The sequence below is a fragment of the Rhineura floridana genome, chromosome 11 (assembly GCF_030035675.1).
Source record: "Rhineura floridana isolate rRhiFlo1 chromosome 11, rRhiFlo1.hap2, whole genome shotgun sequence".
NCBI lineage: Eukaryota > Metazoa > Chordata > Lepidosauria > Squamata > Rhineuridae > Rhineura > Rhineura floridana.
The window spans coordinates 6,011,402-6,152,701 of NC_084490.1; the positions used below are offsets into that span (position 1 = coordinate 6,011,402).

Sequence of the window (141,300 nt, forward strand, 5' to 3'; positions counted from 1 at the left end):
TTTTTTCCCCTTGCTGGGTTTGCTCATGGATATCTTGACAGATTTTTGTTTTTGAGAGAGGAGAGATGTGCGCGCACACTCCAGGAGTCATCATGTGACTAGCTCTATTGCTGCTGTCCTACTCTTCGTGCAAGAGGGCTTCTCAGTTGCCTGTTTTTGGGGCCCAGGTGCCACTTTGCTCTGAGCAGCAGATGCTTCTGAATTTAGGCCTGTTAAATCTGTCGGCAAATTCAGCTTTCCCGAGAGAGCTTCATGTAACCTCAAGTTGTGGCACCTCCACTGCCGTAGGACACAGAAGGTGATGCCTCGTGTCCATAAATAGCTTCTTAATCCCTTCTTCCATTTCCCAAATGCTGTTCCTTTTCCCTAATTACAGGCCTGGATTTTCTGTGAGGGGACACTGCATCTATCCACCTCATCCCCTTGTCCTTGTCTTACAGATGGCTGTGATGGCAGTCTAGCTGCCAGCTTGCTCCATAGATGATTGCTATGGCAACGGGAAACATTTTGTCTCCATGGCAACTACCCAGCTGTGGACCACAAGGGTGTTTCCATGGTAAAGAGATGCACATCTCTTCTTCCCATCCCCCTTTCCTAGCTCATCCAGTTTCTGAACACTTGAGCCCCAGAAAGGGTGGGGAAGAGAGGGGAAGGAAAGACACTTTGTTCCTCATTGTTTTCTCAAGTGTGATAGCATTTATAGTTTTTGCTGGCAGAGGTGGCAGGAGAGAAAGGGGGCTGCAGTGGGTCGCATTTGCTGAGCCATGAGCTCAGGCAGGTGGAGATGGAGTCAAAGCCTTCCTTGCATGAAAGATCATGCTTTTTTCCCTCCAAGATTTGCACATAGCTAACTACCGTCCCTGAAGGCTTGGAATTGCTTTCAGGGTTCTCAGAGGTGTTGACTGAAAAAAATAGTGTCTTTTTATCCTTGTTAATGGAGAACACTCCTGGAATAGGTTATGAAGCTTCAGGAGGTAGCGTTAAGTGTTCTTGTGTGTGTAAACAAGGAGCCCTAGAGCTGCTTTAAGCCAGTATCTGGAAGTGAGAAAGGGGTAACAGTTTTTAAGGCATTGCACCTTTTAATTCCAGTTCAGGAATGAATCCTGTGGGTTCTTCAGAAGGTTTTTTGGTTGGTGAATAATGCCAAGGTTGTGGGTTGAATTCTAGTTTGGGGCAGATACACTTTGAAAACCAGCATGTTGTCGGATTAGTCTAGGACCTGGGAGACCCAGGGTTGAATCCCCACTTGGCTATGAAGCTAACTGGAGGGGGGTTTCATACAAGTATACAATCTGTGTGCTTACTCATATGTAATGTTCAACAAGTGTACAGTCTTGTGTACACAATAGTTGAGCTGAACAAACCAAGGACACCCATTCACCCAAACACATATAGATAAAGACAGCTTGTACCTGTGGTCTGTGCAGAATGTGAGCAAGTTTTGGTTCACATACTGTCATAGGTTTATTGTGAGGATGAAGGGACTGATCCTGCCCTGTGATCTCCTTGGGAGGAAGGGTGACCTGTACATGAACTAAATACTATTGGGATCTCCTTTGCTGAGAACATACTGGAAGGTAGCACGCCCACCACTGCCAGATCTTTCCCCACCGCCAGTGTACAGCTCAAGATTACTGTGTATTAATACTGAGCTTGGCCAATAGTGAGGTCTTGAGCAAGACCCCTCAGTGTGGGATCCAGGTTTTAGAGGGCTGTTGGGTAAAACATCCTTCATGGAGGGCCGCTTCACCCTTAATGAGTCCACCTCCTCTCTGCAGCAGGTCCTCTTGTCAGTGGGCCTTTTGGCTGATGCCTGATCTATACTGTTGATGACCATAAGCTCTCTGCATATTCTAGAACAGCCTTCGCCAACCTGGTGCCCTCTAGATGTTGTTGGGCTACAAGTTGAGAGTTGTATTCCATCAACATCTGGAGGGCCTCGGGTTGGTGAAGGCAATTCTGAAAGATTCCCTGAATGTTTTGTGACAGAAAGGTGTGGGTTGGTTTTGTTTGGTGGTAGGCATGTAGGAGGTTCCGCAATGAGTGAGCCAATATTAGGAGTCTCTCAAGCTAGAATATTCTGTAAGGGTAACTACTTTGCTCTGCCCTTGCATTGGTGCTCAGTGTTGGATGAATTGGAGAGAGCGGCAGGGAGAGAATTTGTTTTCTAGCTGAAGAGTTAAAAAAATCTGACTGATACTTGCTAAATACTTAATCTATAGTGAACAGAAACTAGGAGTGATATATAAGTTAGGACAGGGGTTCCCAAACTGGTCCATGCCCTTCATTAAGGTGGTCTGCAGTGTGTGTAACAATACAAATAAAAATTATGCAGCATCTAGCACAGTGCATTATAATTGCTACAACAGGCTGAAAAATCATTAAACCCTCGACGTTTTCAAGTAATCCGTGGGGACTTCATTAGGGGGACTCTGGGCTGGCTAGCTGGGGTGTAGAATTTATCAGAGCGGGTCAATCCCTGCTTTCCTAACCTGGGCTGCTGATACATAGAGGGAAGGGCATGTATATTCATGCATCTATAGTACCTTTTATGTGCCGTGTGGTTTCATAACCCCTAACTGAGAGCAGTAGTTAACGTTTCCCCCCCTTTTTTTTTTACAGAACAGAAACAGTCTGACTGCCTCTGTTCGCCTCTTGAGGCTGTGTTGTGGTTTAAAAGTGTGGCTGATAGGTGAGAGCTGCTGGTCCCTGCTAAGCCGCCTCCAGAAATGCAAGTGCTTCTGAAGTTTTCCCTCTCTCTCTCTCTCTCTTTCTCTCCCGTCCTCCAGTCCTTAGGAGCTGCCGGGAGAAGGGTATGGGGGTGACACTGCAAGGGTGTCTTTGGCATAGCGTAGGATACAAGTTTTGAAGGTGGTAATGGAGGAGATGTGCAGGGTCTATGCAAAGATAATCTTGCAGAAAGGAGTGTTGATGGGGGTGGGGAGAGAATGGAAATATTTGTTGCAGGTGCTTCTCTTTAAGGCAGGCGTAGGAGGCCCCCCTGGAAAGCATTGACAGCTTGAGCAGTCAGCCTGTCTCCTCTGCTGATGAGGGGAGGCACACGGCTTGCATCTTAAACAGGTTCCATGTACCGTCGTCTTCTAGGCCTGCTGCCTCATTCCTCTGCTGCGCTGCTCTGGCCTTAAGTTCTATACACAAATCTCTTCCTCCTCCTCCTCCCTATCCTGGTCCTGACTGATTCTTTTTCCTCTGCCTAAAGAGGCAAAATGCAGCCTTGAACCCTGTTGTCAGTGGGAGGGTTTGAGCCCAGGAACAGATGATGGAATTAATGGTAAAAGAGCCTCTGAGCATGTGGAGAAGGCCTTGCTCATCACTGAGGAACCACAGCCAAGTCCTCCCGAATCTCTGAGGAAATGGCGTCTTGAGGCCCCACCAGACTGGTTTTTGCAGATGTTTTCTGCAATACAGGTGCTGAATATAGATTTATTCAATAAGAGTGTATTAGCAGTGGATTTGTACTGGGCAGTCCACATGCAATTCCGCTTTATTTGTTCTGCAGTGCTTTCCCAGTGTTGTTCCACTGTATAGCAACAAAAAATAAACTGGAACTTTTGTGTTTTAAAAAAAAAAAGTTAAAGGATTTCAGCCGGAAGTTAAGCGACATGCACTGACTGGAAACAAAGAAGTATTTCTTCCCTGGAACTTTTGCAGGTGCAAACAGTATTGAAAGTGGGATCACATACAGCTTCCCCAATGCAGCCCCATCCGCACTCTACATTTAAAGCGGTGTCATGTCACATTCAACAGGCATGGCTTCCCCCAAACAATCCTGGGGGCGCTGAGACCTGTAGTCCCCGCACAAAACTGAAATTTCCGGAGTTGTTTAACAATCAATTCCTCTTCCAAGGGAACTGTATAATGCATAATTCTAATCGTATAAGTGATACCATACTAACTTAAATGTATAGTACAGATGGGGTGACAATTATGAACACAAACCATGAATGCACAATAAAAATGACATCCCAAGGAGTCCTTGGTTTTTTGCTGTCACCAACCCAGGCCATCAAATGTTCCCAGTGCCCATTTTTTACTTTGAGCTGTGTTCTTCCAGGATCACAGAATTTCACACCCTTCTTTCAGCAAGACCCACCACTGCCTTCCACTGCCCTCTCCCCACCATCCTCCATCAATCTGTCCTTTAACATTCCTTTTCTTCCTTGCTGCTCACATAACCACCCCACTTTTATTGTTCGGAACAGCCCCTGCCCTGCCACAACAGGTGATCAATACAGGTGGTATCATAGAAAATGGCTTTAATTGGAAAATAAGCACACAGCATTTGTCAGGCACTCTGCCTCAAAGGTTTTTTTTTGGGGGGGGGCAGGGGAGTATACAGAAGGCTACATCCTCAGAATCCCTGTCATTTTGGCAGCAGAAAGCGGTCTTCTCTGGGGAGTGAGATTCCTGGCCCTTTTAAGAGCTTTTTAAAAGAGCAGGGCAAAGCCAGTTAATCATTTAAAGGTTCAATTTCATTGTAGTCTTTAAAACAAAGATCCAGGGACAGCAGTCAGAAGACACACCCCATCTTGTATACTTTGACACGTGTGCCTTTAATAATAGTCTTTTTAAATTGGAGGTTATAGACTGCTGGCTTGTGGAGACTTCTCAGTCTGTATCTGGATTAAATGGTCGCTGTTGTATGGCTTTACACGCGTCTTTAAAATGATGTTGAGGTTAAATAGATATTGAGGTTAAATAATAATCCAACTTCTATAATGAGTTGAAACAGGAGAATGTGCCCTTAAGGTGGTGATTATCTTAAAAGAGAAGTACATGCATTTAGTGTATAAAACAGCAATTCCTTTGCTGAGTTCTTAAAAAAAAATGGTTAAAAGGTGAGCATTGATTGACATATGGAGTATAAATAAGCAAATGGAATAAGCTTTTGCAAGGCTGCAATTAGCTGGTTGAATTGGGCACGTTGAGGGGGTGCCCTTAAGTGCTCTTTAGAAATGAGGTACACGAAGCTTAGAGACTGACTCTTCTATTATGTAGCAGTATGAGATTAAAATGCCCCCTTGTGCCTTTAACTGCCTTTTAAAAGTAAAGGCAAATATTTAAGCAAGCACAAAGCATTCCTGTTTGTTAGACCCTACAGAGGGACATTCTGAGGTCAGTGCCTTTAAGCAGGGCCTCTTAAAGGTGAGGTGTGGTGCACAAACGTAGAAGAAGCAATCACTTCTAGCACAATATTAGATCTTCTACAGCATGTGCGAATGCAAAAAGCAAAATGGCACCTCTAAAAATAGGAGATGTATATCTTAGGAGATACATAACAAAGTAGCACAACAGATAAGGCTTTGCGCAAAGGTCTAGACAACTTGTTCACGTGTACACAGTAGACAAACGTTTCACTTGAGATTTAGTGCCTTAAAAAAATTCCTTCTTAAGAAAGTGTGGGCACCTGAGTGCCACAGACAAAAAAGGAACAGAAATCATGAACAAAAGTCCTGAGTCTGTTGACTGAAGCATTTTGTACCAGTCTGGCACCTTTAAGACCCCTTTAAAGGTGAAGTTCAAAATTATGGCGGACAAAAATAAATCTCACCACAGTGCCAGGAAAAAAATATTTGAAAAGGTGAGAGGCACGTGAGTTTGGAGAGGAGTTGGTATCTCCAGCTTCTATAAAGCCTTCCATGAGCGAGTATTAAATATTTTTGTAAAACTGTTTATTTTATTTTAGAGGCCCTCTTAAAGATCCAGCATGGCGCAGAGGACAAAAACAACTGAAGCTGGTCAAGTTATGCACTGAAGCTGATTGGAGAGTCAGGCCTAAGAGGATTCTGGGTGCTTTTCTATGTTCAGGAGCAGCCCCTTCCTGGGTCAGTTTGGCTGCCATCCTGAGCTCAATGCAGGTGGGGATAAGGAGAGCATGTGATGCAGTGCCGTGCCTTTCCTTGCAGAGACTTCCGGGATGTCGATGATGGGGAAAATGAGGCTCATAGCACGGAAAGGTCATTGCAGGATTTTGACCTTTGCTTGAAGAAGCGTCCATTCCGTGGCACAAGGCTAGAGAGGAACCGTTTGGCTTTTTTAGTGAGGCTCTCGCGACGGCCCCCGGCCCCCTCCCCGCTGAAGCCATTGCCCTCGCGCCGACGGCGGCGCAGCCGGATCTGCCGCACAACGCCTTCAAAGAGCTCCTCTGTGTTGTGATGTAACGCTGCGGATGTCTCAATATGTTTGCAGTTCATCATAACTGCCAGGCTGCGGCCCTCTGGGTGTGGAGGCAAGAAAGAGATTTTTTTTTTTAGCAAATTCTTCTAGGTTCTTTTTCCTAGCCCTGTCCCCAGGAGAATGAATGAATTCCTCCAAACAGCTTCTAAAATGGTTGTATAGAAGCCATGTGGGTTGTGGTGGGCCATTCTGCTCCCAGTGCTTAGGCAGCAGTATTTAGGTAACTTACCCTCCCGTGAGACCTCCCGGGATCGGGCCAAGTCACTCTTGTTCCCCACCAGGATAATAGGGGGATCCGTTCGAGGGCACCCTGCCCGCAGGCGCAGGAGAGTAGGTGGCACTTGTGTGAAGCTGCGGCGATCGGTCACTGAGAAAACCAGCAGGAAAGCATCTCCCGTTTGCAGACAGGATTCCTGCATCCATCCTCCAGGGTCTGCCTGCAGAAAAGTGTGTGGGGAGGCAAAAAGACCAAAGAGAGGCAAAATGAGGGTGTGTGTATGTAGTTCAGAGGTTGGCAACCGTTTCAGGACAGCAGGCACATCTGAAATGTTGAGAAAAGTGCTGTGGGGTGGCAAGCACAAAATGGCTGCCGGGAGGATATGGCATACTACCAAATGATTTCTGCATCTGAAACAGCAGAAAAAGAGATGGAACCACAAAACTGTGTTGAATACCTGCCCCCTTCCCAATTAATGGGGGGGGGGAAGAGAAATGGCACATATATATATATATGTATATGCCACTGCCATGCTCTCTCTCAGAGACAAGCTCTTGGCATGTCTCCTCTGTTCGGAAGGGAAGGGATGCAATGTGGGCATGCTTAAGGGGCCATGTTCAGTGCAGGAGTTCCAGAGTAGCCAGACTAATCTTACCTCATTTTTTGATCGGGTAACCTCCCTGGTAGACTGTGAGAATGGGGAAGTAACAAGTGGGGTGCTGCAGGGCTCAATCCTGGGCCCAGTATTCTTCAATGTTTTTAATGATGACTTGGATGAGGTGGTGTAGGGAATGTTTATCAAATTTGCAGGTGGTATAAATTGGGAGGGACAGCTACTATCCTGGGGGCCAGAAATAAAATTCAAAGTGACCTTGATAGGCTAGAGCAAAAAACAGAATGAAATTTAACATGGATAAGTGCTAAGTTCTGCACCTGGGAAAAATAAACCACATGCACAGTTATAAGATGGGGGATGCTTGGTTTAGCCACACTACATGTGAGAAGGATCTTGGGATTGTTGTTGATCACAACCTGAATATGAGCCAACAATGCAATGTGGCTGCAAAAAAGGCAAATGCTATTTTAGGCTGCATTAACAGAAGTATAGTTTCCAAATTGTGTGAAGTATTGGTTCCCCTCTGTTCGGCACTGGTTAGGCCTCATCTTGAGTACTTCTAGTTCTGGACACCACACTTGAAGGATGCAGACAAACTGGAACGGGTTCGGAGGAGGGCAGCAAGGATGCTCAGGCGTCTGGTAACAAATACTTGTACAGTTTTTACACAGAGCAGGGCCAGGATCTCTTCTTAATCATCCTGGAGTGCAGGACATGGAATAATGGGCTCAAGTTGCCAGAAGCCAGATTTTGGCTGAACAGCAAGAAAAACTTCCTAACAGAGCAGTACAAGAATGGAACCAATTCCCTAGGGAGGTGGTGGGCTCTCCAACCCTGCAGGCCTTCAAGAGGCAGCTGGACAGCAACCTGTCAGGGATGCTTTAATTTAGATTCCTGCATTGGGCAGGGGATTGGACTCCATGGCCATATAGGCCCCTTCCAACTCTATTCTGTGAGCAAACAGGAACTGAGTAGGAAGAGCAGACAGTCTGTTGTGAGCTGTGGCTTTTCTGAGGGGGTCTTTCCTGAGGCCTTTTGCAGGACTCTGGCTGGCCAGCCCTGGTGTAGGTTATTTGGGGATTTTACCCATAACTGTACTGTTATGGACACAGCCCCTTTAAAGAAAACTTAGCTAGTAAGACATCAGCATTTTAACTTATGTATCTGTAAGGACCACAGCTCAGGGGCAGAGCGCCAGCTTTGCACGCAGACGGTCCCAGGTTCAATCCGTGGCATCTCCAGATAGGGACGGGAGCGACTCCTGTCTGAAACCCTGGAGAGTCACTGCCAGTCAGTATGATGGATTGAATAGTCTGCCTCAGAATAAGGCAGCTTTCTGTGTATGTATGTATTTTCTTTAAAATACTTCTATCCTGCCCTTTTACCCTACAACAGGGCACTCAGGGTGGCTTACAATACAATCGCACACATGCATAATAAAATTATACACTATAAAAACACAAAACTTGACAGTAAATTAAAATACAGAAAGTACAATTAAAATACATAAAATACAATATGCATATATGTACAGACAGATGTGTATATATATGCACAAATATATGGGGGAATGATACTAAAAGGACTCCAAAGATTAAAATAAAAAGCGTAAAAACAGTGTCAGGCTCACCTGTGGGTCCCTCCGGAACAAGAGACATACTTGTATGTGAATAAAAGCAATTGCTCTGAAGCAAAAAAATGCTATTTTTATATGTCAGTACACTTAGAAGAGGCAGCCGAGAGGAGGGAATGTCTCCTAAGAGAGTGCCAGCCACTTGCACATTTTTTCACATGTGGTTGTATTGGGAGGGGGAAAAACATATATAAAAGCCATAGCTTATTAATGTATTGAAAATATAATGGATTCATCCAGCTTGTTACTAGACTGAACGTGCCAGCTCTATTACCCAGCTGTGTTTAGATAATGGACAGTTCAAATAAACAGGAGTGTGTTTTATATATTTTATTATAATTATTTAGTTCTCACCTGTAAGGATACAAATCCTTCCAAGGTGGCTTACAGCTAAAGTCAAAATGTAACAATGAAATCATAAGGTAACAGCTCATCAGGATCCTTCCCACACGGTAGTTGGTGCAGTTGGCAGTTATGGGGAGGAGAAATGACATGCAAATATTTGAAAAAGGTGAATTTGGATCATGAAGGAATTTGGATAATTGCAATGCAGGCAATGGGAATTCTGTTGCATATTCTCCCTAGCAGTTGAATATGCTCTCCATATATATTTGCATAAAAGCATTGTATGCCTGCCATCACGCTGCCCAGAAACGCTGCCAATTTCTACATCAATTTGCATGTTCATGCTTGCCAGTGGTATATACCACCCCCGTAATTCCCAAACTGTTGTGTTAACTTAATGTCAATTTGAATAAATTTGTGTACCACTCTCCCTCACTTCAGGAATGCTATGAAATTTTGGAACGCATTCCCATGCAAACTAGATGTTAAAAACAATAAAAAGATAATTCCATACGGTTGTCTAGCTTTGTGTAAATCTTGAATATAACTGCATACATTCCTCAACCATACCAAAATGTTTGCATAATTTAGTCTACCCCTTGTCATAACAAAGTAGGCACTGAAGAACTATGCCCTGGTCCACTGGAAATCCCACTCAGTAATCTCCCCACCTTCTGATATTTTGCCTGGCATTGCTCACACGTTCTCCAAGCCTTAAGGACTAGGAACCTGGTTCAAGTAAATTGTCGTAACAGCAGCAGCAACAGTGATTCTCAGGATACTGGATTTATAACTTACCTATTTCTGTGCATGTGAAGAATTCTGGAACACACCGATTTTGAAAATAGAAAACTAGGGCAGATGCTGGACCTGCTACTGGGTATAAAACCATCTGCTCAATCCTGTCTGGATTAACTCTGCATTGTCTGCGCTAGTTTGGTTAGGCTGGGGCTGTCACCCATTTAAAGATAGCTGGGTAAGTTACAATTCACAGTGCAAATAATCCACTTTGACAGAGGGGTGACTCACATAAGGAAAATGGCAGAGAGGATTAAATCCACCTTCTGTAGTGTACAGTCCCAAAACACCCTCCACCCCCCAGAAACTGAAAGAGATCAGAGATTGAATTGCAGGTCTCCACTGTATTGTCTAGCTATGAATTTTCATTTATTCGGTTGTCATTATTTGTTTATGAACCAGCCAACAGCCTTGAAAACGAGCATATTTTCTTTGGTGCAAATCTGAACTAACAAGGAATTGGGATCCAAAAAAGTCAGACTGAAAACTGCCTATGGTACATATGTGGATGATTTATAAACAAATTAAAAACGTGAATAACATGTACACATCTGCAGCTGAATGAGCAAGAGTAAATATAACCAGTATATACAAAAACAACTCCTGAAATATAGTATCAAAACATATGACCAAATGCATTTCGACAGTCTTCTTCAGTGGTCAATCAATGTACAAACAACTATACAATTCAGCATAAGTGTATGTAACAATACAATTCACAGTACAACTCCATTTAAAACTACAGAAATAAGATCTGGAGATTTCCTGAATGCTACACCAAAATATATATAGAAGACACTCTCCAACTCTGAGCATTGCAAGACTGTCCCTCCAATTTATACCAACTCAATAAAATTATTTATTTCTTGTAGATTTGAGTTAGTTTGAATTGGAAGGACTGTCTTGCAATGCTCAGAGTTGGAGACTGTCTTCTATATATATTTTGGTGTAGCATTCAGGAAATCTCCAGATCTTATTTCTGTAGTTTTAAATGGAGTTGTACTGTGAATTGTATTGTTACATACACTTAATGCTGAATTGTATAGTTGTTTGTACATTGATTGACCACTGAAGAAGACTGTCGAAATGCATTTGGTCATATGTTTTGATACTGTATTTCAGGAGTTGTTTTTGTATATACTGGTTATATTTACTCTTGCTCATTCAGCTGCAGATGTGTACATGTTATTCACATGTTTTTAATTTTTTTATATAAAGAATCTACATCCATATCATAGGCAGTTTTGAGTCTGATTTTTTTGGTTCTCAATTCCTTGTTTTTCCAAATTCCAGTTTGTTGGGATATACTTTTTGGTTTGTTTTAGATTAAAAATCTGACACAGCAGGCACGATCTGAGAAGAAGAGGCATTCTTCTCTCTCTCTCTCTCTCTCTCTCTCTCTCTGTGTGTGTGTGTGTGTGAGTGAGAGAGAGAGAGAGAGAGAGAACCTCTAAGGCAGCTTTTGCCAATCTTCCAGATGGTATGGACTGCAGGTTTCTTCAGCTGGCTGGCTGGGACTGGTAGGAATTGCACTGCAAAACATCTGAAGGGCACCAGTTTTCAGAAGGTGGCCCTAAAGCTGTGCCTGCCATTTTATGGTTGACATAATTTACATTAAAAATAAATTTTAAAATGTTTTAAGTGTGTTGCCAGATTGATCAGGCATGCAGTTTTTAAATTAGTAAAAATATTTTAAATCAGTTAATCTAGCAAACTGCATGACTAAATATTGTACTCATAGATTGGATGTTATTCCCCCCCCCCGGAACGATCCTCTGGGGGTTGGGGGGTGACAGATACGTCCATACCTGATCCCAGATGTCGTATAATATTAGGGTGACTTCTTCATCATCCACATAGAATCTTCGTTCATAGGAATCCTCTGGGGGAATAAAAGAAAATGGTGTGTATGTGTGGAAAAGAGTGCAAGAAGAAAATTGTGGAATTATTGGAAACCGTGTCTGGTAATGTTTATGGGAGCAAAGGACTTGCACAGGAGTGCGAACCCCAATTTACAGAGGATAGCTTGAGGATGACCTTATGAAACTGTTGCCAGATACCTCTCTGCCGTCTCATATTGATTTTTGTGGCTGATAGGTTGGGTGGGTTGAATTTGCCTTTGTTCTACTCAAGAGTAGACTCACTGAAATTAATAGACCTAAGTTAATCATGTCCATTGATTTAAATGGACCTACTCTGAGAAGGACTAGTGTTGGATACAACCCTATATATTTAAAAGTTTGACAATAAGTTGTTTTACCTCAGCTGCCTAGGGGAGTCTTCATGGTAGAAATGGGTAAGAATTAGGTAAATGAAATTATTTTTAAGGAGCATTCCAGGGTGATCCAAGCATTCTAGCAAGACTTAGGCCATGTGTGCATCATACATTTAAAACCCTCATATATAATTTTAAGAATCCTGGCTTCCCATGAAGCATCTTGGGAACTGTAGTTTAGGTTGTTTTTAACTTTTAATTATGTGCATTAAAATTGTTACCCTCTCTGGGACCTCTGGGTGGGTAATAATAATACTAACAACAACAAGAAGAGTGTCACTAGTTGTTAGGAGATCCCCCATCTCCCTCACAGAGCTACAGTTCCCAAAGTTCACTGGGAAGAGGGATTGACTGTTAAACCGCTTTGGGAATTGTAGCTCTGGGAGAGGAATAGGTGCTTCCGCACTCTTAACAAGCTTCAGTTCCCAGAATTCTTTGGGGGAAGCCTTGGCTGTTAAAAGTACTATAAGAGTGCTTTACATTTTTAGTGTAGAATGCAGATAGGGCTCCAGACGCGCACACAGATACACAATATACAGTTTTTTGTGTGTCTGTAGTACTCACTGGCATGGAGTACCAGCACTTCTTTTTTTGCTTCCTGTGGAAGCCATTTTTTGTTGGCACTCATAGCACGTTTATCAAGATGTAAGTACCGGCACCTCATTTTTCAGGTAAATGAAATTATTTTTAAGGAGCATCACAGGGTGATCCAAGCTTTCTAGCAAGATTTAGGCCATGTGTGCATCATACATTTAAAACCCTCATATACAATTTTAAGAATCATGGCTTCCCACAAAGCATTTTGGGAAAAAGCAGATTTAAGAGAACTATCAGGGCAAAACCAAGATAGTTCCCTTCCTCCATTTTGAAATTCTGGCCCAATAACTTAAATTTAGCACAAAAAACTGCTTAAAATGAGACGCACCTGCAGAGTTGCCAGTCCTTCCCCACCCGTCCTGACAAGAATGCTTTGACAAGCAGAAATTCAACAGGTGAATTTGAGAACAGGATGCAGGGCTACATGGGCCTTTGGTCTCATCCAGCAGGCCTCTTCTCATATTTATTTAAATAAAGAACAATAAAATGTTCTTTTCTGAAGCATACAATTCTCTCCCTTCTCCCTCCACAGCACGTCTGTGACAGGAAAAACAGCATATGTTGTACTTCTGCTTTTGACATAGTAAGCGCACAGCCGAATTAAAAGATGGCAACCCCTTCTGCCCCCTTACCACAACATTCTCCTCCATCTCCCTCAGCTCACCTGTATGCTCTTCCTCATGGTGGGCGCCCCCTTTCAGGCCTCCAAAGATGGCCACCAGTGTGGTCTTCCCCACACCGCTCTCGCCAAGCAACATTACTTTGTAAGGGCCTTGCCCCCCTGCAGGGCTTGCTCCCCCGTTGCCCCCTACCTCTGGGGAGCTCGGGGGTGAGTCCAGTTCATCCACCGCTGATGCTCTCACCAGCTGGTGTTTGATGGGCAAGGGCATGCTGCCACGCCGTGGTCCGGCACCTGCAAGTGCTGGGGGCAACGTCATGATGGACAGGGAGCTGCAGGAATAGGGGTGAGGTACACAAAGAATGAGAGCATGAGCATTTCTGCACAGGCACAGCATTCCCACATGAGAAAAAAAAGTTTCTGGATGCAGCTCAGAATACTGAAGCCATTCATGGGTTGGGAGGCCCAAGGACCTTCAGTCTCCTCATCAGCTTATGCTGGGGTTGCCAGGTCAGAAGCATCCCAAAACATGAGATTTGAGGGGCGGGCTCGAGTGATGTCATAGGGCAGGCCCGAGTGATGTCATTAAGCATGATACATTAAGCATCAATCACAGTTGCTTGGAGCATACAATTAAAAAATACCTGATTAGAAATTAAAATAGAAAGCTAAAAGATGGAGCCTGGGTAGGGAACATTTAATCTAGCCTACTTGCTTGCAGCAAAAAGGGTTTGAGTGCCTTCAGGCCAGGCCAGTCACCAGAAAGCCACTGTAAGAAGTAAGGAGCTTGGTGTTGTGGAGATGTGAGATGGGAGCATTGGGGAGTAAAGATGGAGGCTCCTGAAGGCTACAATTCTAAACACACTTACTAAGAGATTAAGCCCCATAGAACTCAACAGGACTGACTTCTGAGTAGATGTAGTTTGGATTGTACTGTTGGTGAGCCTTGACTAGCGATCCTCTGCAAAGACATCCATCTCCAAGCAGGGTTGGCAACCCCCTGCCTGGAATGCCCTGCCCTTATCTTTTAACGTGGCTGCTCCAAACATCTTTACAGATTTGACCCTTCACTTCAGAAAGAGGTCTGAGAAATGAGTAAGAGTAAGAAGTATCTTTTAAAATTGTTCTTTTCAATTCACTCTTGTATGCACATCATACCTAGGGCAGATCCACATCATTCATTTAAAGCACATTCAACACCCATTTGAAGCACATGAATCCCACCACAGAATCATGGGAGCTGCAGTTTGTTAAGAGTGGTGAGAACTATAACTGTGAGAGGGAAATGACACTTCCCAGGATTCTTTAGAGGAAGTTGTGCGCTTTAAATGCGAGTTGGATGCGCTTTAAACGTATTGCGTGAATCCACTTAATAAATTTTGCCTGCATGTAAATTGTTTTAATTAATTTTTCAAAATGGAAATGAACTATAAGCTGTAGTGGGTGACCATGGGCTACTCACCATTTCTCAGCCTATCTGCCCCTCAGGATGAAAACAATGGAGAACCATGACCACCCCAAGGCATACTTAAAATGTAGAGGAAGTATTGTACAACCATAGTGTGAATCGGATACTTATTGGGGCACAGTATGACAAAATATTTATATAAGTATGACTATCAAATATATTTATTATTTACGCAACCTGTAAAGGTATTTATAGTGCAATCCTATGTTTGTTTACTCAGAAGCAAGTCCCAATGTATTCAATGGGGCTTACTCAAGCAGGGAAAACTGTACCCTCAAGTGATAAGGAACTTGTTCTTTTAACAAGCCTTTTAAGTTGAGACCTTATGTCTGTGTTTGTGTTGGAAATCTCTTTTTAATGTTTTTAAACCTTTTCTTAAAAAAAATTTTTTAAAGCTTTTAAAAATGTTTTTAAAGATGTTTTGTTTTAATATATTTTAAAGTCTGTTTTTATGATTTTAGTGCTCTTGTCTGCCGCCTTGGGCTCCTGCTGGGAGGAAGGGCAGGATATAAATCAAATAATAAATAAATAAACTTCATTCACCCAACCCAAAATTTGGAATCATGCCACTTTAAGCTGTTTTGCAACTGTTTATACTTGTTTTATGGTTATTGAAGGGGTTTATTTCTTATTGTGAGCTGCCTTGGTTTCCAATCACCAGCCCTACCTCACAGGGTTGTTGGAAAAGCTACACACACACACACACACACACACTTGCAGGTGAAAAAATACACCCCGTATAATAGTTTATTGTCATACTAGTTGGTAATTGAGGAACACTTTTTTTTAAAATCAGTATTAGTTTCCTACATAATAAAAACTGATACCTAGGTAAACCCTGCCTAATTGCTTTAAAAATAGGATTGGAGAGGGAGAGAAAGATTTACAACACAAACACAAGTATGTGCTATGTTTACTCAAAAGTCCCATTAATTTACAGCACAATGCTAACCATGTCTACTCAAAAGTAAGTCCTAATGGAGTTCAATGGGGTTTACTCCAGGTACATGGGATTAGCATTGCTTTACTCCCAGAAAAGAAAAGCAAGTATTGGATTAAATACTTTCATATTTCATAGCCCAGGGTCTGACTTTTGCACACAAGAGAAAAAAAACCTTTAAGCCATATTACGCAAACTGCAAAATCTCAAAGCCACCATATGCTGATGTTGAAATTAAGCCTAGGCATGCCTGGATCAACAAGTCACAACTCTGGCTTCATTTATTGGCTACAATCCTGAAAGGGTGGGGTTAGAGCAAGAGCTTGGAAAAGTTACTTTTTTAAACTACAACTCCCATCAGCCCCAGCCAGCATGGCCACTGGATTGGGCTGATGGGAGTTGTAGTTAGAGCTAGGAGCTATTAAAGATCTGTAAAACAGATTTAACAGTTGACGTTTTGGTGTATATGTTGGGAACCAGACCACCTAGAAACTTTTTTTAAAAAATTGAAGCTGAGAGTCTGGAGATTAAGGGGTGCTAGGTGGAGAACTGGAGGGGACCCCCAAAAACTAGAGACTCCGGCCCAAAACCGGAGACCTGGTAACCCTAGCTTATGCTGAGGTGGTAATCATGAAGGTCCTTCTCAGGGTGCCTTGCTGAACAAGGTAAGTCAATTGGTGACTGGGCCCTATGGATGGGCAAATCTGTCCATTTTGGTTTCTATTTTTTCCCATTTTTAAGTTCAGTTCTCAACATTTCCACATCAGTTTGTGACTTCTTTTTTAAGAGTCCTCATGAAAATTCATCTGTGGATTTCTTGTAATATACACGTTTGCAAAGCAATTTTCCCTAATGGACATATTTTTGTGAAGCTATTTTTCCTAATGTAATGAATTATTGTATGGGTTGCATTCTACTAACTCCTACTCCGAGTTAACCCACTGAAACTATGTTGGTCAAATCTATTAAATTTAATGGGTCTACTCTGAGTAGACTAGCATTGAATACCACCCTATGTTCACCTGTTTGTGAAAACATGTATTTTAATGCAAACTTTACCCTAGTATATGCACTTTTGTACACATTACTCCCCAAAGATGCTTGCCTGAGATCCACATTGTTGAGTTTTCCATAGCCAGTGAAGATTGATTGTTTTTTTTCCAGGACTTTTAAGATAATTTTAAACCCAAAATTTCCTTGGTTTTATCCTGCTGTCAGTTGCCATTTTTCTTCTTGTTATTTGCATTGTATTTTATAAAGCTGATCGTTTTATTTATATGATTCTTGTGTGGTTTCTCTTCACTGAGTGGCTCTTAGCACAAACGAAGCCGCGGTTTGTAAAAGTGAAAGGATCCATTTAATTTTACCACAGGATGTAGAGATACTGCACTGTTGTCCAAAGATACTCATGGTACTCTTTACCACAAAAATAACGTGTGAAAAAGAAGATGGAAGTGGTGGTGGTTGTTTTACTGCTGCGTAGCTGAGATCCCACAAATATGTTGGGGCAATTTTGAGTTCCCTCTGAATACTACCATTTGTGGCAAACACAGTTTTCACCACAGCACTCTGCAACGTGCAGTATACCTAGCGAGGATACCTAGCACATCAGGCTAGTAACACACAACCTCTGGGGAAATGCTTATGTACCCACTTGACATCGTATAGCAAGACACCAGAGGGTGTGTTTTTAAAATCACTTGCACAGTTACGCAACCAACCTCTCCACACACACACTGTGGCAGATAAACTCACCAAGAAAGAGAAAAGTGAGACAGTGTGACCACAAAGGACAATTACATAGCTGTTGTGTAGATTTTCAACATAACGCAACACATATACAAAAACTAGTAGAAGCACCTAACACCTCTCTCTCTCTCTCTCTCTCTCTCTCTCTCTCACTCTTGCTCTCTCTCTTTCTCTCTCTCTCTCTCTCTCACTCTTGCTCTCTCTCTCTCTCTCTCACTCTCTCTCTTTCTCTCTCTCTCACTCTTGCTCTCTCTCTCTCTCTCTCTTTCTCTCTCTCTCTCTCTCTCACTCTTGCTCTCTCTCTTTCTCTCTCTCTCTCTCACTCTTGCTCTCTCTCTTTCTCTCTCTCTCTCTCTCTCACTCTTGCTCTCTCTCTCTCTCTCTCTTTCTCTCTCTCTCACTCTCTCTCTCTGTCTCACACACACACACATCTGTAGAGCTAGAAAGACATGGTAAAGAACAAACACACAACACTTGCCCTCCCTTGCTTCTTGCAAACACTCCCTCCACAAATTAGAGAAATTATTAGATCAGCTATTTATTTGTTTAAAAGATGTATACCTTGCCTTTCCTCAATGAGCCGAAGGTGACTAACAAATACATGTGAAAATGATAACTGTGCAGTCTTATACATGTTTACTCAGAAGCAGACTGCCAGTTACCAGGACTGCAAAGCTTGAAGGGAGGCACTCTCTGGTAGGACCAGCGCCAGAGGGTGGCCAGGTTGGGCCCTGGCCGAAGGCCCCTGCAGCCCAGAGGGCCCCCTGAAGGGCCCCTCTTTAGGTTAGGAGGGTGGCAATCCTGTTCCATGCAATCCAACCCTGCTGCAGATCGCAGAGAGGGAGCCCCCAGACACCCTGCAATACAGACAGCCTGCCCAAATGCCTCACCTACCTCTCCTGTCAGTGTGAATGCTGTGCGTCCTGTGCGCACATGCTTGCCATCACCCAAGATAGTGATGGAGGCTTCCCTAAGGGGCTGACACCCCCACCATCATCTTGGTTGACGACAGGCATGCATGCACTCTGTGCTCATCTTTCACACAACACAACACAAGAAGTAGGTGGGGTACACGGGTGGTCTTATTAGCCCAGTACTGCCTGTATCAGGGGGCTTGTTGGGCTACGACACCATGGGCCCGGGGCAGACTGGTGGCGGCCCTGCTCTCTGGGCTCTGTCACTGGCTAGGAAACTGGGGCCACTGGGAGGATGCAGCCCATCTCCCAGGAAGAACATCAGGACCAACCTGGCCCCATCCATCAGCCTGTGAAGGGACAGGTGCTTGAATGCTTGCTTTCCTCTTCGCTTTCTGTTTGTTATTCCTTCTGTATTGTGACTCAGATTGTGAGCCTGCAGGCAGGGACTGTTTTACCTTTTGAATATATGTACAGTCCTTAGAAAATTGTAGGCGTTTTATAAGTATTAATAATATTAAAAATGATTGTAATAATTATAGTAACTATTAATTCCTTTTGAGTACCATGCAGCTTATTTAGACCGCAACCCCATACCAAGTTAGCAGCTTTAATGAACAATTAAACACCGTCAGTAAAGCAGCCATAAACACTTTTTTAAAAAGCAGAGAGAGAGAAAAAATCATATTGCAACCATCATCACAAATAGTTTAACCACAGCAATTACATCACTTCCAAAAGGGAGCAACTATTTATGGCCCCAAAAACCTTCCTGAAAAGGGAGGTTTTGGAAACCATTAGCGAGGGTGCGAGGTGAGCCACCGCTCCCTTTGGAAGGAGGACCAGAGCTTGGGGGCAGCCACTGAAGAGGCCCTCTCCCTGCGCCCAATTACGCATTTTTCTGGGGATGTTGTGCACACACAGGAATGCCTGTGATGATGATATCAATAAGAAGATAGGCTCAAACAGGAGAGGGTGGGCTTTGTCTCTTTTTCTGCTCTGCAGGAAAGAAATTACTTTTGGGAGACACCCCAGTGTTCAGGCTTTTGTATCTGGATTGCCATGGCTGGAGTTGTGATAGTATTTTTGCCAGGGTTGTTCCTAGTGTAGTTTGATGCGTGGAAGTTTTGGCATCCCCTATAGCTTGGCTCACTTTCTTGAGTTACCAGGTATCTGGATGCCCATGTCTCTTCATTGTTTGTAGCCTATGTGTGTGATTTGTTCCCCTTTTCTTCCCCCCCCCTTTTTTTTGAGGACAGGGAAGTCTGAGAAAGTACAGTTGCCCCCCCATCTTTTTTTTTCCTGGCAGAACTCCTATTCCTTAACAGCTGCAAGGCACGCAGACATTCAACAGGCATAGCTTCCCCCAGCCTGGAGTTGCAATAACAGAATGCGCTTGCCCAGGGGTGTAGTCACCCAAGATCTCTGGGGTGTGTCTTATGATTCCTTACTTTTTTGGGAGCAGGGTTCCAATGTCTCCAGCATCTTATGAGCCAATCAGCATGAAAGGGGAGTGTATTAGCCACTAAGAGACTTCTAACATGCTTTCTTGTCCTTTCCTGCTGACTGGAGCCAATCAGAGTGAAAGGAGGTGAGTCAGCCACTGAGAAGACTCTTTTCAGTAGTTAACTCTCCCTAGGGACTTCTGTTGTTGTGGGAGAAGGCATGAATGAGGATCTCATTCTCAACCCAGCAGCAAAAAAGGGGGGCATGGCTGTGACAGTCATGAAGGGACCCTGCATTTCTGAATTTGTCACTACACTATGGACTTGGCTACAGTATGAAGCTTATACAAGGCGCAGGAGCCCTGCTGGGAGGAGGAGGAGGAGGAGGGAGGGGTAAGATGGCCATCTTAAAGGAAAAGGATGGATGGGGATAGTATCCTGGCTTTGGGCAGAAGAGTGGACTGTTTTTACAGGTCTGGAATTCTACACATCGTTGGGAAAAAATAAAGCCAGTAACTTCCCCTCACACACAACAACAGAGTATCCTAACACCCCAAACACCGCACAGCAATAAACATACCTCCAATAAAAGTCAGTGAATGCCTATAAAACCCACACAACAGTTCCCCACCCAGGAGCATATACAAATAGAATAAGAGTAGGATACAAACAAGCACATAACCTTCTGGTCACATAAGCGCACAGACACACCCACCAAAACAAACGGCAACCAGTTCGTACACAGCACTCACACCATGAGCCTAGCTAACATACTCAGTTTGAGGACACTGTGCCAGCTTGCCACGGATGTGCAACAGCTCATAACCAGGGTTGCATCTCATGTGCAAGTACAGAGTCCCTGGAAAACAGACACACAGGGTCACACAGTACATGCATGCACAGTAGCAGACTTGCCATTTGCCTACAAATGTTGCACATGGTTGGGATAAAATCATGCCCTCATTTGAGCCATCTGATGAGTGGTTTATTCAGAGGCACACAAAACTAACAGATTTGCTGTATTCACACCAACAGAGGCATGGGTGTACACACCTCTGCACAGCAAAGGTCTAAGTAGGCATCTCAGTGCATCTTGCATGCAGCCACTTATGCTTGTGATGCATGTGTTTGTCTATTGTACATGGACAGAGTATAGAGGCATGCACAGTATCGCTACACACACACTTTCCACTGTGTGTGCCTGGATACACATGAAAGCAGAGATAGCATTCCAAACGGCGATACTTACACAAACCTAAATATCCTCAACTTCATCCACATCCACAACATAACACTCCAAGCCACACAGGATCCCATGAAAGACAAGAACAAAGAGCCTGCCCAACTACAGCTGCACAATCAGTCCATGGGTTGTATATCCTGCAACAACTTCTTCATGAGAACATGTCATACACAGGCACACACTATGTGAGCACAAATCTCACTGATATCATAGATACACATATTCCTATTCGCACAAACCCTTGTTTCTTGTGAGTGCTGATTGCAAGTGAGGTTTCTGCACATATAGTCTGTGCACACTATGTGTGCATACTCAAACACTGCCTCCAAGACAAACATTAATTTTATATTTGGCAGTTACACACACATACACGTCAGATTTTTCTCTACTTGGGACAGCTAGATTTCTGAGTACTGGAAATCTGGTGGAAGATTGTCTGGAGGGGTCCAATGAGGCCATCCCATTAGGGGCAATTTAAAGAATTAAAACTTTCAGACGCTATGGTAACACTGTCAAGCACCATGCATCAATCTGATTCAACTAGATTCTCACTTGCATGCAAAATCTATTGTGCACTGTAAATGCAAATTCAATTGAGCCTAGATGTGTTGTCTGAATTGTATTCTCAATGGAACTCAGTTGTCTGAAGGAATCCACCATGAGGTGGATTCGACAGTCTCTCTCTTTCTCCCATACCCCCAAGCTTTATCTACCTTGCTCGAAGTGTTGGGCCTGCTGAAATCCTTCAGGACAATTAGTTTCCACTGGATGCCTTTGCCACCCCTCTGCAACTGGAAATGTTACCGTGCATTATGAGAGGGAGTTGAAATCTCTGCAATTGTTCTGTACAGAATTCTAAGACTCTAGCAGCACAAAGTCCAAAAATAAAAAAGTCCCCTGGCACCTCAAGGAACAAATGCTTGGATTTTGGCACCAGCTCTTCCAGGTAGACAGCAGCCTACTTTGTCAGATGCCAAACTGAAGATGAGGGGGTTGAATGTAAAGGCTCTCTCCCAGAGGCACCGGCAACTCTGAACTCATGCATGCACTGTCTCAGATACACATGCTCAGCCATGTTCTCCTCTCTTTCTCTCTCTCATATTCCCACGCCGGCTGGCACACTCATCTGTGCAACCCTGCTGGCTTCACACGCACTGTCTCTCACAAAGACATCTGTTGGAGACAGAGCGACAAAGGAACAATAGGTAACACCCACCCACCATCGAACCCCCTGGATCCCACATTGCCATCCCCCCCCCAAGCCCTGCTGCTAGAGAGCCTTGTTATCCACAGCTCACTACCTGCTTTTCCAAGTAGGAGGAGGTATAACGGGGAGTCCTCACCTCTCCCTTGGCATATCTGTCTGTCTTCCCCCGCTCCTTCTTTGCCTTCTGAGCTGTTAGGAAGCCCCCTTCTGAGATGCCTTCCTCTCCCCTAAAATACCCAACGAACCACCCAAACAAATCCGGGGGTGCCCCTCCCCTCTCAAAAAACCCACCTGTTTGCAGTACACCGCAATCCAAAGCGAGGATGCCAGATTTGGAAGGACCCTCGGCTATGCCCCCTGGCTCCCTGCAGCCCAAATGTGGAAGGAGCAGCAGGCGGGATGTGCTCGGATGATAGACAGGTAGACCTAGGCAAGGGGGTGTGTTTCTGGAGAGGGGAGAGCGTGGAAGGAGAGAGGGAGTCTGTAAATGATTGGAGGATGGATGGAGAGGGAGGGAGAGTGCCACAGGCAGGGAGGCACAGACAGATGGGTAGGAAGATTAGGACATGTCTGTGGGGGATTAAGAAAGCATGTATATGCATAGCTTGGCAAATTGCTAGACATAAGAACATTTGCACCCAGACAGATCAATAGGCTGATTAATCTTAGGAGGAGAGGGTGCTGCTGAACGGGGAGACAGACAGGCAGAGAACTAAAGGAGAGGGAGGGGAAGCATAGTCACTCTGCCCGTTGGCTGGAAAACCGACTCTCGATGCAGCTTAAAACCCAGCATGATGAAGGAATCTAACTCCTCCACCACCACCACCACCACCACCCCGCCTTGGATGTGATGTGGTCCATTCCCTTTGCTGCAAGACAGGGTCCCCCCTCCGTTTACCAGCCTCTTTCCCCTGATTAAGCCACATAAAAAGGAAGCCCTAAGCAGAGGGAAGGTGCCCTGGGGGAAAAGGGCTTGCAGGCGACTTAAGGAAGTGAGCCCTGCTGCACATTGCAGATAGAACCATGTAGAACCTATGTGGTTGAAGTATGATATGCATGTATGAGAGAGAGAGAGACTCAGGATGTGCAACAAAGAGAAAAAGTGTGTGTGTGTGTCAATCAGAGAGTGAGGACTGTAAGCAAAAGCAGGAAAGAATTTCAGCAGAAAAGAGTTAAGGAACAGGTAAGATGATGAGAAAGTGAGCACAGATGCATGGATTTATCTGTAGATTAACAGAAAGAAAAAACAGATGGGGGATGAATTAATGGAAAGACCGATAACGGCAATTTGATTAATTGTGTGAGTTTGTTGTTATATGCCTTCAAGTCGATTACAACTTATGGCGACCCTATGAATCTCTTGGATATATTCATAGCGTTTTCAGGGTAAGGGGTATTCAGAGGTGGTTTACCATTGCCTTCCTCTAAGCCTACGGCACCCGGTATTTCCGGGTGGTCTCCCATCCAAGTACTAACCAGGCCTGACCCTGCTTAGCTTCTGAGATCAGATGAGATTGGGCATGTTCAGGGTAGTTATGTGTCTTCAAGTCAATTATGACTTATGGCAACCCTCCAACAGCATCTGTCGCGAACCACCCTGTTCAGATCTTGTAAGTTCAGGTCTGTGGCTTCCTTTATGGAATCAATCCATCTCTTGTTTGATCTTTCTCTTTTTCTACTCCCTTCTGTTTTCCCCAGCATTATTGTCTTTTCTAGTGAATCATGTCTTCTCATTATGTGTCCAAAGTAAGATAACCTCAATTTCATCATTTTAGCTTCTGGTGATAGTTCTGGTTTAATTTGTTCTAACACCCAATTATTTGTCTTTTTCACAGTGCATGGTATCCGCAAAGCTCTCCTCCAACACTGCATTTCAAATGAGTTGATTTTTCTCTTATCTGCTTTTTTCACTGTCCAACTTCCACATCCATACATAGAGATTGGGAATACCATGGTCTGAATGATCCTGTCTTTAGTGTTCAGTGATACATCTTTGCATTTGGGGACCTTTTCTAGTTCTCTCATAGCTGCCCTTCCTGGTCCTAGCCTTCTTCTGATTTCTTGACTATTGTCTCCATTTTGGTTAATGACTGTGCCAAGGTATTGATAATCCTTGACAAATTCAATGTCTTCGTTGTCAACTTTAAAGTTCCATAAATCTTCTATTGTCATCTTCTTGATGTTCAGCTATAGTCCTGCTTTTGTGCTTTCTTTAACTTTCAGCAGCATTTGTTTCAGATCATTACTGTTTTCTGCTAGTGGTATGGTATCGTCTGCATATCTTAAATTATTGACATTTCTCTATCCAATTTTCACACCTTCATCTTGGTCCAATCCCACTTCAGTATAATATGTTCTGCGTATAAACAAATAGGGTGATAAAATACACCCCTGTCTTACACTCTTTTTGATTGGGAACCAATCAGTTTCTCCATATTCTGTCCTTACAGTAGCTTCTTGTCCAGAGCATGGCTGTAGAATTGTGTGAGTAAATATGCAAAATTCACTGGTAGGGGTGTGTGTGTGTGTGTGTATACAAAACCAAAAATGTAAAAAATAAAACATATTTTAAACATCTAAAACACGGGTACAGAAATGGATACAACTAACAATGTGGAAAGAGAGTGACTGCTGGGTGGATAAATAAATAGTCAAACAGTCGTGGAAGGAAGAAACAGTAAACAACATCATGTAACGAGAGAGCAGGGGGAATTTCCACTGGTGAGTGTTTTGTATGGGAACAGGGATGGGCAGAGACGAGAGGCAGTTTACAGGAGAGACTCTAACGATGCTGAATTGATGCTAAGGATGCTCAGTCTAATTAGGCATTGGAGGGGAATTATACCGTTAGTCACGGGTGGGAGGATGCTAATTAGGCATAATTAATGCCTGCCATAGGGTGAGAGAGAGCCCCCTGGGAGACACAGCAAACAAGGTTGAGGCTGGCTGGGCTGTAGCCGAATCCTTGGGGACCAGGTACAAATGTATGTGTGTGCAGATATCTGCATGTTTATTTTGCTCATCTGGCTTTAGAGGCGACAACACACTGAACTGTTCTCTAAGCCCTTCATTGCACATGCTCTCTGCCCCAGCTACATTCACCAATGTAGAAGCAATGCCTCCTTGTCCTAATTACAGTCCAGAGAGGATTTGAACTCACCACCAGGGGTGTAGTTGTCAGGGGCTCGGGGTGGTATCTTAAGACCTTCTACTTTTGCGGGGAGCAGGGTCCCAGCATCTGCAGCATTCTGCGAGCCAATCACCATGGAAGGGGAGTGTCTTAGCCACTGAGAAGAATCTTCTAACATGCTTCCTTGACCTTTCCTGCTTGTTGGAGCCAATCAGAGTGAAAGGAGGGGAGTCAGCTACTGAGAAGTGTCTTCTCAGTAGCTAACACTCTCCCATTCTGTATTTATTGGCTCCTCGGGACGTCTGTTGTTGTGGGAGTAGGCATTAACAAGGATCTCATTCTCAACCCCACAGCAAAAAAGGGGGAGGGGCATGACTATGACTAACATGAAGGGACCCTGCACTTCTGAATTTGCCACTATACTACCTGCTTGCCACTCTGCCGATCCCTAGTAGGCAATGTCCAGCCTGTTGGCAGGGCAACAGGCTGGATTCTCCAGAAGGGGACAGGGAGAAAGAGATAAATCCTGTTGCCACTACATCTCAGCCATTTTCTGTCTGTGTTAATCAATCCAGAATGACTGCTTCCCTCTTCTCTACCCGCTTCACACTGCAGTGGCTGTGTGGGCACATGGCATGGAAAGCCATCTGTGTGAACAAGGTCCCCTGTGCAGCCTGGGCAATTTTTAACAAGGCAAGCAAACCTGATCCCTGAAAAGCATTGGTTTTGTTGACACAGTTGCTGGGATTCTTGCGTTTCCCCTCTGCTCATGGCTCCTGCTTTCAGCAGATACTATGTCAACTGCAGTTATGTCCACAATGGGTCCACACAGTCACAGAAGTAGGTGCAAACCCCCGGCCTCACCCACTAAGTGGCAAAGAATTGTTGCAACCCCATGCTGCTGTGGTGGTTGACCATTTCCCGTGTTGCTTTCTTAGTAACCCTTCCCCTCCCAATACTTTTTCTCTATGCGGACATTTAGCAAGAACCTGGAAAAAATTGCAAAGGGAAAGGCTTAATCCTCTCCTTCCATCCAATCTGTATTTATGATCTGTATGTCAACCTATTTTGAGATTTATAAATTGATTTTACTAAACACCATAGGTACATCAGTCTGAAGTGTGTGTATACTATATATGGTTTGTAAGAAGAGTTGGGAAGGAACTCTAAGAGGCCATCCAGCCTGACCCCCTACTCAAAGGCAGGTTTAGTCCTTCAGAACCTTCAGAGATTAGGCACATTACAACAAGCAGAGGGCATTACCAAGAGAAGGTTTCTTGTTTTACATGCACCAGCCAATGAGTAGCACATATCCCACTTTTAGGATTGCATGAGTCCATTGGCTGATTTATCTTCACAGTTGCTCAACGAAGGTGCTGTGTTATTGTCGTTTCCATCTCACACACAGGAAACTGAGACTCTGAGCCACAAGACTCACGAGTCATTCACTGCTTGTTTCCATAGTGAAGGTGGAGGCCAGGACTGCTGTCTCAAGATTGCTACACCACAATTTGAAAACAAGGGATCCAAATGCATTTCAGCCACATAGTCTTTGCCAAGTACCCTAGGATAACGACAAGCTATTCTGTCTTTCTGTCTCCAATTTCCACTCTGTACAAAAGGTAAAAAATCTGCTAGCAGGGGCTGCTGGGAGCTGTAGTCCAAAACATCTGGAGGGTATGTTGGTTTACCTAGTTGGTTACCTTGCGATGAAACAGTGGCAACCTTGCCTATGCTAAGGAGGGTTGACTCTTCAGTTTCTGATTTACCCTTGAAAAGACATCACAGATGGGTTAAGCGGTTGCTACCTCTAGATAACTGATCATGGTAACAGCCCCCAGCAAGCGTCTGTGGAAACTTAAGTCAGGATTCCCCAATCACATCCAAAAAAATCTACCAGCCTGTTTTTGGCTCCCAGTTACATAATTAGCTGAGTCAGAAACATAACTGGAAAGCAAAATCCACCTTACTGTTAAGTTCAAAATCTCTATTTTTTTTTAATTCTTAGCAAAGTTTTAAAGGCAACAGAAGGTGAAATAACAAACAGAACGGCCCCAGTTAGTGGTCACAGCTCATTCACTGAAATACACAGTGCAAATATTTGCTCATATATAACTCGACACTATCACTGTTATCCACACTCATATCCCAGGAAAATACAGAACAGCAGGAAAACATGAGCTCCCAGTTCCCATTAAATGTTGCCACTGATTTTGTGAGAGGAATCTCTGACAGAAAATAATAATAAATTATATATACACTTGTGCTAGTAGCAAACAAAGCCAGTTGACCCAATCCACCACGGACCCATTTCAATGAGGCTTTTCCAGAATATCCCAGTGGATTGCTGCCCCCCCAGCTTAATTTTTTTTTTTAGGGGAGGGTTGGGAAACCTGTTGCTCTCCAGACATTGTTGGACTACACCTCCCATAATCCTTGACCAACAGCTGGACTAGCTGGGGCTCATGGGAGTCTTAATGATATCTAGAGGGCCACAGGGTCCTCACTCTTGATCTACGGGAAGGTTTTCAACAGAGCTTGGAAATGTTACTTTTTTGAACTACAACTCCCATCAGCCCAATCCAGTGGCCATGCTGGCTGGGGCTGATGGGAGTTGTAGTTCAAAAAAAGTAACTTTTCCAAGCTCTGGTTTTCACTATACTGGTGGCAGGTGCAATAGCATCCTGTTGCAAGTCCCAATTTGTTCATTTCTGTCACATGGAGCTTCCCTCAGATTGTGTGATTAAGGCACCAGTTTAGCCAATCCTTTTAAGCGGGTTTTTTTATCTGCCACAGAAACTACCTGAACTGCAGCAATCAGTTTGATTTGAAATGGGTTTGTAGACTTTCTAATGCAGAGGGTTGTTTTTGTCCCCTCTCTCTCGTTTGTGTATTAACAGTAGGACCAAGAGATCTAACATTTTCCCATCAAGGTTGTTGCTTTTGCATCTCTCTTTGGATGGAGAATTGTGTTAGTTAAAAAAATAATTCAAGAATTATTTCTTTTACACACATAATTCTTTATCAAAAATCTGTACACATACATACTCTATGTCTTCTTGTTGCCTTTCACAAGCATGACTGCCTAGCTCTAAGGCACCACAATTTACGCCAGGGATAGTGAGTCTGTGGAACCCTCTAGACCAGCCTTTCCCAACCAGTGTGCCTCCAGATGTTGTTGGACCACAACTCCAATCAACCTCAGCCAGCATTGCCAATGGCCAGGAAAGATGGGAATTGTGGTCCAACAACATCTGGAGGCACACTGGTTGGGAAAGGCTGCTCTAGACGTTGCTGGACTACAACTCTCATAATTGCCAACTTTCGTCCATGCCAGCTGGGGCTGGTGGGAGTCCAACATCATCTGGAGGGTCACAGGTTCCCCATCTCTAATTTACACCTAATTGGCGAGAGCAAGCAGCCACTTGTGCAAGACGGCTTCCTCTTCCTCCCTCCCTGCACCCTCCCTCCGCACATACACCAAATCTGCTCCAGAGGGTCAGAGGACCCTCTGGAGAAGATTTAGAGGTGCACAGAGGCTGGGGGGTGGGAGAAGAGAATCCAGAACTCCCATTGTGCAAGCAAATTTCTACTGTGCAAATGGGTGGATATCACTGGATGTCACCCATAATTTCCTTCTCAAAATTAATTTTCAAAAGGTTGTTAGCTTAATTAAATTATCACTATTATTATTAAGTGTTTTTAAAAATGGACCTACAAAGATTTGGGCAAAGATTCAGTGTAAATGTTATGCTTTTCTTTTTAAATACCTGCCTAAGAAATATACTTAAAGTTTTTAAATGATTTAAAAGTTGTTAAAATCAAATTGTTCTAAAATCATACTTAGAATAACCTCTTCACACTCTAACTGGTTTGAAAGAAGCCTTAACTTCACTTGACCTTAAAAAAATATATTTTAAAATTATTATTTTTTAAGTAGCCAGAGATAATCTTCACCTTTTAAAGTCTATTTTTAACACCATATACCGGGTCGTGTTAATTTTCTAGGTATTTGGATCCATGTATCATTTTCTCCTTTTTGCCACTGTAAAAGAAATAATCAGCAATGATCACTACTAAATTCTTAACTGATCTTTGCTCTTAAAGAGTTTTTTTATATCTTTCATACAAAATTTTACTTATTTACAGTTTAGTTATTTCATGTGCAAAATTTAACTTTGTCTTCTGCTGTGCTTTTAAAAAATAATTTACTTACAAAACATCTATCAATTAAAAAAAATCTTTTTTCTTTGTCTAAGGCTGCAGTCCTACATCTCCATCTAGGAGTAAGCCCGGTTGAACAAAGTGGGATTTACTCCTGAGTAAACATGCCTAGGATCGCAGTTAAAATATTGTTTTCCAGCTGCCACAAAAGCATTTTCAGTGGAGTCACTGACTTCATATATATTCAGCCTTTCCCTTTTAATCTTTCCGTAACTTCAGAAGAATAATTTTCACATCATGTTGTTTTCCTTTGCAGAGGCATTACAAAATAAAGATTGGGGTTCAGCCAATTTAGTCATCGCCTTTAAGGGTTACTTTTGACTACTACACAAATATCTTTGCTTTGTTTGCTTCTAGGTAGACAGACATCTGTAGCGTCTCCCTGCAAAACATATTTCATTTCCATCCCCTCCTCCTCACTTTCTAAGAACATTTTTGAAAATGTCAAGTGCATGTACTTCTATCACTTTCCATGCAAGCCATAATTTCAGTGCAAACTGAACCAATACCTGCCGCATGGAGCTCTCAAAAGATGAAAGAATGTCAAGGTAATTGGGTGGACCTAGGGATTGTTTTCTCTTGTCTTCTTGTTGCACAGAAATAAATACTGATGATTGCAGAGGAGAATCTACCCTTTAAGAATTATTATTTAAGTGGCACACAAATATTATTTCCCTATTCAGTGGAGCTGATATATGAGTCCCCCAGCATCTTGAGAAAAGGAAGGTGTCATGATGGCCCCAATTACTATATTCTCTTGCTTAAGCGTGGAAAAGAACCTTTAAGAGCTTTTTTTAAACTGCCCAACAATTATTTCTCTCCTTGCACCACCAAATATGCCTTTTTTGGGGGGGAAGGAGTTTTTTTTGGGGGGGGGGTTGGGGAGGGTTGGAAGTGGGAGAGCTGAAAAAGTGCAGTTCTGTTGTTGTGCAAAACTAACTGACCGTGAAGTTCTTAAAGGCAATGTCCAGTGTTTGGATAGCATGAGGGCCATTGGCCTGGGTGATGGTTGTAGAAGGCTCCTCAGGTCAGAAGAGGTTCGTCGTCAGCATCCCAGCCCGCAGCAGCATTAACGTTGTGGAATTGTGGCTCAGCGAGAGACACCAGAAGTACATCATCCTCGTCCTCGGGGGATGCGGGAATGCTGAGGGGGTCACCTGCCTCCATGAAGCACGGTGGCCCGGGGGAGAACAGCCGCACCCGGAGAGTGTGCATCATTCCTGAGAGCCGTGGGGTGGGAGGGGGCGGGGCCTGTGGCTGCGGCACAGGTTCGGCAGGAGTAGGCGGGACCTTCTGAGGAAGAGGTGGGGCTTGTTCTTCCTGTTGACTGGAAGTTGTATTTTCCTCTCCGGATAATGGCTCAGGCAGGGTATAAGGAACTGAGTGCGATGAAGAGGTTGCGATGGTAGCAGCGGTGGCAGCGGAAGAGGTTGGAGCAGGCCGAGGCAACAGTCCCAACCGCCGCATGCGTCTCACAATGCGGCGTAGGAAGCGGTTGCGATGTGGTCGGCGGCCCCTGATAGCTGCAGTATTAGTGGACGGATCACGACGCAACAGATGCAACAGGGACTGCAAACTCCCCAGCACTGAATTCTGAAAGGGAGGAGAGGAACGGGGAGAGGGGGAAGACATTAGTATAGACCTAAATCAAATATAAGCGAGTTTAACTGTCAGATCTTCCCTCAAGGAATCCTGGGAGCTGTGAGGATGTTGAGAGGTCTCTATTAAGATACTGTTGCTCCCCTTCCACAGAACTATGACTAATAGTTCCTTTGGCGGGGGCACTGGTTACTCAGGGCTCTGGATTTTAGCTGATGCTTGCCTACTCAGAGTAGACCCACTGAAATTAATAGTGCTATATCCATTTCAATGGACCTACTCTAGAATAGGACTAGCAATGGATACAACCCTCAGTGCCTTTGCATGTTATGGGCTCAGAATTTTTGGAGCCCTCTTCAGAACTCTTAACATGATCAGGGAGGCTGCAACATTGACACTACTGATGGGCACTCAATAAGGCAACAGCTAATTTAGGGCTCCTTTTGGCAAGAAGGCCAGGATATAAATTTTATATATAAATAATAAATAACTAATTGGCCAGTCATTAGCACATATCTATACAGTTAAGCCTCCCTTAGGAACTCTTATTGGCTATTGCTCCTCAAACTCTAGAACCAGAGTTCCTTGGCTCCCGCCTTTAAGACACAGTTTTCTTTGAATGATTCGGGTCTTAACAGGAGGGCTGTTTCCCAGTCATGGCTATAGTTGACCTGAACTATATGGATAACTATTCATGCAAGTGGTGAAGAGTGCAGAGAGGCATCTATGTGGTTTATAATCTCTCTGGCAGCCAAACTACTAAAACCACATATATCTCAGGCCTTGGACACAATTTCATGAGGGTCACATGAGCCAGTGTGGTGTATTGGTTAAGGTTTTGGACTACCTGGGAGACCAGGTTCGAATCACCACTTAGCCATTAAGTTCAGTGGGTGACCTTGAGCCAGTCGCCACCTCACAGCCTAATCTCCTCACAGGGTTGTTGGGAGGATCAAATGGGGAGGGGAATCACATACACCACGTTGAGAAACTTGACAGAAAAGTGGATATAAATGTAGTAAAGAAATACAATAAATAAAATACATGGAGAACCACAGTAACACAGAACAAAAAGTAAATAGAAGGATGGTTGATCCTTTTCCCAAGCTTAACTATAGAGGTCCTTCCTGAGAAAAGGTGACTAAAACATGAGTAGACCCACCCTCCTGGCTCACCATGGTGTGGGGAGATAGAGCACAAATAGGCCTGAACTCCACACACATCAGCTGATACGCGGGGAATTCAGTCCTACTTTGTGCAGCCATGTCTCCACCTGCCCGTTACCTCATGCCACATATGATGTCAGGTGTCAGGCAGTTGGCCACAGGGCTGTGGAGTCGGAGTTGTGGAGTTTGAAGCAATTTTGGGTGAAGTCGGTAGAAATGTACCGACTCCGGCTCTAAAACAAAAACTTTCATAGGAATTTAGGAAAGTTTTCTTGTTCAGAAATTTTAATCAAATATTTTATGTTCTATCAATCTAGCCTGATGATTCACGCGGTGGTGATGAAATGCCTTGTGCTACCATTTTACTACAGTAACTTTGTTATTACTAGTTAATATACATTTGCCATTTATGAAGAAGTCGGACAGTAGAAAAATAGAGGAGTTGGAGTAGAAGGTTTGGCATACTGACTCCACAGCCCTGGTTGGCCACAATTTCAGAAAAATGGCCTGATGGGCCAAGTTTGGCCTGTGAACCAGAAGTCCCCGACTCTTGGGCTACAGATAGATAACGGGGCCATCTCACCCGAGTGGGGTGCTCAGTAGGGAAGCCTTCAACAGGGGGAATGACCCCGCGAGCGATGAGCTGCCCGTAGGATGGTGGAGCTTGGCGCTGTACCAGCTGGGCCTCCATCCGCGACATGGGGGATAAGATACTGCAGGGAGAAAGAAATGGAGAGTTTCATCGCCATCCCTCCTACCTCTGTAATGATATCCTAAGCATCTGTTTATTATCCATCTGTATCGCTCCCTCTTTCTGTCTCAGTAAGAGCTTCTAAACTCATCTTTCTTCTCATAAGGAGCCCTGCTGGATCAAGCCAAAGGCCAGCCTAGTCCAGCTCTCTGTTCTCACGGTGGACAACCAGATGCCCCAAGGGGAAGCCCGCAAGCAGGACCTGAGAGCAACAGCACTCTCTCCACTTGCGATCCCCAGCAGCTGATGCTCACAGACATGTTGCTTCCGACAGTGGAGGGAGCACCTAGCCAGCATGGCTAATAATGACCAAAAGCCTTATCCTCCATGAGTTTGTCTGGTCTTCTTTCAAAGTTGGGGGCCACTGCAATATATCTTGTGGGAGCAAATTCCAGGTTTTCACTTATCCCAGTCTGTGTCTGTGCTGGAATTGCTTTGTAAGATGTTTTTAAAGTTATTTTTAAAGGCCTTTCTTTAAAGATGTTTTGTTATATATTTTAAAGCCTTTTGTTTTTAAGATGTTTTAAAGAGCCAGTGTGGCACAGTGGTTAAGGTGATGGACTACGACCCGGTTCGAATCCCCACACAGCCATGAAGGTCACTGGGTGACCTTGGGCCGGTCACTGCCTCTCAGCCTCAGAGGAAGGCAACGGTAAACCCCCTCTGAATACCGCTTACTATGAAAACCCTATTCATAGGGTCGCCATAAGTCGGAATCGACTTGAAGGCAGTCCATTTCATTGTTCAAAGTGCTTTTAGTGTTTTAGTTTGCCGCCCTGGGCTCCTTCTGGGAGGAAGGGTTATAAATTTAATAAATAATAAAAAAATGTGTGTTCTGTGAAGAAATACTTTCATCTGCTCTGAATCTTCCAGCAATCAGCTACAGCGGGTGTCCCTGAGCTCTAATATCATGAGAGGGAGAAAAACTTTTCTCACTCTATTATCTCCACATTGTGCATAGTCTTATACACCTTTATCATGCCCTTGCTACTTGCCTTTTCTCAAACTAAAAAGTCCCCGATGTTGTAGCCTTTTCTTACAAGGAAATTGCTCCAACCCCTTTTCATTGCCCTTTTCTGAACCTTTTCTAGCTCTACAGCATCTCCCGCTGAAATGACAATTGTGGCAATAGCAGCATCCGCAGTGGATATGCCCTCCATTCCCATTGGCTTCAAGATGTCCATTAGGCTCCTCCCTCGGCTACAGCAGCCATTCCATCATGCTATAGGAGGAGAGAGAGATAGGACTGCAGGGCCTCTCCATCCACTTGGCTGACAAAGACCCACAACCTTTGGCTCCTCCTCTCCTTGCAGTGTCCTTAAGTCTAGCTGGCTGTTACAGGAACTCTGCCACTTAAGAAACAACGTGTCAGAGCCTTCCTTCCCCCCCCCAAATTCTTTTTCCTTTTCTGCCATGTCTTTTAAGTGGAAGTCTTTATCACTGACATTTACAAGGTGCTCTAGAAGCCTTTGGGGGCTTAATGGTGGGGTAGAAAATGCTTTATGTGAATAAACAAACTTTCTTTACATTGTGGAACACCAAGGTTCTGCGATCACTTCAGAATAGTTCCCAGGCACATCTGTCTTCCCTCTCTGAACCACTCCATTCCTTCAGCTCCCAACCCCACCCGGCTATTCACCTTGCCTACCATTCTCTAGCCTTCCCCCTCTAGTATCTCTCATTTCCATTACTCTCCCACTTGATCCACCACGCACGCATGCCCATTAAGTCCCGGCTTTGCCCCATATTGCCCAACTGTGCCCCTCACCCAAACTCATGGCTGCGGAGGGCATAAAGGCGGCAAGTGCAGCCCAGAGCTATCACCAAGAGAAGGCCGCACACCAAGCTGCCGATGACGGCGGCCGTCACCACTTTGCGTGGGAGGGCGTAGGTACAGTCTGCCTCGTCGGAAGCGTCAATGCAGTCAGCCTGCCCGTCGCACACCCAGCTCTCGTAGATGCAGCGCCCGTCTCGACATCGGAAGTTGCCCGGCTGGCAAGTGTAGCAGTGACGCTCGTCAGCAGCATCTGCACAGAAGGTCTGGTAATTGCAGCGGTCGGCGGGCCCATAGCAGACAGCCCCCCCAAACCCTCGCTCTCCACAGGCATACTGCCCAGGTGGGCAATCTCTACAGCCATCCTCGTCAGCCCCATTTGCACAGTCCCAGGTTCCGTCGCAGCGCTCAGCAGCGCTGTAGCAAGTGGCTCCTTCACCGTCGCCGCCACCGCAGGGAAAATCCCACGGCACGCAAAAGCCTCGCACGTGGTAAGTGGCGTTGAAACCGCGGCCCGCCGTCCCTGGCGCCGCCTGGTACGTGACCCACGCGCGGCTGGAGGGCGAATCCACAGTCACGACTTTGTGGTTACTCGTGTAGTCCAAGTTGCGCAGCAGGTGGGGATGTAGCGTGGCTCCGGGGACCCCTTCGTACACACGCAGAGAGTCTCCGATGTCTAAATTGAGGGTGGTGAAGCGAATGCTTAGCGGCCGGCTGTCGTGGGCGTCGAGGGCCCACTGGCAATGCGCGGCACCCAGGTATGAGTCTGAGGCAAAAGCCGGTGAGAAAAATACTCCATAGAAGTTGTCCAAGGTGAGATTGCATGGGAAGGCAGGCTGCGTGGTAGATTCTGTGGCAGTGAGAGAGAGGAAGGAGAGTGAAAAACATAGAACATTAAGTATTTAACATGATGTATATACCACTTCATTGCAAAAAAAACCACCTCTTAAGTGGTTTAATATAAATTATTATGTTAAAAGAAACAATAAAAGTCAGAAGTTCAAAACAAGTTCCTAAAAAATCAAAATATAAATAAAACCAGCAGTTAAAAATATAGTTATAAAATAAGATTACATATTAAAATGATGTCAACTTCATATGCCTGAGTTCCAAAGTGTAGGTGCTGTCACAGTAAAAGATAAATTCCAGAATGAAGTGCAGAATGAACATTGTGTGGCACTTGTAAAAGTGTTAGTTCTGCAGATCAAAGTAGTGGAACAGGCATATATGGGGTAAGGTGATCCTTCAAATAATCTGCCTCTAAGCTGCTGAGATAACCAAAGGCATTGATAGGAACACAAAAAAGGCATGGAATGGGCAGGGTCATTATGATCTAGACCTGCATTCCACCCACTTTGGAGGTGTGGTAGATGGGGACATGATGAGGAGCCTTTTCAATGCAGTACCCAAACTGTGTTGCTCCTTCCCCAGGCACAGAAGCTTGGTTAACTCCCTCTCTATAATTTTTAGATGAATTGTAAAGACCTTTTAATTTTGCCAGGCATTTATTCTGCGCCAAATCTTTATCTGCTGCTGTTTTGCTTTTGGATTTGATGTGCCAACTCAGTGGTTTTATTTGTTTTTTTAAATATTCGTCATTTTTTTAAAAAATTGTTGTATGCATTTTATTTATTTATTGTGCTTATATACTGCCCCATAGCCGAAGCTCTCTGGGCAGTTTACAGTAACTAAAAACATTAAAACAACATTTTAGTTTTAAGCATCAGCCCTATGGGGCCACTTGCAAGGGCTTGAAAGGTGGGCGTATAGATCTTTTAAATAACAGAAACACATATAATTTGACCTGTGGGCTTTAGCTGGTTAATCAATCAGCTAAAGCTTTGATTAATCGATTGTACTGGACCAATCTTAAATCAGCAACAGCAAATTCTGAACACTGGAATTGAGATGTAGAGAATCATTCAGGACCCTGCAGAAACAGGAGGAAGGTACAGCAGGTGTAGGAATAACTAGGAGGACAGGTAGATGGGGGATGGGAAAAGAAGAAATTGATCAAATAGGAGTTAGGGGAACCTCAGGCCCAAGAGTTGAATGCAGTCTTCTAGGCCTCTCTATTGACCCTCAGAACTCTCCCCTGGCTACATCCGTCACTGAAGACAGAGAGGGGTGTGGGAGTGTGTGCAGAAACTAGCCTATTGTACAAAAGTAAAATATGCATTTGTTGCTCCACCCACTTTTTCGCCTTTGGCCCCACCCACCACCAGCACATGGCCCCCAGAAGGTTGCCCAGAAAGAAACAGATGGACAGCACATTTATGTATGTGCACATGTGTATAGAAGGGATGGATAGCTGGATGGATGGACAGAACAAAACATTTAATAGCCAGGGAGGGAAATGGATGGGAAGAGAAGCTTCACTTCCTTTTCATGCATCAGAGCTAAGGGCCTTTCTGCTCCTCCGTACCTCTCTCGTATTTCAGCTGAAACCAGTCTCCTGCCATGAACTTCCCGCTGTAAGTCAAGGTCACGTTGCCCCCCTTTATCCGGAGGGGCTCAGGAGTACTGGAGCCACAGATATTCCAAGGAGACTGAAAGGGTGAATGAATTGTCAGCATCTCTGAGGCACAGGAGATGTGGAAGCGCTGGAACCTGTGGAAGGGGGGAAGAGAGAAATGATGTGTGTGCATGTCACGTGTTGTTTCTGTGTGATGCTCCCCAGGAAATCTGGAGGATTCATTCCTGAGGTTCCCAGTTTATTTCTGGGGCCAATTCAAGGAGCTCACATTTCGTTTTTAAAGTACTAAACAACATAACCCACAAATATCTGAAAGACGGCCTTCACCGTCACGGATTCTCTCAGGTGTTAAGATTAACAGAGGGGGCCCCTCTTGGTAGTTTCATGCCCAGGTGGGGGCTTTCTCTGTGGCAGCCCCTAAACTATGAAACTTCCTCCCACAGAGCAGAAACTATCATCTTCATTGTACAGCTTGTCACAGTATGCTGAAGCCCTCCTCTTTATCCTGACCTTTGACAGTTGAGGTATTTTGTTTTGTGGGGCCAACCTCTTTTGCCAAATCTGTGCTGTTCTGTTTTGGTAATTACAGTAGGGCCCCACTTTATGGCATTCCACTTTCCGACGTTCCGCTGATGCGGTGACTTTCAATCAGGGGAAATTCTCCGTTTTAAAGCCGATCTTGCGGCATTTTGGCGTCATTTTTGCGTGATGCGACCCATTAAAGTCAATGGGTTCTGCTTTACAGCGATTTCCGCTTTACGGTGGGGGCATGGTCCCTAATCCGCCGTATAAGCGGGGCCCTACTGTATAATGGTTTCATTATGTTTCACCTTTTAAAAAATATTTATTGTTATGTGGCTTCAAGTCGATTATGACTTATGGCGACCCTATGAATCAGCAACCTCCAGTAGCATCTGTTATAAATCACCCCGTTCAGATCTTGTAAGTTCAGGTCTGTGGCTTCCTTTATGGAATCAACACATCTCTTGTTTGGTCTTCCTCTTTTTCTACTCCCTTCTGTTTTTCCCAGCATTTTTTTTTATATATAATTGCAATTGTATTGTTTTTACAATTTTATTTTATATTGCTGCAACTTGCACTGGGTGAAGGGGTGGGTGAGAAATCTTGTAAGTAAATAAATGAAGAGAAGGTATTGGGAGCTGAGAAGTGGAACATTTATATCTGCAAAGAGTCCTGCTCACACAAGGCACTCTCTCTGTATTTGGGAGATCACCACATGCAGAAAAGCATAACCATGTGAAATGGCCCACTGTGAAGGTGGGGAGGATTAGCAATGGGAGTTTCCTCTCTTGGGACTTTGGTTTGTGCTAGATTTGAAATGGGGATTGTGCCTGGTGATGGCCAGATTCTCTCGATGGCAGCGTAAGGGGTGTGTGTGTGTGTGGGCTTTCATGTCACCTGATGTAGATGATGTCCTCAGGTCCCCCCAGAATAACCCAGCTGCAGCTATTATACATCGCCCCCTGGGAAGAAGGGCTACGGATTTGGCCTTGCGGTTCTCTCCGGAGGTCAGGGTAGCCTTGACAGACACCTGTGGGAAAGGAGAAGATCAGTAAAGCAACAAGCCCCTCCCTATACTTTCAGCTCTTTGCCTAATCTCAGGTGGGTTTTTTTTAAACAGCACCCCTTAATAATATACTTCAAGACTTTCTATCCACCATAGAGGACCGAGTTTCTGTGACCCCTTCCGGCTTTTCTCCCTTGCTGCCACGTATGCCCGAAGCAGTCTCCATGATGCCACCAAATACCTTCTCAGAACTCTACCTTCTCCTTTCAAGCCTTTGTCACAACATTCTGGCCCTCACACCCCACTGCAGAGATATTGGGACCGCATTGGTTCTTTTGGACTACAGCTCCCATCATCCCTTACAATGGCTATGTTGCTGAGGCTAAAGGAGGTGTGAGTCCAACTACATCTGGAGGATACCTCTGTCATTCCAGGTTGGGGACTCTATGGCCGGGTTGGGGACTCTATGTTGTTGGACTACGATTCCCATCATCCCTGACTATAGGCCATGCTAGTTGCAGGGGCTGATGGGAGTTGGGAGTCCACCAACATCTGGAGGGCCACAGGTTCCCCATCCTTGTCCTAGATGGTAGGCTCCTTGGGGCAGGGACTTCTTATGCTTTGTATTATTATTAAATTTATTACCTGCTCTTCACCAGTAAATCCCAGGGCGGGTCACAATAATATAAAATACATTTTTAAAAGCAGTTCAGAACAAATTAAAGCAAATTACAGTCACAACTAGAGAGAGTCCCAAGTGTCAAAAGCCAGGGTGAAGAGCTGCATCTTTAGCATAAAAGTACCAAGTACGTGACTGAGATGGCAAAAATAAGAGAAATAACATGCCAGCCCTCCAGAGCCATCTTCACTTTCTGTACTGCTCCATTCCTAGAACTGTTCCCCTCTCCCCGCCCCGTTGTCTTCCTACTCACTCATGTGCGAGGAGTTACTTTCAGAGGGCCGAATGCCACCTGGGGAATAGAAAGGGAAAGAGAAAATCAGTCTCCAGACAGGATGTCTGTGTTAAGTCTGGTTATAGAAAACAACAAAAGATTTCCTGGTATGTTGAAGGAGCACATTCATTGCGGCCTCAGCTTTTGTAGGCTAGAGGCCTTTCTGCCAGATGTGTTAAGTATGATGTCCAGCTGGTAGATGCATGCAGGAGTACAACAGCAGCAGCAACTCTTGTAAACAGAAGGGCTGACAGGCTATAAATTACACAATAAGAACAGAGTGGCCTGTTCCCCAAAACAGTAATTTATCCCCAAAACAGTCATTTTTGTGATACTTTCATTGCTAATATACCATCTGAAGAGGAATTACTTTCTCTAGTGGGAAAGACACCCACAATCACGATCGAGTCCAAATGCAAAAAAAATCCAATCCCCCCCATTATGAGCTATATATGGTAGCTCTGAGGTCAGCCACAGAGCGCCCTGGGAGTCTGGTATGTGACTTCTACTGTTTTCCGAATGCTGACATATTTGACGTCAGATTCCTCTCACATAAGAGAATCAGATTACCAGGGAAGGGCACGGGGTAAGTGTACAGGCCGCTGACAGAGTAGCCATGGGCAGATGAGGAACAGCCAAAAGATGAAGCCAAAGCACGGTGCAAAGCAGCCTTTGTCAACCTGGTGCCCACCAGATGTTTTGGACTACAACTCCCATCAGATAGGAGATGGACTCTAAAACATCTGGTGGGCACCAAGCTGGCAAAAGCTGATTCAAAGACTATTGGGCTGGACTCTACAATCTCCTCTGGCATTTCCTTCACCAGGTACAAAGTGGGAAACATGCAGTGGAAATGCTAAATCCTCTTCAGCCATGGCAAGACTCCACACAGTCCATCCATCCAGGTACTCTTCTCCACAGGTGAGCTCTGATATTGAAGGCAGGTCTAAGTAAAAAGCATGGGGGTGGAGGGCGAGAAGCCTACAGGGAGATCTAAAGGGCAGAGAGGGTTTGGTGCTCCATCTCCCCCAGCATGCCACTTTTGCTGTAAAAAATAGACTTCTGACCCCACTTTTTAGGTGAGTGGGGCAGACCTAGGTTAAAGCAGCTAGACTGGTGAGGACTAGGGTGAGAGCCTTCTCAGTTGTGGCCCCCACCTTATGGAATTCTTTACCAATTGACCTCCGCCAGGCCCCTTCCTTGATGTGCTTTCGCCGGGCCTTGAAGACCTGGCTCTTCAATCAGGCTGTTGAGGTGGGTTAGGTTTCACAGGTTTTGCAGTTATTAGTTGTGATTTTAATTTCTGTGTACAGGCAGGCCCTGCTTATATGGCAGGTTCCATTCTGGACTGCTGCCGAAAAGCGGAACCCATTGAAAATAATGGTGCGTGTCACCTGAAAATGGCGCGCGATGAAAAAATCTGCCGTAAAAGAGGAACAAGCGCCTTAAAGCGGGGACTTTCCGGAACTGAAAGCCGCCGCATTAGCGCAATGCCGAAAGGCAAAACGCCGTAAAGCGGGGCCCGCCTGTATATGTTTTTATATTGAGTGTATTATATATTTTTACTGTACGTCGCCCAGAGTGGTGGGACAACCTGCCAGATGGGCGTCTAACAAACCAACCAACCAACCAACCAAGGGTAGGATATATATCTATATATTAGCTCGAGGGCCACATACTCTTCTGTGCAACCTTCAGGGAGCCACATGCCAGTGATGGGAGGGGCAAGCGGCAAAGGGGGCAGAGGAACAGATGCAAATTTTACCTTTGTACAACAGGCTAATTTCTACACTCTCCTACATGCCCCTCTCTATCTGCCACCCAGACCATCAGAATTCAAGGACACATTCAAGACAGGCAAAGAGGATGGGGTGAGAAACAGATCCCGTGAGGGGTGTGGCCCTGAGGGGAGTTCTGAGGACCAGAGAGAATGGCCTCGAGGGCCACCTTTGGCCCCTGCGCCCTAGGCTCTCCACTTCTGGTTTAAGCCAACAGATTGACCACCCACCACCACATGAAGTTTAGGGCCAAGTTTAAATGCCACTCCAAGATGCAGAATGCCCCATGATGTTTCTCGGCACCTATACGGCGGGCGTTGCTGGCTGGGGCTGATGGGAAATGGAGTCCAACCACATCTGGAAGGCCACAGACTAGCTAGCCGCACTGGAAGCCCATTCTGCTGTAAGCTCTGCAGTATTTATTTTATTGCATTTATATACTGCCTCATAGCCAAAGCTCTCTAGGCGGTTTACAACAATTTAAAACATTAAAAACAAATATATCAATTTAAAAAACACATTTTTTAAAAAAGCAATTTTAAAGCAGTAACTGTCTTCAGGGACTGCTGGTGGTCAGCAAGGCACGTAGAGCCCATTTCTAATTTTCTCTCTCTCTCTCTTACCCAAGAACAGTCCCAGGAGAAAGCCTCGGGCGAGTCCTGAAGGCGTCAGCATCTTTGCGGAGGCCCTTTGCTTTGGGCCTGGTGCTACGAGCCCGGGGACGTTTCCACCAGAGGCTACCGGCGGCCACGGCTGCTTAGCCTTCATCGCCACCCTGGCCTCCTTTGCCCCCACAGCTGATCGGCAGGAGGGCTGCTCTTCCCTCGATTTCGGCAGGGGGCACGTTTATCCCCTACTTCCTTGCTTCGCTTCCTCTTCGGCACCTGTTGGCTCTGCGGGGTTGTCGTTCCAAAGGAGGTCAGATCTGAAGGCACTGGATTTTCCTTGCGGGGGTGGAAGGAAAAGGGAAGAATCACCCAACAACAAATCTGCGGTGGGAACGGTCCGTTTCACACATCCCCGTCCCCTCCCGGCGAGACTCCCTCTTGCTCGCCGCCTCCGTTTCCTCCTTTTGACCTCTACTCTGCCGTTCCTGCCTTTGGTCGCCTTTCCGCGGCCATCCTCCGTTCAGGGGCCCATCACCGCGGCCTCCGGCCTGGCGTCGCTCCGCCGCTTCCGCGCTCGATGTCTCCCCTGCGCTGGGGAGGGGGAGACGCACCTGCCGCTCGGCTTCTTCCCACCCCCGGGTTTGGAAACTTTGTTTTTCTTCTTCCACTTCCTGCCTTTGCAACTTTCTCAACCGGGGGAGGGCCACGTGATCCCGCCTTCTTCCTTTTTAACCCGCCCTTTCCTCATTCCTGAGTTCACACGCACACCCACCCTCCTTCTTAACCGCTTCGGGGTATTGTCAGCTTTGCATTCTGGTTCGTTTTACTTGATTTTCGTGTAGACGATAAGACTCAGAAGGAATATGAGAATAATCTCCCAATCTGAAACGAAACAGGACCCACAAAAAGCATTCATTTTCACACCGCCGTTAAACCGGAGTGACACCGCCATTAAACCGGAGTGACACCCGTTTGGCATGAAAACCCGATCTTGTACACATTCCTCCCCCCCAGCTTCTCTGAATCCTGGCGGTCAATAATTGGGTTGAAGGATCAGGACTCCCTTTATGATGCTGACTGTTCTCGTGAGAACAGACACCGTTTCACACCCTCCCCACGCCTGCTCCAAATTGCCTGAAGTAATGTGGATCTGACATCTAGGGTGGATATTTCGAATCCCCCCCACACACCAGGACTCTACCATTGGCCAGCGTCGGGCGCCACCTACTGGCCCTCCGACACAATTCTGCAAGGCAGGACAAGAAGGAGGTCACCATCCAGGCCTCAAATTGTAGGTTTCAAAATTGCTTGCTCAGGCTGCAGTTACATTCCTCCCTCAATGGTGCTAATCTGTTCCTGCTTCCCATTGCCAACTTTAACCCTTTAGTACATAGAGTTGCATCCCATCCAGTCTAGCTTTCCCCTCTCCCTCCATTTTTCTCTTCTGCAGGCCCCAGGATCATCAAGCCGAATTTATCAAATTCACACTTTCCAAAACAATATGAGAATTGAAACACAGCCATCCTGTGAAATTTGCACTTTCTTTGAATTTTGCGATGCAGTTCAGCAACCAATGTTCAGAAAAAATGCATATATTAAGGCAAAGTGTGCATAAAATGAATATATGAGTGAAAAGCAAAAATGCATTATATGACAAGAAATGGCTTGCAAAAAAAATGTGTACAATACTCAAAACTCCCAGCAAAAATGTGTTTATTAGGAGAACTTTCCACTAAAATACTGGAGAATGTTCATGAGGATTTAAAAAAAAAATGCTGCAGCAATGTGGAGAACTGAATTTAAGATTGGCAAAATGAGAAATGCAGAGAGCCGAAATTGTCACATCTTTCCATCCCTCGTCCATGCACTGAAAGCAGGGAGCTATTAGCCTTTTAAAATTGATTAGTCTAGAGTAACAGAGTATACCTCCAGTAAAAGGAGTGAAAAACACTTTCATTCCCCCTTTCTTTTTTTCCTTTCCATTCCATAGAACTTAGCTCTCTTGCTGTTGGTCTCCAGACGTGGTTCCTGGCGTTTACATTTTGCTGATCCCAGATTTTTTAAAGATTTTTTTTAAGGCTTCCCACTTCCTCTTTCTCCTTATCCCATGCCTCTTCTCTTCTCTTGTGCTGGCTGGGATCCAGGCCTACTTGGGTTCTTTAGGAAGGGGAAGCATGCTCTAGTGATCACACACATTCAGTTTGATTCCCCCCCCCATACCTGGGAGGAAGGAGGCCTACCTTTTGGGGCGGGGGTGATGAGGCAGGAAAGGGAGGTCATTTGGTGATGGTGGAGGGGAGGGCAGGATTCCTGGGTTCCAGCCACTGGCCTGGGAGCAAAATGGGGTGGGGGCCTAATGTGTTGGGGGAGGGAAGGTGTGGAGCTAGCTTCCAGGACTCGTTTTTCTATTTTTTTAAAAATTTATTTTTGGCTAATGAGTTATAGCCTAGCTTTCCAGTGGAAGAGAGAAATGCAGGACTCTAAGATTCCATCCCTCTTTCTGGGAGGGATCTTGTGGGTTACAGAAGGAAGAGTTGAAAGAGAAGCCCCTGAGGTCCTCCCTGCTCCCCATCTCTGCTGTCTGAGATAGATTTTGGCCGGAAAAAGCCAAAAGGGAGAGGAGGCACTGTCCTAACTCAGCAAAATCAGAGCTTGCTGAGTCAACTATAAGAGCCAGTGTCCCCACCCGGGGAGGGGGGTCAGACAAGGATCAAAAAGAGATGTGCATGATGGTGGAAGAAAACAGACAGGGGGAAAAATCTGCTGAGAGGGGAAGCCCACATCCTTCTCCATATCATCGTCCTCCACTGGCTCCCCCCCGCCCCCAAATCCTTTGTTAGCCCTTTTCAAAGGTTGCAGGTTCTCAAAAAGTGTTCCCATGAATCACACAAAGAAGGAACTCTTTATTGATTTGCCTATCTCTTCTGATCTTTCCCTGGGATCACTAGCCGTATGTGGGAGGGCTTTGGGATCACTTTATGGGCCTCCTATTTGCTTTGGGAATTAACAGGCCTGGGTGACACCCCCTCTCACCCCACATCCATGCACAGATAGGTTCCCCTAGAACCTATCACAATTTGATCTGGGGATGGCAGCATCCAAACCAATTTTGAAAATATTTTCTCAAGGTAGTGATGGTTGGATGCTTTAAATCTCACTCTGTAAGGCGGTGGTGCCAGTATTAAAACCTCTTGGAAGTACTGTTGGCCCACTGGCTCCACCCCTCCTCTTCTAACCACACCCACTTAGCACCACCTCTCCCATTTTTTGGCCACACCCCTTCTGTAAAGAATGGGAAGCAACTGTATATGTTAAAATAAAAACAGACCTCTGAATATGTAGAGTGCCATTCCTTCAGCCTGTGTACACACAAAAAAACTGAGTGGGATTTCCTTCCACAACAGACAGTGGGGCTCTTATAACAGGCCTACATTTCCCCCCCCCCCAGATATTAAGCTCTGGCCACTGATATCTCCCTCAACAGCCGTTGGAAATTTGGGAGTGAAAACATTTTGAAGCTTCCTGTAGTAAGAACGTAAGAAGAGCCCTGCAGGATCAGGTCAATGGTTCATCTAGGCCATCATCCTGTTCTCACAGAGGCCAGCCAGATGCCCCAAAAGGAAGCCGGCAAATAGGACCCGAGTGCTCTTCCCAGCTTGTGATTCCCAACAGCTAATATTCAGGTGTATACTGCAACAGTGGAGGGAGAATGCAGCCATCATGACTGGTAGCTACTGATAGCCTTGGAAAATGGACTGCCTTCAGGTTGATTCCGACTTATGGCGACCCTATGAATAGGGTTTTCATGGTAAGCAGTATTCAGAGGTGGTTTACCATTGCCTTCCTCTGAGGCTGAGAGGCAGTGAGTGGCCCAAGGTCACCCAGTCAGCTTCATGGCAGTGTGGGGATTCGAACCCTGGTCTCCCAGGTTGTAGTCCAACACTCTAACCACTATGCCACACTGGCTCTCATTGATAGCCTTGTCCTCCATGAATTTGTCTAATCCTCTTTTAAAGACGACATATTTTATTGTACGACGTACACAATAGGAACATGCAATGTGCGAAGCATGAATGTTGGAAAGTTAGAAATTGTCAAGCAAGAAATGGAACACATCAACATTACACTACTTGGTGTGAGTGAATTAAAATGGATGGAAATGGGACACTTTCAATCAGGCAACTGCAAAGTATTTTATGCAGGAAATTAGAAATTCAGAAGAAACGGGGTTGCTTCAATAGTGAGAAGTGATGTAGCAAAAGCAATTAGGAGCTACAACGCAAGGTCTGAGCGAGTGATATCAGTGAGATTTAATGGGAAACTTATCAACATAACTGGTATGCAAAAGTAGGAAACAGAGAAGAACTAGAAATTGTGGGAAAATGGGGCTTAGGAGATAGAAGAAATGAAGCAGGAGAAAGACGTATTGAATTCTGTGAAGCCAATAATTTGTTTCTTGCAAACACATTTTTTGAGCAACCAAAAAGATGACTGTACATCACCAAATGGTCAATATAGGCATCAAATTGATTATATAATTGGTAGCAGAAGATGGAGAAGTTCCATACTTTCTGCAAAAACAAGACGAGGAGCAAGCACTGTATTACAGATAATGAACTGGTAATATCGAAAATCAGAGTAAAGTTAAAGAAGAAGAACAAAGCACTCATAATGCCAAAATACAATTTAAATAACATCCCAGAAAAATATAAGATCAAATAAGGAACAGATCTGAGGCTTTAAACGTAGTTGATAGAGAACCAGAAGAACTATGAATTGAAGTCAGAGACATTATCAGGGAAGAATGCAAAAAGATGAAACCTCTAGTTAAAAAGAGAGAAAGACCTCAATGGATGACTGACAAAACACTTAAAATGGTTAACGATAGAAGGAAAGCAAAAGGAGACAGAACCACGGTCAGAACCCTAAATTCAACAATACAGTGACTAGTACATAGGGACAAAGAGAACTATTACAATAGCTATTGTAAAGAAATAGAAGAGGACAACAAAAAGGGTAGAACGAGAGGCCTATTCGAAAAGAGTAGATAAAAAAGGGAAAATTAAACCAGGAGTAGGGATGTTGAATAATCAACAGGGGAACACACTGAGATGAAATAAAAGGAAGATGGAAGCAATACACTGACGAACTCTATAAAAGAGATGCAAGAATGACAGATTCATTCATGGAGGAATCGTATGATGAAGAACCAGAAATTTTAGAATGCGAGGTGAAAGCTGCTCTTAAAATACTTGAAAGAAACAAATCACCAGGAACAGACGGCATACCAACAGAGTTGCTACAAGCTGCTGAGACTGAATCTGTCCAAATTTTGAGAAAAATTTGTCAAGAAAGATGGAAAACTAAACAATGGCCCACAGACTGGAAGGGTTCAATATACATCCCAAATCCAAAGAAAGGGGATCCCAGGGAATGTAGTAATTATCGAACTATTGCCTTAATATCCCATGCAAGTAAAGTAATGCTCAAGATTCTACAGCAAAGACTCTTACCATATATGGAGCGAGAAATGCCAAGCTGGATTTAGAAAGAGAAGAGGCACCAGAGATCATATCGCAAACATATGTTGGATAATGGAATGGACCAAGGAATTTCAGAAGGAAATCACCCTTTGCTTTATAGATTACAGCAAAGCCTTTGACTGTGTAGATCACGAAAAACTATGGAATGCTTTAAAAGAAATGGGGTTGCCACAGCACCTGATTGTCCTGATGCGCAACCTATACAGTGGACAAGAGACTACTGTAAGGACAGAATATGGACAAACCGATTGGTTCCCCATTGGAAGGAGTGTGAGACGGGTGTATTTTATCACCCTGTTTGTTTAATCTATACGCAGAAATATCATACGGAAAGCAGGATTGGACCAAGTTGAAGGAGGTGAGAAAATTAGAGGGAGAAATAGCAATAATTTAAGATATGCAGATGATACCATACTATTAGCAGAAACCAGTAATGATTTGAAACGAATGCTGATGAAAGATAAAGAGGAAAGCACAAAAGCAGGACAACAGCTGAATGTCAAGAAGACTAAAGTAATGACAACAGATGATTTATGTAACTTTAAAGCTGACAATGAGGACATTGAACTTGTCAAGGATATCAATACCTTGGCACAGTCATTAACCAAAATGGAGACAATAGTCAAGAAATTAGAAGAAGGCTAGGACTGGGGAGAGCAGCTATGAGAGAACTAGACAAGGTCTCCAAATGCAAAGATGTATCACTGAACACTAAAGTCAGGATCATTCAGACCATAGTATTCTCGATCTCTATGTATGGATGCGAAAAATCAGCTCATTTGAAATGTGTTGGAGGAGAGCTTTGTGCATACCATGGACTGTGAAAAAGACAAATAATTGGGTGTTAGAACAAATTAAACCAGAACTGTCACTAGAAGCTAAAATTATGAAACTGAGGTTATCATACTTTGGATGCATCATGAGAAGACATGATTTACTAGAAAAGAGCATAATGCTGGGAAAAACAGAAGGGAGTAGAAAAAGAGGAAGGCCAAACAAGAGCTGGATTGATTCCATAAAGGAAGCCACAAACCTGAACTTATAACATCTGATCAGGGTGGTTTATAACAGATGCTTTTGGAGGTTGCTGATTCATAGGGTCGCCATAAGTCAAAATCGGCTTGAAGGCACATAACTTTTAAAGAAATCCAAGGTGGTGGCCATCACTGCCTCTTGTGGGAGAGAATTCCATAGTTGATGTGCTGTCTGCTGTGTGAAGAAATACTTTCCTCTGTCTGTCCTGAATTTCCCAACATTCAGCTTCATTGGATGTCCGTGAGTTCTAGTGTTGCGAGAGAGGGAGAAAAACTATATTCCTGTATCACTGCTAAACAGGATGCCAGTAGTGCTACAGACCTGAAATCTCTTTTTCCCCCTAAATATTTATTTTTTAAATTTATATCCTGCCCTTCCTCCCAGAAGGAGCCCAGTCCAGCATATATCTCAGGAGTCAAAGGCGTCTTCAGCCTTTATGGGAAGGGAATTCCACAACTTAGGGGCTGCCACACACAATGCCCTCTCCTGGGGTTACCCCCCCCCACGTAACATTTGAGGATGATGGAATAATCAAGAGGGCTCCCTTTGCAGATCAAAACACCCTCCTAGACTCAGTTCTTTGAATCGAATGTTCAGTTCAAAGGTGAGTGTGTGTTTCGTGTGTGGGAGTGATAAGGCTCCGGCAAAGTAAACAGCAAGCATACCTGGAAATACCCTTTCAGAACTGAGCTGGCTCCATAGCCGTGCCCTAGAAACCAGGAGTGGCCTCTGTTGTTTTATGGAAAGAGACCCTCTTAAAGGAGGCAAAGGTATGGTGGTGAGAGATGGTGAGATGTAGCATGTCCCAAGTGAAGCGTGTATCCTAGAATCCTCCGTAGAGTTGCTCAGGTCAGCACAGGACAGGTCTCACTGGAGGCGTCCTTTGCCCAAGCCTTGGCAAGCACCTAATGCTGGCTGACTACTGGCTCCAGCCCTCCTTAAAGGCCCCTGCAGCTGCTGGACATCAAACCAGTGCAACTAAGTCAACAATCCACCCTGTGCCAGCCTTATCAGGAAGGAAGTGCTCAACGAATTCAGTGGGACTTCATGCTTAATATCCGCCTGTGAGGGTATTTGGGTTTGTGCCGATCATTCGTGCATTTGGGTTACCACCTCTCTTTTATACAGACCTGCGTAGAAACACAAACCTGTGGTGTAGCTGTTGAAATATACGCTCAGGCTGGAACTCTGGCAAACTTCCAGGACAGAACAGCTGCACAAGAGTGAAGCATTGCAACCTGGCTTTTGCAAATCTTCCTTGCAGAATGGCCAGGAACACGGGTGGCTTAGGGAATCTTGCTGAATTTACACTTAGTAATCCTTGTGTGGTAACATGTTTGCCTTAACAGCTTGGGACAACAGAACCACGGATGATCCTCTGGCTCTCTCAGCCCTCGATCTACCCAACCATTTTTGTGTTTCCTCTCCACCGGCTCACTCACCCTTCCTTCAAGCCCTCCTCTCCAATCTGAAATCTGGGTGGGGATGGAAAACCACCCAGAACTCTGGCTCTGTGCCTCTTGCACCCTGCCCACTCCCTGAGCCAGAGGCAGAATTCAAGAGTCCCAGACTCCAGAATCTTTGTTCTTTTAGCTAGAAAAGAGGCTATGTGCGTAGCCTTCTAGCACCCTGACTGTTTAGTCCTGCTTCGCTCCTCCTCTTTAAAAGCTGTAGAGAGAAAGAGCCCCTAATAGCCCTCTAACAGCTTTGGTCCTTCTGCTTCAACCCTTTTTGTCTCAGTCCCCTTCTAGCTCTGAATGTCTTCCTTCCCTGATCTTTAAAATATTTGTTTATCTAATACAGGGGTGCGGAACCTTTTTCAGCCAGAGGGCCACATTCCTTTCTAGGCAACCTTCTGAGGGCCACATGCCAGTGGTGGGTGGAGCCAGAGGCAAAAGTGGGTGGAGCAAGGAATGTAAATATTACCTCTGTTGAGTAGGCTAAGTCAACACACACATAGCTCTCCATCCTCCATCCAGACAGACAAACAAGAAGCATTATCAGAGTTCAAGGACAGCTAGGCAAAAGTATTTGGGGTGTGAAGAAGGGCGAGTGGGGTGTATGGCCTGGGGAAAGTTCCAAGGGCCAAATGGAAAGGTCTGGAAGGCCACATTAGGCCCCTGGCCTGAGGTTCCCCAAGCCTGATCTAATATTTCAAACTGTGTTCATTGCTCTACATTCAGAGGATACCTGAACTGCACACAGAAATAACGACAATAATAGATGATGATTAATAATAATAATAATATAAGTTTGCCACACATCGTAATGGCATAACAAAGGCAGCAGCAGTAATTTAAGCAGGAGAGAGAATAACAGAGTGAGCCAATGGTGGCACAGTGGTTCGCGTGTTGGAGTTGGACCTGGGCGACCAGGGTTCGAAATTCCCACTTAGCCATGAATCTCACTAGGTGACTATGGGTCCATCACTGCCTCTCAGCCTAACCTCCCTTGCAGGCTTGTTGTGAGGATGGGAGGTGGGGAAGAACTGCACGCCACCGTCAGCACCTTGGCAGAAAAAAAAATGTAATGACGAAATAGCAAAAGTTGTAGTAAACAGAACAGCAGTAAGGTAAGAGGGGACCTGTCCAGAGGAGTTTACCGTTTATCCGCCACGAAGCTCACTGGGTGACTTTGGGCCAGTCGCAGTCTTTCAGCCTAACATACCTCCCAGGGCTGTTGTGCGGATAAATTGGGGGGGGGAGGAGAAACATGTGCACAGCCTTGCACTCCTTGGAGGACAGGCGGGATATAAATGCAACAGTAATGATGGCCATTCTTCTTAATGGGTCTTCTCTGAGCAGGACTAGTATTGCATACAAACCATTGAATCCAGTAGGGTTTAATCCCTAGTAAGCGCATCCACGGGATCCAGTAGAGTCCGGGGCTTCCCCACATAACCAGATGTCTGTCTGCCCCACTCCTCTCCGCTTCTGAACCAGGAGGAGCCCGGCCTTCTCCCCCTCGGACGAGGGGAGTCTCGCTCTCCTTCATCCCTGCAAGCCTCTAATTGGAGCCAGGCCCCGCGCCCGACCACGTCTCCAGTTTGGGCGAGGGGAAGAGACGGGGCGGAAGGAGGGAGCGAGAGAGAGGGAGAAAGGGGGTGGGTGGGGAAGCGCTGGGCAAGGAGGGGGAGAGGGAGAGGGAGGGGCGGGGAAGGAAACTCGACACCAGCAACTTTTCGCACAAGGGGATAGCAAAGGGGGGGAAGAGAGAGCAAGAGAAGGAGCTTTGAGCGAGTGGAAGTGCCACAGAGAGCCACGCTCCGCGGGGGAAAAAGGCAAGATGTGTCCGTGGCCCGCACTCCTTCGTCTGCTGCCCCTCACCGTGGCCCTGGGCGCCCTCCCGCACGCCGGCTCCTCCACCTCCACCTTCAGCCCCGAGGTGAGTGGCGAGCATGCATAGCGAGAGAGGAGCGGGGCGGGCGAGCGGAATGCCAGCCTTCAGTCTCTGTCTCTTCCAGCCCTCTGCCCGACCTGCTTCTCCGTTTCTTCCCTTGCATCCCGCCATCCGACCGGCTTCCTCACTCCGTCGCTTTCTCTCCCCCCACCCTTCTTTTTCTTCTCCTTGCCGGGCAGTTCATTCCTCCACGTGCCCCCTTGATGCGCTTTGTTCCAGGAGAGACCCCCCCTTTTCCCTCTGAGCGCCCATCGACTCGATTCCCCCCCCATTTCCACCCATCCACTTGCAAACTTTCCCGCTCCCTTGCTTCTGCCCCCAGCTCGCTGCTCTCCCTCCACTATCCCGCCTTTCCCATTCTCTGGAGCCCACTCCTTCCTCCCCGTTACGCTCTTTCCCTCGCTTGCGTTCTGCACTGCACCAGCCCGGGTTTCTCCTTCCTTCCTTCCTCCAGCGCCTCTTCCCTGCCTCTCCCTCCAGTCCCAGCTCTCTTCGGGCTCCATTCTTTGGTTTTCTTGTCTGCACTTGCCTGCCCCAGAGACGGCTCCATTTCCCCAGCCCTCGTCCCTCTCTCTCCTTGCCCCATGGCCTCTGCCGCCCTCATTTGCTTCAAGCTCAGCGCTTGCCCTTCACTTGCTTATCAGCCAGGCGGCTGCCCCCTTTCCACTCCTGAGCAGGACCCTGTCACCCCTCCAGTGAGGATGCCTCCACTGCTTCCCATTGCCCGGGCTCATCTTTTTTCTTCTCATTACTTGATTGCTGTTCGCACCTCCACATTTCTTCCATCCTTTACACGCATTTCTTTGTCTGTCTTCCACAACACTTGCTTTATAGGAAGCTCTGACATCTGCCCATTCCTGTCCAATATGGCCTTTGCCACCCCATCTCCATCACTCCTGATTTTCCCTCTCTCTCTCTCTTTTTCTCTTAGCACACCCCTCCACGAGTCCAGCACGTTCTGAATTTTCCTTCCTGCTTCTCCCTCCTGCCAAACTTCCCATCACCTTTGCTCCTATTATTTTATTCACATTCCTTCTCCATCTGTTCTTTCCATCTTCTCCTCCCTTGCTTTTTTCCTTTTACTATCCTTTGTGCCCCCTTCCTTTCTTGGATGTGTTCTGCAGCTGGATGGAGTGATGGCGTTTTATATGCCAAAGCATTTTCTGTTCCATTCCTTCTTCTGCCAACCTTCCCCATTCTCTCATGAGTCTGAGCTTTTGTGCACCAGTTTTGGCTGTCCCTTTGATTCAAACTCAGTTTCTTTCTTGATTTTTCTCTCTCATCCATTTGCACATCACCTTAAGTTTTTAATGCTTTCAGCTTTCTCCCTAAGACTGATACTGATGTCTGGATAGTTCACTCCTAGCCACATTCCTTCTTTATTGGTAGACTTTCTTCTTGAAGCCTCTTTCACAACACCTTATTTTCTTTTCTCTTGGGGAAACATCACCCCTTTAACTCCCCTAATGTGGAGGAAAATATTACTTGCCCATGCACCTTCCTTTCCTATCCTTTTGTTTATGTACTTTTTATTTGCATTTACCTATTGGATTCACAACTACCTTTCCATGCAAACACCCTCAAGGCAGCTTACAACAATCAATGAAATAGTCATGCAGTCTCTTCCTTCCTTTCTGTTAATTGAACAACCCCCCTCCCCCGTTTGTAATTCAAGTAAAGGTAGATCACAATCTATTCCTTCCTTCTGATCCTTCTCATTTCCAACAAGTAGATCATTTCCTCTTTCAGTGTGACCCTTTCCTTTGCCCACTTTGTTCTAAAACTTACTTTCTTTCCCTCTCCCTCACTCTCTCCCATTCATATTGGTCCTCTAGCTCTGTCCAGAGAGCTAGTGTGGTGTAGTGGTCAAAGTGTTGGATTGGGACTTCTCAGCCACAATGCTAACTCGGTGACCTTGGGCCAGTTACGGTCTCTCGGCCTAACCTACTTTACAGGGTTGTTGTGAGGATAAAATAGGGAGGGGGAGATCCATGCTTGTAAGTCACCTTCAGGAAAGGTGGGATTTAAATGTAATAATAGTAATAATAATATCCATCCATTGTTTTGAAGGGAGTTTGAAAGTGGGATTGCTACTTGTGGAAGACGTACTGCTCTCACAGCTAGACAAATGAACTATGTTTGTGTACACCAGAGCAAGTGAAGCCATTCTCAACTCTCTTAGCAAAGCATTCTTGGTCCCCACTTGCCCATCTATCCATCATCCAACCACTCTGTCATCTCTTTGCCATCCAACACCATGAATCCACCCCCCTCAACCTCTCTCTCTCATCCACCTTTTCCGAATTTAGCCTACATCTTTCATGCTCCCCATCCATCCTTCCACCTTCCCTCACCCTACCCCCAGTTACGCAATCCTCCCTTGAAAGACAAAAACAAACTACCTTGGTCTCCTTCCAACTTTTCTCTTGGCTTTTGATGGAATGTCTGCTATTGTTACAGTTCCTTTCTTTCCCTTTCTTTCTGTTTTCTTGCTTTTCCTGCCTGTCCAAGAAACTTTTGGTGCTGAAAACTTTTTTTGCGGTAGTGCAAAAAGTGCAGAAAGCGGCTGGGATATTTTATGTAAAGGGAAAGAACCTGCATCAGCTGTGAAACAGAGGAACAAAGAAGTCTCTGGTGCAGTGAAAGAAAGAGCTACAATGGGTTTCTGCATCAATGAGGGCTAGAATGATGATGGTGGTGGAAGGGCAGAGGACAAAACTAGAAGGATGCCTTTTACTCTGTGATCTAATTTCTGTGATACATTTGGAAGAAAGAACGAATGTGGGTTAAGAAAGTGAGAGAGAAAGGGAGGGCATATGGGGGAAGAACCCAGGCAGGAAAAGGGCAGCTTTTCATGTGGGTGTTCCCAGTCAATTTTACAATTTGAAAGGAGAGGAAAAATGAGAGAAGGAAACGGTCCCAGTATAGCAAGGCAGAGGAAAGAACAGTTGAGGGAAGTGGTGGCATCCAACTCTGAAAGGGGGATGAGGACGGTGACCTTCGCCACCCAAGGTCCAGAAAGAGTGACCGAATGAGCAAGGTTTTAAAACGAATGCCAGGAACGAGGATGTGGGGGGTGGGTGGGGAGAAGACACAAAAGAGGGCCTTGTCCTAACCCTCGAGGAAAGCCGCTTGGGCAAGACGGAGGCCCAGAGACGGTTGGGAAAATTCACTCTAGGAAGGCTCTGGCCTGGGATGAAAGGAGGGCAGGACGGTTGCTGAACCCAAAGCTGCGTGGGCGGTGGGTTGTTTGTGTCTCTTTCTCTTCCAAGAGATATTTTTGGGACTTCAGGGATGAGACACGGTGACTTATTTTAGGGATTGCTCTATCCCAAAGCAAGGGAAGGGACCCAGGAGGAGCTGGGAAGACAGAGCGAGAGAGCAAGCGAGAGCAAGCGGAAAAAAAGCGGGGGCAGGGGGCCTTTTTTTATACCCAACGTTGGCGAGATGGCAGGAGTAAGGGAGGGGGAAGACAAGAAAATAATTGGCAATGCCTGAGGCTGTCGAAATTTGTCAGGCTCCTTGACATCATCAGCTGGGCCTGTTCCAAACTCTTTCTTTAAAAAAACCTTTGCCTTAAGAGGGGTGTGTGTTGTTTTTGGAAAAAACACGCACAAGGCCTTTATGCACAGAGTCTAAAATGCATATTTCTGCTAACATTTTGAAGGTTAAGATTTTGGCTCCTCCTGCTTTTGACCCTAAAGTACCCACCCCCTGTGCCCACCTTCTTGACTTATTCTCAAAAGTAAGCCCCAAGAAATCAGGGAAGATTTAGGCTCCACTTACTAGGGAGTAAGACCGATCAAATACGATGGAGACTTACTAATGAGTAAACATGGGATCGTACATGCACAGTGTATTTCTATAGATGGAACATCGGAAAGAGTCTCCTCCTCTGACAATGTTACAGCTCAGGCAGGTTGGTACGAGAAGAGGCACTCTTCCAGATATTTGGACCTCAAGCCATTTACAGCAGCTTTCAACAACCTGGTGCCGTCCAGGAGTTTTGGACTTCATCTCCCATCAGCTCTAGCCAGCACAGCCGTGCTGAGTGTTGGGGCTTTATAGGAAAGTGTCATCACCTTGAATCGGGCTTGATGCCGAATAGGGAGCCAATGTAGTTCATTCAGAACTGATGTAATGTGGTTCCGACTTTAGATAAATGAGCCAGGATGCCAGCAGACGAATTCTGTATTAGGTGATGCTTCCAAACCATATATGGGGACAAAACTGCAGTCCTATGTGTGTTTACTTGGAAGTAAGTCTCACTGGCTCAGCTCACACGTAATACTAAGCCAAACCATGGCTTGAGAAGGAGCTGTTGCTTTGCTCCTGTGAGCTAAACTATGGTTTGGCTTAGCACTTTGTCTGATCCTGGGCTTGTGGTTTATCTTGCTCCAGACAACCACGGGTGGTAAGCCATAGAAAAGTCTTGGTTAGAGCTAATGGTTTGTTTGGAGTGAGACAAACCGCGAGCCCTGGTTCAGATGTAACTCTAAGCCAAGCCATGCCTTAGCTTACAGCAGTGCAGCAGCAGGGGCAAAGGGGGAGGAGCAAAATGGCCACAATTCCCTTTCCAGGAGGTCTGCACTCTTGTGCGATTGCTCTAAGCCATGGTTTGGCTTAGCTTTAATGTGTGAACCAGGTCACTGTGCTCAGTGGGACTTACTGCCAAGTAAGCGTGCATGGACTCAAAGTCTTAATCAACTGATGTATTGGTTAAAAGGCAGATGATTAATCAACTAAAAAAAACCTTTTGGATTGTTTGGCAACTATTATAAATAAAACTTGCAGGGAAAGGGTCAGCAGCTGTGTTGTATCATGCATCGAATGAAAAGCCAAAATCAGGATGTTTCAAGGATAGCGCTGCCAATGGCTACTAGCCATGATAAGAACACAAGAATATAAGAAGAGAACTGCTGAATCAGGCCAAGGGTCGATCTAGTCCAGTATTTGCCACCCTGGGCTCTTACTGGGAGGAAGGGCGGGATATAAATCAAATAATAAAAATAAATAAATATTCTGCTTCTAGGAGTGGCCAGCCAAATGCTTCCAGAAAACTCACAAGCAGAGCATGAAGGCAATAATAGTCCTCTCTTATTGTTTGCCCTTCCAGCAATTGATACTGAGAGGTATACTGCTTCTGAACCCAGAGGTTCTATTTTGTTGTCATTCCCAATAATCACAGACAGGCCTCTCTTTCCCTTCATGAATTTGGATGATCCCCTTTTAATGAAATTCAAGCTAGTGGCCATCACCACATCTCATGGCTGCAAATTCGCAAGTTAAATTACTTTTTGTTGGAAGATGCGTTATCTTCCCTTCTGTCCTCAGTCTGCTGTCAGCCAATTTTCATTGGGTGTCCCTGACTTCTAGTGCTCTGAGAGAGTAAGAAACAGTTCTCTGTAGCTAAATGACATCTCCATGTGCAAAGGCAGTATACCTCTGAGTAAAGGACAGGAGGTTCTTAGGGGCATCAGGTTGGCTGCTGTTAAAATATATATATTGGTGGATTAGGAGGCCCTGTGAAATTATCCAGCCATGCAATTGTTTTTTTTGTGTGTGTGTGTTGGGGGTGGGCTGAGAAACTGCATTGCTTGTAAAACCCTCTTGATCACAAGGGGTTAATGCTGCTCTTTCTTTCTTTCTTTCTTTCTTTCTTTCTTTCTTTCTTTCTTTCTTTCTTTCTTTCATTTGCTGCTTATTTTCTGGTTTCTGCCTCTGAGGAAGGTCCCTTTTGAATCACCTGATGTTATGTAAGGAGAGAGCCTGAGATGATATATCATGAGTGTCAATCCTAAACCACAACTCCTTGCAACCTCTCCCTCCTCCTCCCCCTATTCCTCCATAGCCTGCTCTGCCCTTTTCCTGCTACTCAGTTCTGTCTCCCCACAGCAGCTGCCCCCATTCTTGCAGAGCCCAAGACCCTGAGATTTGATCTCAGGCATGTTAAATCTTAGAGAAACCTGAGCCAACCTCGTAGCCTACCCACCCCACCTCTGCACCCAGGGTCACCAGGCCCGGAAATTGCTGCAGACAGAGTGAATCACCATAACGATTAAGAGAAAGGCGGGTGGGAAACAGACAGCCACCAAGCCTGAGTGCCTGGTAGGGGCTGATATGCAAGCAGATAGATGGTAAATGGAGGAAGTACTTAAGAAATCCCACTGAAATTAGTGAAATTTAGTAGCACTTGATGTTTAATCATTTAATGTTCCCTGGACTAAATTGGGTGGGGGTGTGTGGTGGATGGATAGAGATGGAAGAAAAAGAGACAGGGTGTATGGGAGGCTGTAGATCAGCCTTCCTCAACCAGATGCTCTCCACACATTGTTGGACTGTCAGCTCCCATCAGCCCCAGCCAGCATGGTGAATGATCAAGGATGGTGGGAGCTGTAGTCCAAAGCATTTGGAGGGCACCTGGTTGGGGAAGACTGGTATAGATGGGCACAGAATAAGAAGCAGGGGTTATTTTGGGGGGTAGCTCAGTGTCCTGTCCCTCTTACACAGCTCCAAAAAGTTATTTTTAAAAATTTTTAAATATATTTTAATATCCTGCCCTTCCTTGTTGTGCTTCTGCGTGAGTCACTGTTCTGGGTATGAGTCCTCTGGGATCAGGTGGTTCTGTTGAACCTCTTTCCATTGGGAATGATTGAACAATCCTATTATGGGCTTCTGGGCTCCTGCTGGGAGGAAAGGCGGGATATAAATCAAATAATCAATCAATCATGCCCTATTCAGTACTATTGGCTTTCCTGCAGTGGAGGCTGAGTGGAAGGAGGCAAGACAATAATGCAGAGGCACAGTGGGCTACCTCTTATATGGGTGGATACTTTGGGCTCATGGGATACTTTAACAGATTGACAGATGGATAGAAGGATTAAAGTATGAAAGGACAGGGTGAGTTTAATATATGGGGATAGATGGATGGATAGTGTTTGGGAAGGAAGAATGGCAGAACAGAGAGAGAGAGAGAGAGAGAGAGAGAGAGAGAGAGAGAGAGAGTAGATCAGGGATGGGGGAACTCTCCAGAAGTTGCCAGACTACTGCTGCCACCATCCTTGACCATTAACCATGCTGACTGGGGCTGATGGGAGTTGGAGTCCAACAACATCTGAGATGCTACACAAGGTCACCACCACCATGATAGATTGTATATATGGGGATTGAAGGACTGGACAAACGGGCATTATATATATGCAGTGTATGTGTGTTTGTGTGTTTATGGATATGTAGATAATTGAGAGGTGTCATTTATAAAGTATGCCATACCTCAAAAGGAAGAATACATCAGAACGTAAGACGAACCTGCTGGATCAGGTCAACAGACCACAGTAGTCCAGCATCCTGTTCTCCCAGTGGCCAACCAGACGCCCATGGAAAGCCGGCAAGTGGGACCTGAGTGTAAGAGGACTCTTCCCTCCTGTGGCTACCGGCAACTGGTTTTCAAAAGCATACTGCATTGACTATGGTGGCAGAGCACAACCATCATGGCTAGTAGCCATTGATAGTCTTATCCTCCATGAATTTGTCTAATCTTCTTTAAAAGCCATCAAACAGAGAATGGATAGATGAATGGATGTATAGGGAGATGAGTGGGAAGGATAGATAGGAGGGAATGTAATATTTATTATTATTTACAGAGCTTGGAAAAGTTACTTTTTTTGAACTACAACTCCCATCAGCCCCAGCCAGCATGGCCACTGGATTGGGCTGATGGGAGTTGTAGTTTAAAAAAAGTAACTTTTCCAAGCTCTGATTTATTACATTTATATACCACCTTTCCTCCAAGAAGTACTGAAGGATGGATGCACTGAGGACCCATCTTAAAGCACTATTATACCACTTTAATGGTCATGGCTTTCCCCTGAAGAATCCTGGGAACTGTTCAGGATGCTGAGTGTTGTTAGGAGACTCCCCTCGCAGAGCTACAGTTCGCAGTGTTGTTTAACAATCTCTTTCCCAGGGAACTCTGGGAACTGCAGTTCTCTGAGGAGAATAGAGGTCTCCTAGCAATTGTACCTTTAACAAACTACCATTCCCAGGATTCATTGGGGGAGAAGCCATGTCTCTTAAAGTAGTATAATAGTGTTTTAAATGAATGGTGCAGATGTGGCCGGAATGGGAAGGATACTTGAGATTATTAGACAGTGGGTGTATGCCATAGGGATAATATGACCGAGCAGATGGATTTGGGGGATAGTTTTGTGTGATCTTCATTTATCCCAGAGGTGGTGAACTTGTGGCCGTCCAGATGTTGGGGGCCTACAATTCCCATCAGCCTTAGCAAGTGTGGCCAATTGTCAGGGATGATGCGAGTTGTAGTCCAGCAACATCTGAAGGGCCAAAGGTTCCCCACCCCTGGGAGAGATGAAGGTCACATAAAACAAAGAACGCTGGGCCATCTACTGATTCGTCCCATGTTGCAGTCCCCAGGTCGCTTGTAACTTGTAGACCAGCAGTTCCTGAATGTTGAGCATAATGGTGTATGAAACCAAAAGAGTTTTACTTGTATTCCTCTCCCTTCCTCTGATACAAAACATGTCCTCCCCTCTCGTGCTCTTGAATGGTCCCTTCCGTCGTCACTGCTGGCAGCCTTGCTTTCCCAGCTATTTTGCTTTTCTTGAACTATCGAGAGTGTGCCTGCATGTAGGGAGCAGGGAGCTGGCAAGGAGAGGGAGTGGAATTTGTGGGAAGCCTTGTTTTGAGGCCAGGGGTTGGCCTTGATCTGCGTCTGGTTCCTTCAAACCCTATGATTCTGTGGCCTAGTTCTCACCGAGGTGGTAAGCCTGAGTCTGGGCTGTACCACTTCAGACTGCAGTAGGGGGGCCACATGTCTGGCCAGATACCCCTCCGTATAAAAATCCCTCTACATAGAATACCAGCATATCAGGGAGATGGCTGATCTAATACTCTCTCCCATGCTCATTTTTTGCCTGAAGTGTATTTTGTGTTTGTCAAAAATGGGGGCGCATTCAGCCATGTGTGTCCACCCCGGCAGATTGAGATGGTACAGTTCAGCACAGGTTAAATGCTTTAGTGAGAATGAAGCTTATATGTAGAAATATTTTTTTAAAAAGACACCTTAAATAATCTGCAGTAGTTTTGTTAGTGGTTCAGCCCACCCTTCTCCTTTTTGTGTCATCTTTTTTTTTTTTTTTTGGCTCTTCTTGTTGATTCCTGCTTCACAAGTACACTTAATGATGGCCGATGTGGTCTCTCCTTGCCTGTGCTTCTCACACTCTTTGTTCTGACTCTCCCACCAGGCATGGCTGCAGCAATATGGCTACCTGCCCCCCGGAGACCTTCGCACGCACACTCAACGCTCCCCCCAGTCACTCTCGGCTGCCATTGCTGCCATGCAGCGGTTCTATGGGCTTCAGGTGACGGGCAGCGCCGACTCGGAGACCTTGAAGTGAGTTTCCTCTGTCCCCTGCTCACTTCGTTCATGGGAACATAGGATGCTGTCTTGTTCCGAGACAGACCCATGGGTCCATCTGGCTCATTATTCTCTACACTGATTGGCAGCAGCCCTGCAGGATTTCAGATGGGGGTCCCTCCCTGACCTACCTGGAGATGCCGGGGACTGAACCTGGCATCTTATGCATTGAAAACATGTTCTCCCACTGAGCTATGACTCTTCCCTTTTTTTGGCTTCCCCTTTCCCAAATCCAGTGACGATTCTTGACTGGTTTCACCAACAAAAAACAAGGTGTCTTGAGAATTTTGCTCCCCCCCACTGAAAATATCTCTTTTGATCTCTTTTAAAGCTGAGGTCCCCAACATGGCACCCATGGGTGCCACATTGCTCTTGGACATGCCTCATGCCCCTTCCTCTCCCAATTCTTTAATTTTTAAAAACTAAGTTGTTTGGTTGTTTGATTGGGGGAGCTCCCTGTTTTCTTGGAGGGTGTGGTCTGCTTTTTTCTCTGTGTTTTTATTTCTTTTGAGGTGTTTGTATGTGTTGCCTGTTTTTTGTTTGTCTGTCTGTTGTTTTGGAGAGGGATTTCTGAGCATCAGTAACACAGGAACATAAGCTGCCTTATAGCGTGTCAGATTATTGGTCCATCTAGCTCAGTATTGTCAACATCAATTGTCAATGGCTCTCCAGGGTTTTAGGCAGGAGTCTCTCTCAACCCTACCTGGAGATGCCATTGATTGAACCTGGGACCTTCTGCATGCAAAGCAGATGCTCCAGCATAAAAACATTGCCAGTTTTTCTTCTGTGAAATGGGTATTTTGTGGTGCCCATGACAGTTTCTTAGATTTCCAAAGGTGCCCTGGGTCCAAAAAGATTTGGTACCCCCGCTGTAAAATTAAGAATAGTAGTAGTAATAACTATAATAATTTATTGCAAACTGTTAAAAAAGTGGGATTGTTTTGATGTGGTTGACTAAACTGTATGAGGAGCTGTTGACAACCACAGTGCTGTGTTAGTTGTACCATGGGTTGGGAGGGGAAAAAAATCCTTTATCGAGAAATGGTGTCAGAGGGAATTGTCTCCTCAAGTGCTGGAACCGAACAACAATCAGGCAGATGGGATATATTTCCCACAAGCTCCACTCTGTCACACCTACTTTCAGTGGTTGTGCTTTAGCCAGAGGATGGACAGCCATTTCATTGGATGTGAGGAATGAGGGGTAGGTGGATGGAACTACGTGCTATGGTTGCTACATGGCCTAAGTTTGGTAAAGAGGAGAGCTTTGAGGCCTTCCTCACTCGGGGTACTCAGCTGGCTAGAGCTGGCCTTTGCCAAAACTTCACTGGAGAGAAAAAGTTTTCTTGAATGCAAGAAGTGCCTGACAGATGACAAATCTTGGCCTGAGGACAGGCAGGAAGCCAGGAAACAAGAAGAGATTTTAAAAGATTGAAGGCCTATGGGCAACTTTTCTTAAATGCCACAGAAAATTTCCCAAGATTTCTCAAAATGCTGGTGGCAGGAACAAGATATTATGAAACCACACACACACACACAATGATGTAATGAAGAGAAAGAATGGCTCTGTGGTTGTGGTTGGGTAGTGTGGGCACTTGCTTCCAATTCCCAGTGTTGGCAAGCAGACAGCGTGGCTAAGCAACATTATGTCCCGGGGTGGCCCTTGCATTGCATATAGAGCAAGTAGTGTCTGGTGTAGTTAGGGCTGACCAGCGGAACTCCACACCACAAGAGATTGGCCAGGTTGCAAAGAATGGAGAATGGGAAGGATTTTAGATAGGACTTGGGACCAGCTTTGGGATGGGAAGTGGCAGCTTGGCTAACGAAGATTGGGACAGGGATGCCACTATATTTGCTGTAGGGCTACCTGGCTGAAAGTTAATCGGTAGCCCTTGGACTGTACAAAGCCGACAGACTATTGAGATGAACCCCATGCTTCCAGACCAAGGTTCTTGGTTATCTTGGTAATCTGTAAAAGACAAAAACTGTGTTTGAAATGCTCGATGCAGGCTTTTGAATCACACAGAACTCTTCCTTGGACTTAGATGCCCAGAACAACCAATCCATCAATAAAGTATACCCCCAAAGCCCATCTCAACTCCTCCCCTCCTAAACCCAGAGTGGTTTAATAATCATTTTCTCTTTCCAGGGAACTCTGGAAACGGTGGCTGCGTGAGGGGAAATAAAGGAAACAACCCTCAGCAAACTACAGTTCCTAGGGTCTTTAGGGGTAGCCATAACTGTTAAAGTGGTATCACCGTGCTTTCAGTGTGTAGTGTGGATGTGGCCTAAGAATTGTGGATGTAGGGGGAGGAAGGGAAACCTGGGACACAGACTCAGGGAGAAGACTGATTTGGTGTACAGTACGGTAAATGATGGCGCTGGAGAAACAAGTTAGCATGGGTATGCCATTGTTGTTTCAGTCAATACCATCCACCCACCACCTGCAGCCACAGATTGGCACAATGTTGCTATTCTCACAAAACGTTGCACTCTTCTTCCACAACACTTTGGTTCTTGAAGCAGAAACTCAAAATGATTCCCCTCCGCATGAATTAATGAGGGCCCAATCCACCCGGAGGACAGCTGAAACCTTAAACACTTCTTCTTTCTCCCAGGGCTATGAAGAGGCCCCGCTGTGGCGTCCCGGATAAATTTGGGGCAGAGATTAAGGCCAACGTACGGCGCAGGCGCTACGCCATCCAAGGGCTGAAGTGGTCACACTACGATCTTACCTTCTGGTGAGGTTTGGCAGAGGAGACAGTCTGGGACAGGCAGTTGAAGGGCTGATCCACGGGAAGGGAGAGCGGGAATTAATTTTGGGGCTGGAACTGTCGTGGGAAGGGCAGGCCGTTTAGAAATTCATGCAACGATGGTGGTGGTGGAATTCTGACCTGCTACCAGAAGAAAATGCAAATGGGGCTTGTTTTTGTACACATCATCCTCATGATGAGATCAACGTGTTTTTTTGGGGTGTGTGTGTAAAAGTATAGGGGAAAGCATGGAGACAAAAGATATGTTATAGGCAATATAGTGGACTCTCCAGATGGGCTGCGGGAGGGGCTGAGAGCTACCTGGGATGCAGAATGTGACCCCTCAAGCCCCTCCCTGGATTTCTTGCTCTCTTGCTCTTATTTGAGTGCACAGCATGCATCTTCGCAAACATTCCTTTGCACAAACTTGAGGACCAGATACTTTAAAGTTTACTTCAAATAAGCCAGTGGATTTTACACTACAAATGCAGATTCTCAGGTTTCTGGACAAACGATTTCTTGCATCTCCCACCCTATCTTTCAGTGTTTTCCCTGAAAGTTTTCCATAGTGGCTATCAAGGGAAGGGAAGAAGCCGCAACCACTTTGGGGCACCATTATCCTGTGCCCAGCCCTTGTGGAGGGGAAAGTTGCTAAATGGGGTGTGTGACTGAGAAAGAAGAGCTTGGGAGGTAATTTGAGGGCATCTGAAGGTGTAGGGAAGCTGGCAAGGTTTGGGTGAAAAATGGGAGTGGTAGGGATGATTAGGGGGAGTCTAGTGGTACAGAAAAGAGTGCCTACTATTCAGTCCCCCCGTGTGGAAGCATCCCAGGTTTGGAGGTCTACATGCCTGAGGTGGTCTCAGGTCCTAAGATGCCAACTTTTGCTCTCTGCTGCAGCATCCAGAACTATACTCCCAAGGTGGGTGAACATGCCACCTTCAGTGCCATCCGGCGCGCCTTCAGCGTGTGGCAGTCGGTGACGCCGCTGCGCTTCCGTGAAGTGCCCTACTCGGCCGTGCGTGAGGGCCGGGAATTGCAAGCCGACATCATGATCTTCTTCGCCGAAGGCTTCCATGGTGACAGCACCCCGTTTGATGGTGAAGGAGGCTTCTTGGCCCATGCCTATTTCCCTGGGCCCCACATTGGCGGCGACACTCACTTTGATGCTGCGGAGCCCTGGACATCACGCAACGATGACTTGAATGGTGAGTGGACATTTAAAGTGGCTGGAGGGACTTGCAGGGAGATAAATAGCGGGAGGAAGATTGGTGGACGTGAGCAATGGACACTTGAGTGCGAATGAGTCACTAAGAGTAATGACAGACGAGAAGGAGATGGAATTGCAGGGTAAGTCCCTCTCTGCTACTCATCATCTTGAGACTAGCCAGAACATAGTTTCCTTTTTCCAGTTCCCTAAATCTCATGATGCAACAAAAGTTCTACAGTAAAGCAGAAGGACTTCTTAGGGAGAAAACCCCCTGTGTCCAATTTCCTATTCTCTTCTGAACCAGCTCTTTGTTGGATCAGAACTGATATCTATAAAGGAGAAATGGCCCCATGTCTTGTTATCCAAAACTTCTTAAACCAAGTCGTGTTGGATTCACCATGACAGAAAGAACCCCAGTATTTCCACATCCCTTGAACTATTCAGTGTTCTCCAGCTTGAGGAGAATTGGAATGACCTGAAGGATGGATGGTTGACTCTTCTGAACTAATTTCAAAGGACGCTAATATGTCTTCACTTTCCTCCTTACAGGAAATGACATTTTCCTGGTTGCTGTGCATGAACTGGGCCATGCACTTGGTTTGGAGCACTCAAATGACCCCTCTGCCATCATGGCTCCTTTTTACCAATGGATGGACACGGAGAACTTTGAGTTGCCTGAAGATGACCGGAGTGGCATACAACAGCTGTATGGTATGACCCCTCTTAACTCCATTGTGACCTCTGACCCCCCTTGACCTGATTCCTTTTCTACACTTGTGCAGTTCTGATATTCCTGAACAGACCTGGCTGGTGGCAACAAAACTCAGTCTGGGTGACGACACCAGCTGCCAACTAGAATGGGCCTCAGGAGGATGGCGGCCATGTTTTCCTGGCCTATTTCAGCCGCTTATGAGGCCTCCTTTTGGTCTCACTCAGAGCGGCTTTTCTGGCCTCACACTGCCACAGCTGGATGTCCCATTTAGAATAAGGATACATTCCAGGTCACAATGGAGGCAGTCATCTCTGCTGTTTGTCCCCTGCCATTTGGCCATAGGAGGCATAGTGCCCTTGAACACAGAGATTCCCTTTTAAGTTGTTATGGATAATACTTCCTTTAAAACAAAATCTGATATGGCCATTATGTGAACTACCAGTGACACAGGTTATCTCAAAAACAAAATTGCCCCAGTTCTTGACCATAACCATAACCTCTTAACACTTTGATTGTATGTGAAGACCACCCATTTCTCCCTCCTCTTTACACACACACACACACACACACAGAGTCAACCCTACCATGTCCCCAAAGAATTTAATATTAACCATTTCCACCCTTGTCTGCAGGAACTGAAATTGGCCACCCCAGTAAACCTCCGCCGATACCTCGGACCACTGTGAAGCCTCGTGTCCCTGATCGGCCACCCAAGAACCCATCGTATGGCCCCAACATCTGTGATGGAAGATTTGACACCATTGCTGTGCTAAGGGGCGAGATGTTTGTCTTCAAGGTTAGCCCAGGGGGAAGACCATAATCAGAGCTTTAGGCTGCAGGGAGGGAAAAGTAAAGAGGAAGGGATTGTGAGTTGGTAGGAAGGACATTAGTCCTTGGAATCTTCGTCTCTTCTGACAATCCTCTTAACTGGCCTAATATTTGCTGCTTAACAAGATTCTTTAACAACATTTGCAATTAGAAAAGCTGGATTCTGCAACTTGTATAGAAAATATGGAAATTATATGAAAATTTAGCAAACCTGCTTATTTTGCATGATTGATTAATGCTTCTATTAGTCATGGTTGCAGGCTAAGTTGTATGTAGGCCTCTGAAGCCCATTCTCTTGATTACTACTGAAATCCTGCACAGAACCACCTCTGGCTTATGATATTTGCTATACATTTTCAAGTTTGGCTGTTTAACCTGAAGGGCTGAAACTGTTTACAAAAATTTAATAGGATGTAGAAATCTGTACCCAACATCAGCTTACATGCTGACCCAGTTTGACTGAGGAATTGCAGAACACACAAGCCCTGACTATTATTGCACCACCCATTGATATCAACATCATCATGCATCTGCTCCCTGATCTAAGTCCTGTGTAGGCCAGTAATGTCGTTTGTTCAGAGTTATATATATAGCTCTACTAAAATATTTTTTTTGGGAAAAGTGGGATTTAGTTGCTTGATTTTCTTCTTGCTTTGTGTAATTTATTCAGCAATAAAAATGAAATTTAAATGATATTTTGCATAATTTGACATACTTGGATACCCTCCTAAAAATTGCTCCTTTCCAGGACAAATGGTTTTGGCGAGTCCGGAACAACCGTGTGATGGACGGGTACCCTCTCCCCATTGGCCAGTTCTGGGTTGGTCTCCCTGCAACCATCAACACAGCCTATGAGAGGAAAGATGGGAAATTTGTATTCTTTAAAGGTTAGTGGACTATTATGGACTCTTTTGCCTCTAAAGGTAGCAAGGTCTGCCTCATTCTGGGTGCCTAAATTACTTGGCGTGTTAGTAATATAACTAAATTTATTATTTTTCTCCCCAAATCATAAAATAATAGAGCTGGAAGGGGCCTATAAGGCCATTGAGTCCAACCCCCTGCTCAATGCAGGAATCCAGTTTAAAGCATACCTGACAGGTACCTGTTCAGCTGCCTCTTGAATGCCTCCAGTGCTGGAGAGCCCACCACTTCCCTAGGTAATTGGTTCCATCATCATACTGCTCTAACAGTTAGGAGGTTTTCCTGATGTTCAGTCAAAATCTGACTTCATGTAACTTGAGCCCATTATTCTGTGTCCTGGACTCTGGGAAGATCGAGAAGAGATTCTGGCCCTTCTCTGTATGACAACCTTTCAAGTACTTGAAGAGTGCAATCATATCTACCCTCAGTCTCGTTTTCTCAAGGCTAAACATGCCCAGTTCTTTCAGTCTCTCCTTACAGGGCTTTGTTTCTAGTCCCCTGATCATCCTCTTTACCCTCCTCTGAACCCTGTCCAGTTTGTCTGCATCCTTTTTAAAGTGTGGTGTCCAGAACTTGGATGCAGTACTCAAGATAACACCTAATCATCGCCAAATAGAGGGGAATTAGCACTTCATGTGATTTGGAAACTATACTTCTGTTAATGCAGCCTAAAATAGCATTTGACTTTTTTGCTGCCACATCGCACTGTTGGCTCATATTCAGCTTGTGATCAACAGCAATCCCAAGATCCTTCTCACATGTAGTATTGCTGAGCCAAGTATCCCCAATCTTAGAACTGTGCGTTTTGTTTCTTTTTCCTAGGTGTAGAACTTTGAACTTATCCCTGTTAAATTTCATTATGTTGTATTCAGCCCAATGCTCCACCCTATCAAGATCACTTTGAATTTTCTTTCTTTCTTCCAGGGTATTAGTTGTGCTTCCCAATTTTGTATCATCTGCAAATTCCCTGCATCTCATCTAAGTCATTATTCATCTGATTAGTGCTGTTTGAGCAATTTGAATATTATTATTATTTAATTTATATATGTCTTAATTGCCATGGTGGCTTCTAAACAGTTTAGAAGTAGAAAACCAATAACGATACTGTTGATGCTTGATTATTCAAATGTGGAGAGTGATCTGTTCCTTTAGATAGTCAGTCAGCCAGTTTGGCTCCAGGCAAAATTTACAAGCTGAGCTGAATTACTGGCTTGGTTTTAGCTTTACTGTGGCAGCACATTAGAGCAACTTCAGGTATCTGTTTGCTGATAGATCAGTCAGAGATCCTTGACTGCTAGTCTTCTTGTCTTTGCTGTTACTAAGGTTTTCACTTCTGTTCCATTTCTGTTGTTCATCCAGAAGAACCATAGTGCAGCCTTTGTTTTTAACCAATCATGGTGTTTGATGTGAAGTAACATGGAGTCCTCCAACTTTAAAGAGCTCTAAACCTGTTTAGGCCTCTGGTGCATCTTGGGAAATCAGGTGGCTCTTCTTCTTGCAGGGGACAAGCATTGGGTCTTCAACGAAGCTGCTTTGGATCCCGGCTATCCTAAACACATAAAGGAACTGGGCAGAGGACTTCCCACTGACCGGATTGATGCCGCACTTTTTTGGATGCCGAGTGGGAAAACCTATTTCTTCCGGGGAAATAAGTGAGTTGCTGATAAGCTGTGTGTATCTCTTGCTATTTTCAGTTAACCCCTCCACTGTTAGTGAGGTAAGTGATCTGGATAAGGGATGGACTACCTGGGAACAGCAGCGGCTGATACTATCCCCTTCCAAGTGGCCTGCTGCGTGGCTCACATTCCACAACAGTAAGCCAGGCTTCTTACCCATTTAAAGTCTGAGTGTATAGGCCAAGATAGTTTCAGCCCCAAGACCTCTAAGCATTTGCTTTACCAGGTAAAGATACAACTGTGGGAGGGTTTGGGTAACAAGCCCCGGCTATCCTAATGTAGTGGTTCCCAATTCCCCCCCCCATGGACCACATGGAAATAGCTAAGGGTTTTGGTGGACCACTTAAATATTTTTCTGTCTGTTGTTGCAATTGTAATTCCCTAGAATTCAAAGTTCCCACAGTCTGGGAACTCCTGTCCCAAGGGAAGCTTCTGAGGGAACCAGCTTCTGAGGGATGGTTTAATTAGCCTTGTACCCAGGACAGATGACTGATTTGCCCAATAAGAACCTCCATCAGAGTTTCCTCTGGCTTCACCCTGCCTAGGCGTAGTTCACCATATTTTGTGTCCAAGCACATGAGCTCACACTCCACCTCCCTGGTGGGATGGGCAGGCCCAAATTGAAATTTGTTTTCAATGTGTTTTCATGATGTGCCCTCAGCAGTCCCCGTACCCCACCCCCCAGGCTAGGGCAAGCTATACATCTACGTAAATAGACAATATGCTTTTGTTAGTTGTGGGGAGAAGCAAAGGGTTAAAAATCATGGCACTCTGCTCCCGACCAACTGGAAATCTTTCTCATCCTCCTTCTGGGTTCTGAAATTTCATTGGGCACCATCTACACATTTTCACGCCCATCTTCACACCCTTGAGGGCTAGAAGCTTGACTTTTAAAACAATAGCTGAGATTGTCAGGATATTAAATTCTACACCCAGTCTCAGGATCCCTGCTTTACATGATGAGTGATTACTTGACAGATAAGATTCTGGTCAAAATGGATGTATTTCTGGTTCTTTGTTCAATGTAAAAGGTTTAGCTGTTTTTCAACTGCGGTTGCCAGTTTGCTGTGTGTGTAAGTTAATAGTCCTGCAATCCTAAAGATACTGTCCTGGGACAAAAAGCCAAAGTCAAGACAGCGGGACATACTTCTGAGTAAATTTAATTAGGGTTGCACTGCAAACTTTTTACTTGGGGATCACCAAGAACTGCCTGGCTTGCTTGGACTAAAGAATCAGCTATTCCAGGTATGGGGAACCAGTGGCCCTCTGGATGCTATTGAGACTACAACTCCCATCATCCCTGCCCATTGGCCATGCTGGCTGGGGCTGATGGGAGCTGGGAGTCCAACAAGATCTGGATTTCTACAAATGTCCCCCACCCCTGGCCTACCCCTTTCTAAAAGCCACTTAGGTTGGTAGGCTGGCCCTAAAAGTTAATTGAAGGCATTGTCTGGCCATCGGGGAGGTTTGACTATTGTCTGTTGTCTTCTGGCTCATCTTATTAGGGGGACTACTACAAAAGAGAAGCAGTTACTTTTCTCCTGTTTCTCTCCCCTCTGCAGTCTAACACGACATGCTTTTTCATTACTCAGATATTATCGCTTCAACGAGGAGAGTCGGACGGTCGAGGCTGACTACCCCAAGCACATTTCTGTCTGGGAAGGGATCCCTGAGGCGCCCCGGGGGGCGTTTATGGGCAGCGATGAGGGTAAGGAAAGGAGACAGGGGAGTCTGGGTGAGTGGAGGGAGGGAAGTGGGGGATAAGAAGAGTCTAGTTTCTGATGCAAGCCTAGGAAAAATGAAGGCCGTCAGTTATTCACGCATGTAAGAAGCAGCTGCCAACATTACGCCACACTGTAGCGTGACTTAGACCACATTCACACTATATATTTATTCCGCTGTTATCTGACTTCAAACAGTCATGGCTTCCCCCAAAGAATCCTGGGAAGGGTAGTTTGTGAAGTGTGCTGAGAGTTGTTAGGAGACCCCTATCTCCCTCACAGAACTACAGTTCCCAGAGTTCTCTGGGAAGAGGGACTGACTGTTAAACCACTGTGGGAATTGTAGCTCTGTGAGGGGAATAACAGTCTCCTAACAGCTCTCAGCACCCTTCACAAACTACACTTCCCAGGATTCTTTGGGGCGAAACGATGAGTATTTAAAGTGGAATAATAGTGGGATAAATGTATGGTGTGAATGTGGCCTGAGAAAGAGAAAAAAGGATGGAGATGGATAAAACAGGATGGAAACATGCAGATAGGAGAAGGATTTGAGTCCTAATAGCTGAGGCCACTAGGGCAAGGAACTGCCTCTGCCTTCTGCCGCAATGGCAGCCATCTAGTGAAAGGTGAAGGGCCTCACTTTGTGGGATTGTTATTTGTTTGTTTATTAATCCCATCCTTCCTTCGAGAAGCCTGGGGTGGAGTACATGGTTCTCCTCCTCAACTATCCTCTGTACTTACAACAACCTTGTGAAGTAGATTAGGCTGAGAGAGCATGACTAGCCCAAGGTCACCCAGCAAACTTCACGGCTGAATGAGGATTCAATGCGAGTAGCCCCAATCTTCATCTGATATTGGATCTCCTCACTGTTGCATTGAAAGCAGTGCCTGCCCTCTCCCCTGATCTTGAGACAGTGTGGCCTATCTCAGCCCCAGGAATCCCTAAAGGAGTGCAATGCATCTTGGTGTGCAGATTACACACAGAACACCTTCCCTTAGGTGCTTTTTATGTACAAATCCTCCCTGCCCCCATGCATACCTAGCCATTCAAAAGATGGACACTAATGACCAATAATCCTTTGAGCTATCATGAAATACGACTGATGAGTTACCGTTGACTGTCATTGTTGAGTAAATGTGTGCTCATAAATGATTCACCGATGACAACTGGTAACAATTTATTAATAAAATAATTTTTCATTATGTGCATTTTTCAAAAGGAAACCTTACTCTTACTAGCTCAGATCAGAAAGCCATTTTGCTTTAATAAAATATGAAATGCCTTAAAATTATTATTGTTTGCAGTGCAGGCCAACCTCAAATTTGCTGATTTGGAACCAAAGACTGTTCTTACATATTTCTAATGTGAAATGAAAATGAGGATTCAGATAGAAAACATACTGCTTCCAAATAATAATAATAATGAAATTGCTCAGTGTGAAATATATTTTTCTCTAAAATATTCCAAATGAAATCAGATTTTGGCTTTATAATTTACACATGAAATGGAGGCTTAGTGTCAGAATTTAAAAAGATGGCCCGAAATGTACCTTTGGGTTCCAAATTCTCCTATTCTCCTAAAAAGGGGGTCAGAAAATGCAGTTTGGATTCCAAAGTTTAACCCACAAAATGCAGATTTTGTATCATTTGAATTCCAAATTTGCTGATGAAGTAAAACATACCTTTTAAGATCCTCAACTTTAAATTGAAAATTGACCTTGACGTAGTCACAGCACAAATCTTACATTGGTTACTGCATAAATTGGTTTTAAAGATTAAAATGGGTTTCAGAATTTAGAATCATAGAATAGTACAGTTGGAAGGGGCCTATTAGGCTATCAAGTCCAACCCCCTGCCCAATGCAGGAATCCAAATCAAAGCATTCCCGACAGAAGGCTGTCCAGCTGCCTCTTGAATGCCTCCAGTGTCGGACAGCCTACTACCTCTCTAGGTAATTGGTTCCATTGTTGTATGGCTCTCACAGGTAGGACATTTTTCCTGATGTCCAGTCGAAATCTGGCTTCTTGCAACTTGAGCCCATTATTCCATGTCCTGCACTCTGGGACAACCGAGAAGAGATCCCGGCCCTCCTCTGTGTGACAACCTTTCATATACTTGAAGAGTGCTATCATATCTCCCCTCAGTCTTCTGCAGGCTAAACATGCCCAGTTCTTTCAGTCTCTCCTCATAGGGCTTTGTTTTCAGCCCCTGATCATCTTTGTTGCCCTCCTCTGAACCCGTTCCAGTTTCCCTGTGCTGCCTTGATGTGACAGGAGAGAGCAACAGACTCCCTCCCAAATCCCTAGCAAATCATCTCCTGGACCGCTCCAGATCTTGTCTTGTCTTCTCCACTACTCCCTTTGAGCCCATTATTCCGTGTCCTGCACTCTGGGACGATCGAGAAGGGATCCCGGCCCTCCTCTATGTGACAACCTTTCATGTACTTTCACAATAACCCTCCCAAGTTTTCTTGGAAATAAATGTATTGTTGCTCTTGGATCATTTTTCTCTGCTGTTAATTCTCTCACATTTTCCTTCTTGTCTCCCTTGTTTGCGCTTCTTGACACCCCACCCCCTCCAATATAGTTTTCACCTACTTTTACAAGGGGGACCGTTACTGGAAGTTCAACAACGAGAAGCTGAAGGTGGAGCCAGGATACCCCAAATCAGTGCTGCGGGACTGGATGGGATGTAGTTCGGGCGGGGACCGCCAGGACGGAGAAGAAGTGATCATCATTGAGGTGGACAATGCAGAAGAAGGGGAGGTGAACGCAGCCGCCGTGGTGCTGCCCATCCTCCTGCTGCTCACCGTCTTCGCCCTGGGGATTGCCCTACTCATCTTCAAACGCTACGGCATGCCCAAGCGGTTGCTGTATTGCCAGCGCTCCCTGCTGGACAAGGTGTGACAGGGTGAGCGCCTCACCTGGGCTGGGAGCACAAGGGCACTCCTGTCTCCCCCGCCTTGGCCGCCATCTCTCCCCCGGTGCTCCTTTCTTGAACCCCTTTTCTTAGTTGCCACGTCCATTTTTTATGTCCTGTTCTGCCCCCATCCTGCCGCCTTCCCCTCCTGCAACATCTCCTCGTTTACCCACCTGCCCTCTTTCCGGTCCCCTTCCTATCTTCTTTCTGCCACTTCCTGTACTGCCTCCATGCTTTTCCGCTGCCTCCTCCTCGTCTCCACCACCATCTCTTCCTTCTGCATCCTTTCACCTGGTTCTGTTCACTCTCCCCCCCCCCCCTCTTTGCCTCTCCCTCTTGCCTCTTCACATCTCTTCCAGCCCCCCAGTTTCCATGCAGTGGGGTGTGCTGAGCACACTCATTAATGTAACTTGAGGAGGAGAAAGAGGACCTTCATTGTCCATGCTGGTTTTGGCTCTGCCCAACCCCACTGAAGAGCGCTTCCCATGATGCGGCATCCCTTGACCTCGCAGGAAAAGGAGACTTTGCTTTGGCCTGCCATCTTGCAAGGCTGATAAGGCATCACTGTGAGTGCCCACTACAGTTCCCCCATCTCCAGTGGGATCAAGGTTAAATGATCATGGTAACCTTCCTCAGTATTCTCTTTTGCTCCTGTTGCCTCCTTCCCGCTCCTCCAAGGTCAACATGGGAAATTAATGGTGAGCACAAGGATGGATGTCCTTCATTGGCTTATTGAAGAACGAGGGTAGGGCCTTCAAAACAGCATGGATTCAAGAAAGAGCATCTATGAGGAGCGATGGGAGGGGAGCTACCGATTTGGGGCTAATGGTGGGTGGAGCTATGCAGATGAAAAAGGAAAGCTGCAGAATTCCGGGGTGGTGGTGGGTAATGTAGTTGGGAAGAAATTACAGCATTCCAAAGGGAACTCGTATCATTCCATTAGGCATGGCTTGAAAAGGATGGAGGAGCCGTGGCTGACCAATAGAAGCTCTTATGTAGATTACCCAATAGGAAATGGCAGGGAGGGCAGTTGGCGGAAGACAAGGGGCGGAGTGTAGAATTTGGGGTGTGGCTTAACAACGCCTGCCTTTTTAGTGTGGGGAAGCACTGCAAAGGGCCAAACCTGGTGGTGGTGGTGGGAAGCAGAGATCTCCCCACAACCGAGGTAGGATGGGCCATTAGTACCCTGAATGCGACAGAGAATGGGGCAAGTTTGGGAGTATGAGGACTGGGAGGATAGTTGTGGTAGCCTGGAGAAGGAGGTAGCTGTAGAATGGGATGGAGATGGTCAGCCAGGTTCAAATTTTGACAGCACCGTTCAGATGATTTTGCATAAATGTTTACTCCAACATCTGGTTATAATTGTACAAAGTTTACAGTTGTCGCTTCTAATCCATTCTGGAGTCTGAAAACAAACCAAAACAAAGTACCAATTTGCAAAAGGGGGGGGGAAGAGGAAGAAAGATTAGTATTGTACCAGAGAACTGCCTCAAACTGCCTTATCCTCCTTTCTTAGGGAAAGTTTAAAATTTTGTTGTTGAATATGTAATTTTTAATTATTCTATAGAAAAGCCTTTTTTTAAAAAAAAATTAAAAATAGTGCATTAACAGGGTGGGGGAAATTAGAATGGGGGTGAGAGATGAACCCCAAAATCCTGCAGGCCGGGAATGAGGTATCTAAACTCTCTCCTGTTCAGACCATTTTTAACTGGGTGTGTGGGAAGGGGAGGGAATCTGGGTCTTCAAATGGTCTCCAAACGGAATTAAACTGTGTTTAACGATACATTTGGGTTTGTTGGTGGGTTTTAATATTGTTCATTGTTCCACTTTATTATTATTATTGTTATTGTTATTTTGCTATTAATAATAAACACCCATTCTTTGGGAGGGGAATATACATACATTGCTGGGGCCTGTAGGCTGTTAAAACCTGTTATTCCTTTTAACGTTTAGCAATAAAATCCCCATTTCTAGGTGGAAATGGATTAAAAATGCTGGGAGTTTTTAAAGATTTCTTTTTTTTTTTTGTCCCCACAAGCTGTTCGTGACTATTTTGTTATTAAAAAGAATCAACAGAGAATTTTTTAAAAAAATAAATGCTGGAATTTCCCCTCCTTTTTAGTAGTATTTTTGTATTTAAGTGTGGTTTATTTTTCTTTTGGGGAATTGATGTATAAATACGCCGAGGAAGCTGAATCCATTTCTGCAATATTTTCTTGTTATCTCTGTTTATTTGCTGGACAACTTGGAAATGCTGGTATAGAAGTTCACTCTATCTGTTTGCTCTATTAAGGGTTAAGAGCCAAGCTTATATTCAAGAATAAAAGTAGTTAAGAATTGTTACGGCACTTCAAAGTGCTTAGCATATATTACTGCAGTGATTGTTACGACAACTCTGTCAGGTAGATCAGTGTTAGTATACCCAAATTGGAGAGGGGTAGTGTGTGTGGCAGGGGCAGGAACAACAAGCTGAGAGACTGACTGGTCGTTCTACTCTGATACTGTCAAGAATAAACTCAGAATAATGTACATAAACAAGCCTTTCTTGGCCATCAAAACCAAACCACTATCAGTAGCAGAAACCCTTGAAGACCATCTAGCTCCTCCTCATCTCTCCATGGAATAAATCTGCCCTGGCAGATCCAGCTAAACTTCTGTCCAACTAGTTTTCTTGGACATGTAGCAATGAAGGGCTATATTTCTTGATAACCTGTTCCTGTACGCCACACTTACTTTAGTTGGAGAGTTCTTCCTAACAACCCTTTGGCCTCATATCAATGTTACAATCTTTACAGATAAATTCAGTGTTTATGCCTTCATGAGGTGGCATTGCCTCACTTGTCTCAACCAGTGGTGTAGTCATCCAGGGTCTCAGAGGGTCTTAGACCCTTTTTTGGGAGCAGGGTCCCTATATCTCCAGCATCCTATGAGCCAATCAATGTGAGAGGAGAGTGTGTTAGCCACTGAGAAGAATCTTCTAACATGCTTTCTTGTCCTTTCCTGCTGATTGGAGCCGATCTGAATGAAAGGAAGTGAGTTAGCCACTGAGAAGACTCTTTTCAGTAGCTAACACTCTTGTGCTTATTGGCTCCTAGGGACGTCTGTTGTGGGAAAAGGCATTAACAAGGATCCCATTTCAACCCAGCAGCAAAAAAAGAGGGAGGGGCGTGACTGTAATTATCATGAAGGGACCCGGCACTTCTGAATTTGCCACTACACTACTGGTCTCAACAACTTACAAGCTGCAATTTCTCATTTTTATAAATCCCTTCAGTAGTGAAACTGAACCATTCCAAATGTTTGTCAGCTGTGTGGTACAGTCCTCTTGGGGGGGGAGGTGGGCCTGAGCCATCTCAGAATTCATATGGGGTGCAGGAGAACAGCTTGTTTGACACTGCTCACATGTGCATTCCAAGGTGGCACATGCCTGTGAACGAACTGTACCACATCACAAACATTGCCCTCAGGGTTCAGCTGTTGCAAATGAAATGTTTGTTTTCTGTTACTGGATTTCGTAGGCTAGAATCTCATTTTAACGCAGGTTGGATTACCCAGTTTAAGTGTGTGTGTGTGTGTTTATAGGAATGAGCAACCATAGAAACGGAATGGCCTGCTAATGGGTCCCTGCCAAAAGGAGTGGGATAAAATCATCCTTGGCACATCATAGAATCAAACACCAGAACAAGGCTTTGGATGTAATGAAAGTTGCAGGGAGAACAGGAAGTGCGAAAACCTCACGCTTCCTGTCCCCCTTCTTAGTTCACTTCAGGCAGTGGCAATGGTGGCTCCATGTCAGTGGGACAGTGGAATCCACTCTGGGTTTCAGTCTGAATTTTCAAGGAGCTGTCTTCAGCACCTTGGATTGGATCGGTGCAGATTCCATTGCCCCATTGACACGGCGCCACCAGCCGCCACTACAGGATTGAAGCTGTGGAGAATTCTAACAGGCTTCACATTTTTGAAATTTTGAGATGGTACTCCCCTTTTGAAAACTGTTGTCCTGCCTCATCTTATTGTGTAATGCTTATTTTGAAATCATGTTTCCTAGTATTTTGCTTTGCAAGTCAACACCATAATTCTGGGAAATTCAGGGGTGAGTGAGGTGCTGGTTGGTGAAGGAGCTGGTTGAGTTGGGTCAGTGATTGGGCAAGTGTGCTGTGCACATGACCAGGGGCTCTGTGCTCTGACGTTCACAAGTTCTAGAGCTGAGCCGTAGAACTTCCCAGCTGCAAGGGTGGAGTCCTGTTGATCACACTTTGTTTCAAAGGAAGTTCTGAACAGCTTCGGGAAGAATGTTTTGTACACAGGCTGAAGATTTAACAAGTATTCCTTCAGCAGGATGAGTAAAAAGTGTGTGTCTAATATGTACCCATTTCTGCTGAAGACACCTTTTGGTCATCCTGGGGAGCTACTTCTAGAGCATTGCAGTTCATTTTTCTTTTAACACACTGACTGAGAGCAGAGGTCAACAACCAACCTACTTGGGATGGTGGACATATTTGGAAACTAGATAAACTGTTGTGGGCAACCCCCCCTCCAAACGTACATGGCAGTCTACTATATATGCTGCAACAGAATGATGGTTTCTAGCCTAATTTCAGCAGGGATGGGGAGGGGACCCTTGGGGCGCCAGGGAAGGCCTATGTGGGCGCATGTGTGCCCACGGGTATCATATTGACAATCTGTGACCTGGAGAGCCATAGCCTTTTACCAGAAAAAACAATTCAAAATATACATGCCTAGTCACAATGGCTATGTTCTCCCTGGGATTCATAAGCAGGAAGAGTGATGTGGCAGGCTTATTCCCATAGGCATCTGGTTGGCCATTGTGCAAACAGGATGCCGGCTAGATGGGCTATCGGCCTGATCCAGCACAGCTCCTTTTATGTTCACAGAGTTAAAAACAAATGTGTAATATTAAAAAAAAACCCCTTCAAGGTATTATATAAAAAGCAAACCATCCGAGCTGGATGCATTACACACAGGCCCTGTATCCTGTCTCCAGCACTGTGATGTTGGTATAACCGCAGCACTCCCCCCCCCCCCACACACATTCAACTGAGTCAGGCATAATTCAGTGGATACTAACAAGGGCACCAGCGAGCCTGCAGCTCAAATGTCCCAACCGCTCTTTGGCTTCATGTGCTAAACTGTGGTGAGATGAGACACTGGAAGTAGGGGGAACTCTGAGACGTGTGGGGGTGGTGCGATTGTTGCACCTCAACAGGAGGTGCAGCAGCAAATGCTATCCCTCTCCTCTCCAACCCCTTGGATGTCGCTGTAGGTCTCGTGCGCTTGGCAGAAGGGTCCAAGCGCTGATCTCATCCATGCTGTCGTGGCTGACGCATCTGGAAGCAATTACCAATCTGGGGTGGGAGGGAAGAAAGATGTGTTCAAAACACAGCTGGGATCAGCAAGGCCAAGCTGGCTCGGGTGGGGGAGGAATGGGTGGGAGGACCTAAAAACACTCTCTGTCCCCCCCCCCCCAAAATCCTGAAACATCAGGGCAGGTTTGATGTTGTCATGTGCAAGTAGGATCATGGGATGGAGAGATGTTTTGGAACTGGGGAGAGGGAAAAAAAATCCCTACTAGGTTCCCACCCCTGGCTGAGCCACTGACCCAAATTTGGCATCCAAGTTCCTGTATTAGAAAGCTAAACAGACACACAAATCCAGGCCTGGGATGCTGAATGGACGAGCTGCCTGGGTTTGAGACAAAGGAATGAGAATTTTGCAAAATCATCTCCAAGCTTATGCAACACAAACAAACCCTACATATTCTGGACTGCCTTGTTGCAATTTCGTTGCAACCCCTGATCTGTTTGAATACGGCCCTATCTGCGCTATACATTTAAAGGACTATTATACCACTTTAGACAAAGAATCCTGATAAACTATAGTTTGTTAAGAGAGCTGAGAGTTGTTAGGAGACACCTATTCCCCTCAGAGAGGTACAGTTCCTAGAGTGGTTTAACAATCAATCCATCTTCCCTGGGGAACTCTGAAAGTTGTAGCTTTGTGAGGGGAACCTTTAACTAACTACAGATCCCAGGATTCTTTGGGGGAACCCACTGTTAAAAGTGGCATAACACTGTATAGTGGAGATGGGACCTATATCAGAAGAGCCCTGCAGCTAAATCCCGCCAAAGGGGGCCCATCTGGTCCAGCATCCTGTTCTCACAGTGGCCAACCAGCTGCTACAATGGGAAGCTCGCAAGAAGTGCCTGAGTGCAACTGCAACTCTCCCTACTTCCGATTTCCCAGCAGCTGGCATTCGGAAGCATCCTGCCTCCCAACAAACTCTGAGGCCACCATTACACAAATGTCCGGAGTGGTTAAGCCATGGTAGATTGTTGCAGCAAAAACAACAGATTTATTATGGCACAAAAACTTAGGCTGTAATAAATGTAAGTCTTTAAGGCGGCACAAGACTGTTCACTGCCAGAGAGGATTCTCTCCCCAACCATCATTTTTTTTAAAAAAAATAAAATGGGAGGGGTAGGGAAGAGCCAGAATAGTTAACTTCAGCAGTGGCAGCAAAAGCAGGGGGAATAAAGTCTTTCTCTTTCCCATCAGGAAGGAAGGAAGGAATATTTACATGTATATATGCACACACCTCTGCCTTTCAGATCTCTTTCTTTGGGTCTTTCCTTCCTGCGGTGCTGTGACCTCACCTCCAGGAGGCAGAGGTTCCCACAGGGCCAAAAGAGGGAAGGGGAAAAAAAGAAAAAGAGAGCAATCTCAAAGGGGAATCCACATGGCAGGAGGGGGAAAGGAAGGCTCCATTTCCAGAGAGGAGAGCCAAGATTCTTTCCAGCCTGGCCTGCAGCCACCACCCAGTTTGCAGCCAGGCTCGGCTCTCCCCCAACTTCCAAAAAAAACCTCTCTCTCTCTCTCTCTCTCTCTGTCACACACACACACACACTTTCCTCAGGCCAGCTGACAAAAGGCAGAATAGTAAATGTAACTTCCTGGTGACTCTCCCAACCTTGCCCTCTTCAAACACACAGGCATCCTTTGCTGGTAGGGAGGGCAGAATCTGCCCATTGCAGTTGTTTTTCATTTTTCCACTCCTAAATGCAGTTCTCCACATTTGTGGTTTTTAAAAATAAATCCTCATGAAAATTCTTCAGCATTTTAGTGCAAGTTTCTTCTAATAAACACTTTTTTTGCCTGGTTTCCACTAATGAACACATTTTTTCATTCATTCATTCATTTATTGCACTTGTATACCGCCCCATAGCCGAAGCTCTCTGGGCGGTTTACAGTAATCAAAAACATTAAAACAAATATACAATTTAAAACACATATTTAAAAAACAATTTAAAACACAATTTTAAAATTTAAAACAATATAAAAACAATTTAAAACACATGCTAAAATGCCTGGGAGAAGAGGAAAGTCTTGACCTGGAGCCAGAAAGATAACACTGTTGGCGCCAGGAGCACCTCGTCAAGAAGATCATTCCATAATTTGGGGGCCACCACTGAGAAGGCCGTCTCCCTTGCTGCCACCCTCCAAGCTTCACTTGGAGTAGGCATCCGGAGGAGGGCCTTTGATCTTGAACATAGTGTACAGGTGGGTTCGTATCGGGAGAGGCGTTCCATCAGATATTGTGGTCCCAAGCCGTGTAAGGCTTTATAGGTCAAAACCAGCACCTTGAATTGAGCTTGGAAACACAGGCAGCCAATGCAAGCAGGCCAGAATCAGTTTTATATGTTCAGACCGTCTGGTCCCTGTTACCAATCTGACTGCTGCATTTTGCACAAGCTGCAGTTTCTGAACCATCTTCAAAGGCAGCCCCACGTAGAGTGCATTGTAGTAATCTAATTTGGAGGTTACCAGAGCATGGACAACTGAAGCCAGGTTATCCCTGTCCAGATAGGGACGTAGTTGGGCCACCAACCAAAGTTGGTAGAAGGCACTCCGTGCCACCGAGGCTACCTGAGCAAGTGACAGATATGGTTCTAGGAGAACCCCCAACCTATGAACCTGCTCCTTCAGGGGGAGCGCAACCCCATCCAGGACAGGTTGGACATCCACCATCTGGTCAGAAGAACCACCCACTAGCAGCATCAGCCTTGTCTGGATTGAGCCTCAGTTTATTAGCCCTCATCCAGTCCATTGTCGCAGCCAGGCACTGGTTCAGCACATTGACAGCCTCACCTGAAGATGAAAAGGAGAAATAGAGCTGCGTGTCAGCATACTGATGGCAACACACTCCAAAGCTCCGGATAACCACACCCAACCGTTTCATGTAAAAGTCATATTCCCCTCTCCCCAAATCCTAGGAACTGTAGCTAGTTAGGTGCTGAGAGTTGTTAGGAGACCCCGGTTCCCCTCACAGAACTACAGTTACAGAGTTCCCTGGGAAGAGGGACTGATTGTGAAAACCACTCAGAATTCTAACTGTTTGAGGGGAATAGGAGTCTTCTAACAACTCTTGGCACTTAACAAGCTATAGTTCCCAGGATTCTTTGAGGGAAGCCATGACTGTTTCAAGTGTACAATACCATTTTAAATGTATACTGCAGATGTGGGCCTGGCCACTGGTCCAAGTCTGATATTTTAATTGATGGAGAAGCTTTCTTGGCCAGAGGCCCATTATTTGTTCTTGGCCAACCCTACAGGACCCACACGACCAGAGGAGGCCATGGCTAAGACAAAAGAGGGCGTGCCATCTCCCCAAACACATGCAGTCTACACCACACCAACCACACACGCATTGGCTCTTCTCATCCCATGCCTTACTAAGACTTTGGGGGTATTAAGAGCTCTACTAGAGATGCTGTTAAGAGGCAGTTGTAGCACACTCTCCCCTTGCCCACACTTGTTTTTAAATGCTGGTTTAGATGGGTCTTTACCCTCATCCAGCTGCAGGGCTCTTCTTAGGTTCTTGTCTTCTGCTGAGCAGTGATTGGCCACTGTGCAAAACGGGGACCATTTTGTACTCCCCCCCCAACAAAGCAGTTATAGGTTCCATTTTCTTTGGACAGAAGCATGCTAGAAAGACATGCCTGGCTCTTCTGGAATAATCTGGTTAATTTGCCGCTATAAACATCAGCAAGGTATTATGGGAGATAGACCATCAAGGCCTGTTTCTCCTTTGCAGCCACTCCACCTCTTTTGAAATCCATAGGCAGCATACAAATTGGCTTCCACAGGTAAAAAAAGGTGATTGGCCCCACAGAAGAAGAAACGGCTGTAGGGCAGCGTCAGAAACAGAAAGATACTGGGAATCTGCTATTTCCCATCGTCAGTATAAAAAAGGAACTTTAAACAACAACAACACATCAAGCTCAAGATTGGAGGAGGTGGGAGAATATTTATTTGGAGTCCTGCTCTAGGAAGCCTCCTTTACGCTGAAGTCTGTTGCATCGCTTTTCCTCCGCCTCTTGCTCTCGTTTTCTCTGCTTAGCCTCCCACTTCTCAAGCCCATGATCGATTTCTGCAGAGATCATGGCTATACGACGCTGAAGGAGCAAGACAAAGGGAGGTGTGTGAGTACAGTGTCCGGGGAAATTCTGAACAACCTTCATGCGTAGAGAGCACAAACACACACATAGTAAGGTCACACCCACACCATGCATTTAAACACTGTTCTTTAACCTTGGGTCCCCAGATGCTGTTAGACCACAACTCACAGCATCCCTAGACAGCACGGTCAATGGTCAGGGATTATGGAAATTGTAGTCCATCAACGTTTGGGGACCCAAGGTTGAAGAACAGTGATTTAAAGCATGTAGTTTGCCCCAAAGAATCCTGGAAATTGTAGTTTAGCCCTCACAGAACTACAATTCCCAACACCCTTAAACTACAGTTCCTAGGATTCTTTGGGAGAAGTCATGTGTGTTAAATATGTTTTAAATGTGTAGTGTGAATGTGACCCAGTTCCTTCCTGCTACACATCAGACAGGCACCGTCTCTTTTGTCTTTTTGGCGCCCATCAAAGACCTTCCTTTTTTTCAGCAAGTCTTTTAAGTGGAGATCTTTCTCCCAGTCGATATCTGTATTATATGTGAAATTGTTTTTACACATGAAGTTATTTTAAATGGAGTTTGTATATATGGAAACGTTTTTATATATGGAATTGTTTTCAATTGTTTTGACATATGGAATTGTTTTCAATTGTTGATGTTTCCACTTAGAAATGCTTTGTGATATTTTATGAGAAGTGATTCACAAATGGAATAAAATAAATAAAAATAAGAATGCACTTCTGAGAGTACATTTACACCATGAATTTAAAATAGGTTTCAAGCTATACTGTCTTTTTTTTCCAGCCAAGAAAACCTGCAGAGGGGTTAGATAATTCAGCAACATTCCAGAATGCATAAAACTGCAATTCTGAAGGTTTGGTGGAGGGGGATGCAAAGAGGACAGTTTAAACTGGCTTATATTTGTAACTGTAATGTAAACACACCACGGCTTAAGCCTGCCCATTAACCTCATCCCACATGTGAAAGAGCTGGTTGCAATTACTTATTCAGTAGTGGGGTGGAGGGGGACTCTTCATATGCTCAGAGGCAGACTTAATTCACAGGACCACGGTTGAGCCTGCCATTAGAAAACAGACCATGGAAACAGAACCCCCTGTCTCAGAACCCCCTAGATCCTTTCCCCATGGGACACAACATAGTAATAGCTCCATATTGGCTCATTTTCATGTGTTATATAATAGAATTCTCAGAGTAGTTTAACAATCAATCTCCTTTCCCAGGGAACTCTGGAAACTATAGCTGTGGGAGGGGAACAGGGGTCTGCAATCAATTCTTAGCACTCTTAACAAACTACAGTTCCCAGGATTCTTTGGGGAAAACTGTGGCTGTTTAAAGTGGTATAAGGGTGCTTTAAATGTGTGGTGTAGATGGAGCCATGCTTACGGATTCTAGCATTCTGCCAATCCAGTATACCCCCCAATTTCCCTCAACAGAATTCCAGAACTCCAAAGGTTCTTAGGATCTCTGTCTGCCGCTTACAGCCAACACTTCGTTCTTTTCCTGCCGGCGGAGATGATTTTTCATAGGTGGGGCAGGCCGCCCATCTGCGGAAAAACAAAACAAGATACATATATTTGCTCCTTCTCTCTATGCCCCAAAGTAAAGGAAAGTAATCTTGAGAGCATTTGACCCTAAATTCTCAAAACTACTTAAATGCAGATTCATGCTTTGCTCCAGCATTTGCTTTATTTATGAAGGGTTGCAGCTCAATGACAGAACACATACTTTGTGAGCAAAAGGTCTCAGGTTTAATCTTTGGCATCTCCAGGTAGGGCTGGAAATGTCCCCAGTCTGAAAACCTGAAGAGTTGCTGCCAGTAAGCGTTAACAATACACTGTTGTATTTACTTTGTAAATTACCTATGACAAGCTTTCCCAGCTGGATGAAGAGGTCTTTGCCATGATTGTCTCCTTTTATCTTTTTTCAGTTCATTGGCTGTTAATTTCTGCACTGTTTAAACTTTTTCTAAAGCTTTTAAAATTATGCTGTGTACATCACCTTGAGACATATATTTGGAAGGTGAATAAAAACAGCAACAACATAAACGCTGCTTAAAAATAGTAATACAAATAATATAACGCCCCACCCATTTTTCTTACCAGCAAACGACCAATCAGGAAGGTCTGTTAAAGGCCCGTAAATTGAAGGGTTTATAGGGAAACCATGCCTGGAAGGAAATACACAAAGTCATTTGTAAGCCTGTCAGTAAACTAAGCAGAATAATAACGGAGAAGTCAAATGAAGGATCCTCCCTCTCACTCCAAAGATGTCCGCACTCACTTCACTCTCCATACCCCACCACCCTGATTCACAGCGCTGCAATGGATAGTCCGAGACACTGAAGCGATTTTTGCCACCTGAGGTCCTGCAGGGTTGAAAGTAAAAAGAGAAAATTCAGAGCTCAATTAGAATCATGGCACTTAGTAATTTCAACCATATTTATTGTACATAGAAAAATATGCTTTAGGGCATCCTCCAGGTGTTGCTGAAATGCAACTCCCATCAGCCCTAGCAAGCATGGCGAATGGCCAGAGATGGTGATAAGAGTTGTCGTTCAGCAACATCTGGAGGGCCAAAGGTCCCTCACATCTCCTTTAGAGATGAATACATTCTCTTGGTTATTTATTTATTTATTTGATTGAACATTTATACCGCCCATAGCAAGCTCTCTGGGCGGTGTACATAAAAAATAAAAACACTTACAAACAATTTAAAAGCAGCTAAAAAACCAGCTAATAATCCAATTATAAAAGGTGTACATTAGATGGTTATTGTTAGTACAATCCTGCTAGGCAGGCCATTGTTACTGTGCATGCACACACACACAGGCTAACAGACAGTAGCTTGCCTAAGACCCCCAAGCAAATTCATGGGCACAAGCAAAAAATGACTGAGGCACTAACTCTAGCAGAGGAAAGCAGGCACGTATTTTGTATTAAGCAACCCATTACAGTTTATAGCCATGCTTGCTTGGGTGAAGGGAGCACAACAGCATCCGCAGGGTCACAGGGTCCCTCCTCCTCCTGGTTTATAGTAAGGCAGTGTATAAATCAAGTGCCATTGCTATGGGTTCGGGCAACAGGTCCTACTAAAGGTGGCATGCGATGGCAAAAACCAGCAGAGCATTACATTTTCATTACAGCCGACAAAAAATAAATCGCATTTAAAAGCCTTAGAAGTCTGGAGCAACACTGCACATGTCGCTTTCCAGAGTTAGACAAAGTAAAATTATGGCACCGCAAACTGCGATGAGAGTAAGAAAATAGGGGCACCTGGAGGATAATTATATTATAAGGCTCAATCGTATGCATGTCTATATAGGATGCTACTTCTGACGAGAGATATACATAAAGCTAACCCTTCCTATTCCTCCTGCCGGCAAGATTTCCATACCTAGCCTTCTCGTCACGCAAGCTGCCATTTTGACAATAAAACTCTCACAAAAAGCCATGCGCTTTACAGTCGTAGAGGTTGTACGGAAAAAAATTAACTCGGGAGCCGCCATTTTTGGAGAACTACAGTGGTCGCGGCCATTTTGGGATGGTTTGTCTGCGGGCACCACCCACTTGCGGCAGGAAGGAACGCTTTAGCCATTCCCCCTAGTGGAAGGTGTTGGACTTAAAAACGACAGCGGGGCGCCATCTTGTACGGATCATTTCAGAACCATAGGAAACACTGTATGAAACAGGAGAAAACATCTAAAAGCTCCATAAACGGGGACATATAGGGATGCACATTCCCATAAGCCAGTGCACAGCATTTTGGAACATGAACTAATTAATTTGTTGGCTGCATAACGGAGGCGTTTTCTTTCCTGCATGAGAACATCCATTTTGACACAGTAATGGGAGCCCCGGATGTGAGTACCGGAAACTAGGCGGGACGCCATTTTGTGAATTACACCGGAAGTTGTATCCCTTTGTCGTACTGGATCAGGGAACCGTCTCTGTGCCTCCCTTTTGCAACAGGGCGATCAATATCCCTCTGAAGGATGCATTTCCCAAACAGTACTAAGACCTCTATTTCTGACACAGTGTAAAGGCATATGACCATAGTCTTAGGAAAGGCGACAAGAAAAAGAGGAAAGCCAAACAAGAGATGGATTGATTCCATAAAGAAAGCCATAGACCTGAACTTGCAAGAGCTGAATGGAGTGGTTCATGACAGATGCTCTTGGAGGTCACTGATTCATAGGGTCGCCGTAAGTCGTAATCGACTTGAAGGTATATAACAACAACAAGGGAACCAGATTCCCTGGTTGCCATATTTCATAAGGGCGGAAAGGGTTTCTCGTCCATCTTTGAATGGTCATAGCGTCGCCGGCGCCATCTTGGATGCTGGTTGCTAAGGAAGCCGTTGCCCTTGGAAACGAAATAAACAGGAAGGAAAGTCACTGCTTGGGACTTGTTGGAAGCCTTAGACTCCAGGGTTCTTGGAGGCGGGGATATAGGAGAGGATCCCCTTTCCCTCTCTTGAGGAACCTGTTTTTTTTAAAAAAAAAAACATAGATAATATAGATTGTAATTTCTAGATTTGTAAATTATAAATCTATTATATTAAGTGTACAGATATGATTCATGTAAATAGAAAGAGAATCATGCTAATAATGTATGATAATTAGAGTCCACTGCAGGGCATGGTATGAACGTGGAGTAGAAATCTGCCTGCATTTTAGTGAATTCAGATACGAATTTCTGCCTGTGATGCAGCTGAAACCAAAGGTACCAGAGTCCTGCCACAAAGAAGGTGATGACCTTAGAATTAACCACACACAATAATCATGGGGTGGGGAGTTCAGGTGTACAAGGCTTTTAAGTAGACATCCCAGTCTGCATTTGTGTTGGTATTTTTTTTTAACATTTTTATTTTTAAAGATAAAAGATATTTTTGTTCATGGCAGATGCTATTGGAGGTCACTGATTCATAGAGTCGCAATAAATCATGATCGACTTGAAGGCACATAACAACAACAACAAAAAGATGTTTTTAGTGTTTTTGTTTGCCTCCCTGGGCTCCTTATCTTAATTAATCATCAAATCTCATAAACATTACTTTATTCTTTCCACAAAAAGTCAAAGAGAGGTTTCAATTCTTTAAGAAATATATCTATCAATTTTTCTCCAAATAAACATGTCAATTAATCCATCTCGTTAATAATTATAATAATCTTATTGTCATAACCATAGTCCAAATAAACATATCGATTAATCCATCTCATCAAAATCTGTTAGGTCCAATAATTTCAATAGCCATTATTCCATTATCCCTATTAATTCCATCTTCCATCTTCAATAGTCCTGTTAAGTCCAGTAATTTCAGTGTCCAATCTTCCATTATCAGTATTCCATAATAATCTTGCTGTCATAGCCATAGTCATATAATAAGAGTCTGATGGGAATTTCCTCTATCCCAAATATTTTCTTGCCATCAATTCTGAATAAGTTGCTGAAATATTGTTGTAAAGTCATATCTCTGTTCTTCTTTTTTACAAAATGCACTGGCTCATCTCTTGAGAGTTTTTCCATTGTCACATGGCTGCAGTTAATTCCATAGATTTTCTCTATATCAAGCTCCATCACGTCATTCCAGTCCAGAAAATTATCCAAGCCATTGATAACTTTATCTCTAATATCTTCATTAATTTCTTCAGAGATAACGTTACATTCCAAACAGTAGATTTTATTTCTAATATCCATAAACTCCAGATCTTTTTCCAATTCCACATTTGTTCCAATCTCAGGGGCTTGTATCTTCCCTTTATTTTTTCGTTTCTCATCTCTGATCTCATTCTCCTCTCTCACAGGATCCCCTATTTCTTTAAGCTCCTGCGTCATTTTGCTCAGTTCAATTTTTAGCTCCTTATTGCCCTGTCGCAGGGTTTGTTTCGTTATCTCAATCTCATCCATTATTTTCTGAAACATAATTACTTCCAGATTCTCAGCCACTTTCTTGATTGCCATTTTTAAAACCACAAAAACAAAACAAAACAAAAATAAAGAAGAACCACTTCTTATTTCAGCAACAATTGGGTTAATATTCCAGGCTTGATGACATCACAGTATAAACAGAGCAGCCTGCCTTATCTCTCTATGTTCAAGAATACAAAACAAATTTAGTTCCCAGCATCAAAACAGTTAGTGGCGTCGTGAAGAAGCAGATTCGTCAAAATAAAATAGACCAAAAAGAGAATAGTCCCAGACAATATAATGTTCCTCGGAATAGAAATCCCTCTTCTGTTTATATCTTTAGAATGCACTTCCAGGACAGCTTTTTGCAATAGAAACAGAGATAAGCTGTTAATTTCGTGAATAACAGAGAAGAGTTATAGCTCACCCAGAAGTTCTTTAAAGCTGATTCATTTGACAAATCTCTTTTTGCTGCAACAATTTAAACCAAGTAAAAAAAATAATAGAAAGAAGGGTGCTTGCCTGTTAGTCCGTTTTCTCTTTGAAGAAAAGATAAACGTATCGCATTAATCAGATAGAGCTTGTTCGGAAGTCCGTCCGGCATTGCTGGCTGGACCTTTTCTCATAAATTAATGAAATCCAGTCCTCCCAACAAAAACAGGCTTTTGAGGTTGATCTCTACGTTTCTCCCTGCCCGGGAGAAATTTCATCAGTCAAAAAAAAAATTTAGAGATACGGCTTTCTAACTCCCTCTTAGATTTTCGTTGACATGTTAAAACATTTTTATTCCTCCAAGCTTTTAATTTATAAATGTTTCCACCTTATTTAATTTTAATTCTTGCCAAGCTTTTAAAATGTATACATTATTGTTTCGTCTAATTACTAATGTCTAATGGATTTATTATTTGATTTTATGAGTTTCTATTTACATTGTATGAGTTTATACTGTTGTTCGCCGCTTTGAATTCAGCGAATGAAAGCGGGTTATAAATTGGCAAATAAATAATAAATAAATAAATAAATACTTACAAGGTCTTAAATGCCCTACTGTACTGAACGGGGCTTTTCCCCAGATAAGTGTACAAAGGATTGTGGACTTACAGTGAAATCTTGTATGTCTGTTCAGCGGTAAACCCCACTGAATTCATTAAAATGTATTACCAAGTAAGCATGCCTAGTATTGCATTCTGATATGCCTAGATGGCACTATGCTATTATATTATTAATGAATGGGGACAAAGGTGTGCATGTGTTCTTTTGCCCCAGAAACTTATTCCAAAGTTGCCAGGATGCAGGGTGTGGGTTGGACTGGAGCAATAGTTCTGGACAGGGTAGCAAGTGTTTTTTGAGTTGCACAGGAGCCTTTCTGTCTGAAGAAGAGTTCATTGTGACTCGGATGTCTGCCATTCTACACTACATTCTGTATAGCCCAGACATTTTGGATTCCTGCTTGCCTTTCATTTGCCAAGTCACACCCCCCCCATTTTTAAACAAACTCATGTTCTCCGAGACTCACCTACTCCTAGAAACCACAGTGGAGAAGTTGGGTGGGGTTGTGGATTTTCTATCCAACCTAATCCAACAGGCTGGTCTACCGTCAGAGCTGTTACCGGTTTTTTTGAACCAGTTGTGCTGGTAGCACTAGCAAGCTGCTGATTTGCTCAAGTCTCTTTGCCTCTGAAGAGGTGCTCTGTGTGACTTGAAGGCTTGGTGTCCCACTGGATGCAGAAGGGGGCTGCTGCAGGAAACAGATAGCGCTGTGCGAGCTTGCAAGCCTGAGGCATTTCTGCAAGGAGTCTCTACGGTTCTCGGAGGGCTTGGTCATGGGGCACTCCGGAGGCACTGCCAGTCCCCTTATCTTCCGTAGCACTGAGGTAGGCTCCCCCTGCCCCCACCTGGCACCAGACGGACCTTGGACTCGGTCAATGGCTCACCCTCCTTTACCCCCCCTCATCCCACCCCCGGCAACCCTGGTTAGTTCCTCATGTTAAAAGTGCTGTTCTGGCAGCTTCTTTTTCTTTATCCTTAAGCTGGCAGTGGGGATAGGCTGACAGAGCAGGAGAAGGAACTCAGCCTGGGACGGTGAGTGTCTGTCAGTTTCTCTTTTACATCATCCCCCTTTCTATCCCTCTTCCTGTCCTCTAATAATACTGTGGGGGGTGGGTGGGGGTGGAGAGGACTCTTTATTCCTATCCTTGTCCCAGAACAGCTCTCAAAGCTGAAAACCCTCTGTTCCTGGCTCCCATCTCCCTGTGCTCTATCCACTAGGAACCACTCCCCTCTCTCTGGGCAAAATATGAAACCCACAGCCCCTGGTTCCTGACCTCTTAGATCTACAGGGAGTAGTTCAGCGTTGCAACATCTCCTTTGCATGCAGAAGGTCCCAGATTCAGTCACTGGTGTCTACAGGTAAGGGTGGGAATGTCCCCTGTCTGAAACCTTGCAGAGGTACTGCCAGTCAGTGTAGACAATACTGAGCTAGATGGACCAATTGGTCTGACAGGTTCCTACGTTCCTATCAGTAGTCTTCAACCTTTCAGACGTGAGACTCATCTTTAATCCAAACATGCCTTTGGGGATCCATATCTTAATTTGTACCATATATTTGCTGCTGTTGCGACCCATCTTAGATCAGACTGTGACCCTTCAGTGGGTCCTGACCCACAAGTTGAAGACCCATGCCTTAGATTACCCATATGTTACTTTTGGGGGGCCTTTCAGATTTCAGAGATGGTGTCCTGGTAACCTAGAATGCTAAGCCCGCTCACTTTACCCGCTAGAGTCACCTTCCAGAGATTAGGATCAAGGGGTGGTGCCTATCTTTTGCAGCCTTTCATAGGAAAGAACAAGGGCCTGGATCCCAATATTTGGGAGGCAGAGGGACATCTGTGCCCTTCTAACTCTTGTCTGCCTGCTGGTATAGTAAGCATCACCTTGGGAAGGCAAGAGACACCCTGATTCAATTTTCTACCCACCCGAACAAGCCAGCCACATCCCAGCCTCTTTTCCCCCAACGCTTGCCAATACCCTGTTGCAAATAGCACCCCTTGAAGGAGAAAGCTGGCTTTTTGGGGGATGCAGGTGGCGCTTTTTAGAGGCAGAGCTGTAACTGGACTCTTCATCTTATTGCCAAGCTATGGCCAAGACCACCCGTTATGTGGCCGCCACGCAGGATGACCACTCCACCGACACGATTCCCAATGGGACTTCAGCCTCCTCTGGCCAGCCCCTCGCGAACTCCTCCAGCCAGCCCCCTGAGGACTCCATGAAACTGAAGAAGGAGATCTCCCTGCTCAACGGCGTCTGCTTGATCGTGGGCAACATGATTGGCTCTGGCATCTTTGTCTCGCCCAAGGGCGTGTTGATGTACAGTGACTCTTACGGCCTCTCCCTCGTCATCTGGGCTGCAGGGGGCCTCTTCTCTGTTTTTGGGGCTCTCTGCTATGCCGAACTGGGCACCACCATCAAAAAATCAGGGGCCAGCTACGCATATATCCTGGAGGCCTTTGGGGAGCTGCCAGCCTTCATCCGCCTTTGGACCTCTCTCCTCATCATTGAGCCCACCAGCCAGGCAGTCATTGCCATCACCTTCGCCAACTATCTGGTGCAACCCATCTTCCCATCCTGCGAGGCGCCTTACCTGGCTGGCCGTCTCTTGGCTGCCGTCTGCATCTGTGAGTGAGACCACCAGGGGGGGTGATGTGGGAAGGGATTGGGAAGGATTGGGTGGGCCTGGGGGGCAGGTACCCCAAAGCACAGGTGTGTGTGTTTGTGTGTGTGTGTGTGTGTGAAGGAGGGAGGGAGGGAGGAGGTTTCTTTTTGAAGGAAAAAAATGCCTTGGCAATGCCTGAGCTGATTCAGCCTCAGATAAGTTGAAGGGGCAGCCTTTCCCTCATTAGCTAATCTTTCATTGTTCCTTTATCTTTCCATGACCTTCCCTTTCCATTCTGGGCAACTCTTCCCTTCCTTGGCAATGGTTTTGAATCTTCGTACCTGTGGGGGGCGGGGAGGAGAGAATCAGGAAGCTTCAGGCTTTTTTGCCAAAAAGACTGTAGAGCTCCATCTTGGGCTTCTAGAACTGCGCATGAGACTCAGGAATCCTGACTCCCCCGCCTAGGGTTGCCAGGTTCGATCCCTGAGACTGATCCTGATCCTGTATCAAAAGTCTTTCATATCTTTAAAAGTTGTGCAGAGGGAAGGGAGAATTGCACCTTGTGGCTTTTCCCATTACAGCAGTGGTTCTCAAACCTTTTTGGTTCGCGGTGCACCGTAAAACATAAAAATTTTCTGGCACACTTCGTGTACAAAATTAAAAATATATTAATATATTTTAAACTATGAATAAAAATAAACTATAGAAAACCATTACTTACCCTATACAAATGGGTTTCCTCTAATTTTTAAAATATACTTTCATAATATTTGAGGCACACCTAGCCACCTCTTAGGGCGCACCAGTGTGCCTGGGTGCACCGTTTGAGAATCACTGCATTACAGGGTTGCAAGAACACCTGCACTTGGCTGACTTTCTCTTCTCCTAAAGATACAGGATCAGTCTCAGGCCATGGACCTGGCAACCCTACCTCTACCACCAGTGTGGCTCCAACTGCTGAGTTCCACTCTGTACCCAGTTTTTTTGGGGGGTGGGGGAGCAGATTTTTTTGGGGAAGGGGCATAACTGCTTCTCCGTATAACCAATAGATACGGCTGTTATCTCAGTATGGAGGTGGGATGCCGCTGAATACCAGTTGCTGGAAATGGCAGGAGGGGAGAGTGCTCTTGCGCTCAGGACCTGCATGTGGGCTTCCCATAATGGGCATCCTGAGAACAGATGAGCTATTGGCCTGATCTAGCAGGCTCTTCTGATGTTCTCAGATAAGGCCCGCTGCTGGGTGTCATGTCCCCTAATAGAACCCACTTCTCATAAAAGACAATTACTCCCTTGATTAACATCAGGGCTCCTCTGCTTTTGTCAGCTGCCTGTTTGTTAGAAATTAACCCTGCACCTTTGAGTGTCAATTCCAAGGTGGATAGATATTTCTGCCTGAGCGGGCGTAGCCATCTTGCTGAAGGAAAAGATGCCAGCCTGGCAGACATCTTTACCACCCCCTTAGCCCCTACTCTCTGTCCCTACTGCAACCTACCAAGCCACATTCCTCCCTGCCAGAGCTCTAGAGAGTTCCCTAAGAAGAACTCAGAGGTCCTGAGTGTCCACTGCTGTGAAAGACGAGATGGCTGAAAGCTAAAGTGTTTGCATGTGGACAGCTCTGCACATACTCGGGGCTTAATGTTTAGATACAGCCTGCTGCCTTGGACGGACCAGCATGGATGCAGTTGAACCACAGGGAGGGAGAGACACTTTGAACATGCTCAGAGGGGCACTGTTTTCATGTCGAGCATTTCTGACTCATGGTCCGGTGATCCCCTGCACCGGCTAAACCCGGCACAAGCTTCTCCTCTGAGGCTCTCGCTTTCTGTTCCTCCTAACCCAGCGGGTAATTCTCAGTCTCTCTCAGCAGCGTGCTGAGTCGGCAGCTGTTGTCCGGATCCAGCTGGCGACAAATGCAGCGTCAGGCTCCCCGAACCACTCCCGTTGCAACACACAGGAATGTGCCAGCTAAGGAAGGCATGGGCCTTGATGTGGGCCTGGAGATTCAGGCGTGAAAGTTAGTGGGGATTGGGAGGCAGGCTGATATTCTGGGTTGTACGGTGCTACCTTCAAGCAAATGGAAGGTGGTGGTGGTGGTGGGGAGAGGGTTAGAGCAGAGAATAATATCCTTCCCTAATTATTTATGTGGCTTCCCCCACCTCCTGTGCCCTGGATTTCCCTTTAGGGAAAGGGCTGTAGCTCAGTGGTAGAGCATTCTTGGAGAGCCGCTGCACGTCGGTGTAGACGAACTAGACGGCCCAATGGTCTGACTCACTGTATGGCAACTTCCTGTGTAAGTGCTTCACGTACATTAACTCAGGAACAACAGCCCTGTAAGGTAGGCCAGTGTTTTTAATCCCAATTCACAGATAAGGAAGCTGAAGTTCAGTCAGACGAGAGAGAGAGAGAAGCTTTCCTAAGGCAGCCCTCTGCGTTTCTGCTTTGAGCTGAGACCCCCTTGCCCAAAGATGTTCTCTTAATGGCTACCTTGCCCCAGACACTTTGGGTGTAAGATTGTCTCCTGGTTGAGATTCCTACTTGCTTGTTCAGAATGTCATCCTCAAGACAAGATTCCTATTGCTGAGGCTTTAGATCTGTTTTGAAAACGGTGGCTACCTCCCTTTAATAAGGGAAAAGCTCTTTGTCCATGCTCAGAAGCATCCTCAGTGTCAGAATTGTTCAAAAATTAGCAACCTGGACTCCTGCAGTACATTTCTAGCTGGGCGTGAGGTACACCATTTGACTTGTTTTTTTTTTCAGTGGGTTGAAGGAATAGGAAGGATAGTTCTATCCCTATCTGTGCTAGATGTTTGGGGTCCAGGGGGTTTGCTCACACATGGGGCTTCCATTCCTGGTTGGATCTCATCTAGCCTAAATAGAGATTATTCAGGAACTTGGCCGGGATGGAAAAGGTGGCTTTAGTGCAGGCTTGGCGGGTGGGGTGCCCAGAACCGCTTACTGGAGAGTCACTGGAGCAAATGTGGAAAAGTGAGCAGTTCACGGTCACCCGCAGTTTCTCTGTTCTAAGCATGTCGCAATCCTGATAAGGAAGAGGAATTTATTGCCTTGTTTATAAAGACGCAGAGTGTTGCTTTTGAGGTGTCCCCAGTTCCCCTCTTCCATTTGCCAACAGGGAAGCGGCAGCCTCACCATCGAAGCAAGGGGGGGAAGCATGCAGGCTGGGTGCCACCCTCCGCTCTCTCCCTCCCTGCCCCACAGTCCCTGGTTTGGGTCTCTGGCAGGAAGCCGAATCCCACACAGCCCCTTGAGTCACAACAAATTGTTCCTGGAATAAAGATCAAGGTTAGAAGGATGGAATGTAAAAGCAACAGGAGCCGGAAAGGGATAAACAACAAGCTTCTTTTTCTTTCCAGGAAGACTCACCTCCCTCTATCTTGTTTGAACTCTGGATCTTTGTTCGCAGGTTAATCATGGCCCTTGTTGTTCTTCACACACCTCGCTTGCATTCTTGACGTCTACTGTTCCCACCTGTTACTTTTCTGGGGTGGGGTGCTGGTGGGCCCTAAAGGACCTCTGTGGTTGGAGAGTTCATACTTAACAGCCACCCTGCAGAACGATGGGGGCTGATAGCTCCCTGTCAGTGAGGGAGTGGAATCCGCTCCAGGTTTAGGTCTGAATTTTCAAGGAGCTGTTTAAGGAGCACTTTCATAGAATCATAGAATAGTAGAGTTGGAAGGGTCCTATAAGGCCATCAAGTCCAACCCCCTGCTCAATGCAGGAATCCAAATCAAAGCATTCATGACAGATGACTGTCCAGCTGCTGCTTGAATGCCTCCAGTGTTGGAGAGCCCACTACCTCTCTAGGTAATTGGTTCCATTGTCGTATGGCTCTAACAGTTAAGAAGTTTTTCCTGACGTTCAGTCGAAATCTGGCTTCTTGCAACTTGAGCCCTTTATTCTGTGTCCATCTCTGGGACGATCGAGAAGACATCCTGGCCCTCCTCTGTGTGGCAACCTTTCATATACTTAAAGAGTGCTATCATATCTCCCCCCAGTCTTCATTTCTCCAGACTAAACATGCCCAGTTCTTTCAGTCTCTCCTCACAGGGCTTTGTTTCCAGCCCCTGATCATCCTTGTTGCCCTCCTCTGAACCTGTTCCAGTTTGTCTGCATCCTTCTTGAAGTGCGGAGACCACTCCTTTGGACAGCTCCTTGAAAGTTTGGACTCAAACCCAGAGCGGATTTTGCTGGGGCCTCCATTACCGCAGGGAGATGGGTTCTACTTGTGGGAACAGTGTGGGTGAGCGGTTAGACAGAGCCCTGGAGAATCACCACGTACTTACTGAAGATCACATTTGAGCAACCCTCTCCAGTCCCTACTGCAGAAAGATTGAACAGGCAGGGATAGTGGGGGTCCTTCTAGCTCAGCATTGTCAACACTGACTGGCAGCAGCTGTCTGGGGTTTCAGGCAATGGCCTTTCCCAGCCTCAACTGGAGATGCTGGTGATTGAAACTGGGACCTTCTGCATGCAAAGCAGATGCTGTGCCAGTGAGCTAAATCCTTTCCCTTAAGACATAAGAGCTGAACTTGCCTTATACCAGGTCAAACCATTGGTCTGTCCAGCTCAGCATTGTCAACACTGACTAGCAGTGGCTTTCCGGGGTTTCAGACGGGGAGGCTACCTGGAGATAGAGACTGAACCTGGAACCTCTGGCATGGAAAACAGGCACTGCACCACTGAACTCCAAAGCATGAGGCCCCACTCCTTCCCAGGCCTAGGAACAGGAGATAGAAACTGTGTGTTGCATCCCGTTTCCCATCATCCTTTCGGTCAACTCCACATACCTCTTGGATGGCAAATATGCAGTGCCTGTGGGGAACTAATACTAGAGCTTGGAAAAGTTCCTTTTTTGAACTATAACTCCCATCAGCCCAATCCAGTGGTCATGCTGGCTGGGACTGATGGGAGTTGTAGTTCAAAAAAAGTAACTTTTCCAAGCTCTGATAATATATCCTCTTAGCTGGGGCAAAGTGCTCCTCCTTGGACAAGGGTGACTTGTCTGTCTATTTCCCACCCATGCACCCATCCTAGCTAAACTAGTTAGCCAATAGCCACTTCCCAACACTCTCTCTTTGTCACTCTCTCTTGCGTCACACAACCCAGCGTGACTCAGAAAGAGCGCCAGGGAGGAAGTAGAGCTGAAAGGCCAAGCTGTGCAGAGAGGGTCAAGCTCAGTGGTGCTCATTCATTTTTCCATGGGGGTAAACTAAACAGAAGCCCTACAGTCAGCTGGGCAAGAGAAAAGCCTCCCCCTTTTGAAACTGGTGTTGCACAGAATCAGGGTTTGGATTTAGCCCCCGCCCCATAATGATCTCTCAGGAATATGCACCTTTCTCCCCTATATGGTCTGAAGGCACATGTGGCCAACTCCCTGCTGAAGCCAAGCAGGGTCAAGTCTGGTCAGTGCCTGGATTTGAGACCGCCTGGGAACCATATGTAAGCCGCCTTGGGTCTCTATCATGGCAAGAAAGGCGGGGTAGAAATGTAAGAAATAAATATATGTAAAAGCTGTTTTTATGACGTTTTAAAGTGTTTTTAGTACTTTTGTTTGCTTCTCTGGGCTCCTGCTGGGAGGAAGGGCGGGATATAAATAATAATAAATAATATAAGTGACTGTCTGAATGCGAGGACCTCATCCTGTGACCCTGGGGTGGTGGGAGTCGGAATGGGAGTGGGGCTGGCCTCCCACGCGCCTTGACCTGGACTAGAGATGGTTAACCTTTTCCAGCACCAGGGCCCCATGGCAGTCCTTCTAAGGGCCACACACTCTTGCCCATGTGTAACCCCCCCCCCTCAGCACAGTCATCACACCCACGTGCAGGCAGGCGCACAGAGGCAGGTGCCCCTTCCATCACAAGAAGGTACCTGCAGTAACGGGGCAATGCAAGGGGTGGGAAGATGAGCCTCTTCCTTCGTCAGGTCACCCAGATCCCATGTAGGCACACCCAGGGGGTGCAGCCACCCCCATCAGTCCGAGGAAGCCCAGGAAAGTTTGGTCCAAGCGTGCCAGGCTGTGGGGGTCCCTAGCCTCTTGAGGCCTTGTTTGCTCTTCCACTGAATCCATGTGGAGCTGCTGAGACAAAGGTGAGGAACCTCAGGCCCACGGGCCAAATGTGGCCCTCGAGGCTTCTCTGTCTGCCCCTCAATAGGCCCCTTCCCAATCCTGCTGCATGCCCTCCTCACGTGCTCTTGCCTGGCTGGAACGTGTCCTCGAACTATGATGCTGCCCCTCACTTGCCTGGATGGGGAAATGCATGTCTATAAAACTGATTTGTATTTTACTTAAGGCAAGGTAAGAGTTGCATCTGTTGTTCCACCTACTTTTGCCTCTGGCCCCATCCATCACTGGCATGTGTCCCCTAGGAGATTCCCCACAAGGTCCCCTGCCTTGGCACTGACAAAATAAGCAGATTGCAACAGAAAGATTCCAAGGCAGGTGTATCCCTCTCTCTCTCTTTAAAAACAGAGCGTTGGCTGGCTGATATGTGCATTTATGGGTGTGTGTGTGTGTTAGAGGATCTTTAGGGTTCAGAATTGGACAGGGGAAGGATTCAACATGTCCTCTCTTGGGCTTTGGTGTGTGCATGTGTGGAAACAAAATGAGGTGTGTGTGTGTGGGGAGTTGACAGGGTCCAGGGGACCCTTGTCTCAGGGCTGACCCTGATTTGTTTTCTCTTCTAGGCTTCCTCACTTTTGTGAACTGTGCCTATGTGAAATGGGGCACCCGAGTGCAGGATCTGTCCACCTATGCCAAGGTGCTGGCTCTCATTGCAGTGATCATTGCCGGCATAGTCCGCATTGGGCAAGGTACTCAAATCTCCACCGTTGGTTCTCCAGGTTGACCCCCCACCCCCCTCCACACTGGTTTAGTGCTGATGTAGCACTCTTAATAGAGAAAGTCCTTCTCAACCTTTACTTGGTGACTATAAGCATTAAATGATGGTTTGCGTGTATGAATGGATGTCATAGACATAACAGCAGAGTTGGCTGATTGTATCCCTTCAGATTTCCTCAGGCATGATGTTTTTTCATCATGATGAGAAATTAAAGTGATTGACATGGAAGTGGTGATCTTTCCCTACAGGACATTCGGAAAACTTTGCAGACTCTTTTGAAGGATCCTCTTGGCACACAGGGGACATTGCGTTGGCCCTCTACTCTGCCCTCTTCTCCTACTCTGGTTGGGACACCCTCAATTTTGTCACGGAAGAAATTAAGAACCCTGAAAGGTCAGCATTTGCAGGGAAAATTTCCCAGCTTGTGAGATGGGTGCAGTTTGGTATACCATGTGCAATGTGGCTGCAAGCACCTGTTGGACAGTGTCTGTGACATCATTGGGGACAAGCAACATTGTTCCCTGTCCCCATGTTCTGTAAAGACCTTAAAATCTGTGCTCTGATTGCAAAGGGAGGAATTGGGAAGGAACTGGAATTGACTAGCTTCAAGTACCTCTGTTAATGTCTCTGTCTTCAGACTATCTCCAGACTTTAGCTGGGCTTTCTGCTCCAGAAAAAATGATAAAAGGTTTCTCCATACTTTGCCTACAGAGTAGTTAGCTGGACCTTTTTTTGACAACTGAGCAAGTGCTCTCCCTCTTGCTTGCACATCATCCAATATGTAAAAAGAGGGAAATGTGTGTGTGGTGGAGAAAGAAATTCAGTGATCTCTCCCACTCCCACAAGCGACTGAATTCTCTTGCTCCAAATTTCATTTGGAATTAATGGGCTTTGGGCCTGGATCAGCCCTTGTGGACAGGGGTTGCCATCTAGTGTTCATAGCCAGGCATTCCATCACTACCAGAGGATTGCTGAATGGCTCAGATCCTAGCATACTTGGGTTCTCTTTTAAGTTTGGCAATGAAAGGGATGCTGTGCCAAGTCTAGCATAACATGTATTGGATTTTTCAGAGCAAGCTGTAATTGGAAATCTAAAGATCCACTTTCAGTTGAAAAAATTGTTTAAAGGGAGCTTGGGAGAAATATTGATTTAATTGCATTAAAGAAAGTTAGGATAAGAGGGAGGCGGCGGCAATTTTTACTGAAGTAAAGTGACCCCTAATTCATACATTTTACAGAAACAGAAAGTTTAGTTAATAAAGAGAATCAAGCACAATATTTCTGCTTAGCTGGTGCATTTTCATTTTTTTAAAATCCTCTGTCATAATTTTCTCATTTTTTAAAACCAAACAAGCAAATCAAACAGGAAGCCAGAGGATGACAATGAGTTTTATAGGCTACATAAGGAGGAGGGAATTCTGGGAGCTGGGAAGCAGGGGATTCTGGGAGCTAGGCCTTGGGAAGCAGAGAATTCTGGGAGTTGGACCTAGGGACCAGTTTTGTAGTAGTTCTGGGGTTTTCAGTGTATTCCGCTAGCCCTGGGTATTATTAGGGTGCAGGAGTGGTGCCAAGGGAAGGATAAAGAGGGAGGTGGAAAAGACTTCACATTTTTTTCCTCGTTGCCCTTCCTTAGGAACCTGCCCCTCTCCATTGGCATCTCAATGCCCATTGTAACAGTGATCTACATCATGACCAACGTGGCATATTACACAGTGCTGAGCAAGATGGAAATATTGACAAGTGAAGCTGTTGCAGTGGTGAGTAGCTCCCCCCCCCCCCGCAGTTCACTTTGGAATCCATTTGGCTGCTGCCATGGGGGCCTTTAAATTTGATAATGTACTTAAAATAACTTCAAAGGAGGTCAGTACAATAGGAAATAACTGGAGTGGCAATTCAGGAACAATTTTGTTGCAAGGATTTGCACTGAAAGAAAAACAAGGATTTTTTCTCTCTGCATCTTCTAATACAGACAGAAGGGTCTCCTATTGAGTTGGGAATGATATTTTTACTAGAAACCCCCAGCCAAAAGCATTCACCAGCTCATTTTGTTCTCTTGTCCTCTTCCTTCCAGACGTTTGCCGATCAAGTTTTTGGAGTTATGAACTGGACAATCCCCTTTGCTGTAGCCTTGTCGTGCTTTGGGGGCCTTAATGCGTCCATCTTAGCAGCCTCCAGGTAACCTGCGTGTGTCTCCCTGCCCTGAGATTCATTCAACATTTATTTTTGAAGTCCTTCCATGTGTGAGTTTACCCATTCAATTTCACCTGAGGCACTGTTTGTATCAAATGGGGGAAAAATGTCACCACACCAGAGAGGCTGCTCAGAAAGTAGCCTTTCACCCACTCAGGCTTGATAACTTCCTACTTTTCCCCAAAGATGCTGTTTTGCACAGAAGTCTCCCGCCTCTGAAACCATCTGGTAAAGTCTCCGTGTGTGAGGAAAAATAAATGCCTGAACTGGCCCATAGAAACTCACTCAGGGTTCGGGTTGCCAGGTTCAGGGCCTGAGACTGATCCTGTATCTTTAGGAGAAGAGAAAGTCAGCCAAGTGCAGATGTTCTTGCAACCCTCAATGGGAAAAACCACAAGGTGGAATTCTCCTTTCCCCCTGCACCACTTTTAAAGATGCAGAAGACCTCTTAGAGTCAGGGCCTGGCAACCAAGAGGTCTTCTATATCTTTAAAAGTGGTGCAGGGGGAAGGGAGAATTCCACCTTGTGGTTTTTTCCATTACAGGGTTGCAAGAACACCTGCACTTGGCTGACTTTCACTTCCCCTAAAGATACAGGATCAGTGTCAGGCCCTGAGCCTGGCAACCCTATTCAGGGTCCATTAGCTGGCTGTGTTCTACCTCCACTGTTGCAGGCATTGTGTCTCTGAAAGCCAGTTGCTGGGAATCCCAGGTGGAGAGAGTTGCTGTTGTGCTCACGTCCTGTTTGTGGGCTTCGCAGAGGCTTCTGGGGTTGACCACTGTGAGGACAGGATACTAGACTAGATGGGCCTTTGGTCTGATCCAGCTTCAAGGCTCTGCTTATGATTTTGCTCTAGTGGTGCAGTGGAACAAAGAGAAAGGGCCACGACTTAATTTTCCAGCATTATGTCACCCTCCTAGATACGTCAAGTCTCTGCGTGCCAAACAAATCAAGCTTGTCTCAGACGGAGACTCACCAACTAAATTAAGCAGAGGAAGAAGTAGGCTACATCAGTACACCTGGCTAAGGGTTAAACTGCCACTTTTATTTTGAAGGGGAAAAAAAGCCAACCAAAATGTCTCAAAATATGGGCTCCTGCTGGGAGAAAGGGCGGGATATAAATCAGATAATAAATAAATAAATAAATTACATGAAAGGTTGTCACATAGAGGAGGGCCGGGATCTCTTCTTGATCGTCCCAGAGTGCAGGACACGGAATAATGGGCTCAAGTTGCAGGAAGCCAGATTTCAACCGGACATCAGGAAAAGCTTCCTGTTAGAGCCATATGACAATGGAACCAATTACCTAGAGAGGTAGTGGGCTCTCCGACACTGGAGGCATTCAAGAGGCAGCTGGACAGCCATCTGTCGGGAATGCTTTGATTTGGATTCCTGCATTGAGCAGGGGGTTGGACTTGATGGCCTTATAGGCCCCTTCCAACTCTACTATTCTATGATTCTATGAAATAAAAATAGTGAGCAAGCTTTGGAGTCCACCAGAACTCTTCATCAGGCTGCGTGATGAGCAAAACAGAAGGGGTGTGTGAGATTAAAAAAAAGTGGCTTTGGTAGTAAAGCCGTTGTGTCCTAATGGGTCAAAAATGTATTTTTGTGTATAGTCATAGAAGGGGTGTAGATATAGGGACTTTGATGAAGAGCACCAGCACTTCAGCATTTACCACAGGTGTGGGGAACTTTTAGCCCTCCAGATTTTGCTGAACTACAGCTGTCATTATTCTTGGCCATTGGCCATGCTGAGTGGGGCTGATGGGAATTGTAGTTCAGCAGCATCTGGAGGGCCAAAAATTCCCCACATCTGATTTACCACCACACTGCTGTGCTGACTGCAGTGTAGGCAGCTGATAGGAATGACACAACTGACGGGGGATTGCAGGAGTCTGGGGTCTTGTACTGCTTCGAGAGCAGCCGTTTCTCCTGTGTGACCTGAGCTTCTGCTTTGAGTTGACACAATGGATTCCAGGAACTCTCCAAATTCCAGAGGGACAGCCTCACCCTATCCCTGTCCTCTTGTGGATCTTGGTTGCAATCTGGGGCGATTCTGCTCTGTCTCCAGCCAGCAGCTTCCTGATGCTCACTCACTCTTGCCAGGTTGTTTTTTGTTGGTTCCCGTGAGGGACACCTGCCCGATGCCATTTGCATGATCCACGTCAAGCGGTTCACACCTGTGCCAGCGCTGCTTTTTAATGTAAGTCTCAGAGGGAAAAAAAACCAGTCTGTAAGGTGGGGGGCTGTGGGGGCTGTGGGGGGGGGAGAAGAGGAAAACCAGTCTTCCAAAAAAGGTAGCTTATTTCCCAATAGCTCCAGGTGGCTTCTGCAAGCAAGAGGAACAACACTGTCTATGAGGGGAGACAGGAAATCCTCCAGAGATTCATTGGCTAAACACTGCAGCCTGGATCTCATAGATTAAATGAGTTGGATGGGAAAGATAGAATTTATTATAGGCCAAATGTTTTGGAATGCAGGCTTCTTTATCGTACTGTTGTGTTTCAGTTACCCCCCCACCCCCGAATACACCCACCCACACAGAGCAATTGGATGCATATTTACTCAGAAGTAAGTTCCACAGTGCTTACAGACTTACTCCTTTGTAAGTGTGTTTAGCATTGCAGCCTAAATTGTGCAGTCCTGTAAATGTCTACTCAGGGAAATCTCCATTGAGTTAAATGGGGCTTTTTCCCAGGTAAGTGGGTATAAGATTGCCGTCTAAAATCTTTTCATCAGTTAAAAAGCCCCCCCCCCATTAATTGGACACATTTTTGAATACAATGTTGAATTATTTTCATACTAGTACTTAGAAAAAAATTATGTGGCTGTTGCCACCTTTCTCATTTAGAATGTCTCTTTGAGTTGTTATGAAATGTGCATGTATAATCTAAATATGAAAAAGTATGCCTTTTCCCTTCAGGACTGTTTTAGTGATATGCAGACATAACTCATTAATAAAATGCATATGATTAATTAACCAAAATTTACTAGGAAGTGGCCCATTTTCCTGGTGGTGGTGGGGACTTGTGCCAGATTAACATACCTTTCAACCCCTGGATTCTACAGCCAGGAGGCTGAAACTCTCTAAAAAAAGGCAAATGCCACATTTTGATGTGGAAGGCAACCTATGAAAAATGGCTCAAAGGTGTCCTAGAAAAATGTAATAATAATCATTATTGCGGTCTTGTCCTTCATTGTTGGATGAGTTTCAGTTGGTGCAGCTCGAGGAAGTGGACAAGGCGCTTGGAATGGTGCGGGCGACCACGTCTGCCCTTGATCCTTGCCCATCTTGGCTGGTGAAGGCCAGCAGGGCTGTAACCACCGGCTGGGCCAAAGAGGTGATAAACGCCTCCTTGAGAGAGGGAGTAGTCCCTGGTAGTCTCAAGGAGGCAGTAGTGAGACCTCTTCTAAAGAAACCTTCTTTGGACCCAGATATTTTGAACAACTATAGACCGGTGGCGAATGTCCCTTTTTTGGGCAAGGTCCTGGAGCGGGTGGTCGCTGGCCAGCTCCAGGCGCTCTTGGATGAAACCGATTATCTGGATCCGTTTCAATCCGGTTTTAGGCCTGGTTTTGGCACTGAAACAGCCTTGGTCGCCCTGTATGATGACCTTTGTCGGGAGAGGGACAGGGGGAGTGTGACCCTGTTGATTCTCCTTGATCTCTCAGCGGCGTTTGATACCATCGACCATGGTATCCTTCTGGGGAGGCTCGCGGAGTTGGGAGTTGGGGGCACTGCTTGGCAGTGGCTCTGCTCCTACTTAGCGGATCGTCGCCAGAAGGTAGTGCTTGGGGAACATTGCTCGACACCCTGGACTCTCCATTGTGAAGTCCCTCAGGGGTCAGTCTTGTCCCCCATGCTCTTTAACATCTACATGCAGCCTCTGGGTGCGGTCATCAGGAGTTTTGGAGTGCGTTGCCATCAGTACGCTGATGACACGCAACTCTACTTCTCCTTTTCACCTTCTTCAGGTGAGGCTGTTGATGTGCTGAACCGTTGCCTAACCGCGATAATGGACTGGATGAGAGCTAATAAACTGAAACTTAATCCAGACAAGACTGAGACACTGTTGGTGAGCTCTTTACCTGCCCAGATGGTGGATGTTCATCCTGTTCTAGATGGGGTTACACTCCCCTTGAAGGAACAGGTTCGTAGCTTGGGGGTCCTTTTTGACCCTTCCTTGTCGCTTGAGGCTCAAGTGGCCTCGGTGGCACGGAATGCGTTTTACCATCTTCGCTTAGTAGCCCAACTACGCCCCTATCTGGACAGTGACGATCTCGCCTCAGTTGTTCACGCTCTGGTAACCTCTAGACTGGACTACTGTAATGCGCTGTACGTAGGGCTGCCCTTGAAGACCGTTCGGAAACTTCAGCTAGTGCAAAATGCGGCAGCCAGGTTGTTAACGAGGACCCGCTGGTCTGCGCATATAACACCTGTCCTGGCCCGCCTGCACTGGCTGCCTATTTGTTTCCGAGCCAGATTCAAGGTGCTGGTTTTGACCTATAAAGCCTTACACGGTGTGGGACCACAATACCTTGTGGAACGCCTCTCCCGCTATGAACCTACCCGTTCACTTCGTTCAATATCCAAGGCCCTCCTCCGGGTACCAACTCATCAGGATGCCCGGAGGATTGTTATTAGATCTAGGGCCTTTTCTGTGGTGGCCCCCGAACTGTGGAACAGCCTACCTGTGGAGATACGCCTGGCGCCTACGGTACTTTCTTTTAGGCGCCAGGTTAAGACCTGGCTATACTCCCAGGCATTTTAGTGTTCAATGTGTTTCATTTAATTTTTTTTCCGTTTAACTTGTTGCTGATTTTATTGTAATTTTATTGTAATATTGTATTTTAATCTTGTCTTGTTCACCGCCCAGAGAGCTATTCGCTATGGGCGGTTTAAAAATGAAATAAATAAATAAATAAATAAATAAATAATTGTGCAATTGCCTTCCACACGTCTCAAGGTGATGTACAAAACACAATACAAACAGGTGAAAACAGTTGAAAAGAACACAGAAAATAGCAGCAGTTAAATTTAGTTAACAATGCAAAGCAGACACTCATGCCAGAGACCTTTACATCTAGCTGGGAGAGCTTGTCGGAACAAAAACGTCTCCAATTGTTTCCAGAAAGTGCAGATAATGGGTGCCTGTCGTATCTCAATAGGAATGCTGTTCCGCAGAACAGGGGTAGCCACGCTAAAAGCCCTGTTCCGAGTTACTGTGGAGCGAGGGCGCTTCTGATATCTCTGGATCTTGCAGGAGCAGTTCTCCTGCAGACCACAGTGGTCTAGAAATTGTTCCATCTATGAGACGAGGTTGGGCCTTGGATGGGAGACTCTCCTAGAAACCACCAAGACATCTGGTCTGAGTTCCAGGAGGGAAGATTAAGATCAAATACAATGAGTCAGCAGCCAAAATAACATGAACCTGTGGTTCTAGGAATGCTTGTGGGGTTTTTTGGGAGATGTGAGTGGCCGTATTTTGAAAGGCCGACTTCATGGAGTCACAGGCTCTGTTCCTGCGGGCTTTATGGAGAGATGCGTCTATATGTGTGGGTGGACGGTGACCTTCCAGGAAGGTAGGAGAGTTTATCCCAGCTGTGCACCATTCTTTCCATATTTATCCCAGGGGGCCATGGCCCTGATCTACCTCTGTGTAGAAGACATCTTCAAGCTCATCAACTACTACAGCTTCAGCTACTGGTTCTTTGTGGGCCTGTCGATTGCAGGGCAGCTCTATCTACGCTGGAAGGAGCCATCAAAGGAACGTCCCCTCAAGGTAAGGCAGGGGAAACTCCTGAAACCAGTCTTTTAAAAAAGAAAAGAATCCCATTGTCTGCTGATGCATCTTTAAATGTGCAAAGCAAGATGCAGATGGCTCTTTGAACTCTGGTCTACTCTTGGCCCAGCTCTGTCCTAAAAATGAGATGTCAGTTTCGCAGAGTGTATGCATTCTGTCCACGAGTCACAGCAATCTAACGCCTCTTGGCTGGGGGCCATTAGCCACAGTGGCCAAGGCTCCTATTGGGAGGGAGATACACCTGAGCTCAGCTTTAATAGGCAGAGCAGTGAGACCTCTGTGTGTGTGTATGTTTGTGTGTTGGAAACCAATGTTATTCAATTAAAATGAGGGTATTCTCACCATAGGATGTGGCAACGGCTGTTAGCTTAAGATGGCTTCAATAGGAATAAACACATTCACAGTCTGGCTGCAGAGAGCTGTTAGGCTCAATGGAACCTCCATGTTTAGGGGCAGTATACTCTTGAAGACTAGATGCTGGAGACAAACGAAAGGCCATGACCCTCTCCTTTCTGCCTTTGGCCTATCTGCCCTATGCATTTAAACAGTCATGGCTCCCCCCTCAAGAGTCCTGGGAACTGTAGTTTGTTAGGAGTGCTGAGAGTTGTTAAGAGATCCCTGTTCTCCTCACAGAGCTGTAATTCCCAGAGCAGTTTAAAAATCAGTCCCTCTTCGCAGCATACTCTGGGAGTTGTAGCTCTGTGAAGGGAATGGGGGTGGGTGGGTGACTCCTAACAACATTCAGCATCCTCAACAAACTATAATTCTCAGGATTCATTTTTTAAAAAAGTATTTCTTTTATTACTTTTAAGAAGAAAAAAAGGGAAAAAAAAGAAAACCCTGTTAGCTCACATTAACAAAACATTTAAACACCTATACGTCCATTTTAGTTTACACATATTGATCAATGTACTGTCCACATGTGTATCCAGATGAAGTTGGTGTTTATAGAAGGTACACTCCCAGGATTCTTTGGGGGAAGCCAGGACTGTTTAAAGTGGTATGAAACTGCCTTAAAGGTATGGTGTGGATGGGGCCTTTCTTGTGATATCACTCAGCTGCCTGTGCTACAGTAGCTGGACTGAACCAGCCCCCCTCTCAGTTCTTCGGAGAGCCTGGTGTGAAGGGTGGGGAATAAGCAGGGGTGGGGGCTGTTTTAGAATGCCAGGCGCCTGCTTGACGACTCCTTCTGTTCCCTCCAGCTCAGTATAATCTTCCCCATCATATTCTGCCTCTGCACCATCTTCCTGGTAGCTGTCCCCCTCTACAGCGACCCCATCAACTCCGCCATCGGTATTGCCATCGCCGCTTCCGGGTTGCCTGTCTACTTCCTGGTGGTGCAGGTCCCTGAGCAGAAGAGGCCACAGTGCCTGCGTCGGGCCGTGGGTGAGTCAGGAAGAGAGCCCCCATTTTGTTGACTGCTTCTTGGCTCCCCCCCTCCCCCCAAAAAACCATATATGGGCTACTGGAAGACCTAGAAGTCTTAACCTTCAGGATGGAAATTGGGTTCTGGGCATGGAATCCAGAAGGAGCAAGCCAGCAGCCTGCTTTGTCTTTTCTCCTTTGCTAGCCAGTAGAATGATTTCAGTAAAATAACCAAATAGCATCCAAGTCTGTGTCATTTAGACAGGCCAAACAATTCAGCCAGAGTTTGCAAATTAAGTTAATAACACAATCGCAAAAATCATAGAGCTGGAAGGGCTTCAGAGATCATCTAGTCCAGCCCCCCTGCCAATGCAGGAAATCCACTGCTACAGCAGCCCTGGTGGTTTGGCCATCCAGCCAGAGCTTAAAAATACGGAACAAATAGGCAAACATGTGTCCACTGTTGAAACGGCTGGTACCGTTTGTAATTTAGAACTCCTGTTTCAGATCAGATCCTCTGCAGTGACAAGAAAACAAATTTGCTCCATCATCTCTGACAGCCCTTCAGCTGTTTGAAGATGACCACCTTTATAATCTCTTCTCCAGGCTAAACATTCCTGGCTCTTTCAAGTTCTGTGAGGAACTGTTGAAGGAGCTGGGTGCGTTTAGCCTGGAGATGATCAGGAGGCAATATGATAGCTGTCTTACACTGGGTAGTTCCTGCCCTCCGTACTTAATTCCAAATGCAAAATGCATGTTGCATAGGCGGAGTGCAATGCCTAGATTGGGCCAGAGGATTTTCTTTTGTAAAATCGTAGCAAGAACCCTCAAAACTATCTGCCACTCTTAGCCTTCACCCTAGGGGTCACCAACCTTTTGGGGCCCCTGGGCGTATTTGCAAACTGGGTGAACTGTTGTGGGTATCACCCTGCCCACTACAATAACGTGCTTCTTTCAAGGCCAGTTTTCAGCAGGGGTGGGGTGTGGAGGGGGACCCCGCAGGCACCACAGAATGCCTCTGCAGGCACGTCGCCACCACATGGGCAACCCCTGCTGTAGGTCATCCCACCGATATTGCAGCCCTCCGTCGCAGATGCGCCTGTGCCGATGCCTCTTGCCTTGACGTGTCCTGTTCTTCCTCCGCAGCCTCCGTGACGCGGCTCATCCAGCTCGTCTCCTTGTGTGTCCTGACGGAGATGGATCCCGACACGGATGTGAAGGCCCAGTGATGGAGATGCAGTTGGGGGGAGGCCGGCTTCTCCCCACTTGCTCCTTTTGTAACTGACTCTAATTTATTGCTTGCTACTTTGTTGGGAGTCAGGGATGGCTGCCGGAACGGAAGGACTCTCTCATTTTCCCCATACCGCTTTTGGTGCACAGGAGTCCCCCACCCCACCCTGGCAGCCAAGTCCCAGTAAACCCTCCGCACGCCACAGATCTGCCTGCAGACTTTTTCTTTTAATCATCAGCAACTGCTAACATCTGTGACCTCTGGATTGTATTGCTTGCTTTCAAATGGGCTACCGTGCCTCATGGCAATCACAGAAGGTGCTTGTAATGAATTGGGTCATTGGCCCATTTAGCTCAGCATCGTCTATGCTGACGGGCAGCAGCGGCTTTCAGACACGAGTTCTACCTGGAGATTGAACCTGGGACCTTTTGCACGCAAAGCAGATGCGCTACCACTGAGCTACAGCCCTTCCTGCCTCTGCTTAGGTTTTGCCACCTCCTTCCTCGAGTCCGTCTCCCAACAACCCTCCCCTCCTCTTTCCCCTCCTCAGTGGTCTTTTTGCAGCCTGCCAACCATCTTCCTCCTAGATTCCACCGGAATCCAGAATATGGAGAATGTAGATATAGATGATTGCCCCAGGTTTTGTAGCCTCAGTTAATGTGGCTTTGGAGGAGCGAAGGCCTGTCTTGAGCTCAGGTATCTTGGATCAGACCAAGCAGCCCCACTGAGTCCTGCATCTTGTTTAAGGACTGTACTTTCTCTCTCTCCCCCTCCCTCCATTATTTACAGCAGCATTAGGGAACCTGAGGACTTCCAAATGTTCTTAAACTACAGTTCCCATCATTCTTGACCTTTAATCATGCTGGCAGAGCTGGTATAGCACAGTAGGGAGGAGAGCCTGGCTGGGAGTCCAGAGTCTGTTAGTTCAAATCCCCGCTCGTGTCTCCTGGGTGTCAAGGGCCAGCTAAAGACCACCCCCTCAGTGAGTGGCTCAGGGGTTACATGCCCTGACACCTGTGCAGATGTGGGCAAGCTGCATAGTCCCAAGGAGCCCAGTTGCCACCAGCTGGCAGTTGCGGACAAGGAAGGGGCTGGCTTGTACAGCTGTGGCAAGCTGAGCAGGCCCTAGCCAGCTGGGGAGGACTAGCAGTGGTAAACCCCCTCTGAGTACCGCTTATCATGAAAACCCTATTCATAGGGTCGCCATAAGTTGGGATCGACTTGAAGGCAGTCCAATTCCATTTTCAACCATGCTGGCTGAGGGATGATGGGAGCCCAACAACGTCTGGAGGGGTGCAAAGTTCCCCCATCCCGAGGCTTACAACTCTTGTGGGTCCTCTTGTCTACATTCCACACAGAAACTTTGAGGGAAAAAGTGAGCTAGAGCTGGGGAGAAAAATCTTGAGTGCAGTCGTATTGCGTGGTGGTGACCAGGGGGGTTAACACAGCTGTTCGCTCTCCCTCCCTCTTCTTTTTGCCCCACGGCTAAGCAGACGCCAAAAGAGACAGAAGGAAGTTCCGCATCCTTTATTACCAAAGGTCAGAAAACAGGAGCAACAGTGGGGGCGATAAGGCTCTGTCCCCCGTGCCAAGTCTTTTGCAATGGTGGCGCTGGGTGTTTACCGCTCAGCCTAGCGTGTCCTCCCAAGGTCTTTTCTTCGGTGGCGGCTTCACAGGAGGAGGCTGGTGCTGATCCAAAGGATTGTGGGAAAAGGTCTGGCGCAGCGGCCCTGAGAGTGGAAGAGAATTCCAAATTTTGAAAAAGGTAGTTTCCTTTTTGCAAAGTGGGCAAAAAGAGCACCCCTCCCAAGCTGCAATGGAAACAGAGAAACGCAAGCGGAGCCTGGCTGAGTAATTCAGGCCAACCGCCTACCTAGCCCACCATGCAGTTGGCCACAGTGGCCAACCTGATACACCTGTGAATCCCACATGCAGGCTCTCAAGGCAACGCCCCTCCCTGCCCACGTTCCGTAGCAGCTGGAAGTCAGTGCCATGCTGGCTCCGGACCTGAAGGATGGATCTCAGGGAAGGGAAACCTGGTCTTCCAAAAAACCCCAGTCCCAGCCAGGGTAGCCAGTGGGCAGGGATTATGAGAACTGGAACTCTAATCCAACGAGATCTGATGGGCCACAGATGGCCTAGCCCTGACCTAAGGTGATAGCCCCCATCAGACCTTGTGACAATGAGTTCCACAAATTAACAATGTATTAAGTGAACAAGTTCTAACTTTTGTCTGTCCTGGGTCTACTGCAAAAAAAAAAAAAAAAGTTTCACTGGTTGACCCCCAGTTCCAGTATTGTGAGATAGAAAAACTTACTTTCTCCAGTCCATAACCCTGCAAACCTCTATCATGTCTCCTCACTCACACCTTAGTTGCCTTTTTTGTTCAACTAAAAAGCCCCCAATACTGTAGCCTTTCCTGAGAGGGAAGGCGGCTCAGCCTCCAGCAGCCCGATTAATTTCGACTGCCCTTGTCTGCATCTTTCCCAGCTCTACAGCATCATGATTCTAAGGTGTGGTAGCCACAACTACACACAGCATGAAAAAGAATAGTTTATCCTGATGGCAAAAAATGTAGCTTGATAGCAGCCATGGGCATCCACAGGGGCGGAGCGAAGTTGCTCCCCCCGGATGAACCACAATCCCCCGATTCCCAACTTTCATTAAAAAAAGTGACTTTCTAACTTCTGTAGCACCTAAAATGCGAGACAAGATGTACAGACACCAGTCTTCTCATTTTTGTGTGAGAAATTTGCCGCCTCTTCCCTTTCAGTGTTTTACTTTGCCTCCCCCCTCCCCCGGAAAACCCCCTGCAGTCATGGATGGCCAGAAGCTTACCCTTCGCTGCTAGATCCAGGTGGTTCTTGATGCGTCGCTCCCGGTCTTCCAGCTGCTGAGCCATCTGTACATTCTTCCAGCCTGGAAGAGAGGGCATGTGGGGGTAGGTACAAAGGAGTAGACCCTGTGTGAACTGGAGGCCTCAGAGGCCTCCTGAGCCCCTCCCTCCCACTGCAGTCGGAGCCAATCACGCCTCCCCTCCCGACTCACCTTTCTTGAGGCTCTTTATAAAGCCTTCCTGAGGCGGCAGAGCAGCAGGGCTGTGTTCCACCCGCTGAGGGATGCGAAGGCGGGTGCGAACCGCGGGCAGCCGTAGCACGGCCACCTGCACCAGTGAGAAGAGGTTGGATGTCAGCCAGTAGGTGAAGATGGCCTGTGTGGAAGGAAGAAGATAGTCAAACAACCCTTCCCCTGCACTGCTCTGACGCTAGGTGGGAGAATCTCTACAGAACTCACCCCACCCTCCTACAATGGGGCAGCTGCCTTGTGGCGTGTCCTCGTGCTGCTCAGGTATGGGGGGGAGCACAGAAAGTGGGAACAGCAGATACACAGCAATGGGTGTTTTGGCTCCGCCTGGTGATAAACTTGAGAAAAAGTCCCTGTTGTGCCTGCCACCCCATGAGGACTAGAAGCTTAAAGCAATAACCTTTCTATTAGATCTGTTTTTTTGTTTGGTCTGTGTGGACTAGTTTCTCCATCAAATGGAGCCAAGGAAGAGGACACGGCTTATGCAGAGCGAATCAGAACTGGCCACAGAATGTTAATATGTAAGAGCAACCATGATCTGTCTGTGGCGTCTTGTACAGAGCACTTGTGGAATAACGCGAACTGCTCTCACCGTTGGGAAGGAGATCGTGATAGGCAGGATAAAAAGTGGCATCACCCGGAAAACCGTTTTCATAACCCGGAGATTTGGGTTTGACACCCCCGATTCTGCACCCAGCTGCAGAGGAGAAAGATGGACTCAGTTACACTCCCGCTGTTTCCCTGATTTTTCACTATATCCCCCTCCTCTCCATGAGTCTCTGCTCCCTCAGCGGTAGTTTTTAAATTATGGGGCAGATCTGGGGGTCAGGGACAAATTTCCAGGGATGGACAGGATCTGGAGGCAGCTAGAGCTGAAAGATCTGCTTTGTTCTTATGATATCCTTTGCATGGAACAACTGAGGAGTTTCAGAACGGACCAGAGATACTTGGATCTATTTCTCTTCTTGCACCAGCGTCAGGAATACGAATCCATGCCACACAGATTCTTGCATTCAGGAGCAGGCTGGGCCATTAAAAACAAGTTTTGTTTTTAAAAGGGAGGCTGGTGTCAGTCGTGGTGGGCCCTTGAATGATGATCCTGGGCCTGCCAACAGGCCCTTCCACGCGATTACAATTGTGTGAGCGAAACAAATGACAAGGGATTTGTCACTACCCCGTCCCCTCTATGATACAGGCCCACCAATAATTTTAACACATCTAGTCCTTTTCCAAGCCCTGTTTCGGAATGCACGAGGCTTACACAGTTCCTTTATTTACTGCTTATTTGCAGACGTTGCAAACTTTTCCAGTGCACTGTTACCAAAACGTGTGGGAGCAACATCCAGTTTATTAACTACGCGCTGTGTGAAGGCGAACTTTCTTTTGTCTGTCCTGAATCTTCCAGGCTTCATTGGATGCCCCCACTGGGTCCCAGTGTCAGGAGAGAAGGAGCCTGTCTGCTTTCTCCAGACCTTCACGTGCATAATTTTATAGATCCCTATCGAGTAAGACCTTCTCTTAACTAAAAAGCCCCAACTGCTTTGACCTCTCCTCACAGGAGCTTCCTGCAAACCCTTGATTCTCCTTTTCTAGCTCTACAATATCCTTTTCAAGGTCAGCTGACTGGCGCTGTACACAGTATTCCAGTTGCAGCATGGTGAGCCATCTCCTCTCTCCATGTTTTTTCCGTGGATTGGCCGGAGGACAAGAGGGGGACCCCTCTGGCATTCACAAATAATGCTTGCTTATTCAGCCTGCGAGCCAGTGTGGTGTAGTGGTTAAGGTGTTGGACTAGGACCTGGGAGACCAGGGTTCGAATCCCCACACAGCCATGCAGCTCACTGGGTGACCTCGGGCCAGTCCCTGCCTCTCAGCCTCAGAGGGAGGCAATGGGAAACCCCCTCTGCATACCGCTTACCCTGAAAACCCTATTCATAGGGTCGCCATAAGTCGGGATCGACTTGAAGGCAGTCCATTTCCATTTTTTTTTATTCAGCCTAGGCAAAATCTGAAGATGCCTTTTGAGGACCTTCACTACTCAAGGGCTCCTCCAGACGGCTGCCTTTTGGTGGTTCTATTCTGCAGCGTGTCATTGACGCCATGATAGTGCATTTGTGGTGGATTTATACCGCGCTGCCCACACATTATTCTGCACCATGAGCTCTTCTGCGATGCTCCTCCAATGTTACTGCATTATTGCCTTCTGGAGAGACATTCTTACGTTATAGCGCAACGAAAGTGGGACAAAAAGATAAACCAGAACATTTGTGGTATGCAAAGCTGCAGGGTTTCAGCAGAACGTTGCAGGCCACGCACTGATCAGAAGCAATGCAGTATGTCTGCCCCAAAACCTTTGCAGGCACAAACAGTATTGAAAGCACAAATCATCGTGAATGCACAATAAAAAGAGGCGCCTGGAAGGGCCCGAAAATTTACCTCCAAGATGGCCCACATAGTGACAGTCACTGTCAGGGGCAAGACAAAGTAAGGATCAGCGGCCGTGAGATCCGTGAACCACCAGAGCCCCCCAGTTTGCAGGCTCGGCACAGGGAGCTCAGCCATTTTGCGCAGGGCAATGAAGAAAGAGATGAAAATGGGTGCCTGAGAGAGAAAGGGCAGCAGTTAGAACTGTAACAGAGATGAATGAAATACAATCTGTATCTATTTCTGTATCTTATACAGATTCAATTAGAACATACAGAGCAGTAACACGGTGGCGAATTCTAAAGTGCAGGATCCCTTCATGGTAGTCACAGCCAAACCCTTTTTTCCTTTTGCTGATGGGTTGAGAATGGGATCCTTGTCAGTGCCTTCCCCACAACAAGAGATGTCCGTAGCAGCCAATCAGCATGAAAGGAGACAGTGTTAGCTACTGAAAACAGTCTTCAGTGGCCGACTCACCTCCTGTCACTCTGATTGGCTCCAATCCTGCGGACTGGACAAGGAACCAAGTTAGAAGATTCTTCTTAGTGGCCAACATATTCCCCTCTCATGCTGATTGGCTCATAGGACACTGGAGGTACAGAGCCTCTTTTCCCAAAAAAGTAAAAGGTCTAAGACACCCCCCCCCGAGACCCTGGACCACTACACCCCTGATATATAGTGTGAGAAGGGCCACAGCTTGGAGGCAGAGCATCTGCCTTGCACACAGAAGGTCCCCGGTTCAATTCCTGGCATCCCCAGGTAGGGCTGGGAAAGTCTCCTTGCTGGAGAGCTGCTGCCTGTCAGTGCAGACAATAGTGAGCTAGGTGGACCAGTGGTCTGATTCAGTATAAGGCAGCTTCCTATGGGTGAAGGGGTGCGGTGGGAACCGCAAGGAGCATAGATCAGGGCTTCCCAGACTGTGGCTTGCGAACTTCTTTCAGGTGGTCTGCAGCATTAAATATCCATATTGATTTTTAATTGTATTTTTATTGCTTGTTTTATTTCTTGTACTGCATTTTACTGTATTACAGTTTGAATTCTACGGAATGCACATTGTAATACAACGAAAAACAATACAAAAAGGGAAGCAATAAATATACGGTTAAAAATCATGCAGCTCCTACCATGGCACACTGCAGTTACAGGCAGAAAAGTCGTCAGGTGGTCCACCGAGTTCATCAGCAATTTTCAAGCGGTCTGTCGGGGAAGTTTGGGAACCATTAACGACACACTAATTTATATTCATTTTTGGAAGAGCACTTTAGGTCTTCTGTTCTATTGCTGTTTCTATATTTGCCTTTCGTGAGGTTTTTTGGCTATTTCTCTTTGCGTTGTTTAGAGATGCTTCAGTATAAAAAGTGACAAAAATAAAACAAATAAATAAATGCAAAAAATACAGATGTGACGTCTGGGGGTACAGATGAAGTTCCTTTTGAATGGCAGTTCCTTTTTAAGTGATTTTCATATTTGATCATTTGTGCTCATGCTGGTGACTTGGCCCGAGGTCTACAGACAAAGGGGAGGATGTGTTTTAAAATAAAATAAAGTAAGCTGGCCTAGTAGTGGATTGGAGACTCACTTGGACAAGGGGCACAAGGAAGCCTCGCAGTGGGTTGACGTCATGGGTTTTCTGGTAGAGGGTCAGATCCGAGTAAGCTTTGGCAACTTTAGGAGAAAAGAGCAATGACTTGGGGGATCTCCCACAATCTCCCTCTGCCAGCCCCTCTTACAACCCTCCTTATCCCTCCCCTCCAGCTCAGGCCCCACCTCCTGACATCTAATTAGACGACAGCCTTCCCTGACAGCTCCATCCCTTTACTGCTGTGTAAATAAGACTCCGCCCCCAGCCTTGCCTCCTCCTTATGGCTGCCCTAGCAACTCAAGCCCCATCTCCTTGATAAATCAACATGGTTCTTTCTAAAGGGGGAGGGGTTTAGGATCCAGGCCACACCCCTTTCCCCAGCATCCCAGCCCTTTAACCCCTGGACAACTCACACTCAAATTTGTTCCCCGTGCGCTTGGCCTCGTTCATACGGCCGGTCAGGGCAGTAATCTGTGGCAGGTGGTTGTTGATTTTCACTGCCTCCCGCTGGCCCTTCACAATGAGCGGGAAAACCACACAACGGGCCACCACCGTCCCTGAGGAGTTTGGCGTGGGAGAAAGAAGGAGCTCTGTTACTTGTAGCGCAATGGCTACAATACTGTTACCCACAATGCAATTCCAGAAGTCGCTACCATACAGGACAGAGGTTGTAGAGGAAAGGGGGGGGGGAGAGGCAGAACAGTGAGCTCTTTACCCAAAATGCACCTGGGTACTTTTGTTACCCAAAGTGTCTGAGTTTGGAGGACTGCGAGAAAAAGGAGGACAGGTGGAGGACTGCACACTGTGCAGCTGAAGACAATTTGCCTCGAAGGCAGCAGTGATCATCATGGGCCCACAAATTTTGGCTTTAGAATCATACAATTGTAGAGCTGGAAGGGGCCTATAAGGCCATCAAGTCCAACCCCCTGCTTAACGTAGGAATCCAACTTAAAGCATCCTCGACGGGCTGTCTGGTTACCTCCTGATTGCCTCCAGTGTTGGAAAGCCCGCTATCCCTCTAGGTCATTGGTTCCACTGTTGTACTGCTCTAACAGGAAGTTTTTATTGATGTTCAGCCAAAATTGTTTACTATCAGGCCATTATTAGCATCTAGGCACTGCTTGAGTCCTCTGTACATGTTGGGGGGGAGGGGAAGAGAAGGGCTGGGTCTTACTCAGGTGTGGAGAAGTGAAAGGTGACTGCCAGGGTGGGGGAACCTTTTCCCAGCTGGAGGGCTACATTTCCTCATGGGTGCCTTGGGCCTGATTCAGCCAGGCTCTTCCAATGTCTCTTTCCAGACTGGTACCTGAGTTTATTTTGGCAGGAGATGCTGGGGTCTGAACCTGTGACCTGTCGAGTGCTGAGCATGTGCTCTCTTGCTGAATTCTGGCTCCTTCCAGCCACAGTGCCCATTAAGCCCTGGAGCCAAAGCCACACCCCATCTCAATGACCCACAATGTCCTCTCTCTCTGCCAGTGAAAAGAAGCACATTCATATTCGCATCCCCTTTACAAACCCAGCAGACCTTTCACCTGCTACAATGGCTCCCCACCAGGGCAGCCCAGCATCCAAGTGGAGACACTCCAATAAGGTCTGGATCAAACCCACTGGGGTGTGAGAGCCCAGGCCCAGCTCAGCAAAGGTCAGCTCCTGGACAGCCTGGCCAAGGTCCCCTGCGGGGAGAGCATTCTCTATAGGTGGGGAGGCCGCAGGGTGAATGATCTGAAGAAGGAAGAGGCAGGAAACTGAGTCAGCGTTGCTGATACTAACATTCAATACTTCAATGGCTAAGTTTTCTTTATCATCCTCATTTGCAACCTTCCTCTTCCAAACTTGCCAATTGGGCCATCCTTACCTGTGTGCCAGCAACGGCCGTTGTGCTTTGACACCTGTTTGCTGGTCTCAACAAGAGAATGCGGTGGCCATTTTTAGGATGTGGATGAGGGGCGAAAGGAGCTTTAACTCGTAGCCACGTGAACGGAACGGATGTTCTGTGGATCTGGAAAGCAAGTTGTGGAAATCAGCATCCTGACATCATTGGCTAGAAAGATGATTTCTTCCAGCAATGGGTGAATGGAATCTGTGACATAGCTCCTTTGGATCTGTTATCACAGCCACTGGATTCCATGAAGGGATGGGGGAAGATTTTAAATTTACAGGGATTTAAATCCAGTTGTGAAACCATTTTCTCTTTTGTGAACATTTTCACAGCAAGATCTATTCAGTGTCCAGTATTAATGTTTTTTTTGGGGGGGGGGTTAGGGTGACGTTGGACCATCCAGTTTCTCAGCCTAACCTACCTCACAGGGTTGTTGTGAGAATAAAATGGGTGGCAGGGGAGGAAAACCACATATGCCACCTTGAGCTTCTTGGAGAAAAAGTAGAACGTAAGTGTAATAATAACAACAAGTATAATACTGTATCATGTGTGTAGCAATCCGTGGGTGTCTACGTTTACAAACAATGTGCCTTCCCCCAAGAGTCTTCTTTAACAGCTACATGACAGAAGAAAATTCAACAGGTACAGCTTCCCCCTCTAACGATGAGGAAAGCGTTGGTTTTGGGAGGAGACAAGATTGCAGAAACAAGCTACTAGTTCCTTGGTTCCAGTTCACAAGGTCATGACCCCTGGCCAGGGCAAAGTCACGTAAATAATTGCCCTCTCCCACCTTGCGTACCAACCTGTCTCTGGGTGCTCCCAGCAAGGGGGATCACCCCGGCGACCCCCACACGGCTCCACGCTCGCCTGAATGTTGCTGCAGGAGCCGCCATCGTCCTCGGCAGGCCCCGCCCAGGCCGCGTCTCAGGCATCGAGGAACTCTCGCGGACGACTGTGAGCATGCGCAGGGAAGTAACGTGACGCTCGCGTAAGGCCATTGCTACCATTTTTGTTATGGGTAAACTCCGCATTCGCCTCCACGTAGTGGAGACATTTTGAGTAAGGGCAACTCTCCTCACGGACTCTGTTAGGCGCTCATATGTTGTTTGGGACTTAGGTATGGCGGGTCCAGTCCATATAACTACACCTAGGGGGTCCAGTCGAAACTCTTCCCGGCTCTGAAGCCATTAAAAAAAATTAAAAAGGTACAAGGGCAGTACCAAGGCAAAGTGGGATGCGGCCATATTTGAAAGGGGCGATGATGTCATTCAAAGTTAACAGCGTGATATGACGCGCGGTTGTGGGCAATGGCGAGACCAGAGGAAGCGCGGCCATGTTTGCTATGGGCAGTGATGTGAGTATCGCCATAATATGTATGGGCAAAAAATAACAAGTCTCTAAGACAGGGAAATCCCGTCCTTTCTTCGAAATGGCCACAAGGGAGCAGCAGAGAACCGTTTTGGGAGAAGCTTTTTTGGCCGCTCTCATGGCTGGCTGTACAGAGCAGAGTTGGGTTTAGTTGGGTCCATTGTATTTATTTATTTAACAAGATTTATATACAACCCAATGAACAAAAATACCCAGGCGCTCTACATAAAACAAGATAAAATATTACGTTAAAATACGGATAAAAGCAAGTTGACATACAATTTTATCAAAATACTGTACTGTATAAACAACCCAGCAGTTTTAAAACAAATACGCATAATGAAATTACATGTTAAATTTAGAGTTTAAAAATTATATTCTTGTCATTATCATTCTAATTTACAGACCATTACATTGTAAGCCCAGTTGTGATGGTGATGATGATGATGATGATGATAATAATATATTTTTAAAAGTGTATTTAGAGTACACTTTCCAGTGGCATAAATGAAGATGGGAAAATGTGAAATGAGGTCCAGTCATGTTGGCTGTGGGCAAATTGAAGCACAGCTACAGGGGTTGTGGGACATACCTCAGCCATATTTGTTGGGGGCAATACTGAGCACAAAGTCAGAATAAGTGTGGCAATCCATGAGACTGACACATCTGGTGGATTCTTTGACAAGATCAGAGGAAAGCAGCAGACAGAAAGGGTTAGCGGAGACGGTTTTATCTTTAAAACTGAAAATCTGCACATCAACATGCTCTGTTGTTATATACATATGACAGGTGTAAACCCCCCAACCTCTGTTGAATCTGGCCATTCTTTGCTGGCATATAAAGTCTATCTATGGGCACGGCTCATTTTCTGGAATACATGATGTACAAGTTAACATAGCTTTCTTTTCAACACCCCTCCAAAAACACTGTTTTCATTAAAAAAAAAAAAAACTTTTAAAACCCCCTTTGAAGGGCAGAATATCTCCTGTTCCTTTTACTTACCATATTATTCTTTACTTTTCAGGATATGGTGGTAAGTTTTGTAGTGACAATGGCAAAATCAGGCCAGTTTGCAACTCTAGAGGTGCATTTGGACTGACAATATCAAACAGTGATCGCTTCCTCCAGGAGCACAGGACTTCAGTTGTGTTCTGTCTGCACTGTCAATTTGGGTAACTTCCCCACTGAGCAGGTAGTGGACAGGGACATTTTGTTGGGGCCCGCCTTCTGTTCTACATACAGAAGCCAACTAGACTGTCAACTAAATCTCACTTTGAGGCTAATATGGTGACAAGGTTGTCCCTCTGTACCTATAGGCAACAAGTTATTTTAGGAGCTGCAGGGTTGGCCTTGTGGCACTAGAGTTCTGTTCTCCAAAACTTCTCACTCTGCTGCCAGGGGGTAACTGCCTCACTCTGCCTAATAGTAGGGCCAGTCCCCGTAGTGGTGACAAATGAAAAGTGCTTCATATTACTGCTGAAGTTACAACTGGAGTAAATTTCCTGCTCTCTGTGAGCATATGTGCAATCACCCTCCTGACATGCAGGAAAAACAGGACACTGAAGGAGCTAAAGATGGGAAGATTCACTGGACTGAGGCCTCCAGCCATTGGAGATGGGAAGCGTGTATTTAGACCGGGTGGCTCCGAAACGTCCTCTCCCCCTGAATAGAACTCAGCTAGCACCATGGTATACACCACGGTTGCGTAGTCTGAGACAGGAGGTGAGATGACTAGAACGCCGGTGGTGGAAATCCCGCTCCGAAGATGTCCGGACACAGGTTAGAGCAGCAGTAGCTGCCTACCAAGTGGCAATAAAGGCAGGAAAGAAGGCTTTCTTTGCTGCCTCTATTGCGTCTGCGGAGTGCTGTCCCAGGAGGCTGTTCCAGGTGGTCCGAAGCCTGGTCGGTCCAGTTGCTCAGGAACCCTTGGAACAGTCAAAGGCCTCCTGTGACTTATTAGCAAAGCACTTCGCTGATAAAATCGAACACTTACGGAGCTCGATCCCGTGTGCCGTGGATACAGTGGATGAACCAGAGTTGGCCAGTTGCACGCCGGTAAGTTGGGATCGGTTTCAGCTTCTCCCTTCTGAGGAAGTGGACAAGATGCTTTCGTCTGTGAAGCCTACCACTTGCCTTACTGATCCTTGCCCTTCGTGGCTCCTTATGAGCTGCAGAGAGAAATTGGGCGAGGGGATCAAAGCGGTGGTAAACGCATCCTTGAAAGAGGGTGTGATGCCATCAGCCTTCAAGGAGGCAATTGTAAAGCCCATCCTAAAGAAGCCCTCCTTGGATCCCCAAGTTTTCAATAACTTCCGCCCAATTTCGAACCTACCATTTTTGGGCAAGGTCATTGAGCGAGTGGTGGCCAACCAGTTGTCAGCACACTTGGATGAAACGGATTACTTGGATCCATACCAATCGGGTTTCAGAACTGGTCACGGAACTGAAACAGCCTTGGTCGCTCTGGTAGATGATTTGAGGAGGGCATTAGATAGGGGAGAATTCACCTTTCTTGTCCTCCTCGATCTCTCAGCGGCTTTTGATACTGTCGACCACAGTATCCTTTTACTTCGCCTGGAGGGATTGGGAATTGGAGGCACTGTATTACAGTGGTTCCGTTCCTTTCTCTCTGACAGGTACCAACAGGTAGTATTGGGGGAGGAGGTTTCAGACCCTTGGCCTCTCAATTGTGGTGTGCCACAGGGTTCTATCCTCTCTCCCATGCTATTTAACATTTATATGAAGCCGCTGGGGACAATCATTAGGAGATTTGAGCTGCAGTGTCACCAATATGCAGATGACACTCAGCTCTATCTCTCGTTTAAATCTTTGCCAGAGTTGGCTGTGGAGACCTTGTCCAAGTGCTTGGAATCCGTGAGTGGATGGATGGGAAGGAACAAGCTGAAGCTAAACCCCGATAAGACCGAGGTGCTGCTCGTGGGGGACAAAAGGAGGTTGGGAGATGTTGACTTGAAGTTCAATGGGGTGAGTCTACTCCTGAAGGACCAGGTCCGCAGCCTTGGGGTTGTACTTGATTCCAGGCTGTCCATGGAGGCTCAGATTTCAGCAGTGAGCCGGGCAGCCTGGTATCAACTACACCTCATACGAAGGCTGCAACCCTACCTTCCTGTTCATCAGCTCCCACTGGTAGTACACGCCCTGGTCACCTCTCGTTTGGATTACTGTAATGCGCTCTACGTGGGGTTACCCTTGAAAACGGTTCGGAAATTACAACTTATACAAAATGCGGCGGCTCGACTACTTACGAACAGTCGCCGCCGGGATCACATCACACCAGTGTTGTTCGATCTACACTGGCTTCCAGTTGTTTTCTGAGCCCAATTCAAGGTGTTGGTATTAACCTTTAAATCCCTAAACGGTTTTGGCCAAGTTTATTTTACGGAGCGCCTTCAACGCCACCAATTATGCCGCCCGACAAGATCGGCCACACAGGGCCTTCTCTCAATCCCGCCGACAAAAACAGCTAGATTGGCGGGTACTAGAGAGAGGGCATTCTCAATGGCGGCCCCCACCCTCTGGAACTCCCTCCCACAAGATCTCTGGCACGCCTCTTCCCTAAATGTATTTCGGAAAGCCTTAAAGACCTGGCTCTTTCAACAGGCCTTTGGGATCTCCGGGGAGGGTTAATTACTGTGACTGAAATGCCTCCTGCCCTGTTTTAATATTGTTGTTCCTGCTGTATTGCTTTTATACTGTTTTTATATTGTATTACTGTATTTTATCATATTGTGTTTTAACGATTTTGTACGTCGCCTAGAGTGGCCATTGGCCAGATAGGCGACACAGAAATTAAATTTATTATTATTATTATTATTATTATTATTATTATTATTATTATTATTATTATTATTATTATTATTATTCCTGCATTGAGCAGGGGGTTGGACTCATAGGCTCCTTCCAACTCTACTATTCTACAATTCTATGATTTGGCTGGACTTTAATACACTGTAGTACTCAATATGTCCACTTGAGGGCAGCAGAGGAGAAGAAAGAACAGCAGAAGTGCAAATACAGTGGGGTAGGGATGGCATTTTCTGGTTTAACTTTTAAACACTTGCTCAAAACCTTTGTTATGCTTCCGGGTTTATGCAGACAATTAAGAAAAAAACTCTGTAACAGCCAGTGAGCTGTTTTTTTTTTTTTAAATGTATATATACATTAAGTGTAAACCACTTATTTTTTTAATCAAATTGCAGTATATATTTATAAATAAATAAACTTGTAGATAAATTAATGAAGAAAACATAGAGTACTGTTATTAGAGAGTGCTGTTGTGAACACTTTAACCTTTGCAATGAATATTCTAACTGAATCAAAGCCTTTGCTGCAACCCTCCGGTGAAAATTAACTTGGTTTGACTATAACACTCTGTAGTACTAAATGTGTCCACACGAGGGCAGCAGAAGAATAGAAAACAGCAAATTTAAGTTTGGCTGGATGCCTGTGTAAGCAATTTGCAGAGAAATTCTTGAAAATGTATATAATTAGGAAGTTCCATCCTCCATTTTAACCAATCAGTCAGCTGTAGGGGTGCCTGGCATTAATAATGGGCATGAGGGCTAAAAACTGAAGCTCAGCTAGACAAGAGGGAGGTTCTCTTACAGAGCAATCCTGAGTCATAGAAGCTGTATTATTATTATTATTGTTATTATTGTTATTATTATTAGCTTCATACCTGAAGGTCCCCAAGCAACTTACACAATGTTAAAATAAAACCAAATTGAACACACTGTAAAAAAAAGCTTAAAGTATGCCAGATCAAAGGCTTGTTCAGGAGCGAGGGATCCCCCATGAATTTGTCTAATCCTCTTTTAAAGCCATTTAAGTTGGTGGCCATCACTGCCTCTAGTTGGAAAAAGTTCTATAGTTTAACTATGTGTTTGGAGAAGTCTTTGCTATTATCTGTTCTTGAATCTTCCAACAGTCAGCTTCATTTGATGTCCACAAGTTCTAGGTTTGGGAGAGGGAGAAAAACGTCTCCTGAACCACCCAATACATAATTTTATGCACAATCTGGGAGAAAAGGGGGAGTATAAAACAAGGCACACATGCACACCCTTGGCCCAGTTCTTTCCTGACTTCTAGGCTTTCTCATTGTACGGTGCTTCCATTTTAGGAACTTCAGATCTTGAGACAGATCACGTCGGAAGGTAGTCGTCTCTCCTTTATGAGAGGTTTTTAAGAAGAGGGTGGGGGATAGAAATGGGTGAGAAATTAGATTCAGTTTGCATTTCAAGCCGAATCTATCAAATTCACACTTTCCAAAACAATACGAGAACTCAAACACAGCCATTCTTCGAAAGTTGCACTTACTCGAATTTTGCAATGCAGTTTGCCAACCAACCATGTTTACAAAAATGCATATGTCAGGGGAAAGCGTGCATAAAATAAATGTTTATGGGCCTCTGCTGGGAGGAAGGGTGGGATATAAATCAAATAATAAATAAATAAATGAGTGAAAACAACATTAAAATGCATTATATGAGAAATTACTTGCAAAAACTGCCTACAAAAATGCGTTAGGAGAAATTTGCACTAAAATGCTGGAGAGGATTTTTTTTTTTAAAAAAATGCTCAGATTGCTGCAGAAATGTGGAGAACTGAATTTAAGATGAGGAAAATGAGACACTGAGAGAACCGAAACTGACTGATCTTTCCATCGTTCGTTTGTGTGTGTGTGTACCTCTCAGGAATGCTCTAATAGTAGTTGTTTCTGACAGTGGCGGTAGTAATTTCCTTCATTGCCACCTCTGGCCCTGTCCTTTCAGAGGAGGGAGAGAAAAGGCTTCCTGGCTGAGCAGAAAGGGAGGAGGACTTGGGTGCTGATGCGTGTGCGTGAAGCTAAAGAGTCAAAAGGTACAGCAACAGCGGCAGGCCTTCCTGCTTTCCTTTCCCTCAGTCTCTCCATCCCTTTTACCACCCTCCTTCCCTCACGCTAGGAGGGTCAAGGCCCAGCCTTCAAGGGGTCTTCTGTATCTTTAAAAGTTGTGCAGACGGAAGGGAGGATTCCACCTTGTGGTTTTTCCCATTACAGAGTTGCAAAAACACCTGCACTTGGCTGACCTTCTCTTCTCCTAAAGATACAGGATCAGGATCAGGTCATGAACCTGGCAACCCTATGATAAGCTCACAATTGTTTTGACTTCTCTGCCCCACATCATGTATGGCATCAGGTATAGGATGGGCGGGCATGGCTTCGTATCCCATGCAACTGCTAACAGCCTCACAGGCCAAATGGGAAGCACTGGAGGGCCAAGTTGGGCCCTCAGGCTGGAGGTTCCCCACCACATCCCACCCCTGACCTAGACCTTCCCCTTCCCGCTCATGCAACTACTAAGCCCAGCCCCCTTTCTGAAACTGCTACTTTCTTCTATTCTCCAGCCCTGCATTGCACCCGTTTTCACCACCCCATTTCCATGCCTCTTCCTCCTCCTCCTCCTTTTTCCATCTCCTTGCACACAGACCACTCCTATGGTTAATCTCTGGCTCTTCCACCTTCACACATTGCAACTACGAAGCCCCCTTTTTGCCTTGCTCCCAATTCTGAAGCTACCACCCCTCCTATTCTGCAGCTCTTTTTATAACACTGTTTTCACCTTCACCCCATTTCCATGCCTCTTCCTCCTTCCATTTTTGCAAGCCCACCTTGCACACAGACCTCCATGTAACACCTTAGACGGTCCCAACCAGTGCAATTAATAACCCCCTTCTCACCTCCCAGTTTCTAAAGCTTTTAAAACAATTGAAATGAAATGTATAATTGATTGTAGAATAACAAAAATGATTTATGGCATTGCATATTTATTTTAGGTTCTGCAGTTATTATAACATATGATCTTGACAAATAAATGGCATACTTATTGATTCTCTAGATTAAGAAATGACAATCCAGTGTTTCCTCTGGGCTGATCCTGTTTAACCTGCAGGATGCACTTTCTTAGTCTCACCGAATTTTCCCACAGGCTAGGTGTTCTGGGAAATACAAATTGAGTAATTCTGCTGTGCCGCATTCCCATATTTATTCTGCTTTTCTGAAAGGGCTTTGTTCTGCCACATCTGCTTTTGCTTACATGGGCTGGTTCCAGGCAGTGACACATCCATCAGCAGGAAGCTACCTTATTCCAAGTGAGACCATTGGCCACCTAACTCAGTATTGACTACTCTGACTGCAGTGGCCCTGTCCTTCATGCAGAGGACATTTAAAGTCCTATTTGGAGATGCTGGGATTGAACCTGGAACCTTTTGCATGCACCAGGGGTTTTTTTTGGCGAATTGTTTGCAAGGCACTTTGAGGCTAAAGTTGCTCGCCTCCATAGTGACCTTGATGCTCCATCTATCGGACGTTGGGCCCAATGTCCTGCAGGACCCTGCAGAGAGTTGTGTAGCGGAACGGAGAGTTTTGGAAGAGCTTATGTGTGTATGTTTGAATCTTTGCTACGATTCTACCTTCCCTGCAAATTAGTCAGACAGCGACTTTAAGCTTTAAAATAAGGAAGAACTACTTTATTCTGGAAGTACATGTTTGATAGGAAAGAGTCTTATATCTAGCTTAGCTAAGTTGGAGCAATGAGCACTGCGCCCAGTACTCGCCCTCATGCTGGATGAGAGGGAGAGACAAAGGAAAGATGTCTGCTCCCCTCTCGAGAAAGAAGAAAACAACTGGGAAGGCGGGAAGGAACTGGGATCAACATTCTTCTGCATATCAGTCTAGCAGGAAGGGATGAGAAAGCAGGAGATCAAAGAGATAGGTATAGCCTAGCAACCAAGAGGTCTCCTCTCTAGCTACCCTTTTTAACCCCATGCAGCCTCATCCAACAAGTTGGTGTTGAACCTCATACATTCCAACACCATTCACATATATTGTATTCCCCAGTGAGGTGTCCAGTGCAACGTCTGCTGCAACTTCTTGGGATCAGATTCAGTTGATACGGGCTGATGGTGGACAAAGTCCTATTGACCCTTATTTAATTTATTTATTTATTTATTGCATTTGTATACTGCCCCATAGCCGAAGCTCTCTGGGCAGTTTACAACAATTAAAAACATTAAAAACAAATATACAAATTTAAAAACACATTTTTAAAAAAAGCAATAAGCCCTTCTTGGCTTATTAAAGCTTACAGAGGGTGTATGGCTGAGTGGAACGAGGGTGTGCTCAGCACATCACTGTGGGAGGGAGTGGTCCCAGCCACCCTGAAAGAGGAGGTGATCTGACTGCTCCTGAAAAAGCCCACCCTGGACCCACTGGTTTTTGACAACCACCGACCGGTTGCGAATACCCCCTTTTTAAGGAAGGTGATTGAGAGGATTGTGGTGCAGCAGTTGAAGTATTCATGGATGAAATAGTCTGGGTTCAGGCCTGGTTATGAGACTGAATCGGCTTTGATCACCCTGATGGATGACCTTTATCAGGAGAGGGTCAAGGGGAGTGTGACTCTGTTATTCTTACTTGATCTCTCAGTGGCTTTTGATACCATTGACCATGATATCCTTCTGAGCTGACTTGGTGAGATGGGTATCAGAGGCACTATTTTACAGTGGTTCTGATTCTATTTCCAGGGTCATTTTCAGAGAATAGCATTGGGTGTTTGTGTTTCAGCTCCCTGGCAGTTGTTCTGTGGGGTGCTGCAGGTTACCATCTTGTCCCCAAAGGGACATCTATATGAAGCCTTTCAGAGTGGTGATCAGGAGATTCGGGATGAGGTGTCAGCAGTACGCTGATGATGCTCAGCTTTAATTCTCTGTAACATCTGAATCAGGAGAGGCCGTGCAAGCCCTGGACCAGTGCCTGGACTTGGTAGTGGGTTGGATGAGGGCCAATAAACTGTCTGAATGCTAGCAAGACAGAGGTGTTTTGGGTTGGTGGTCCCCGAGTTTGGATAATTGGTCAATTGCCTGCTTTGGATGGGGTCATACTGTCTCTGAAAGAGTAGGCTCATAGTCTGGGAGCGCTCCTGGACCCATCTTTGTCGCTAAACACCTAGCAACCTCAGCGGCTAGGAGTGCCTTTTATCAGCTTCGGTTGCTAAGACAGCTGCGGCCAATTTTGAACCGGAATACCCTAATGCACTGGTAACCACCAGCCTGGAATACAGTAATGTGCTCTATGTGGGGCTGCCCTTGAGGTTGGTCTAGAAGCTGCAGCTGGGTGTAAAATGCGGCAGCATGACTGCTCACTGGGGAAGGGTATCGCCAACATGTTACCCCACTGCTGAAAGAATTGCACTGGCTGCCCATTAGCTACTGGGCCAACTTCAAGGTTCTAGTTTTGGTGTACAAAACCCTATGCAGCTTGGGACCAGGATACCTGAAAGACCATCTTACTCCTTTTATACCTAGTTGATCACTCTGCAGGTGAGGACCTCCTGCAGATACCATCTTATCAGGAGGTCTGTTCCGCACAAGATAGGAAACAGACCTTTAGTGTCCGAGCACCTACCTTTTAGAATTCTGTCCCCTTAAATATTAGACAGGCACCATCTCTGTGATCTTTTTGGCACCTACAGAAGACCTTCGTCTTTCAAGAGCTGGACCTCTCGGTGACTTTCGATACCATTGACCATGGTATCTTACTGGGACGTCTAGCTGGGCTGGGATTGGGAGGCCCTGTTTTACGCTGGCTCCGGTCCTACCTGATGGACAGGCCCCAAAAAGTCATGCTGGGAGACTAAGGCTCAACTTCCTGCCTGCTGGCCTATGGGGTCCCACAGGATTCCATTCGGTCTCCCATGCTCTAACATCTATACAAAACAGTTGGGAGAGGTCATCTGGAAATTTGGAGTTCAATGTCATCAATATGCTGATGACGCACAACTCTAGCTTTCCCTACCACCTGATTGCAGGGAGGGAGTCCTCATCCTAAACTGGTGCCTTGATGCTGTGAAGGGCTAGATGTGGCTAACAAACTGAAAATTAATTCAGACAAGACAGATGTGTTGCTGGTCAAGGGAAAAACTGTGCCAGAGATACGGCTGCAACCTGTTCTGGATGGGATCGCGGTTCCCTTGAAGGAGCAGGTCTGCAGTTTGGGAATACTCCTGGATCCTGCCCTGCTGCTTGAATATCAGGTGGCTGCAGTAGCCAGGAGTGCTTTTGGCCAACTCATACTGGTCTACCAGCTGTGCCTGTTCCTGGAAGCAGAAGACCTGACCGCAGGGGCATATGCATTGGTGACATCAAGGCTTGATTACTGTAACACACTTTATGTGGGTTTGTCTTTAAAAATGGTTTGGAAATTGCAGTTGGTTCAAAATGTAGCAGCCAGAATGTTAACTGGATCGCGGTGCAAGGAGCATATCACACCTGTGCTTTATTGACTCCACTGGCTCCCAGTTTGTTTGAGCTCTGGTCCAACAGTAAGAAAGACTAAGAAAGCTGCTGCCTGCCAGGGCAGACAATGCTGAACTAGATGGGCAAATAATTTGACCTGGTAGGAATCAAGCAATCTGGGGAAAACTGGTCTCTGGCGGGCTCCCTCTACCATCAGTGGGCCCTGATGACAGACAGCAGCAGCAACCTGAGTAGCTGGGTCTCCCCACCATTTTGATTTCCCACACTGCACTCTGTTCAGAAGGTAGGGCCAGAAAAAAACAAAAATATTACATGAAACCACCTCTGAATACCACTTACCATGAAAACCCTATTCATAGGGTCGCCATAAGTCGGAATCGACTCGAAGGCCGTTCATCATCATCATCGATCTTGTTGAATTGTCCGTCTGAGCCTTAAGCGCATGTAACTGGAATTGCAGATTGGGCATTATTGTGTGGTTTTGATGGGGTGAGAATTTCCTATGTATCAGCATCTCTTATCAGAAAGTTCCTACCCAGAACACTCTCTCCCTCTGCTCTCTATCTGTAAGGAAGGATCATCTGTCTTCAGTCTCCGTGGGTGGGGTAAATGGATGAGGGGAATATCACCTGAATATCACCTGAATACGGTTAAGCATTATTTCATCCAGTGATGCAGGAACAGTGTCTTTCAGCCAGATGCCTGTGTAAAGAGGAATATTTTCCCATTCCTCCTGATGGAGACAGCCACACCTCACCAGGAAGGGCCTTTCACAAATGGGGACCCACCACTGAAATGGCTCTGCTACCGGTGAACAGGAACTGGGCAGCAAAGACAATTTGCAAAGGCAAAATAGCATATACTAGCTACAAAGGAAAGTATGGGGTGGTCTGTGTGTGTGTGAGATATATATATATATATATAATTTTCCCTGTCTCCTGTCTACAAAGCAACAGGTTGTCCTTGTCATTCCATCCAGTTTGTCCTTTAGTCTGAAGGAATAATTGACAAGTTCATTTCCTGCTCATTCACCCTCCAGCCACAACCCCATGCAGGGCCGGTTCCAAGGGGCAGCCAGGTGGGGCACTGGCCCGAGGGCCCTGCAGCTACAGGAGGTCCTGAGGGGCCCCTGGGGGGCCATCTGCTCCCCTTCCGCGATCCGCGTACCATCAACCAAGATGGCGTCAGAGGCTTCAGTCCCTTACTGAAACCTCGGCCGCCATCTTTATTGATGGCAACCCTGCGCGAACAGCAGAGAAAGGTAGGTGAAGGGGGGGATGATGGGTGACTCGGAAGCTCCTGTCTTGCGATCTGCAGCGCGGCTCGTGCCGTGGATCACAGAAGGGGAGCAGAGGGGCCCAGGGCAGCCTGATGCCCAAGGGCCTCAGCATTCCTGGAGCCGGCCCTGCTCGGTGACTTTGGGCTGGTTCACACGGCAACTTACTGTGAGACTGGTCCTATTTGCATCCCTGTTTAATTTGCATGGTTCACATGACGTTGCAGGAAATCAGCAGCCAGAATGCAGTATTCCCCTTTAAATCCGTATCAACCCAATCCAATTATAATCTGAAAATGGAAGGAAAAAAGTCTCCACTTTGTATCTCTAGTGCTTGCAGATGCTGTGCTCCAATGCTTTTAGGTGGGTGTGTAAATCATTCCCCTCTTCACACCCACTCCCTCCTCCTCGTCCTTGGCTCCCATTCTGCAAGCCTGCTGCAAACGGTGCTTTATTTTTCTTTCCCTCCTAATTTGTGCAAAAAAGCATAACACTGTTCAAACAAATATTTGTATTTCAGCTGGATTGTTCAATTACAGTTCAGGGTTTTTCCTTTTTTTATGAAACTTACTCTGGAACAAACTGAGCATGCTCAGTTGCCAAGGTAATCAGAGGAAGTGTTATTTTGACCTTAAGCGGGTGTGGTCATTAGGAAGCTGTGTGATTGATCCTTTACCTTCAGTGTGAATGGAAAACAGTGGATTGGAAGGTAGGAAGTGTGAACCTTGCAAATCTATCGCAATGGCAAATGCTTTTCGGTTCAGCAGACCAGATCTTTACCTCTTCCATACCAATGGGTGAACAGGACCACCCACCTGTCAATCATCTGACTGTCAAAGTTGGCCCACAGGGGTAGATGGGGATAATGGATACATCAGGATTGAACTCCCTGCATATCTGCTGATGCACAGGAGGTTAAATCTTACTTTGTGCAGGATTTGGGCATTCCAGCCAATTCTCAGCAGGAACTTGATTTTCAGAAGCATTATACATTTCATTTCATTAAGAGATTTCTATACTACCATGCACCAAAAAATGATCACAGGGTGGTTTGTAAATATAAAGGAATTGAAAAATATTGCAGACGTTAAACAGAAACAAAAGAATTCTGCTAAGTTACATTAACAACAGCCTCTAAAAGCCTAGAGAAAAAGGTGCTGAGGTGCTCACCTTGTCCACCTGAGGGCAGCAAAGGACTAAGAAAGAGTTGAGCAGTTTTAAGTTTAGCAAGGAGGGCAGGTCATTTATGAGAAATTAATATAAAGAACAGACCCTCCGTGGCGCAGAGTGGTAAGCGGTGGTAACGCAGCCGAAGCTCTGCTCACGGCCGGAGTTTGATTCCAACGGGAGGAAGAAGTTGAATCTCCAGTAAAAGGGGTGGAGGTCCACTCAGCCTTCCATCCATCCGTGGTCGGTAAAATGAGCACCCGGCATATGCTGCGGGGTAAAGAAAGGCCGGGGAAGGAACTGGCAATCCCACCCCATATATACGGTCTGCCGAGTAAACGTCGCAAGACATCACCCTAAGAGTCGGAAATGACTTGCACTACAAGTGCGGGGACACCTTTACCTTTTTAATATAAAGAACACAAATAACTCTTTAAAAAAAAAGTATGTAAACATCTTCCTGGTATGCAGGAAAAGGGGCATTATTATTATTATTATTATTATTATTATTGTTGTTGTTGTTGTTGTTGTTTGTTTGTTTGTTTGTTTGTTTGTTTGTTTATTTAATCACCTTTCACAGAAGTGTCTGAAGGTGATGTACAATAAAAAAGCTAAAAACAGTTGAAAGCAACACAGAAAATAGTAGTGTTATATGTATATATAGACAGTTTTGAAAGTAACAAATAGAACTTCACTCAAGGTTGCTCTACCACATGGCCTGAACCTGGAGGACAGTACCAGCATCGCTTAGCTTCTGCCAATGAAGCCCCTCTGAGCATTCCATCCTCAAAGCTCTATAATTGCCACCTTGTAACAGCATTTGTATGTTAGCAGCTGATGAAGGCAGAAGCTGAAATGTTCTGGTAATACAATAAAAACCTCTATTTTGTTAATCACAATTACGTGTATATATATATATATATATATATATATATATATATACACACACACACACATACTAGCTAATGCCCCATCCTGAGACCTGCTTTGATCACATCACCTGCAGCTCCTGCAATATAATTTATGTCATCGAATGCAAAAGACCAGGATGTCATATCCAATACGTAGGAAAGACCACAACTGACCTACGCACGCGCTTCAGGAACCACAAGTCGGCAATTTTGACAAAAAAAGTGGAGCAACCAGTTGCAAAGCATTTTAACATCGAGGGTCACAGCCTGTTGGACTTTTCCATTACAGCGATAGAGATGCCAGCAGATCTAGCAGCATTGACTAAAAGAGAGAACTTTTGGATTTACTCTCTGGACACATTGGCACCACATGGCCTGAACCTGGAGGACAGTACCAGCATCGCTTAGCTTCTGCCAATGAAGCCCCTCTGAGCATTCCATCCTCAAAGCTCTATAACTGCCACCTTGTAACAGCATTTGTATGTTAGCAGCTAATGAAGGCGGAAGCTAAAACGTTTTGGTATTACTATAAAAACCTCTGTTTTGTTAATCACAATTATGTGCATATATATATAATATATATATGCACATAATTTATATATATATATATATAAACACCCATACAAAGCGGGCATCCATAGCAGAGATCTACTCATCCAGCTTTGGAAGGCTTGTTGGAACACAAAGGTCCTCAATTGTTTCTGGAAAGTGCAGAGAGTGGGCGCCTGTAATACCAGTAGAACAAGGTAATGGGAAATCATCTTTAATTTCCCCTGAGCAACCCAGCACCCCACTTGGCCCCTGCTGTTGGTACTTGAAGCGACTCTTTCCACATCGTCTCCTCCTGACTTTTGCCCATCCTGACTGGGACCAGTTGGTCAAGAGAGATTGGCAGGTCTGGTCAGTCTAGTGATGAACATGTCATTCTCGGAGGGACATGAATTTGCTGCCTTGAAGGTGGAGGTCAGGTCCCACTTAAAGAAAAGATTGTTGGACCCCAATGGCTGTCAGTGGCTGTCAGTATCATCCATAAAATCATAGAATACTAGAGTTGGAAGGGGCCTATAAGGCCATCAAGTCCAACCCCCTGCGCAATGCAGGAATCCAAATCAAAGCATTCCCGACAGATGGCTGTCCAGCTGCCTCTTGGAGGCCTCATACTATCCTTCTGAACTGCCTCTCTGAGTTGGGCCTGGAGGTATTGTATTGTGATGGTTCTGGTCTTACCTGGGGGATAGATTTAAAAAGGTGTCCTGGGGAACACAAATTTCCTCCCTGTCGGAACAGCCCTAGGGGCTGCTCAGGGTTCAGTGCTGTCTCTCACGTGTTTAAACACCTACATGAATAGAGATTAGCAGGAGATTTGCAGTGTAGTATATTCCAAAGCAAAAAAGCAGGTTGTAGAAGGAAAGAGCAACATGAAGATTTCAAAAGTACTGAGGTCTCCACTGGGGTTGTGCACTGCACATTCATTTATTGTAGCATGAATTGTTGTAGTACGGGATGAGTCCACATGAGTGCAGCAGAGGATTAGGTAAGAATAAAGGCAGTTGAAGTTATGTGGAAAGGGTTGGTGGTTTGCAGATACATGAATGAATAGTACATAAAATACTATTTGTGATCATAGGTGATCATAAGTGCAAACCTCCTATTATGCAAGAGAGCTGGGAATGGAAGGAATAAATGGCATGAGGTTTGTGCAGGAATAAAGGCTCCGAACCACTGCATCTGTGAGGGGCAACTTAATTTGTCTTGACTTTAAGGGGCTGCACTATCCACTATGTCCAGATGGGTGCAGCAGAGGTTTAGGATAAACATCTAGCAAGTTTAAGTTCAAGTCCAGAGGGTCACATCACTCGAAAATGCTTGGAAGTTGTTTAAAAACACTATATTAGAAGCTCAACTGGAGTGCATACCGCAGATCAGAAAAGGTACCGCCAGGGCCAAGAAGATGCCAGCATGGTTAACGAGCAAAGTCAAGGAAGCTCTTAGAGGCAAAAAGTCTTCCTTCAGAAAATGGAAGTCTTGTCCGAATGAAGAAAATAAAAAAGAACACAAACTCTGGCAAAAGAAATGCAAGAAGACAATAAGGGATGCTAAAAAAGAATTTGAGGAGCACATTGCTAAGAACATAAAAACCAACAACAAAAAATTCTATAAATACATTCAAAGCAGGAGACCATCTAGGGAGGCGATTGGACCCTTGGATGATAAGGGAGTCAAAGGTGTACTAAAGAACGATAAGGAGATTGCAGAGAAGCTAAATGAATTCTTTGCATCTGTCTTCACAGTGGAAGATATAGGGCAGATCCCTGAACCTGAACTAACATTTGCAGGAAGGGATTCTGAGGAACTGAGACAAATAGTGGTAACGAGAGAGGAAGTTCTAAGCTTAATGGACAATATAAAAACTGACAAATCACCGGGCCCGGATGGCATCCACCCAAGAGTTCTCAAAGAACTCAAATGTGAAATTGCTGATCTGCTAACTAAAATATGTAACTTGTCCCTTGGGTCCTCCTCCGTGCCTGAGGACTGGAAAGTGGCAAATGTAACGCCAATCTTCAAAAAGGGATCCAGAGGGGATCCCGGAAATTACAGGCCAGTTAGCTTAACTTCTGTCCCTGGAAAACTGGTAGAAAGTATGATTAAAGCTAGATTAACTAAGCACATAGAAGAACAAGCCTTGCTGAAGCAGAGCCAGCATGGCTTCTGCAAGGGAAAGTCCTGTCTCACTAACCTATTAGAATTCTTTGAGAGTGTCAACAAGCATATAGATAGAAGTGATCCAGTGGACATAGTGTACTTAGACTTTCAAAAAGCGTTTGACAAGGTACCTCACCAAAGGCTTCTGAGGAAGCTTAGCAGTCATGGAATAAGAGGAGAGGTCCTCTTGTGGATAAGGAATTGGTTAAGAAGCAGAAAGCAGAGAGTAGGAATCAACGGACAGTTCTCCCAATGGAGGGCTGTAGAAAGTGGAGTCCCTCAAGGATCGGTATTGGGACCTGTACTTTTCAACTTGTTCATTAATGACCTAGAATTAGGAGTGAGCAGTGAAGTGGCCAAGTTTGCTGACGCCACTAAATTGTTCAGGGTTGTTAAAACAAAAAGGGATTGCGAAGAGCTCCAAAAAGACCTCTCCAAACTGAGTGAATGGGCGGAAAAATGGCAAATGCAATTCAATATAAACAAGTGTAAAATTATGCATATTGGAGCAAAAAATCTTCATTTCACATATACGCTCCTGGGGTCTGAACTGGCGGTGACTGACCAGGAGAGAGACCTCGGGGTTGTAGTGGACAGCACAATGAAAATGTCGACCCAGTGTGCAGCAGCTGTGAAAAAGGCAAATTCCATGCTAGCGATAATTAGGAAAGGTATTGAAAATAAAACAGCCGATATCATAATGCCATTGTATAAATCTATGGTGCGGCCGCATTTGGAATACTGTGTACAGTTCTGGTCGCCTCATCTCAAAAAGGATATTATAGAGTTGGAAAAGGTTCAGAAGAGGGCAACCAGAATGATCAAGGGGATGGAGCGACTCCCTTACGAGGAAAGGTTGCAGCATTTGGGGCTTTTTAGTTTAGAGAAAAGGCGGGTCAGAGGAGACATGATAGAAGTGTATAAAATTATGCATGGCATTGAGAAAGTGGATAGAGAAAAGTTCTTCTCCCTCTCTCATAATACTAGAACTCGTGGACATTCAAAGAAGCTGAATGTTGGAAGATTCAGGACAGACAAAAGGAAGTACTTCTTTACTCAGCGCATAGTTAAACTATGGAATTTGCTCCCACAAGATGCAGTAATGGCCACCAGCTTGGATGGCTTTAAAAGAAGATTAGACAAATTCATGGAGGACAGGGCTATCAATGGCTACTAGCCATGATGGCTGTGCTCTGGCACCCTAGTCAGAGGCAGCATGCTTCTGAAAACTAGTTGCCAGAAGCCTCAGGAGGGGAGAGTGTTCTTGCACTCGGGTCCTACTTGCGGGCTTCCCCCAGGCACCTGGTTGGCCACTGTGAGAACAGGATGCTGGACTAGATGGGCCACTGGCCTGATCCAGCAGGCTCTTCTTATGTTCTTATGTTATATTAAGTGTGAAGGGGCTGGAACCTTGAAAAGAAATTAATGGGGAAAAAAACAAATGGTTGTTTTTAAGCTTAAATTATAATGTCCACAATGTTTTGTTTATAGTACTTTTATGTATATTGTGCTGTAAGCCACTTCAGGTACAAATATAGAAGATAACATATAAGTAAAAATACATAATAATAATAATAATAATAATATTTCTATTTCTACTTGTGACTCCTCCCCTTTCCCAGCCCAGTGCAGAAAGGTAAGTAGTGGAAGGAGTTAATGGCATGAAGGTGCTAAATGGATGAAGGGGGTGCCTCCAGACAGTATTTTGTGGGAGGGAGTCCAGCGCATGTTGGAACATTTGGTTTGTGCATTTAAAGTTGAATAAGCAGCTCGGTAACCCTAGGGCAACAAACCCACTTTTTTAAAAAAAACAAAAAACTGGACTTTTTGCAGTTTGAAAAGTGTTGGGCAAATGCCTTGAAAAGTATGGGATGAACAAATGATTAACGGGAAGATGTGTCTAACTCTAAACCAGAGCTTGGAAAAGTTACTTTTTTGGACTACAACTCCCAACAGCCCACTCCAGTGGCCATGCTAGCTGGGGCTGATGGGAGTTGCAGTTTTAAAAAGTAACTTTTCCAATCTCTGCTCTAAACACCCCACAAGCAATCTGGATGAATACAGGATGGATACTCATTGTCATATAACCGGCCCACAAACCAATCGGAACAAACATTCAGTAAAGACCAAACAAAGTCTAACCTCCACGTAGCTTTGTGCAAGGAAATCAGGATGAATGCTGAAGAAACAGGGCGTCTGGAGGACCCCAAGGCCTTCACCCAATGCGTTACAAATAAATCAGGCTTGATTTTAAGATGCCACCATACTCATCACCACATGAGAGCAGCAGAGGATTAGGAAAGAATCTAGCTGGTAGGTTCTGTTTTAGTGGGGAGGGGCAGGGGGCTGGCAGAAAAAATCATGAAGAGGATATTAGTTGCTTGTTGTTATATGCCTTCAAGTAGATTACACCTTATAGTGATCCTATGAATCAGCGACTTCCAATAGCATCTGTCATGATCTGTTCAGATCTTGGAAGTTCAGGTCTGTGGCTTCTGTTATGGAATCATCAACCTCTTGTTTGGCCTTCCTCTTTTTCTACTCCCTTCTGTTTTTCCAAGCATTATTGTCTTCTCTAGTGAATCATGTCTTCTCATGATGTGTCCAAAATATGACAACCTCAGTTTCATCATTTTAGCTTCTAGTGATAGTTCTGGTTTAATTTGTTCTAACACCCAATTATTTGGATATAGTCTACCGTTATTCATTCATTCATTCAGTTTATATTCCGTCCTTCTTCCCAAAGGAGCGCAGGACAGTAAACACTTTCAGAGATAATACAATTAAAATGGGCTCCTTTGGAAGGATGGGCGAGATAAAAAATTGATAAAAATACATACATACATAAAATAAAAAACATATTTAAAACATTTAAAAACAATTGAAAGCACTTAAAAATCTATCTAAACACAATTAAAACAATTAATAACATCTAAAAATGCAGTGTGTGTGTAGGTGTGAATGCCCCCTGTACACAGGAAAGATGCTATTGCGCCCTCTCAGCCGCTGGGAATGTGGGGTATTTAGATTTTAAGGCCTAGCAAATATTTTTAACCATAGCTGCTGCATTCCAGGCATTGACCTGCAGGTGGCACAAAGGAGCCAGACATTTTGAAGTGGAGTTCATTTGTGCCGGCAGTGTATGATTGTATTTCACACACCCAGCATTTGGCGTTCATAGATCCGTTGCTGAGCCCCCTTGGACTGGGCTTGCCAACTGGGCACATTTTTAGCAGTTCTGCCACATCTCATCCTCCTTGGTAGGTGCCAGCCTAAATGTTTTTAAGGTGCTTCGTTTGCAGCTCCATTCCAGCCTGCAGACTTTTAAGTCTGTTGCTGCTGCTGCTACTTTCTAGGAGTTAACCAGCAGGTGGCGTTAAAGGGGACTGACCGTTTGGACCCTCTTCTGCCTGGGTTTCCTTGTGCTTCCTCAATGCCTTTGGTCTGATATGTGCAAACTTAAAACTTACCAAGTTTTAACATCATGCACACCATGCATTTAGAGTGCATTGATTCTACCAAAGTGACCTGGGAACCGTAGTTTACCCCTCAAAGATCTACAATTCCCAGAAACCTTAACAACTACAATTCCCAAAATGCTTTGGGGGTAGTCATAGGCTTTAAATGTGCTATAAATTTCTGGTGTGTAGGCAGCTTGTGCCAGTATGGTAGGGCAGGGG

The 141,300-nt window shown here is 45.6% G+C and overlaps 6 protein-coding genes and 1 long non-coding RNA gene across 10 annotated transcripts; 2 read left to right on the plus strand and 5 right to left on the minus strand.

Moving 5' to 3' along the window:
- Positions 1 to 4,342: 4,342 nt before the first annotated feature.
- On the minus strand, positions 4,343 to 22,612 carry REM2 (RRAD and GEM like GTPase 2). Of its 2 annotated transcripts, none has more exons than XM_061590788.1 (5): positions 22,556 to 22,612; positions 13,344 to 13,630; positions 11,616 to 11,689; positions 6,428 to 6,635; positions 4,343 to 6,238 (listed from the first exon to the last, which is right to left on the minus strand). In XM_061590788.1, the coding sequence occupies exons 2-5, from the start codon at positions 13,615 to 13,617 to the stop codon at positions 5,964 to 5,966; spliced, it is 831 nt and encodes a 276-aa protein (XP_061446772.1). In that variant the 5' UTR covers positions 13,618 to 13,630; positions 22,556 to 22,612; the 3' UTR covers positions 4,343 to 5,963. The 2 variants fall into 2 exon arrangements, with proteins under 2 accessions (XP_061446772.1, XP_061446771.1); XM_061590787.1 differs by lacking the exon at positions 22,556 to 22,612 and adding an exon at positions 21,771 to 21,952.
- A 4,754-nt stretch (positions 22,613 to 27,366) lies between these two features.
- Positions 27,367 to 42,970, minus strand: LRP10 (LDL receptor related protein 10). Its single transcript, XM_061589359.1, has 7 exons — positions 42,267 to 42,970; positions 39,845 to 39,883; positions 38,804 to 38,936; positions 37,334 to 37,518; positions 34,903 to 35,758; positions 32,967 to 33,096; positions 27,367 to 31,211 (listed from the first exon to the last, which is right to left on the minus strand). Exons 1-7 carry the CDS (start codon positions 42,409 to 42,411, stop codon positions 30,642 to 30,644), a joined length of 2,058 nt encoding a protein of 685 aa, XP_061445343.1. The 5' UTR covers positions 42,412 to 42,970; the 3' UTR covers positions 27,367 to 30,641.
- Positions 42,971 to 51,053: 8,083 nt separating this feature from the next.
- LOC133366429 (uncharacterized) lies at positions 51,054 to 52,405 on the minus strand. Its single transcript, XR_009758401.1, has 2 exons — positions 51,654 to 52,405; positions 51,054 to 51,337 (listed from the first exon to the last, which is right to left on the minus strand). It is a non-coding gene; the product is annotated as an uncharacterized LOC133366429 (long non-coding RNA).
- On the plus strand, positions 51,991 to 76,510 carry MMP14 (matrix metallopeptidase 14). Its single transcript, XM_061589503.1, has 10 exons — positions 51,991 to 52,213; positions 61,495 to 61,643; positions 64,283 to 64,405; positions 65,315 to 65,622; positions 66,174 to 66,335; positions 66,969 to 67,132; positions 67,913 to 68,051; positions 69,587 to 69,737; positions 71,354 to 71,469; positions 74,069 to 76,510. Exons 1-10 carry the CDS (start codon positions 52,115 to 52,117, stop codon positions 74,386 to 74,388), a joined length of 1,731 nt encoding a protein of 576 aa, XP_061445487.1. The 5' UTR covers positions 51,991 to 52,114; the 3' UTR covers positions 74,389 to 76,510.
- A 7,196-nt stretch (positions 76,511 to 83,706) lies between these two features.
- On the minus strand, positions 83,707 to 87,452 carry MRPL52 (mitochondrial ribosomal protein L52). Its single transcript, XM_061588887.1, has 5 exons — positions 87,295 to 87,452; positions 86,182 to 86,266; positions 86,001 to 86,068; positions 85,381 to 85,445; positions 83,707 to 83,874 (listed from the first exon to the last, which is right to left on the minus strand). Exons 1-5 carry the CDS (start codon positions 87,404 to 87,406, stop codon positions 83,728 to 83,730), a joined length of 477 nt encoding a protein of 158 aa, XP_061444871.1. The 5' UTR covers positions 87,407 to 87,452; the 3' UTR covers positions 83,707 to 83,727.
- Positions 87,453 to 91,527: 4,075 nt separating this feature from the next.
- On the plus strand, positions 91,528 to 111,113 carry SLC7A7 (solute carrier family 7 member 7). Of its 3 annotated transcripts, XM_061588208.1 has the most exons (12): positions 91,528 to 91,681; positions 91,838 to 91,889; positions 92,076 to 92,216; positions 92,942 to 93,481; positions 100,162 to 100,287; positions 100,565 to 100,709; positions 101,950 to 102,073; positions 102,388 to 102,491; positions 104,616 to 104,712; positions 108,143 to 108,292; positions 109,516 to 109,699; positions 110,825 to 111,113. In XM_061588208.1, the coding sequence occupies exons 4-12, from the start codon at positions 92,944 to 92,946 to the stop codon at positions 110,905 to 110,907; spliced, it is 1,551 nt and encodes a 516-aa protein (XP_061444192.1). In that variant the 5' UTR covers positions 91,528 to 91,681; positions 91,838 to 91,889; positions 92,076 to 92,216; positions 92,942 to 92,943; the 3' UTR covers positions 110,908 to 111,113. The 3 variants fall into 3 exon arrangements, with proteins under 3 accessions (XP_061444192.1, XP_061444193.1, XP_061444194.1); XM_061588209.1 differs by lacking the exon at positions 92,076 to 92,216; XM_061588210.1 differs by lacking the exon at positions 91,838 to 91,889.
- Positions 111,114 to 112,421: 1,308 nt separating this feature from the next.
- On the minus strand, positions 112,422 to 120,891 carry OXA1L (OXA1L mitochondrial inner membrane protein). Its single transcript, XM_061588211.1, has 10 exons — positions 120,682 to 120,891; positions 119,855 to 119,998; positions 119,532 to 119,721; positions 118,413 to 118,556; positions 117,997 to 118,082; positions 116,430 to 116,594; positions 114,586 to 114,690; positions 113,958 to 114,120; positions 113,748 to 113,828; positions 112,422 to 112,639 (listed from the first exon to the last, which is right to left on the minus strand). The coding sequence occupies exons 1-10, from the start codon at positions 120,883 to 120,885 to the stop codon at positions 112,536 to 112,538; spliced, it is 1,386 nt and encodes a 461-aa protein (XP_061444195.1). The 5' UTR covers positions 120,886 to 120,891; the 3' UTR covers positions 112,422 to 112,535.
- Between the last annotated feature and the right edge of the window lie 20,409 nt (positions 120,892 to 141,300).

Coding starts and splice junctions, on each gene's coding strand:
- REM2 (XM_061590788.1), bottom strand. CDS start 13,617: ATGACGTTGCCCCCAGCACTTGCAGGTGCCGGACCACGGCGTGGCAGC. Junction 11,690..13,343: donor CCATGAGGAAGAGCATACAG/GTGAGCTGAGGG, acceptor TTATTCCCCCAG/AGGATTCCTATGAACGAAGA. Junction 6,239..6,427: donor CCGGGAGGTCTCACGGGAGG/GTAAGTTACCTA, acceptor CTCCACACCCAG/AGGGCCGCAGCCTGGCAGTT.
- LRP10 (XM_061589359.1), bottom strand. CDS start 42,411: ATGAAGGCTAAGCAGCCGTGGCCGCCGGTAGCCTCTGGTGGAAACGTC. Junction 37,519..38,803: donor GAGGACATCATCTACATCAG/GTGACATGAAAG, acceptor CCCCTTCCACAG/GTTCCAGCGCTTCCACATCT. Junction 33,097..34,902: donor CTCCGCAGCCATGAGTTTGG/GTGAGGGGCACA, acceptor TTCTCCCTGCAG/TATCTTATCCCCCATGTCGC.
- SLC7A7 (XM_061588208.1), top strand. CDS start 92,944: ATGGCCAAGACCACCCGTTATGTGGCCGCCACGCAGGATGACCACTCC. Junction 100,288..100,564: donor CATAGTCCGCATTGGGCAAG/GTACTCAAATCT, acceptor CTTTCCCTACAG/GACATTCGGAAAACTTTGCA. Junction 109,700..110,824: donor GTGCCTGCGTCGGGCCGTGG/GTGAGTCAGGAA, acceptor CTTCCTCCGCAG/CCTCCGTGACGCGGCTCATC.
- MRPL52 (XM_061588887.1), bottom strand. CDS start 87,406: ATGGCGGCTCCCGAGTTAATTTTTTTCCGTACAACCTCTACGACTGTA. Junction 86,069..86,181: donor GGTGGGGTATGGAGAGTGAA/GTGAGTGCGGAC, acceptor ATTTCCTTCCAG/GCATGGTTTCCCTATAAACC. Junction 83,875..85,380: donor AAAAGAACGAAGTGTTGGCT/GTAAGCGGCAGA, acceptor TTGCTCCTTCAG/CGTCGTATAGCCATGATCTC.
- MMP14 (XM_061589503.1), top strand. CDS start 52,115: ATGTGTCCGTGGCCCGCACTCCTTCGTCTGCTGCCCCTCACCGTGGCC. Junction 65,623..66,173: donor ACGCAACGATGACTTGAATG/GTGAGTGGACAT, acceptor TCCTCCTTACAG/GAAATGACATTTTCCTGGTT. Junction 69,738..71,353: donor TATTTCTTCCGGGGAAATAA/GTGAGTTGCTGA, acceptor TTCATTACTCAG/ATATTATCGCTTCAACGAGG.
- OXA1L (XM_061588211.1), bottom strand. CDS start 120,885: ATGGTAGCAATGGCCTTACGCGAGCGTCACGTTACTTCCCTGCGCATG. Junction 118,557..119,531: donor GTGGGGAGCCATTGTAGCAG/GTGAAAGGTCTG, acceptor CAAACTCCTCAG/GGACGGTGGTGGCCCGTTGT. Junction 116,595..117,996: donor TCCTTGTGCCCCTTGTCCAA/GTGAGTCTCCAA, acceptor TTTCTCTCTCAG/GCACCCATTTTCATCTCTTT.